This window comes from Oncorhynchus mykiss, chromosome 5 (assembly GCF_057628025.1).
Source record: "Oncorhynchus mykiss isolate SJ-2025 chromosome 5, ASM5762802v1, whole genome shotgun sequence".
Lineage (NCBI taxonomy): Eukaryota > Metazoa > Chordata > Actinopteri > Salmoniformes > Salmonidae > Oncorhynchus > Oncorhynchus mykiss.
This window is the reverse complement of record NC_143026.1, coordinates 36283635-36397403: the sequence shown is the minus strand read 5'-3', so window position 1 is coordinate 36397403 and position 113769 is coordinate 36283635. Positions and strand designations below refer to the sequence as shown.

Below are 113769 nucleotides of genomic sequence, written 5' to 3'. Positions count from 1 at the left end.
TTTGCTGCACTGAAAGTAAAGGGGCTGAATAATTTTGCACGCCCAATTTTTCAGTTTTTGATTTGTTAAAAAAGTTTGAAATATCCAATAAATGTCGTTCCACTTCATGATTGTGTCCCACTTGTTGTTGATTCTTTACAAAAAAATACAGTTTTATATCTTTATGGTTGAAGCCTGAAATGTGGCAAAAGGTTGCAAAGTTCAAGGGGGCCGAATACTTTCGCAAGGCACTGTATTTTGTAAAATACATTTTCCTTTCTTATTTTCCCTAACCCTATCACCCCTCCCCTAATTGGAGTAAACTAATGGACAACAACACTTAGGCCTCTACTTCCAGTTTATACATACTACATAAACTCTACGGACACAATGCATTTTACAATAATTATATTTTGTTTGTTTTTAATCCCATCCTTTAGCTACCCTCAACCCCTCTCATCTATCTCTGAAGACCATCCAGTTTGATTTCTATTTGCCATATCATTTTAACTATGCTGTTTCACTAAAGTTCTGAACCTATACACATTTTACAGACAACTTATGTCAAATATACTGTATCTTGTTTTTAGTCCCACCCTTCAGCTCCACTCAACCCCTCCCATCTATCTCTTAACACCATCCATTTTTTATTTATATATGCCATATATTTTTCAACTGTGCTGTGCTGTTTCACAAAAGTTCTGAACCTTTCTATTCTCATTGTTTCTACAGATTGTAAATTGAAGATACATTTTTTTGCTAAAAGTATTATTAAACTATTGATCGATTGAATATGACTTTTCAAATCACCCAGCAGTGCTTTTTGCAGAGTTAGCTCCAGGTAAATGTTGCAATTCTTCAACCATTCCTGGATCTGCAACCAAAAACATATGGGCAGTACCAAAACAAATGGTCTAATGATTCTGTCTCTTCACAGCAAAATCTGCATAGCTGGGACGGTTGTATCCCCATATATATATAAAAAGTTATATTGGTTGCAAGAATTGTGTATAATAATTTGAATTGAACAATTTAAAGTTTTGAATGCAGTGTTTTTTTGCGTGTCGGTTTATAACCATGTGCCTCGGAATCGGTGCATTGAAAATCTCTTCCCAATTTTTTTGCCCAATCTATATGGCATAGCTGTCATTTTTTGGGTCCTTAAATGACTGGTATACTTTTTTATTTATCACAATTTATCACTGCAAATTGATAGGCAGAGATTATAGGGAGCATTACCTGCAGGGGTACAAACTTGCCCCTTTTTGGCGATATTCAATATTTTAATTTCAAAATAGGTAATCCGTGTGATTCTCCCACTGTGTGCTCACTAATATTACTTTCTCTGGTGCCTGTGCCATCATGCACTCCATGCAACAAACTTTGTTTCTGACTGGGAAATTTGGAATGCAACTCGAGGTAAGCAACCTGAGTTATATAAATAATGCTGCAATTATAGTTGATAATAAGAAAATTATAGTTGCATGTATGTTTCAATAGCGAAAATTATTACACAAAGTTATTAACATTAGTTAACATTACCACCCTTCAATTAATAATGGTGTATGTTTCTCATATCAAAATTATTATTTTTTATTTTATTTCACCTTTATTTAACCAGGTAGGCTAGTTGAGAACAAGTTCTCATTTGCAACTGCGACCTGGCCAAGATAAAGCAAAGCAGTTCGACACATACAACAACACAGAGTTACACATGGAATGAACAAACATACAATCAATAATACAGTAGAAAAATCTATATACAGCATGTGCAAATGAGGTAGGATAAGAGAGGTAAGGCAATAAATTGGCCATGGTGGCAAAGTATTTACAATATAGCAATTAAACACTGGAATGGTAGGATGTGCAGAAGATTAATGTGCAAGTTGAGATACTGGGGTGCAAAGGAGAAAGATAAATAAATCAATAAATACAGTTTGGGGATGAGGTAGATTGGATGATCTATTTACAGATGAGCTATGTACAAGTGCAGTATCTGTGAGCTGCTCTGACAGCTGGTGCTTAAAGCTAGTGAGGGAGGTAAGAGTCTCCAGCTTCAGAGATTTTTGCAGTTCGTTCCAGTCATTGGCAGCAGAGAACAGAAGGAGAGGCATCCAAAGGAAGAATTGGCTTTGGGGGTGACCAGTGAGATATACCTGCTGGAGCCATTGCTACTTGTGGGTGCTGCTATGGTGACCAGTGAGCTGAGATAAGGCGGGGCTTTACCTAGCAGAGACTTGTAGATGACCTGGAGCCAGTGGGTTTGGCGACGAGTATGAAACGAGGGCCAGCCAACGAGATCATACTGGTCGCAGTGGTGGGTAGTATATGGGGCTTTGGTGACAAAACGGATGGCACTGTGATAGACTGCATCCAATTTGTTGAGTAGAGTGTTGGAGGCTATTTTGTAAATGACATCGCCGAAGTCGAGGATCAGTAGGATAGTCAGTTTTACGAGGGTATGTTTGGCAGCATGAGTGAAGGATGCTTTGTTGCGAAATAGGAAGCCAATTCTAGATTTAATTTTGGATTGGAGATGCTTAATATGAGTCTGGAAGGAGAGTTTACAGTCTAACCAGACACCTAGGTATTTGTAGTTGTCCACATATTCAAAGTCAGAACCGTCCAGAGTAGTGATGCTGGACAGGCGGGCAGGTGCGGGCAGCGATCGGTTGAAGAGTATGCATTTAGTTTTACTTGCATTTAAGAGCAGTTGGAGGCCACGGAAGGAGAGTTGTATGGCATTGAAGCTCATCTGGAGGTTAGTTAACACAGTGTCCAACAAAGGGCCAGAGGTTTACAGAATGGTATTGTCTGCGTAGAGGTGGATCAAAGATGACTTAATGACTTAAATCTGTAGCCTATCTCCACTGCACTGTATCAGACGAATGGACAGCGCCCTACACACTAAAGCTAGGCCATTTTGGTAATGAATATAGGCTACAAGATAGATAGGCTGTTTGTAATAGGTGAATTACCCTATGTGAATGCAACCGTACACACAGCTGTCTTACTAAAATAATGCAAACTAAATGCTGAAAGTAGTAGCCTAGTAATTCATTGATGCAAACAAAAATAATAAATAGCAGTTTGGCTTAGAATTTTGACAACATCGAATGCAAACAAATGAACGCAAACAGAACAAAATAGTGGAACCAAGTAGGCCAAGTAAACAAAATATCAGATAGATAAATTCATGACACAATCTATTTTTAGGGTAGTTACATTAACAGTAAACAAACGCAGTAAACAAAAGGCGAATGGAGATCGAAATAACCAAAATATAGCCGACATCCTATTACAGTGAGATGCAGCCATGTACAGCTGTCTTGTCAAACAATTAGGCCTATAGGCCCGCTTCAGAAATGGAAAATCCTGCCGCACATGAGTAGAGTAACACATTGTGATATGGCACAACGCACTTCTGTGGATTAAATTCGACCCACGTAATCCATGAAGCAATGCCAGCCTACCATAAACATGTTTCCAGAGTATTAAGATAGTTCAAATATGTTTTATGTAATTGTTATTAGCGGAAAATGTTCTAATTTAATGCACATTTTTATCACCTTTTTGGACCCTCACCAGTTTGCATCCCTGTACCTTATTCACATTGAACGACAACCAGTGTTTACTGAGCTACTTTTAACCACTATATTACTGATTCTGATGCTATTTGATGAAGACATTGGCACTGCACTAGCTTAAGCATGTGAGCATAGCACATGCTGCAAACATTTTGCATCGTCAAATGTTCCCCTCTGCTTTCCCAGAGAGGGATGTCAATAAAAATCTGTGCTACCCCTACTGCTTTCCATTGTAAACATGGTTCTCCACCCTTCCAAGTCTGATCTTATCATAACAGTCTGACCAATATGTAATTTGCGTGAACAACGGAACTATTAACATGTAAATATTTTAATTATACACAAATCTATCTGTGCCAAGGGTGTCACAAAATGAACAATTATTATGCTTAACCAATAGCCACCTCACTTGTTTCAAAGTAGTCAGCTACTTTCCTTTGTAGTGTAGTTTAGCTACTCTCATATCAAGGATAACTGTTCACTCTAGTTCACAAAAAAAAGTATGATTTTATAAGAACCTAGACGTATTCTCTTTTGTATAGCCAAAGTCCTATAGCTTGTGTACATAATTGCATAAGAGCAGTAGAGTGAAATCGACAATATTTGTTTAGTGATTAAACTGTACTGTGTTTTTTAGTTTAGCATTACTTCCTAGCTATTGCAACTGTGCATTAGCATGGTATCCTTGGGACATCCCAACTCTGACGTTATCCCATTGAAGTTTAAAATGGTTAAGGTAAGGATTAAGGTTAGGTAAGGATTATGGTTAATAAGGTTAGGGTAAGGTTCAGTGTTGGGGAAGCTACTATGAAAATATAGTTTACCAAGCTACCAATTACTTCACCTTGGAAGAAGTTAACATTAACAGTGTTGGCGAGTACGAGTAGTGAACTATGTAGTTCAACTTGTAATTAAACTAAAATTTGCTGTAGCTTGGTGATAGTTGAACTAAATTCGATTCGTGGTAGAGTTAATTACTTTTTTGCTCTAGTTAACTACTGGAACTACATACTACTTTTTAGCAAATATAAAATATGGGTGATGTAGGCAATAATTTCCTTTCTTTTTCAGCATCAGACTTGCCTCGTTCTCACTTGAAACATTAGCTGTGTTCGAATACTCATACTAACCAAACTATTTGTGACGTGAATTGAGTATATAGTATGCTTATTGGACATAGTATGGATATAGTTAGTATGCCAAAAGTTCTCATATGTCGTACTAAATTCCCCAAAATACGAAGTACACACGCAGAGGACACTATTTCCGTACTTTGAGGGCCCATAATGCAATTCTTCCGATAATGGGCGTGGCTTCACAAAGTTTTCAGATTTGAAGAAAATGGCGGAAAATATGCAACCGAAGTCTGATGAGAGCGAATACAAATTCATTGAACTAAATAATGACAAATGTTAAGCAATGTAATAAAGTAATGACTTTTCAAATAAGTTACACGTTATGTTGGCTGACAATTTGTAGCTACGCTAACCTTACGAACTGAATAGCATTACAGCAATATGTACCGGTATGTTAGCTAACCTAACGTTAGTTAGATACTAATGCATCGAACTTGTCAGGCAGTATATTAACTATCTGCTAACTAACTAACCAACATTTATTGACTTGGTTATTCACATCATTCATAGCTAAGTGGTATAGTCGTTGTGCGTTTCAATGGACATTGTTAATTCTGGCTATCTACTCCGATTTCAGAGCACTCTCACGTAAGGTTGAATATGGCCGGTGTCAGTAAACCTATAGGGGAAAAAACAATAAATTTTTGCCAGCAGCACAGTTAAAGTCACCACAGCTCTGCTATGGTGAGAAATGCTCAGAGTGAGGTGTTCTTTCATTTGTGTCTGGAAGTAACTAGCCAACGTTAGCCAGTTAGCTTGGGTTCTTAACTGCCGTTGAAAGCTCGGATCAACCTTACTCCTCGGCCAGAACGTCCAGTGTGCTCTTAACGCTCTGAATTTGCAATCTGACAACGTTCTGGATTTACCAATGCCCAGTGTAGTATTATCTAAAATAAGGACGCACGACAACGAGGTTCTAGCTCCAGCAAGTTTACTAACCTAACCCTCGCATGTCATACATTGGTACGGATACCCACAAGGGACATCCTACTACATCTTCCCCTCTCCCATGAACAAGAACTCAACATGCATAACCACTGAAGCACAACTGAAATGTAATTTGGAAACCAGTATTATTCTCTAACATGCTACTTCACATCCTGAAACAGTATGAACATTAACTTAGGTACAGTCTCTTTTTGCTGGGTATGGTCCCCAACAGTATGTTTTCTCTTCACGTAACATAGTCTTTCAGCCACTCTGGTGGCTTCACATCCCTTTTTGGGTGCGCTTGTGGCTCTGTGAGCATTCTCTCTCCTTCACCCTATTTTCGTGTATTTTCTGTGGCCTCAGTCTGTGGCTGGAAGAGCTCTGAGGTGTGTTTTGTTCCTTCCTACCTTTTCTGAGCCTGTGTCCACCACATAGGAGCGTGGGGCATCTGCTTTCCTCAGCACTATTGCTGGTGTCTTTGAGTTTGTAATCCACACACATTGACCTTCAGTCAGCTCTGGCCTCTCCGTAGCACGGTGTCTCCGATTAAAGTCTAAAGTTTGTTTCAGCCGTTTGTCCCTCTCAGCGAAGGCCTTCAGGGTTTAAGCTGAGCCGGCGAGACAGGCAATGGGGAACGCAGCCTCCTGCCCATCAGGAGCTCGGTAGGCGACGGCCCATGATGCAGTGGTGTAACTCTGTAAGCTAACAGAGCCCTGTATGGATCCTTGTTCATTTTCAGCAGTCCCTTTACTATTTTCACAGCTCTCTCTGCCTCACCATTACTCTGTGCATGGTAGGGGCTACTGTTCACATGTGTGAAGTCCTATTCTGCTGCAAAAGCAGAAAAGGAGCTTGCAGAAAACTGGGGAGTGTTATCTGTAACCAGGACCTCAGCGATCCCTTGCCTGGAATTTATTTTACTTTAATCCATTGATAACGCCAGCTGATGTGTTTATGGGTGTCTTTGCTATTTCAATGCATCTTGAATATTAATCTACCACTAGCAGATGTGTCATTTTTCTAATAGAACATATCTGCCCCTACCTTTTGTCATGGCCATTTTGGCAGCTCCGTTGCCATCATTGGTTCCGGATGACAAGGGGTTGACATTTTGTACAGACCTCACACTGGGCCACCAGCATGGCAATCTGAGTACAAGCCACCACACCAACTGTTGAGCCCTCAGTCTGCATTTGGTTATGCCCATGTGTCCCTCATGCACTCTGTCTAGCATTTCTGGTTGTAGAGTCTCTGGGATAACTCTCCGTTGTCCTTTCATGAGAAGGTCTCCATTACAGTGGAAGTCACTTAGGTGCACCCAATAGGGCTTCAGCAGCGGAGGCAGTTCCTCCTGCCTGGGCCATCCCTTTTTGCACTGCTGCACTATCTGTCGGCAGATGGGGTCTCGTTGTTGCTCTTCTGCAATCTGCTGCAGTTTGGTCTGAGATGCAGGTAAGCTGTCTCCTACTGCATTAATGGACACCTGTACCTCACCCTCTAGACATTGCTCCTCCTCTGATAATGGACATTTAATTGGGGCCCTGGAGAGTGCATCTGCTGTGATCAGTGCCTTCCCTGGCATATACACCATATTTTAGGTGAACCTCAGTAATCTGAGGTGGAAGCGCAGAACTCTGGGAGGCAAGTCGCACAGTGCTTTTGTCCCTAACAGAGCCAACAGTGGTTTGTGGTCAGTCTCTGCTGTAAACTGCAGGCCAATAAGGTATTGGCTGAGCCTTTCACACGCCCATGTGATAGCCAACGCCTCCTTCTCCACTTGTGCATAGCTTTGCTCTGTGTCGGATAAGCTTTGGGAGATGTATGCTATTGGACGCCACTCCATGTTGTCCTGCATCTGTATGAGGACCGCCCCTAGCCCAAAGGATGATGCATCTGCTGATACCTTTGTCTTAGCCTGGGGACGATACTGGGCCAGCACTCTCTGATCCTTATGTCCCCAGTGGCTTTTGGAACCACTACCATCCCTGCACACCAGTCAGTGGGACTCTCTATTTTAGACACTGCCCCAATTTCTTCCATCCTCCCCAACTCTTCCTTTACTCTGGCCAATAAAGGGATAGGCACACGGCAGGGGGTAGTAAGGGCATAGGGAACAGCATCCTCTTTCAGGCAAATTTTGTAGTCACCTTCTATCCTTCCTAGACCAGAAAACACTTTGGGGAATTTATTTTTGAAAACCTCACCTGGGTCCTCCAGTTCGCTCACTCTCTCAATGAGTTGCAATGCTTCAATTGTTGGCAGCCCCAGCAACGGTCTGGCCAGAGAGTCAATGACGAAGACAGGCTGCATGGCACTTTTGTCTTTACTCTCCAGTTTAATCACCAACTGCCCTGCCACTGGTAATATCTTATTATTGGGCCCGTACAGTTTTTTGTTTGCAGAGAGCAAAGGGCCATCTCTACTATATCTATACAGCCTAGTTGGGATAGCTGTCACTGCTGCCCCAGTGTCTAGTTTAAATGACACAACCTCCCCATTGAGTGTAATGTCTGAATACAAGCCAGCATTGTTTTCCCTTACTTCTCCCAGAATGCTGCTGTCCTGCTGTACCTCCTCTGAGACCTCATGAATTTGCTTTAATTGACAGACAGGTGAAAAGTGTCCTCTCCTGTGACATTTCCTGCATTCCGCATCCTTTGCTGGGCAATCTTTCCATCTGTGGAAAGTGGATTTCCCACATTTGCGACAAACACTTGAACTAGCTACTGGTGCTGTCTGTGATTGTTTTCTCCATGTCTGTCTCTGTTCTGTGTTGCCCTCTGTTTTTTTTTTAGCTCAGTATGAAAATGTATTTATTTCCTCACTCTCTTCGCTCTGCAAAGAGATGCTGTCGCGCAGCATCGTCTGCTGTCTTTTTACTGTCTCACTCTGCCTAACCTGGTTTACAGCTTTAGACAAGGTAAGCTGGGAATCCAATTGTAACTTTTCCGAAAGTTATATATATTTCTTATTCCCACTACAATCTGATCTCGGATCAGACTGACAATGTTCTGCTAGTTTGTGAACAGCTGTGATAAAACTGTAGGTGGTTTCACTGTGCTCCTGTTTGCGCATGTTAAACCTAGCTCTCAAATATAATGTTGTGTCTCCCTACAAAATGCGTTTCAAAACGGTCTTTAACGGCACTGTAGTTAAGTTTCTCTTCCTCAGTCAACATTAAAGCATTTAATATATCCTCGGCTTCATCACCCATAGAGTAGATCAGTATATTAACTTGAAATGCCTAATTTTTCACGTTTAAGCCTGATGCTACCCTGATCCATTTCGGTCAGTTTTGAATGTCTATACAATCAAAAATCTCCAGGGGACCAGAGCCCGTTGAGTCGCAAACCCTGAAATCCCGACAGTTTCTTCCTCTTGCAACATGTTGGTTAGCAGTAACTTAGTCCTTGCTCGTTAGCTAGCAAAATAATGATATGCGCTGTTTTACGTCCCTGCTTCGAAACAGCAGTATGATTTACTTGGTACGTCCTTCAAGTTTATGTAATTATTAAAACCACTTCTGACACCATGTAGTATTATCTAAAATAAGGATGCACGACAACAAGGTTTTAGCTCCAGCATGTTTACTAACATAACCCTCGCATGTCATACATAGGTACAGATACCCCAAGGGACATCATACTACACCCAGAGCACACCCGGAATCTTAAAATGTTTAGCCAGTCATTTGTTATGCTAACAAGCTAGCAAAAGCATCAACTTCTGTTAGACAGGCGAAGCTCTAGTACGCTCAACTGAAATGATACCGTTCGTTTACAGTATACTAAAATGAACTAATAGTATGTTAGGATGGGTATTCGAACACAGCCATTGTTTTGTGTAGTTTAGGGTTGGGACATCCCAATGATCACGGATAGCATAAACTCCTTTTCACCTTTTTTGTATTTCACCTTTTTTTGTATTTCACCTTTATCGTGGACCTTCACCGCATAATTAAATCAGGATCCCAATTTAACTGCTAGTGGCTAATCAAAAGATTGACACCAACTACTACAAATGAAATAGAACCCCAATGATAAGTAACCAATCAAATTTGTGTTGTCCAGATAAGGCGGGTACTCTCAAGTGCTTTCCGGGATTGAACCCCATTGGCGTGAACAAGCTCTTGATCCCTTGTCTCTAGTTACCACATCCACAAAGTAAAACGGTCTATATCTTAAACATTTATGAAACAAAAATGAGCTTTTGGTCTTAATTTATAATTAAACATAAGGTTAGCGGTGGTTAAGGTTAGGTTTTAAATCTGATTTTAAGAAGATAAATTGTAGTAATAGGCGGGTTTTAGCCATGACAATGACTTTGTGGCTGTGGTAACTTTGGACAAATATCACGTCGACTGACTTCCATGTGTAAAGAAAACGTGATGCTGGTTATTGCACGGAGTTGAAAGTACGATTACATTGGTGAGCTAGCTAATAATTGAACCGAATGGACGACTATTAAAAACAATAGTGGTTTATACGACTATTCATAAACTGTACAAGTGCCTGCTGTGACTCAAATACCATCGGTTCAGTGGTGATACGTTAGTTGGTGCTTGTCTCGTGCTCTTAAATTCCGTAGCTTAGCTAACAAGCTAATGTCAAATACAGTTTGAGACCTGGTTTGATACTTTGTCATCTCTTAGGCCTTTAAGCTAACAATATAACCACCTAACGTTAAGAGTAATCTGCATCTTTGATGGTGTTTGCTTCCTATGTTATATAAATGATTCGTAGTTAATTTCCCATCAATACTGACAGCGTTACAATTGACATTGTTGGTAACAAATACACCACAGATATCGCGCGTGATAGGAAAGTTAACTAATAAGCGTGCACTTGCTTTAATTAACTGTCACTTCTAGTGGTCGAACTTACTCTTGCACAATCAGCAGAATGTTTCAGTCTACACCACGGCAGTTTATAAATTTATGTGAAATCGGTGTATGTGCTGTTAGGGTTCAAAGCAGTAATACAGTGAGACAGGGGATTGGCAAGAGCAATGGCAAATCCGAAACCACGACATGGATTGGAAGACGCATGGGCCTGTTGTTATCATGGCTCCAGAGATCGGGGGTGGGCACCAGTAAAAAAGTGGCGTCTGACAATAAGAAGCAAGACTTGCTATCAATTTTTGCCAACCATTGTAGCTTTGTGACAGGCCAGAGGCTTCGACGCGCCTATCAGATTGGAGAGCTTTACGCAAACCTGTACTCAGAGCGAACTAGGTGGACCCTGGTAGGAAGCATATGGCGTCGACTCCAGAGCAAGCACGCTTCCACGGGGAAGCTTGTGGCTGCACTGGCGGGTGTCTTCCTGTGGGAGGACGAGAAGGTCCGAGATGAAGAACTACACAGGTAGAGAGAGACATGCTGTTACTTCCAACTCTAAATGAGAAACATGTCGCATGTAATTGTACACTGTTATTTGCCCAATTGTTTACATAATGCAGGCGTGGAATGTTAGGACTACCTTTACTTCAACCTTGTCCTGTAATGTGAAAGTAGACAGTATGCTTCGCATGTTGAGTGTTTAGAACCTGTATATACAGCAACACCAGTACATGTCGCTTGTCATGGTAAGAACTCTTAACTCTGCTCACTTCCAAAGGTGTGGACTAGAACTCCAAGCTTTGGAGTCAGTGAAGAATCTGAGTGCATCCTCAGAGAAGGCTGAAGGGCAGGTGGAGACAGGCTGGGAACTTGTCATGGAGAAGAATAATTTCAAAGTGTGGAGGCGGCCAATTGAGGGAAGCCACTTATGTGAATACAGAGGTAAGCCTGCATTGTCACAAATCTTTGACACCCAGAATATGCAGTAAACCTTTCCTTTGTGACTATATGGTGTGTCATCATTTCATCAACCCTTTGATGTAGATTTGAACTTTTCCATTTTCTCTTTTTGCCTTGCTCATTATCTACATGTCTGAGTTTAATCAAGGGCTGACCCCATTTAGTTGACTGGTCGATAGGCTGTTGGTTGTCCAAGATTTCTATAGTCGAGCAGTAGCAAAAAAGAATGGTGTACAAGACACCTGTCTGAGTGAACTGTTGAGGCCGTGGGGATGGCACTAGGGCAACAAAACAAATATCATTGTTGACCAAAAAATATATATATATTTGTTGACTGAAACTCGTCTGATTTAAGTAAGGCATGCCTCGAGGGAGCCAGAGATCTAGATAACCGGAAGAAAAAATTAAAAAACTTAACCTGACCAAACTATTCTCCTCCTGCTGGCTTGTGCAGATTCTGAAATTACTCTCCTGAAGTTGCCGGTAATAGGCAAAACGAGGAGTCTGCAACCTTTCTCATGTGGAATGCCAATTTATCTTTCCATTTCTACCGATCTGCATGCCAGTTATGGTTTTCATATGCACATTTTTGTGGAATGTAATTTATAATAACGTCTTCATATCTCAATCATTGTCATGTGGTTAATCAAAATTCTATCCAAATGGAGATGAAACATGTTACTAAAAAGTAACATATATATTGCCATTACCAACTGTTTTAAAATAGCCTACATAACGCCAAGAAATGAAAGAATATATCCTGATTTAAAAATAAATATCCTATAAATCACATTGGCTATGTGAAAGGTTGCATGACCTGTCTGCAACGAATTTGAAACATTGTATCAACTATTAACTTAGGTCCAGCAGAAGCTTGCACTAGTGAACTTCAAAATTTTTATAAAATATACTGTGCACTCAGTTTCCTGCACCAGTGAGCTCGGGACACACAGCTGTAGGCTATTTGCGCAAGGAATAAGAAGCAGTGTTTGACTTGGGCAGGCGCTCAGTACTAGAGGTCAACCGATTTAATCAGAATGGCCGATTAATTAGGGCCGATTTCAAGTTTTCATAACAATCGGAAATCTGTATTTTTGGACACCGATTTAGCCTTTACATTTTTTATTTAATTATTATTATTTATTTATTTTACACCTTAATTTAATCTTTATTTAACTAGGCAAGTCAGTTAAGAACACGTTCTTATTTTCAATGATGGCCTAGGAACGGGGGGTTAACTGCCTCGTTCAGGGGCAGAACGACAGATTTTCACCTTGTCAGCTCGGGAATCCAATCTTGCAACCTTAGTTAACTAGTCCAACGCTATAAACGACTGCCTGTTACGTGAATGCAGTAAACCAAGGTAAGTTGCTAGCTAGCATTAAAATGATCTTATAAAAAACAATCAATCATAATCACTAGTTAACTACACATGGTTGATGATATTACTAGTTTATCTAGCGTGTCCTGCGTTGCATATAATCTGACTGAGCATACAAGTATCTGACTGAGCGGTGGTAGGCATGCTCATAAGCATTCATTCAAACAGCACTTTTGTGTGTTTTGCCAGCAGCTCTTCGTTGTGCGTCAAACATTGCGCTGTTTATGACTTCAAGTCTATCAACTCCAGAGATGAGGCTGGTGTAACCGATGTGAAATGGCTAGCTAGTTAGCGGGGTGCGCGCTAATAGCGTTTCAAACGTCACACGCTCTGAGACTTGGAGTGGTTGTTCCCCTTGCTCTGCATGGGTAACGATGCTTCGAGGGTGGCTGTTGTCATTGTGTTCCTGGTTCGAGCCCAGGGAGGAGGAGGAGAGGGACGGAAGCTATACTGTTACACTGGCAATACTAAAGTGCCTATAAGAACATCCAATAGTCAAAGGTTAATTAAATACAAATGGTATAGAGGGAAATAGTCCTATAATAACTACAACCTAAAACTTCTTACCTGGGAATATTGAAGACTCATGTTAAAAGGAACCACCAGCTTTCATATGTTCTGAGCAAGAAACTTAAACGTTAGCTTTCTTACATGGCACATATTGCACTTTTACTTTCTTCTCCAACACTTTGTTTTTGCAGTATTTAAACCAAATTGAACATGTTTCATTATTTATTTGAGGCTCACTTGATTTTATTGATGTATTATATTCAGTTAAAATAAGTGTTCATTCAGTATTGTTGTAATTGTCATTATTATAAATAAATAAAAATGACCGATTTTAATTGGTATCGACTTTTTTTGATCCTCCAATAATCAGTATCGGTATTGGCGTTTAAAAATCATAATCGGTCGACCTCTACTCAGTACTGGCACCTCAAATTTTCTACTGTTTGAGCTCCTGTTCCTCTTATAGAATATAAGAGCACTGATAAGAAGTAGTCAGGTAGGGAGATTTTATGACGTTTCCACTGAATCAGAGCATGACATTTTTTCCCCTTTCACTCTGAGTGGTTATCGAAAGGGAGACAGCCTGAAAGATTTTTCAAATACATTGAGGAACTATTGCAATTCTCTAATGTAAAAACAGACTTAATTTGCTTGCTGTTTGAAGTGAAGAAAACATTACTTTGTAGCCAAAGAAATTAACATTGTAGATGGGAAATTATAGGAATTAGCGGTAAATGTACTCCTGGTGATATGTAATGGGGAATTGATATACACAACAATTCACACAATGATGTTATGAAACAATTAATGTGCACAAATATGCGGCAGATCGCATTCTGGAGAGAGAAGTGCATTGTGCATCTGGGCGCATGGTCAATGTGATGTCTGCATTGGTCATGAAGCATTTACGGTCATATGGGCTCAGCAGAAGGGCATTCATACTTATTGCTTGTTGTGGAGCAGTGTAGAGCTTTTGTCAAGGAAGTGAGATTTTGTTTTCTACAGGATGTACCACCCAAAATTAGGGAGGTGCATGGTGATGTGGTACGGAGCTCGAGTTGGCCTCTGCATGCTTCTGGAGATTCTGCAATGGCATCACACCCTCGATAAGGAGCATCCTACCACATTTTCGTGAATTGGCTTTTAGGTGGATAATTTCACTGAGATGAGCGCATACATAGTTGAAGTTGGAAGTTTACATACACCTTAGCCAAATACATTTAAACTCAGTTTTTCACAATTCCTAGTAAAAATTCACTGTCTTAGGTCAATTAGGATCACCACTTTATTTTAAGAATGTGAAATGTCAGAATAATAGTGGTGAGTGATTTATTTCAGCTTTTATTTCTTTCATCACATTCCCAGTGGGTCAGAAGTTTACATACACTCAATTAGTATTTGGTAGCATTGCCTTTAAATTTTTTAACGAGGGTCAAATGTTTCGGGTAGCCTTCCACAAGCTTCCCACATAGTTGGGTGAATTTTGGCCCAGTCCTCCTGCCAGAGCTGGTGTAACTGAGTCAGGTTTGTGGGCCTCCTTGCTCGCACGTACTTTTACAGTTCTGTCCACAGATTTTCTATAGGATTAAGGTCAGGGCTTTGTGATGGCCACTCCAATACCTTGGCTTTGTTGTCCTTAAGCCATTTTGCCACAGCTTTGGAAGTATGCTTGGGGTCATTGTCCATTTGGAAGACCCATTTGCGACCAAGCTGTAACTTCCTTACTGATGTCTTGGGATGTTGTTTCAATATATCCACATTTTCCTACCTATGATGCCATCTATTTTGTGAAGTGCACCAGTCCCTCCTGCAGCAAAGCACACCCACAACATGATGCTGCCACCCCCGTGCTTCACGGTTGGGATGGTGTTCTTCGGTTTGCAAGCCTCCCCCTTTTTCCTTCAGAATGCTGAGGTAGCCATGCTGGTTAAGTGTGCCAAAAAAAATCACTGACCGTGTCACCAGCGAAGCACCATTACACCACCTCCATGCTTCACGGTGGGAACCACACATGCGGAGATCATCCGTTCACCTACTCTGTGTCTCACAAAAACATGGCAGTTGGAAGCAAAATTCTCAAATTTGGATTAATTTTCATCGGTCTAATGTCCATTGCTCGTGTTTCTTGGCCCAAGCAAGTCTCTTCTTATTATTGGTGTCCTTTAGTAGTGGTTTCTTTGCAGCAATTTGACCATGAAAGCCTGATTCATTCAGTCTCCTCTGAACAGTTGATGTTAAGATGTTTGCATTTATTTGGGCTGCAATTTATGAGGTGCAGTTAACTCTAATGAACTTATCCTTTGCAGCAGAGGTTATTCTGGGTCTTCCTTTCCTGTGGCGGTCCTCATGAGAGTCCTCATGAGAGTCAGTTTCAACATCGCGCTGATGGTTTTTGCATCTGCACTTGAAGAAATTTTCAAAGTTCTTAATTTTCTGGATTGACTGACCTTCATGTCTTAAAGTAATGATGTATTGTTGTTTCTCTTTGCTTATTTGAGCTATTCTTGCCATAATATGGACTTTGTCTTTTACCAAATAGGGCTGTCTTCTGTAAACCACCCCTTCCTTGCCACAACACAACTGATTGGCTCAAACGCATTAAGAAGGGAAGAAATTCCACAAATGTATTTTAACAAGGTACACATGTTAATTGAAATGCATTCAATGTGACTACCTCATTAAGCGTCTGGGGGAAACCTGGCACCATCCCGAGACTAGTCAGGATCAAGACAAAGATGAACGGAGCAAAGTACAGAGAGATCCTTGATGAAACCTACAAAGGGGGCAAAGGTTCACATTCCAACAGGACAACGACCCTAAGCACACACCAAGACGATGCAGGAGTGGCTTCGGGACAAGTCACTGAGTGTCCTTGAGTGGCCCAGCCAGAGCCCAGACTTGAACCTGATCGAGAGACCTAAAAATATATGTGCAGCGACACTCCCCATCCAACATGACAGAGCTTGAGAGGATATGCAGAGATGAATGGGACACACTCTTCAAATACAGGAGTGTCAAGCTTGTAGCGTCATACCCAAGAAGACTCAAGGCTGTAGTTGCTGCCAAGGTGCTTCAACAAAGTACTGAGTAAAGGGTCTGAATACTTATGTAAATGTGATATTTTGTATTTTTTTTCTACATTTGCAAAAATTTCAAAGCCTGTTTTTGCTTTGTCATTATTGGGTATTGTGTGTAGTTTGATGAGGGTGGAAAAAACTACTTTCATCAATTTTAGAATAAGCCTGTAAAGTAACAAAATGTGGAAAAAGACAAGTGGTCTGAATACTTTCCGACTGCAGTGTAGTTGATTTGATTAAAACACGTAGGATGTGTCCTATAAAATACACATTTAAAAATTTTGACCAATCGATTGTATGAAATAACAGATTTCTCTTTTGTCGGACATCCCTGGTGTCATCATTAAGACCCCTTTCCCTCATCTTTTCAGTTTGGGGTTCTTATAACGACGTCACCCCCCGACAGTTCTTCAATGTCCAGGTACTAAGCTAGTTTCCTTTATGCTAACTGTCTAAATTGCTAAATTCATTTAATGCAAAAAAAAAACATTTGTGTGAAAGAGGAAACTTAGTGCTTTTAATGAACCCGTAGAGAAATGTATTCTGTAGAAAAATGGGTGGTGTCAACGGTACAAGTGACTTGTGTGTAGATTCAGCACCAGATTCCCTGTATGTTCATACGCTCCTCTTGCGTTTGAGTGTCTATGTCCATATTTAGCTCTTGTTGTTGTCTATTTACCCAACTGCGCTTGGTGAAGTGTAAGGTTTTTGTTCAAATATGTAGCTCTAGGTGTTGTATGTGCATGCTATATTACGCCTCTGCTCCTCTCTTGTCTCATGCTCTGCCCTTTGCCCCAGTTGGACATGGAGTACAGGAAGACGTGGGATGCTTTAGTTCTCAAGCTGGAGGTGGTGGACCGAGATGTCAATACAGGCTCAGAGGTTGTGCACTGGGCCACACGTTTCCCTGTAAGTTTCCCCTGCCAACTCACACACTAGAAATGCAGAACTCGTGCTTATCATCAGTCATGCACTTATGATATGCCTCAGTGGATTCTCTCTGATGTTACAAAGTAACACTTGTTGACTGTTGTGAGTGCTTCATGTTCTTGCCTTGCTCATGATGCTCTAATTTGATTATTACAGATACTTGCAAGCAGACAATTTTAATGCAAAAGAGAGCACTGAAACCAGTTTCACACAGATATGAGCTGGTGAAGGGTAGGCTACCAGGAGTTTTATGGTGCTTTCAAGACAACTGGGAGCTTTGAAAAATACAAGGTCAAATAATGACGTCAGTGATCTTTAGGTCAGAGCTCTACAAAGAGGCCCAAGTTTGCGATTTGGAATTCTGAGTTAGATGACCGTTCCCAGTTGTTTTGAACATGGCATTAATGCTCAGTTCCCACATATGCTGAGCACTTGTTGGCTGCTTTTCCTTCACTCTGCGGTCCAACTCATCCCAAACCATCTCAATTGGGTTGAGGTCGGATGATTGTGGAGGCCAGGTCATCTGATGCATCACTCATCACTCTCCTTCTTGGTCAAATAGACCTCACACATCCTGGAGGTGGTTTGGGTCATTGTCCTGTTGAAAAACAAATGCTAGTCACACTAAACGTAAACCAGATGGGATGGCATGTCGCTGCATAAAAATCAGTGTCACCAGCAAAGTACCATCACACCATCACCTCCATGCTTCACAGTGGGAACTACACATGCGGAGGTCATTCGTTCACCTACTCTGCGTCTCACAAAGACATGGCGGTTTGAACCAAAAATCTCAAATTTGGACTCATCAGACCAAAGGACAGATTTACACCGGTCTAATGTCCATTGTTCGTCTTTCTTGGCCCATCAAGTCTCTTCTTATTATTGGTGTCCTTTAGTAGTGGTTTCTTTGCAGCAATTTGACCATGAAATCCTGATTCATTGTCTCCTGTGAAGCATTATTTGGGCTGCAATTTCTGAGGTGCAGGTAACTCTAATGAACTTATCCTCACCAGCAGATGTTATTCTGGGTCTTCCTTTCCTGTGGCGGTCCTCATGAGAGCCAGTTTCATCATAGAGCTTCATGGTTTTTGTGACTGCGCTTGAAGAAACTTTCAAAGGTCTTGAAATTTTCCGGAATGACTGACCTTCATGTCTTAAAGTAATGATGGACTGTCATTTCTCTCTGCTTATTTGAGCTGTTCTTGCTATAATATGGACTTAGCCCTATTTGGTTAGACCATCTTCTGTACACCACCTCTACTTTGTTACAACAACTGCTTGGCTCAAATGCATTATGAAGGAAAGAAATTCCAAAAATGTACTATTAACAAGGCACACCTGTTAATTGAAATGCATTCCAGACTACCTCATGAAGCTGGTTGAGAGAATGCGAAGACTGTGCTAAGCTGTCGTCAAGGCAAAGAGTGGCTATTTTGAAGAATCTCAAATAGACAAATCGAAATGTATCTTATAACACTTTTTTGTTTGCTACATGATTCCATGTGTTATTTCATAGTTATATCTTCACTATTATTCTACAATGTAGGAAATTGTAAAAAAAAATAAATAAAGAAAAACCTTTGAATGAGTAGTGTCCAAACTTTTGACTGGTACGGTGTACATTTTTTTCTCTCAGGATTTTGGAAATTCTCCTGCGAATGCATTTACATATCAGGCGACCCCACATGAGTCCTAGCTTTGGAACTGCTGCAGTATTGTATTTTATGAAGCAGAAGCAATGTTTCCTTGAATAAGGGCTGTGTCGTAGGTCAGATGGCAACATGTTGTATCCTACATTTTATATTGTATTTTTGATTTGTTGGATTATCTTCCCACAGTATCCCATGTACTCGAGGGACTATGTTTATGTGCGTCGCTACAATGTTGATGTGGAGAATAATCTGATGGTCCTGATCTCCAGGTGAGGGTTGACTTCATGTAAAATAGTTATATTTAAATACACGTGAGGTAATTTTGTATCACTTTTTTTCCCCACTCAGATGCTTGGAATATTATTTTTTACTCTCCCTCTTCTCCCTTTCTCTACTTTTTTTGTGTCATTTAGAGCAGTTCAGCATCCTGGAGTCCCAGAAACTCAGGACTATGTCAGAGTCCACTCATACCAGTCCAAGATGGTCATTCGCCCTCACAAGTCCTTTGATGAGGTGAATAGAGAGGCCCTTGAAGACAAGACAACAGATAATCTTACCCTATAGTGACGTATGATTTTTGTTCTATGCTTATTGTGTACATGTTATATTACAGTATCTGACCTTGTCATGTCGTCCTGACCCACAGAATGGCTTTAACTATCTTCTGACCTACAGCGACGACCCTCAGACCGCCTTTCCCCGCTACTGTGTGAGCTGGATGGTGTCCAGTGGTGAGCACTCATACTCCTGGTTTCTCTTCACTAAGCTTAATGATTATCCCCAAGTGTAAACTGGATGTAGTAATTGTTAGAATATCAAACAAAAGATATGGGATATTTACAGGAACAGCCCTCGTTATTCAAAAGGACAGCCATCTGTTCATTGTAAATGTAGGTACTGTCCGTACATAGTCAGATATTTCTCTGAAGCGACACAGCAGAAGTGCTTCACTGAAGGGCAGTTGGGCACAAAAGGAACCATCAATTCCCAGTAATCTTTACATCAAATGCAGCCACTGACGATGCAAAACTAATATATTGCCCTAACTCAATGGGAGAGGTATGGTTTTATTTTTTTTAAATACGTTTTTTTAGCCTGCGGTAGCTGGGCTACAGTTATTGGCTGATTCTTCAGCATGACCCACAACTTGATCTGCTGGTATTGTAGCTCACTGCTTTGCTTCTTGGTCTGATTTACTTTTATCTGGATGGAGAGTCACCTTGGGTAGAGTATTCAATCAAACCCTTTAAAATGAAAAAAGTAGGTAATTGAGGTCTGCAGTCTCTACTGCCATGAGTGTGGTTTGCCCTGTGGTTGTATGTTATCCTGGTCATCAGCTTTTGCCCTCCTCACTCATAGGTATGCCTGACTTTCTGGAGAAACTGCATACTGCAGCCCTGAAGGCTAAGAACCTGGAGGTAGGGATCTATGATTATGCCAGCGCCGTGAAGTCCAACGACACCAAGCACCAGCCCAGCCAGGACCGGCTTGGGGACAACACGCACCCTGGGCAGATCTACGCCTAAGGGACTTTTTTTTTTTTTTTGCAGAGTTGGGGAGAGTAACCTGCATCTGCTCGCATACAACAACCTTCAAAACACAGGCTTTTGGACACAAGGGGTGATGGGATATCAAATTAAGCTGGAATATACATACATTGAAGATATGCCGTACTTGCGCTATACTGTTGCTATTTGAGTGGTTATAATAGTCACAGCCATATTGATAACATAATTGTCATGAGAAGCTTAAACAGTACCAACAAGAGCCCTTGAACCCTTTGGAGGAAAGACTTCTCTTTTTCTGCCAGGAGAATTGCCATTGGAGCTTTCTGCCTTGAAACAATAGTGCTAGACAGCCAACATCCTGAGGGGAGAGGTGTCCATCATGCCTCCTTTTGTTAACTAGCTGCTACACCAACTAGCGAGACTGCACCAAAAATATTACCCCTATAGAGATGTTGCCAAAGCATTGTCTCTCACTCCATCCACCATGTCTACTAGTTTCTTCCAGCCACCTTGTTTGTGTTCCTTATTTGGTCATATCCGCACTGAAATAGCTCGCTGTGGAGGCTTAGCTACATGCATGCATGCATAGTTTGTTTATACAACCGAGAAAGGAGAACATTTATAAATAAAAACGCTGTGATACCAGGAACTCAAGGAACATGCTTTTTAGCTGAATTCCCTGGCACATTGACTTCAACAGATGAGTGGATTTAAGGGATCTAGTGGTATCTTTTTCACGTTTATGAGATTAGTGATGTTTTTGTCTGCAGAACTGAGGTTTCTCACTTCTTTGTCTGTCACGCCTTGTCTGTTTTGTAAACTGCCAGGTCACCTCTAACAGCCTTCTGAAGATTACCAGTGTCTTCCTGTCCAAGGTGTCTTATGGCAACTGCAAAATCCTCTATGGGGCAAATGCTCTTGCTGGTTTTTGTTTTACAAGCATTGCAGTTCCCCTCCACTCGTCCATGTTTTATGCCCTGATCCAAAAATTCTATGAAAAATAAGCATGTGTTCCTGTGCCACCTAACTATCTGCTTTCCAATGGGATGGATATTTACATTATCCAGAGTGACTTACAGGAACAATGAGGGTTAAATGACTTGCTCAAGGTCACTTGGACAGATGTTTTTCACCTAGTCTGCCCTGGGATTTGAACCAGCTACGTTTTGGTTACTGGTCCTACACTCTTAACTGCTAGGCTACCTGTTGCCCCCATGACTGTGACTGAATAACTGTACTTTGTCCTGAGTACAAAGTTCAAAGTAATGGAACAGGCATCATTAAGACAGACTGCTTGATAGTTTGCACTACAGAGGAAGATGTTTGTGTTTGCTCAGCTGTTACTGTACATTCACAGTGAAAGTGCCCTTACTAATAGTAGTGCAACACTTTTTTTCTATTACTGATGAGCTTTGGAAGGCACGTGTTTAGTAACATCATGTGCCCTTTGCATCCTTGTGTGTGTGTGTATATGTCTAATATATTTAATGTTTTTTTTCCCAGTCTGATATATTACCTAGTTCCTTCTGGTGGACGAAGTGGCATGAATGTGTGCTCTGTGGGATAGATTAACACAACATGTGACTTTTCTATTTACAGCCTGACAATCTAGTACAATTTGAATTAACACCCGTTTCTGTGTGATTTTTTTTTTCTGTGTTGCTGATATTGGTTAAAACAGGGGTCGTTTTCAGTGAAAGTTTCATGAATTTATGGTTCCAGTATACAGTACATGCGTGACTACAGTACATGCGTGACTGCAGTTCCATGAAACAGATTGTTGGTAGTTCACCATTACTCAGTTAGAAATGTAAAAGTGCATTAAAAACAGTGGTGGATAATTTACCAAATTGTCATACTTGAGTAAAAATACCTTAATAGAAAATGACTCGTGAAAGTCACCCAGTAAAATACTATTTGAGTAAAAGTATTTGGTTTTTAAATATACTTCAGTATCAAAAGTAAATGTAATTTCTTAAATATACTTAAATATCAAACGTGAAAGAATTAATAATTTCAAATTCAATATATTAAGCAAACCAGGCGACACCATTTCTTGTTTTAATTTATAGCCAGGGGAACACTCCAACACTGACATTGTTTACAAAATAAGCATGTGTTTAGTGAGTCCGCCAGATCAGAAGAAGTAGGATGACCTCTTGATAAGTGCTTGAATTGGACCATTGTCCTGTTCTGCTAAGCATTCCAAATGTAACGAGATCTTTTGGGTGTCAGGGAAAATATATGGGGTAAAAAGTACAATATGTTCTTTTAAGAATGTAGTGAAGTAGAAGTTGGAAAATATAAATAGTAAAGTACAGACCCCAAAGAACTACTTCAGTACTTTAAAGTATTTTTACTTAAGTACTTTACACCACTGATTAAAAGTTGCTATTGAACTATGGTAAGGGTAATTTTGTTTAATTCCTTGGCTCCCACAATGGCTGGAAGTCTATGGGTATCTACTAACATGCTATCAGATACCCATAGACTTCCAGTCATTGTGCTGATGCTAGTTAGCGTCAGCATTTGCTAGCAAACTAACTTCCTTCATACTGGACACATAAATTAAAATGGTATCCACAAGTTCATCTGGCTCTAGGGAAGTAGATAAATGGACTTATTTCCAAAATCCCGAATCATCCCTTTAAAGTAACTTACTCTCATGAAGTCTGAAGATCGTTTGCCTACTCTTACCTTTGTGATAAACACACTTGTTTTCTGTCTGGGGAAAAAACTGTTCAGTTAGCAGTATATAACTGTTTGAAATGTTGTGAGAGGAAATGTCCTCTAATTGAGCTTTTTGTTTTGAGATGGTCAGTTGTAGAGCTACTGTATGCTGAGCATAAGAAACTTCGGTTTCCATATTGAAATACTACTGTATGCAATGTTTTGAGAATGTCCACCTTGTGATTGTAACACTTGTCTTTCTAGACAACTATGTCACCTCCCGTAGGCCACAGTGGTGTGTTATATAAACCAAATCTCTTTTTCAACATGCAATTGAACACCTTGTGTATGATTTCCAGAAGTTGATTCCTTAGAAATTGTGTAAAAGAAATTGAGAAGAACAGGAAAATCTATGAAACCAGGAAATAAGGTAGTTGCCATGTTGAAATGGAGTAACAAATCAGATTCAATAAATCCATTTGAAGTATATTGTATTTTGCCTTAATCTTTGGCTACACTATAATAACTTTGATGGAAAAGCCTTTAGAAATGCTATATAATGTGTTAAATGCTTATTGAAATGCAATGCTTAAATGTTAACAAGTAATGAAATACTAATGTATTATAAAAAGGTTTTACAACATTATCTAGCTCGCATGCTTTAGCTAGTGCAGTGCCATTGTCTTCATCAGCTAACGAGTGACGCAGAGGTCTAAGGCCCTGCAGCGGTCTAAGGCCCTGCAGCGGTCTGAGGCCCTGCAGCGGTCTAAGGCCCTGCAGCGGTCTAAGGCCCTGCAGCGGTCTAAGGCCCTGCAGCGGTCTAAGGCCCTGCAGCTCAGTGCTAGAGGCGTCACTACAGACCCTGGTTTGATTTCAGGCTGTATCACAACTGGCCGTGATTGGGAGTCCCATAGGGCTGCGCACAATTGGCAGTGTCGTTAGGGTTTGGCCGGGGTAGGTTGTCAGTGTAAATAAGAATTTGTTCTTAAATTTAACTAGTTAAATAACATTTTTAAAAATCAGCATATCCTGTCCCTTTAGGGCCGCCATAACAATAATTTTACCTAGGAGTCATCTGTCAGTCGTGCTGTTTCTCCTGCAATGCCAAGCTGCTCCTTCCTGGATGCGTTTTATTTATTCCGCTCAACCTTCTTTTTGTAAGATGGGTGCCACGTACCCCCAGTGGCCAGATCTGTGTTAGCCCGATACCCTAGTCTTTTCAGGACACAAATGTACTTCTCTGCCAAAATAAACAATCGTTATGGACATTTAAATCTTAGCCGCCCGCCCCACTCTGACGTTCTCCTATGAAATGCCTAAACTCCTCTACAGTGTTATATGTAGACAACAGATGGCTGAAGCAGGTCCAGGATGTGAAACGGTACAAATGTCAAACCACACCATCCACTGGAAATGTGCAGTGTGATCATGTATGGCATCCGTGACCTACTAAAGAGGGCACAGCCTGTATTCAAACGGCAACACGCATTCGGATCACCTTGGTTTACAAGATCATTTTTCCTGGACAAAGAAAGCAAGGTTTGGTTTTTATGGCATGATGGAGGAGATAAGTGGGTAAATAAAACATTCTCTGTCTGAGCGGGAACGTGGTCAGTTCTGTTTTACAGGGGGAAAGCCATTTCCTCATTGCTTCCATATATGAGGACATTGGATGTTTTACTTGTGCTTAGACTGAATCATCTGGTTGACAAACCCAGTTGATACAAATCATAAAGCATTTTATGATGCAAATGAACCATAAAAGTCCGAAGAACGTGTACCTTTGGATAAAACTTCTTTGAACATTAAAATCAGAGGCTGACAATGTTTTTGAGAGTTTATTCAAATTAGCGAATGTGATCTTAAGGTAATTCCTTTCACACCACCCAGAGACTGCATTAAATGCCCTCCATTGTGAATTCAGACCACAAAACTGGATAAAAAGAAAGCTGAGTATATGTGTGAAATCAGCCTACATGCCCATTATCTCTGGGATTGAAAACTTGTTGGCATAAGTAACATTGTGCCAAATGACATGATAAATTAATGTCTCAGCAGTATGGTTTTCAGAGCCAATATGTCCACAGTCTTGAGTACTTTGATACCGTGAAGTCTGACGACCTGGTGGAGATTAAAGTGCCTTAGTCAATTGTGGAGACACTTGCGCTAATTGATTGTGGCCATAAATCTGCCACGCTGCAACCAGCTTGTAGGAAACCACAAAACTGCTTCATTCACAATAATTCAATAAGTCTCTCTCCTTTTGTCCTGTCCAATCCCTGTCTATTTAACACTGACAAATTCATTTAAATTTCATAGATTCACACAGTCTTTTTGTTTAATTTATTTGGACCCACAGAAACAACATACTTGTGAGAATATAAGGGGTAAAAATTGTCCTTCGAATCATCAAATCAAAAATGGCTTCAGATTTTAAAATGTGCAGTTGTGACTTTTGACCTCACACTAGACTAGTACATCAATGGAGCCTAATTCTCCTCTTTAAAGTGTGTACTCGTTCACCCTCAACTATTAAAACGCATTGGATGGGTGTAAGAAATATTGTACTGAAAGTCCATCTACACACACTCCGGCTATACCAATCCAACCCCTTTAAGTCCTTGAGGAGGGGTGAACGTGGGCCCACCTCAGAGAAAAGTGGTGAGAATCCGAATTGGACAAAGCTCTGTCATAACTATGGATAAATATGTAGGATTTGTTTTACATCCAGTTAAGCATGTTGTGTGGAGAGTGCTCACAAGACTCCAAAGTGCTTGGCACCACCATGGACAGAAGAAGTACTGCATGGTTAGATCAAGCACAATGGGGTCCTGGGCGGAGATGTACAGCCATCTGAGGTCATGTGGGACCAGGTTCAGTCTGGTCAATTAAAGGTGGGATGGTAGAGCTAAAAAAGTAGAATCCTGTAAAAAGTACATTTTGATCACTTTGATAGAAAAATGCATGACTGGAGCCAGTCAGTCCATCAAGAGTGAATATTGAAATCCGCTCTAAAATCATGAAAGGAACAATCCGCCACCAGAATATGCTATTTCTTGATGCTTTGGTCTTCCAACAACTCTGCTTGTGATCCGAGGACAACACCATAACTCTACAGCCATTGGCATCAGGGAGGGTTACTACAGACCTGGTGAGTGATGGACCCAAATGACACCGACTTACACACTATAGAGATAGGGGAAGTGTTCGTAATACAGTGTGGCTAGGGACATCAAGAAAATTACAAAAAAGGATTAGTCATAGGTCACACTCACTGCAGTGAAAGCGGGCACCGCCCTTCCTGCGCATAGACTGCGACAAACCCCGCCCTCCCGTCCTTCGTACCCCACCCCATCAGACACCTAAAAAACATCAATTTTCACCGTTTAACTCAGATTTTTTTTTAAATCAACATAATATGAATCAAAACAGAACAACAGGAAGAGTTTGTTAATGAAATGACTACTACGTTATGGGGAATCAATGAAAACAAAGTTTGGTGGAATGATGGTTATCTTGTTAAAGTACATCAATATCTCCAGCTCTTAGGTCCTCCAGCTAATGGACAAAGAATAGTCTCAATGTCCAAGGACAAAGATGGAACAGCTCGGGAACAGCAGATACAGCCAGCCATATCACCAGTGTCCATCTGTAGAAATTTGCCATCTCATCAGACCTGATACTCAACCACTTTTGTCATGATGGTTCGAACCTGGTTATCGGTCACTGGACTCAGCAGCCAGTCAGTATGAAATAATGCCCTTCACAGATGGAAAACGGATGATTTCTCTAAAAGACCTGTGAGGACATCCCCATCAGCGGGTTTGGAAATATTGTTACCTCCATTCTTTACTATATCCCCTGGGATATCTTATTGAAATGGGAAGGGTTTCAGTGATAATCAAGTTAAGCTCCGACAACTGAACCACTTTGTGTGATGAAATGATTAAAGATATGCATGCATGGAAGAGTGACTGACGACTTGTGTATAGAGCGATGGGTATGGGGTTTTTGGTAACAGACTAGAAGTGAAAATAAAGGGGGGAAAATGGACTATGGAAGGTTGACATGTCCAGGGAAAACTGCACTGCAAAGATAGAGCTGTCCATCTGAGTATTTGATTGTTTCAGGTGGACAAAGGTGGCACGATGGTATTATGGTTGGTGGGATGGTGTCATGGTTTTTATGCATGGACATATGATTTCACACATGCTGTTTTAACTATTTCAATTTCTCTGAGTATCCTAAACTAAGGTCTTTCAAACTAAGGTATATTTTTCTAAACTATAAACCTCACAATTTATAGAATACACTGTATATTAGACGGGAGAACGTTTCATTTGTCTCGCTTCGTCCACAGGACTTGGATAACAATCATCTTTGTCCTCTTCCACTGAAGGCAAGACTACAGAAAAACAGAAATCTTAAATAGCTGTAAAACCAGGGGTACAGTGGACCAAGGGTCATGGAAGCTGTCAGAGGATCTCAAGACAATTAGGCAAATATAAAACATTAGAAACACTAGAACATTCAGAATTTCAATATACCTTACCCGTTATACCTCACATGTCCATTATACCTCAGCCGTCTTTGAAGCACTCCAACTGGTGTCACTGGAAAGTCACTCCCTCCAACCTGGTCTGTCCATGGAGACCCTCAGTCTCCATCCTTCCTGCCCCAGAGCCGATGGTGGGACATCCAGCTTGGTGGGGTAGAGTTGAGGGTCGTGACAAAGAGCAGGTGCTCCTCTGAGCTGGGTGTCTCGCCTCTAGCTCAACTGGAGACAGACTGTCATGACTGCGTCTTCTCCAACACCACCAAAGCCTGTACCCCCAGCCCCTCCTTCAAGTTAGGAGGGGTTAGGGATTTTCTCCTGGGATAGGTGGACTGGTGAGAAGGACTCGGGCAGGGTGGGATTGTATGTGGTACGGGGACTTTGGGGGGGTTGGTTCCGCATTTCATAAATATTAATAGAGAGTCCTCCCCTCTCTGAAGGGGCAGATTCTTTAATTTCGTTAGAGGGGGAAGTGCTTTATTCACTTAATGGCTTTTATTAGTGGCCGGTCTTCAACTCTTTCATTACCTAAAGTGCTGCTATAATTTACAGAGGGGAAGGGTGGGGGAGGGGCACTGTCCCAAGGAGCATCGCTCATGCCGCTGTTGATCAGCCAGCCAGTGCTCTGTCGAAACCTCTGCAGCTTTTCTCAGAAAGAGTGGCCATTCGGTCTCAAAGACTGACAACTATCTCCAACATTGAATACGCTCTAGATAAAGTCCTCTTCATACCATTGGAGAGTTGTTAAAAGAAGTGTTGAGGGCAATGCTAGGTTTCCCCTTGAAGCAGATTTTTCCTTCACCTGAACAATTGAAAAGGATACTTTCTTGCAAACACGTGTTATTGAATAGATCTGTTGTCATTGGATGACTGTTCTAAAAATTTAATTAAAGCAATATATTGAAATGCTACTTTAGAGTGAACACATTAGTGTTATCTAAAAAAGACACAAAATAAGAACCAAACATGTGGAAACATTTCAATTAAAAAATTATATATTTTTTGTGAGCGATAAGGCTGTGTATCATAATGTATGCCTTGACAATATTGGTGTTCAGTTATGACATTACTTGGCCAATATAGTAAAAGGCAGTGATCAATTCAAAATGCACTATTTGCTGACTAGGCCATGTCCATACCCTCCCTTTCTCACTGTACATCATAGACAGACATGCTTATGGATTCAGATAAAATCATCCTCCTTAGAACGTGACATTAATCTTTTATTTGGTTATAAAACACTATTTTGAGATCAGATTTGATCAGATGTGTCCTGTTCTGTGAAACATTCTGTGATCATTATATGACCCTATCATGATATCCATCTAATCATGCGCCAAAAAAAAAAACTTGTCTACGTAACTGCTAACGTGTTGCAACTGGAGAGTGCTCTGAAACAAAATGGCCGATCCATCTCATACAGCTGGGTTACTACACATTGGCATTAGATAATGTATACATGCTAAAGTGCTTCAAGATCTGATGAAATGCTATTCACTAGTGGGTTATCTGTGTTTCTGAACAGATGGGGTAGAATGTCCCCAGACTGTGTCTGAGTGAATGAACTGATTAACCTGAATGACCACCCATGTTGGAGAGGGGGTGGGATGCCAGCCTGACTGACTGCCTGTATCATCAATGTCACATAAATCAGTGGCCAACAGGCCTTTCAAATAAAGCCTTTGTATTGGACACAGTGAGACGGTCTCTGGGTAAGTAATGTGTAGTCCAGAGGGGTATACTACAAAGCAGGATAGTTAGCCAGCTAACTTGCCTAAAAATTCAAAATATATATATATATTTTGTAGAAAGATAAACTTGAAATGGTCATGGTCTAATTTATTTATCACAATGAAAAGACATATCCAGTTTGAGCTTTTTTCAAGAACCATAAAATCTAGTTATTTCTGGTTGTGCTCTTACCTACTGGGGGCGGCCCGTCAGGAAGTCCAGGATCCAGTTGCAGAGGGAGGTGTTTAGTCCCAGGGTCCTTAGCTTATTGATGAGATTTGAGGGCTCATCAATAAGCTAAGGACCCTGGGAGCTTTGAGGGCACTATGGCGTTGAAAGCTGAGCTGTAGTCAATGAATAGCATTCTCACAAACTCAGAATAAAAAGAAACGCCCTCTCACTGCCAACTGCGTTTATGTTCAGCAAACTTAACATGTGTAAATATTTGTATGAACATAAGAAGATTCAACAACTGAGACATAAACTGAACAAGTTCCACAGACATGTGACTAACAGAAATTGATTAATGTGTCCCTGAACAAGGGGGGGGGGGGGGGTCAAAATCAAAAGTAACAGTCAGTATCTGGTTTGGCCACCAGCTGCATTAAGTACTGCAGTGCATCTCCTCCTCATGGACTGCACCAGATTTGCCAGTTCTTGCTGGGAGATGTTACCCCACTCTTCCACCAAGGCACCTGCAAGTTCCCGGATATTTCTGGAAGCGCTTATGGCGCTTACAGAGATTGCCTGCAATGACAACAAGCTCAGTCCGATGATGCTGTGACACACCGCCATAGACCATGATGGACCCGCCACCTCCAAATCGATCTCTCTCCAGAGTACAAGCCTCGGTGTAACGCTCATTCCTTCAACGATAAATGCAAATCCGACCAGCCCTGGTGAGTCAAAACCGCTACTCGTCAGATAAGAGCATTTTTTACCAGTCCTGTCTGGTCCAGCGATGGTGGGTTTGTGCCCATAGGAGATGTTGTTGCCGGTGATGTCTGGTGAGGATCTGCCTTACAACAGGCCTACACGCCCTCAGTCCAGCCTCTCTCAGCCTATTGCGGACAGTCTGGGCACTGAGGGAGGGATTGAGCTTTCCTGGTGTAACTCGGGCATGCCATCCTGTACCTGTCCCGCAGGTGTGATGTTTCGATGTACCGATCCTGTGCAGGTATTGTTACACGTGGTCTGCCACTTCGAGGAAGATCAGATGTCCGCCCTGTCTCCCTGTAGCACCATCTTAGGCGTCTAACAATACGGGCATTGCAATTTATTGCCCTGGCCACATCTGAAGTCCTCATGCCTCCTTGCAGCACGCCTAAGGCATGTTCACGCAGATGAGCAGGGACACTGGGCATCTTTCTTTTGGTGTTTTTCAGAGTCAGTAGAAAGGCCTCTTAAGTGTCCTAAGTTTTTATAACTGTGACCTTAATTGCCTACCGTCTGTAAGCTGTTAGTGTCTTAATGACCGTTCCACAGGTGTATGTTCATTAATTTTTTATGGTTCATTGAACAAGCATGGGAAACAGTGTTTAAACCCTTTAGAATTAAGATCTGTGACGTTATTTGGATTTTTACCAATTATCTTTGAAAGGCAGGGTCCTGAAAAAGGGACATTTCTTTTTTTGCTGAGTTTAGGTATTCATTTTGACCAGGTGGGAAAGGGCAGTGTGGAGTGCAATAGAGATTGCATCATATGTTGATCTGTTAGGGCGGTATGCAAATTGGAGTGGGTCTTTGGTTTCTGGGATAATAGTGTTGATGTTAGCCATGACCAGCCTTTCAAAGCACTTCATGGCTACAGACATGAGTGCTACGGGTCGGTAATCATTTAGGCAGGTTACCTTAGTGTTCTTGGGCTCTGGGACTATGGTGGTCTGCTTAAAACATGTTGGTATTACAGACTCGGACAGGGAGAGGTTGAAAATGTCAGTGAAGACACTTGTCAATTGGTCAGCGCATGCTTGCAGTACACGTCCTGGTAATCTGTCCGGCCCTGCGGCCTTGTGAATGTTTAACTGTTTAAAGGTCTTACATCGGCTGCGGAGAGCGTGATCACAGTCTTCCGGAACAGCTGGTGCTCTCATGCATGTTTCAGTGTTATTTGCCTCGAAGCGAGCATAGAAGTAGTTTAGCTCGCCTGGTAGGCTCGTGTCACTGGGCAGCTCTCGGCTGTGCTTCCCTTTGTAGTTTGTAATAGTTTGCAAGCCCTGCCACATCCAACGAGCGTCGGAGCCGGTCTAGTACGAGTCAATCTTAGTCCTGTCTTAACGCTTTGCCTGTTTGATGGTTCGTCTGAGGACATAGGGATTTCTTATAAGCTTCCGGATTAGGATCCCGCTCCTTGAAAGCGGCAGCCTTTAGCTCAGTGCGGATGTTGCATGTAGTCCATGGCTTCTGGTTGGGAACTGTACGTAGTCACTGTGGGGATGATGGCGTCGATTCTCTTATTGATGAAGCCGATGACTGAGGTGGAGTATTCCTCAATGCCATTGGATGAATTCCGGAACATTTTCCAGTATCAGTCTGTGCTAGCAAAACAGTCCTGTAGAGTAGTATCCGCGTCATCTGACCAATTCCGTATTGAGCGGGTCACAGGTATTTCCTGCTTCAGTTTTTGCTTGTAAGCTGGATAGAATTATGGTCAGATTTGCCAAATGGAGGGCAGTTGAGAGCTTTGTATGCGTTTCTGTGTGTGGAGTAAAGGTGGTCCAGAGTTTTTTCCCCATCTGGTTGCACATTTAACAAACCGATAGAAATTTGGTAAGACGGATTTAATTTTCCCTGCATTAAAGTCCCCGGCCACTAGGAGCGCCGCCTCTGGGTGAGTGCTTTCCTGTTCGCTTATGGCGCTTACAGCTCTTCGCTTACACCTGTTCGCTTACAGCTCATTGAATGTGGTCTTAATGCCAGCATCAGTCTGTGGTGGTATGTAGACAGCTACAAAAAAAATACAGATGAAAACTCTAGGAAGATAGCGCAGTTTACAGTTTATCCTTGTCTTTCAGTTTCCCCTTGTCTTACCAGACATCGTTGTTTTATCCTGCCGGTACAGCGTATAACCAGCCAGCTGTATGTTGATAATGTTGTCATTCAGCCACGACTTTGTGAAGCATAAGATATTAGTTTTAAATATCCCGTTGGTAGTTTAATCTTCCACTTAGGTCATCGATTTTATTTTCCAAAGATCGCACGTTTGCTAGCAGAATGGAAGGCAGTGGGAGTTTATTCGATCGCCTACAACTTCTCAGAAGGCAGCCCCCCGGCCCTTTTTATCTGCCTTCTCTTCACACAAATGACGGGGATCTGGGACTGTTCCCGGAAAAGCAGTATGTCATTCACGTTGGGCTTGTCAGACTCGTTAAAGGGAAGTTTGTGGTGAGCAAATCGCAGTCCTGATGTCCATAAGTTATTTTTTCTCGTAAGATACAGTAGCAACAACATTATGTAAAAAAATAAGTTAAAGAAAATAAGAACGTTTCATAAGAACAGTCTCTCACCATTGAAAGTACAGAGATGGAGCAGGACACACCCATGTAACTGGGGCAGGATTTTGTAAGGGAAATGTGAATGTTTTGAAGTTACAGTGCCTTGCAAAAGTATTCGGCCCCCTTGAACTTTGCGACCTTTTGCCACATTTCAGGCTTCAAACATAAAGATATAAAACTGTATTTTTTTGTGAAGAATCAACAACAAGTGGGACACAATCATGAAGTGGAACGACATTTATTGGATATTTCAAACTTTTTTAACAAAACAAAAACTGAAAAATTGGGCGTGCAAAATTATTCAGCCCCCTTAAGTTAATACTTTGTAGCGCCACCTTTTGCTGCGATTACAGCTGTAAGTCGCTTGGGGTATGTCTCTATCAGTTTTGCACATCGAGAGACTGACATTTTTTCCCATTCCTCCTTGCAAAACAGCTCGAGCTCAGTGAGGTTGGATGGAGAGCATTTGTGAACAGCAGTTTTCAGTTCTTTCCACAGATTCTCGATTGGATTCAGGTCTGGACTTTGACTTGGCCAGTCTAACACCTGGATATGTTTATTTTTGAACCATTCCATTGTAGATTTTGCTTTATGTTTTGGATCATTGTCTTGTTGGAAGACAAATCTCCGTCCCAGTCTCAGGTCTTTTGCAGACTCCATCAGGTTTTCTTGCAAAATGGTCCTGTATTTGGCTCCATCCATCTTCCCATCAATTTGAACCATCTTCCCTGTCCCTGCTGAAGAAAAGCAGGCCCAAACCATGATGCTGCCACCACCATGTTTGACAGTGGGGATGGTGTGTTCAGCTGTGTTGCTTTTACGCCAAACATAACGTTTTGCATTGTTGCCAAAAAGTTCAATTTTGGTTTCATCTGACCAGAGCACCTTCTTCCACATGTTTGTGGAAGTGTCTCCCAGGTGGCTTGTGGCAAACTTTAAACGACACTTTTTATGGATATCTTTAAGAAATGGCTTTCTTCTTGCCACTCTTCCATAAAGGCCAGATTTGTGCAATATACGACTTTGATTGTTGTCCTATGGACAGAGTCTCCCACCTCAGCTGTAGATCTCTGCAGTTCATCCAGAGTGATCATGGGCCTCTTGGCTGCATCTCTGATCAGTCTTCTCCTTGTATGAGCTGAAAGTTTAGAGGGACGGCCAGGTCTTGGTAGATTTGCAGTGGTCTGATACTCCTTCCATTTCAATATTATCGCTTGCACAGTGCTCCTTGGGATGTTTAAAGCTTGGGAAATATTTTTGTATCCAAATCCGGCTTTAAACTTCTTCACAACAGTATCTCGGACCAGCCTGGTGTGTTCCTTGTTCTTCATGATGCTCTCTGCGCTTTTGACGGACCTCTGAGACTATCACAGTGCAGGTGCATTTATACGGAGACTTGATTACACACAGGTGGATTGTATTTATCATCATTAGTCATTTAGGTCAACATTGGATCTTTCAGAGATCCTCACTGAACTTCTGGAGAGTTTGCTGCACTGAAAGTAAAGGGGCTGAATAATTTTGCACGCCCAATTTTTCAGTTTTTGTTTTGTTAAAAAAGTTTGAAATATCCAATAAATGTCGTTCCACTTCATGATTGTGTCCCACTTGTTGTTGATTCTTCACAAAAAAATACAGTTTTATATCTTTATGTTTGAAGCCTGAAATGTGGCAAAAGGTCGCAAAGTTCAAGGGGGCCGAATACTTTCGCAAGGCACTGTATATGTGTCACTGTTGTTCAACATTGTAATTACAGTGCATCTTTCAAGGCATAAACCCAATGACATGATGTAAAATAAAAGGCAATCCCATAAGTCATATTTACGGTGTTTATTTGATATTTTTGAGATTCAAGGATAATACTCTTCGATGGATTTAATGAATCACATGTCGGCATAAATGAGAGGTAAACGCAACATGGACATTCATATTTTTTCTTTTCTGTTTTTCAAATTCCAAAATAAAATTGAGAACCACAAGACACAGATGTTCTCGTGGATATGTTTGAGAGGGGTCTTCATGAGCAGCAGACTATTTCCTGTGATGAGAAAATTAAGCAATCAGGAGTCTTTTTACTTTTTCACCAGCTGGATAACGTCCTCATCCTCCATGACATGGTCTTTTCCCACCTTCTGGGGGTTGTGTTTCACTGAAGCACCCCACACCAGAGCACTGAAAAGACAGGAAGACGGAGTGTTAGAACAATACCAACCAGCTGCAACATTGAATCATATTTGTCTGTGTGCTGGACACAGTGGCAGCTAAGGCTGCGTTTAAACAGGCAGCCCAATTCTGATCTTTTTTTCACTAATTGGTCTTTTGACCAATCAGATCAGCTCTGATGTGATTGGTCAAAAGACCAATTAGAGGAAAACATATCAGAATTGGGTACCCATGTGAATTTTGAATGTAATTGTTTTTTTTTTATGATAAATGTTATATATATATATATATATATATATATATATATAGTTTTTATATAGTATAGTTTTTTTTAAGTGAATTATTTCTTTACTGATTGTGGCTTTAAATCAGTTAAATACTGGGAGTGAACCCCAGTCTTTTCAAAAACATCAACAAGATGCACAAAAGCCATTCATCAACAGTATAGTACTCACTATTTTAATTCTTTGAGGAGGCTTTTATGAATCTTCAAACAGAAGTCCTCCACTGCAGTATGTTCAGTAGGTAGAACAACTGGAGATGTGTAGTCAGGAAGCTGGCCTTTGGGTTTGGTGTATCTGGGGGACAACACATTCAAGTGATTAATTCACAAAAACAACATTTATCCAAGTAGTACAAAACAGTTCTGTGTGTAATAGGAATTATGTTTCATATAGGGTTCCAATGTCCCATCTAAGGGCTGTTATGTTGAGTGTATTTCCTTACATGCGCACTAGGTGCAGGTAGTCCCACATCTTCTCCAGAAGGTCATCAAAATTCCAGCGGGAGTGGGCAGAGATGGGCACGCAGTGGGGCACCTTGTAGATGATGTCCAGCTCTTCAATGGAGATCTGGTCAATTTTGTTGAGCACATAAATGCAGGGGATGTACACTCTGGTGGGATTAAACAGAACTGTTATGTCAGCAGGTCTGTAGGGGAGCGTTGACCTTACTTTGAATGCGGTATAGCGGGACTTTGGCTTGGGGTTATAGATTGGATCCAATCATTGATTAATTGAGGATTAAGAATTTTAAAAAACTCAATAAAAAATTACATCCCTGAGTTTGTAGAAGTGCTCAGCTGCTTACCGGTTTCCCTCCACCACGTCGATGAGGTCATCAGCCGTGGAGTCACTGCGCAGAGTGATGTCAGCGTTGTGGATCTTGTACTCGGCCAGGATGCTCTTCACTGCGTCACCGTCCAGCTCACTCTGTGGACACTGGAGAAGGAGCAAGAAAGGAAGAACACCAGCGTAAGCCCATTGAAATCAAATGAGAGGGATAAAAGAAGAAACTACTTCTAGAGATAGAGAGCTGTGAAGAGAGAGAGAAATGGGAACAGGTTGAGCTGGACGTGAAAGTGATGTATTAAACAGACGTACTGTGACGGTGAAGTTGATGCCTCCTTTGTCCTTCTTCTTGAAGCCGATGTTGGGCGGCTTCTTGTTGAGGCGGATTCCAAAGCCCTCCAGCTCGTGTTCAATCAGCTTCTTGTGGCCCAGAGGCTTTAGAACATCCAACACTATGAGGATCAGGTTGCAGGTTCGAGCCACTGGGAAAAGAAAGACCACAGTTACAAACTACCTTCAAGGTGTGATTGTGACATGTTTGTGTATGGTTCTGATGATTCACTGATGGCTCTCACCTGCGATGACCTGTCGTCCTCTACCCTTGCCATCTTTGGCCCCCTCGATGATACCTGGGAGATCCAGGAGCTTGGAGACACAAAAGTGGAATAAACATACAAATACTGAAACATCTCCTGCAAAACAACCAAAAAGTAGCAAAAATACCAATTATCACTGTTAGTACATATTGTCCTCTATTGGCCATAAAGGAAAACTCCATCCAAAATACATATTCAGGTATTTTCTTCATTAGTCCCCTGTTGATACAGTCCCAAAATGATTTACACATCAGCAGTCAAGTTTTCAAGATATTGGACTTTCAAGAAGCATGATGATGTGGAAGTGATACTTGTCTTCTTGAAAGTTCCACATAGTTTTAGAGTGGATTTTCCCTTTAAGCTGAGGTCTAGTATGCACATAAAGTACCTGTATTTTGGCACCCTTGTAGCGGATCACTCCTGGTACTGTGGTGAGGGTGGTGAACTCATAGGCCGCCACCTCAGAGTACACCCCTGCCAGGTTACTTAGCAAAGTAGACTTGCCCACTGAGGGGAACCCTACAAACCCGATACGGGCATCACCTGTTTTTGCCACATCAAAACCTATACAACAAAGAGTGACACATTAGTATTTATTACAATATGACAAGATCTTGTCCACCTCAACTTATCGACACAAAATATGATGATCACGAGTCAGGACTCACCTTCCCCTGTGCCTCCTCCACTGCCTCCCTTTGGTGTGATAAGTTCTCTCCTCATCTTGGCCAGACGAGCTTTGAGCAGCCCCAAGTGGTTAGACGTGGCCTTGTTCTTTTGAGTCCGAGCCATCTACCCAACACAGACAGAGGATGTTTAAATCATTCATATTCAACACAATACGACAACAGCCAGAACTATAATATTAGCTAGGCCTACTTGTCCAGAGCCAAGTTATTGCGATGGCTGGCTTTCGACTGATCACAAAGAAAACATTGTCATCACGACACCGGGGTGAATTACAATCTGTCAAAGCTGGGGAACTCCGGCGTGGTTCTATACGTACCGGCGCCGGTTAGCATGCTACTGGTGTTTAAATAGCTAGTTTGTTACCCTGCCAACAATATAACGTTAGCTAGCTAATTTACAGTACCCACTAGCTTACATTAAAAGCACAATAACACACAGCTATGCTCAAACTCAGGTGTCTGACATCATATTATGGTTCTATTCATTTTTTAAAAGGAGAAATCCATTGTAAGGCCTTGATTAGCCAAGTTAAATTTAGCCAACTAGCTAGCCATCTAGTCAATTGGCCAAACAAAAATGTGATTCACAGCTAACGCGTTAGCTAGCATTCGCGAACGTTAACGAACTTACCTCGGCCTCAATTTCTGCTATTTTAGCGAGTAAACTCATCTTGTAGCTGGTCCTAAGATGATATCACTATAACGATTAAACAAGTTTAATAGCAAAGTTTTAAAATGTTGTAGTTTTATCACGCAATCATACAAAACTAGCTAGCAACAGCTAGCACCCATGCTTTCAACCTGTGGCTGGGGTCTTGGCGGCTCTCGCGAGGAGGAAGAGGGAAGCAAACCAAAGAAACTCGATGGCATACTGGGCAAACTCAGAAAAGGCGTTGTAGTTGGCGCCACCTACTGGAATTAAGTAGTTTGCAGATTTTTATTTGCTATCTGGCATAAAAAAAGGAATACAAAAATACAAATAAAACAAGTTAGCTGTCATTACATATTTCGTGCAACAGCAATGACATGAATGTTGCAGAAATTATGTAATTTAACACATTTCAAATTCAAGATTCATGCTTGGTTTTGACAAATCATAAATGAAATGTATCTGACGCTGCATAATTCAACACACGCACATAATTCTCTCTCTCTCTCTCTCTCTCTCTCTCTCTCTCTCTCTTTCTCTCTCCCCTCCTTCCCTCAGTCCATCCCATCTCTCTCTCATGCCCTCCCTCCCTCCTTCTGTCCGTCTCTCTCTCTCTCTCTCTCTCCCCTTCCCCCTCCTCTTGTCCCCCCCACCCCCCCCCTCTCTCTCTCTCTCTCTCTCTCTCTCTCTCCCCCTCCTTCCCTCAGTCCATCCCATCTCTCTCTCGTGCCCTCCCTCCCTCCTTCCGTCCGTCCCCGCCTCTCTCTCTCTCTCTCTCTCCTTCCCTCCATCCTCTCGTCCCCCCACCCCCCCTCTCTCCCCGCTCTCCCCCCCTCTTTCCCTCTCAGTACGTCCCTGTCTCTCCTTCCTTCCTCCTTCCGTCCGTCTGCCCCCGCTCTCTTTCGTTCGCTCTCTCTCTCTCGCTTGCTCTCTCCAACGTTCGCTCTCTCTCTCGTTCGCTCTCTCTCTCCCTCCCTCCCTCCCTCCCGTCCCCATCTCTCTCTCCTTCCCTCCCTCCCTCCTTCAGTCCGTCCCCGTCTCTCTCTTTCTTTCCATCCGTGCCTCCCCCTCTCTCTCCAGTCAAATGGATGGTATTAGTAATGCACACGCATCTGGTAAATAGTAGTTTTTATTGTTTAATATTTCTATCGCATACAGTACATAATATCTCAAAAGTATCTATGTTGCTAAAATTTCTGGATCGACTGTCAGTGTTTTAAAGCTCTAATACCAACAACAGTACATTCAACACTGTAGATGGGATTGAGCTTTTGGTTGGTTGGACAAGGTCATTGCAGAAAGTTGACTAGATAAGTGCCCATCAGATGAATGTGGCACACTCCTTTAACTTCTTAAAACCTTGCAGGAGGGAGGGTGCATATTGCCAAAATGTGCATAAATGGTGGAAGGTTACCTTTATTTCCCTTTGTGACTGGCCAGTGGCCAAGCTATTGCTGTTTAAAACAAAGTTACGAAGCTTTGTTGATAATAATGCTATAATCTTGAGCACATACAATATTTTCACAATTATATGTGTCAGAGATTACTTTTTTTGCAGTTAGGTTTTGACATTTTACTTCTCAATCTGATAACCACCACTCATTATTAAGGATATGTGGTTAGTGATCACACAGTAAGTTGCTATATCATCTTCTATACATTCCTCTTGAACTAACAATGTATATTCCCATGGTTTTTGAAAGAGATATATTGAACCTCTTCTGAATTAAGCTATCATTTCAGAAACAAGACAGGCCTGATCATGGTAGGGATGATGGGAGGCTCTTCAACATGGTTTCTTAACCCTGGTCCTGGAGGTTTACTGGAAGATATGTTGAATATGCTGGATTTCATCTCGACCTATGCAACATGTTGCATCGTTTATTCTGTTCATATCTCTCCATCATCATTTGCTTGTAAATATTGTGTGAAAGACATATATTGTAAGAGGTGTGCGGAGGTGTGCTTATCCTCAGGAACATATAAAAATATGATTTTTCTTTTAAAAGTGAGTTACAGTTCTTGTGAGTTATTGGTTTGCATTGCAACCAACTAGCATTGCTCAGCTGAGGCAAAAAACAGTATAAATACTAAGTGCCTCCAGGACAAGAGTTGAGATATTTTGAGGAAAGAACAAACTGTGTTTGTGATAATTGAAAGTATTCATTTCAGTAGCCTAGCAGTTTGATATTGAGGTCCCTTTGTGGTACATAGCATGAGGGCTTTGACTTGAGTCACCCTCACTAATTCACAATTTATTAATTGCGCATTGACCATAAATCCATGCCCAAACATCTAAATTGTTCTTATTTTAAGGAGCAACAAAAATGTATATAATATGTCAGTCAGTATTGAAGTGCATTGATTAAAAAGTAAGTGCAAGTACAGATTTAGATGCATTCATTTTGATTAGAGGACTAAATTGTTTGCAGTGTGGCCCCAAAAATAGTCATTCTACAGGGGCACTCAGCAACATCAACAAAAAAACACTATAGTTGATGCTGTTTCTAACCTAAAAGATATATGTTTTTTCCTCATATTTCAAGCTGCATATGGTACCTCTGAGTGACAGTATGTGGGTGCCTTCTTGTGCTGCCCTCTGTCTGCAGTTCATTCATCTCCATCAAATACTTTTTCCTCAATAAAAAGTATTGCTGTAAAGCTTGCTGATTGACAGGTCCGTTGATTTCTCAGCTTGCTTTAAGGAACACGGCATCTGAATCAAGCCAGCGGAAGCACAAAGTCTGTGAGAAGAAGCACTATTTTCGTGCCATATCTTTACACCCGGCCGGTAACCTTGCTGTCCTAAAACTGGCTACCTCTGCATAGAGATGGAGTATAGTTCTGATCACAGCCCCCATCGATAGGCCTAATAGTTTTTACTGAGGAAAGCATATTTTTCTACAGTCCTGTCACCAGAGCAAGGAAAACAACATCTTTTGAGATAATAAAAAACAAACAACAGCATCAGTTTAAAATCCATTGTCCCGGTACCTTGGATTCTGTCATCAGAATTTGGATAACACTTATTGAAAGGCTTTACAATAAATGCAACCTGGCCATATGATGGCAAAAGTCTTCTTTGTAGGTGTTCCACTTGGACTCTAGCTGCTCTCGGAGGAGGTGGGTGGTGCCGTGGAGGACGACCTCCGTCTGGAGACAGACTGTGAGCGCTCAGGGCTGTGTTTGTCGTATGGCTGGAGCTGCACCTCCAGGAAGTCCCTGTGCTGCTGGCTGATGACCTGGCTGATGAGTCCTGGCAGGGCCTGCAGGTTCCCCAGCAGAGTCTCCAGCTTGGTCTCCAGCATGGCGATCCTCTTCTCCATGTCCTCCCCTCTCTCGTTCAGGTCTGAGATCAGGTCATACATGATGTTCTGAGTCTGGAGGAGGAGGAGGAGAGACTCACAGTCAGAGTAAGAGGGTGAGAGGCTCCCAGAGCACGGGGTGCTTTAGGCTAGAGAGGTTGCAGGCAGTTGTAAAATTATTTATTTGTTTTATTTACCTTATTTTGCATATTTTATGAACCTTTATTTACACAGGCAAGTCAATAAATAAGAACAAATTCTTATTTACAATGACGATCTGTCCAGAGGCGAAGACAGCAGCGACGAAGAGAACAAAACAAAGACATCACAAGAATACACATAGACAGACACACATGGCAACAGTGCATTTGAGACAATTGAGGGGCAAATCCTGACTTAGTCAAATCTTCACTTAGTCATGCATTGATGTCAAAAGGCTAAGTGAAAATTTTACTGAAATGGAAGTTAGGAGTTGCCCCTCAGCTGAGAAGAGAGAGAGCATGAAATTGATACTACTAACTAGATACAGCTTGTGATTCATTTGATCATGGGTTGCATCATTCTAAGTATCTAATCATGCTACTCTTTCCCACTACAACACTAAACTGTTCCCTGGAGATGTTGATTTTACAGGCTATTAGTTTGCACTCCTGTCAGAACTGAACTCAGTCTACAGCTATTCTCAGACAAAAGGGATACAACACAACTGTCTCGGTGACTGTTGAAAAGAGAACCCTCTTAAAGTGCCCTCCAAAACGAAATGATTATTCACTGTGATAAAAAGTGTTAGAAACGCACAGCTGAGTCAATGTAGACAGAGACAGATCAACATAATATAACAAATAGTGTGTCTGGACACGGGTAGCCTAATTAACATTTTACAGAGGTTCATCATCACAACAAACAACCCACTGGGCACACACTGGTTGAATCAACGTTGTGTCCATGTCATCTCAATGAAAATATGTTGAACGAACGTGGAATAGACGTTGAATGGATGTCTGTGCCCAGTGGGAAAACCGGATGCTGAAGATAAGCAAATTAAATATGAAGTCATAACTTGCAGAGAAATTCTGCTGTATACACTTACTAACTTCTGCGCCAGGAAGTTGATCCTCTTCCTCTCGAGACATGGCATGTTATCAAACAGTGAGATATCCAGTTCTGTGGGGGCTGGAGAGTGGGAGTGAGGGCTGCTGTGTACCGAGCTAATGTTCACTATGAAAGTAATCACTGCCAGCCTGTGGCCAATGCCATCCATCATTCATCTTGTCCTTTTCTCATTTGGGGCAGGAATAATGGGTTGGGTGGCTTGTTTAGAATCACAGTGATCCACTGAGGACCAAAACAACACTGACAGCTATTCACCACTGACACTCCAACTGAGGCAGATAACGTTTCGCTAGGTTGCATCACTACCACAACAACTCATCACGTCCTATGATGTTTTAAAATAAAATAATTTTCCACAGATGATCAAGGAATTTAGAATTTATATGCTTAGAGAGATTAAATCTATATCGGAAACCTTGATGTATAGCCCATGAAATGAGGAACCAATTTTATGGTTGCCTCTGAATTCATGAAAATAAGGATGGGACCTTGAGGCGACAGCAAAATGCAACATTTAGAGTTATTGCCCTGCCAAAACCAATCTGAGCCTCTCTCTGTAAGAAGTGAATTGTGGATAGACACATACAGTTGAAGTCGGAAGTTTACATACACCTTAGCCAAATACATTTAAACTCAGTTTCACAATTCCTGACATTTAATCCTAGTAAAACTTCCCTGTTTTAGGTCAGTTAGGATCACCACTTTATTTTAAAAATGTGAAATGTCAAAATAATAGCAGAAAGAATGATTCATTTCAGCTTTTATTTCTTTCATTCCCAGTGGGTCAGAAGTTTACATAAACTCAATTAGTATTTGGTAGCATTTCCTTTAAATTGTTTAGCTTGGGTCAAACGTTTTGGGTAGCCTTCTACACGCTTCCCACAATAAGTTGGGTGAATTTTGGTCCATTCCTCCTGACAGAGCTGGTATAGCTGAGTCAGGTTTGTAGGCCTCCTCACTCGCACACGCATTTTCAGTTCTGTCCACACATTTTCTATAGGATTGAGGTCAGGGCTTTGTGATGGCCACTCCAATACCTTGACTTTGTTGTACTTACGCCATTTTGCTGCAATTTTGGAAGTATGCTTGGGGTCATTGTCCATTTTGAGCACCCATTAGCGACCAACCTTAACTGATGTCTTGAGATGTTGCTTCAATATATCCACATAATTTTCCTACCTCATGATGGCATCTATTTTGCGAAGGGCACCAGACCCTCCTGCAGCAAAGCACCTCCACAACACAATGCTGCCACCCCCGTGCTTCACGTTTGGGATGATGTTCTTCGGCTTGCAAGCCTCCCCTTTTTCCTCCCAAAATAACGATGGTCATTATGGCCAAACAGTTCTATTTTTGTTTCATCAGACCAGAGGACATTTCTCCAAAAAGTATGATCTTTGTCCCCATCTGCAGTTGCAAACCATAGTCTGGCTTTTTTATGGCGGGTTTTGGAGCAGTGGCTTCTTCCTTGCTGAGCGGCCTTTCAGGTTATGTCACTATAGGACTCTTTTGACTGTGAATATAGATACTTTTGTACCTGTTTCCTCCAGCATCTTAACAAGGTTATTTGCTGTTGTTCTGGGATTGATTTGCACTTTTCACACCAAAGTACGCTCATCTCTAGGAGACAGAACACATCTCCTTCTTGAGCGGTATGACGGCTGCGTGGTCCCATGGTGTTCATACTTGCGTACTATTGTTTGTACAGATGAACGTGGTACCTTCAGGCGTTTGGAAATTGCTCCCAAGGATGAACTAGACTTGTGGAGGTCTACAATTGTTTTTTCTGCAATCTTGGCTGATTTCTGTTGATTTTCCCATGATGTCAAGCAAGAGGCACTGAGTTTAAAGGTAGGCCTTGAAATACATCCACAGGTACACCTCCAATTGACTCAAATTATGTCAATTAGCCTATCAGAAGCTTCTAAAGCCATGACATAATTTTCTGTAATTTTCCAAGCTGTTTAAAGGCACAGTCAACTTAGTGTATGTAAACTTCTGACCCACTGGAATTGTGATACAGTGAATTATAAGTGAAATAATCTGTCTGTAAACAATTGTAGGAAAAATTACTTGTGTCATGCACAAAGTAGATGTCCTAACCGACTTGCCAAAACTATAGTTTGTTTAACAAAAAATTTGTGGAGTGGTTGAAAAACAAGTTTTAATGACTCCAACCTAAGTGTATGTAAACTTCCAACTTCAACTGTAGATTAACTGAGTCAAGAGTATGCCTCTGTTAATCAAAAACAAATTAAACTGGGAATGCATTAAATCTTTGTAATATAACACTAATAAAATATGACCAGAACTCAGTGAAGGGTAGACTGGGACTGTAAGTATATTCAGTTGAGGCACAAAAATGCTTGTGTAATTGTGGGCTGATTTCACTGACCCAGATTTAGCCGACACTGGGTCCAGGAAGCTGGACGTGTGGGTATACATAGGCCTTTGACCCAATGTATACCCAAAACCCCAAGTAGCTGAAATTATAATGACTACCAACTGACTCCGTAAATCAAAGTGTAGAAATTTTAAATAAAATGTAATAAATAAATATCCTGCATTTTCATTAATGAAATGGTAATTCAGTTTGAGGACAAATGCTGAAAAAAAGTGTTTAGGATACTGTAATTGTAGACCTACCACACTATTAATGTATCCTGTATTAATATATTTATTTATTTAGGCAAGTCAGTTAAGAACAAACTCTTATTTCAATGACAGCCTACATCAGCAAAACCCATGACGCTGGGCCAATTCTGCACCGCCCTACGGGACTCCCAATCACAGTCGGCTGTGATACAGCTTGGATTTGAACCAGGGTGTCTGTAGTGGCGCCTCAAGCACTGAGATGCAGTGCCTTTGACCGCTGCGCCACTCGGGAGCCCCAACTGCTTTATGTTCTGCCCGAAATTGCTGCAACTGTAGGGAAACCACTGCTATGTGAGGGAGGGATTATGTGAGGGATTTCTCATAGCTTTGCAAAGGCTATGCAGCTGCCAAAGTTATTTTAAGTTCCATCATACATCTCCATCTATCTACGGGGAGCTCATGTACTGTGATGATTAATGCTATGCTGCCCTCTGATGGCGAGAGCCACTTATGACATTGATTAAAGATGTCCGAATGGGCTGTACTTGTTATCTTCCCCAATCTTAACCCTCTCCTAACTCACTGTGAGCCTTCATAGCACTCTGTGATAGGGTGATATTAGCTAACTAATGTATTTTGTGGCATGGTAGCCTGAAAACAATTTGACCGTGGTGGACATTTGAATGTCAGTCCTCTCTCTCTCCCTTCCTCTGTCATTGTTTCTGGCTGAATCCTCACATCAGACTCACAGCGTGTCTCCCTTTCCAGGTTAGTATACTGTATTTTTTTGTTGCTTCAGGCTAGCTCTCTGCTTAGTCTTTCCCTAAGGTGTGTCAACGTCTGTTATCACAAGATCACCACCAAAGAGAGATTTGCTGAAAGATAGCAATGTGTTCAATACCATCAAGGGGTGGTTTCCCAGACACTGATTAAGAAAACTCCTGGACTAAAAAGCCATTTCAAGACTCTCCTTGACCATGCTTTTTAATCCAGGACTAGGCTTAATCTAAGTCTGGGAAACCAAACCTAAAGGTAAATTAGTTTGACGTACCTATCAGGATGGGTATCCTGATCTCATAAAAGAATATGCATTCCTTTATATAATCTTTAAAACAAAGATGCTGTAGGTTTTCACCTACAACAAGGGGTGGAAATGGAGGGAACCTGATGAAACCAGGTTCCCTCTGGGAAGTTATTTTGACATGCAAAAATGTGCAGTTTTACATGTAGTTCATTTTCATTATTCATTTTGACATGTACAAATGCACTGAATCCAAGGAATTTACATCGGAGGGTTCCCATAGGGATCCCCCCCCTTTCCACCCCTGACAGTATGTATATCGTTCTATAATCTTTGAAACCAAGATACTGTATGTTTCCACCAACAACATTCCTGCATCTAGCCTGAGAGCCAGTCTGTTTAATGTGCTATCATGCCAACTCCTTGTCATGCCAATGAGTTGGCAAGAGCACAAACAGATCTGGGACCAGACTGTCCTGCACCCAGTTCAAGAAGTAGAAATATAATGCATCTTATTTTCTTTCAATGACATTACACAACTAGTTCTTCTTAACATTCACATGGAACGTCTGTTTATTTGACACCTGTAGACTTTGTTTGTTTATATGAAAATGTGTTATTAATTCCCCCAATGCATTGATATCACATGTATCACATGGAATCCTTCAAATCAAAAAGTGGGTTAGATAGAGATCAATCCAAATGCACAACCAAACTTCACAACCAAAATAAACTGGAATATGTGACGTTTGTCAGTCCAGCTTACCTTTGCAAGGTCCACTAGTGAGTTTGCTTGGTCATTCAGCTTGCGTTGCTCCATTTTAACACTTCTCAATCTGAACAGAAGACCATTCAGAACCCAATAAATGTATCTATTCGGTAAAGATGGGTTTAACAGATCTGTGCACACAGAAGGAATACACACAGAGAGCACTCACTCCTAGGACATGCACAGGATGTGTGTAGAGAATGCAGGATTGGTTTCAGACAGTTTGATTGACTGCATGCAAGTGAAGACCACAGAGTGGAGAAGCTGCCAGAGAGGAGAATGTATCTATTACTGCAGTAAATCTCCAGCCCCTGAACTCTAGAAACAAAGACATATACAAGGGCTCAACTAGGTAGATACAATCTGTTTGCAATGGGATTTAGCTGAAATAAACAATTAATGCAGTATATAAACTATCATAAGTCCGCGGGACCTGGTTTTCTAACCATAGCAAACATTTATACACATGCTAAAAGCTTCATCCAAAACACCTGGAAGACGTTTCTCTGTTTGATTCTCGTGAATGATTTCATCCACCTTCAAGTAAGATCATTTTCATTCTCAAAATAGAAAAACACTTTGCTATTCCAACTAAAGTGCTGTGATAGCCAAACTCTATACAAAAGCAGGTATTCATTTATTGTTCAACATAAATACAGCATTGTAAAATATAATTTCATGATAAAATGAATAAAATGTATCATAAAAGGGATAACAACGATTACAGTAAAGTTGCAGCTTTATGTCGTATACCAGTTATTGATCAAAGAGAACCTCCACCTGGTACTGTATCTTATGTAAAATGACCTAGTTACTAACAGTGATATGCTACATTGTTACATAGTGAGAAACTCATCCAGCTCGTATGAGGCCTTTCTGTCTTGGTGATGCAGACCAGTTAAAAACACAAAAATACACTTCTTCAAGAGACAGAGTGAAATTAGTAACTTGCTTTAATCCATACAGCTGGCTTAAATAATTCAAATCTCCGGTTTAATTAGGCTACTAGAGCAAATGTTTATCACCCACACTCACTGGGGAGTCAAAAACAGCAACTGTACTCAGGATATCAAGAGTCCCCCCCCCCTCCCTGCAACCACCCGTTTTGCATGCTAAATCAGAATGAGACCAACACACACAGTGAGCTGGAGGCATGACAGTAACATAGCCCTTGTGACCAGCTTTTTCTTTCAGATAAAACCCAATGCTCTCAGACTAATTGTATAAACTGATGAGATGGGCTTTGAGTTAGCGGCTCTAATTAGACTGTGTGAATTTGAGGGTGTACAGCACCATAGAACAAGGAGGAGAACACGAGGGGTCTCCAGGGACCCTCTGCTAATAGGCCCAGATTCATCTAGTCTCATGCAATGGAGCATCATTGTTAGGCATTCCAATACAAAGGCAGAAATGTGTGGAGCTAGATGACAGGTTAGAGCAACAAGGGGCACTACAGGAGCCACTAAAGGACACTACAGGCAAAGGACGACGCCTCAACAGCTAGTGAGGGGTAGCTGTATGGTCCAAAAGAAGCACATTCTATAACAACTAGCCAATGTTATTGCAAAAACAGCACTTTTATTGTTCAAGTAATCTGGCAAATTGAAAGGAAAAAAGGTACCAGAGTGAAAGACATGAGAGAATCAATATTAAAATGTTTGTGCAGTTGAGATGTAAGACTTGTCAGAATTCTGCATTTCACGGTTGGATGACCAATAGCTGTCAAATGGTGTTGATGAACAAGGCAGGCAGGAAGCTGGGGTCAGAATGTGAAAGCATCCTGCCCACTCATACTCAATATTCTATGTCCTTCTGTGATTCAGTGTTCCTGTGCGGTCCTGGTCTTTCAATTGGTGCTTAACTGCTTTGCTATTCATCAGGGGGAAAACAGCTATGCTAAGCTTTTCAATGCCCTTTTGAATTCTTTAAGGCAATCTCAGTAGTGCTGCACCATAGATTTTCTCTGGGAAGCTCTCTTTGTCATGACCCCTGTTTACCTCGCTGTGAAAAGACTGATCCTAAATGGTCTTCAGTGTAATGGACAGGCCGTTCTGCAGCCCGACTCTGCCCTGCCCCGGCTGTGTCTGCCTGACTACTGGGATTCATGCTGTGTCAGTTACAGCACAATATCTTTAAAGCAGGACAAGATCCCGGAGGCTTAACCCGACCTTCCCCTCTAAGGTCGTGTCCCTGTCTCACACCTCCACTGAGCTACCAAGCTAACGGACGCATGCTGCTTCCTGTCCCACTTCCTTCTGTACATCAACCTCCCTCCTGCCTCTATCCCTGCCTCCTGGATAGGCGCAGACTCCAGGGGACTGTCAAACTGCATTATACAGAGGATGGTCTGTGTGCCTGCCAAATAATCCTATCATCTCCTCCAACATATTGTAGAACATCTGGCTGTGTACATGCATCATGCTAGTTGTAGCTAGACAAATGGGTCACACCAATGTGATAAACTAAGGCCATTACACTAGACTAAGGAGAGTGTGGCTACCTCGGTGCAGCTATGAGCTACATACCAGGTCTCTGTTGCAAAATAGATTTTATCTCAATGAAACTAACTGGGTAAATAAAGGTTCAATAAATCTGTGATTTCTACTGGCGCATTCATAATGGCCACTGTCTTTGTTGCTACCAGTCATCCAAGAGAGAAATGGAGGGAATGCAACTGTAGCAGACGTCACAATGGTTTCACAAGGCGAAAGATGACCCCAAGCCCTAGCTAATGTAGCCAAGGCAAATTGATAGGGGGAGTAAACATTGACCTGATTCTATTCTGTAGTTATTACAGCAAGCCTCTCCTCTCCTCAAGCACTAGCGGTCATCCTTCGGTTCATGAAAGCACAGTTTATTGGAGTTTAATCAGTGGCTTGCTTTCTGATTAAATATCAAATTCTCTTCACATTCATGCAACAATGGAAAGAATAACACCCTCCATCACCCATAATTGAAATTCATCAAAGGAAGATCCATGGGAACATGAGCATTGATGTTTAATTGGCAGATGTGTAACGCTTTGACAGAAGAAAAGTAGGGCGGAATTGATCGAGAGGTCTTGCTTGTCTAAATATACCATGCTGAGTTTTTGTAGGCTAGTCACTAGTTCATCCTATTAACTTATTTTGGCCTAATTCTCATGTTGTTCAGGTAATGATCTAAAAGACAAATACAAATCTTAACGGTGTTGTGTAACTATATAAAATGAAATAGGGTGTTCCTGACAAATGTACATTATGTGCCATTGTGTGATCAATCACTACTCGATGGGACATCAAAATGTGGAGCTATGGTATGAATTTCACTTATCAAATGAAGGAGTGTCATTTTTCTCACATCACTGAGTCAAAAAAGCAAGCTCTCATTTGCATGCACACAACATTTCTGTAGCTACATGTGAGGCGAAGACTTACTTTCGAGCTCTATTGCATTGGGCGACACAAACGGGGAAAAAAGGAAACATAAAATAGACAAATGAATTATTACAACATCAGATAAATGCGTCCAGATGGCAGGATCAGTCTCCAGTTCAGGCCTGGGTACTGCAACCTGAATCCCACTGCTGCCATTTTGAATAACAACAACACTAACATCCACTAAATACCATCATCACTATGAGCAGCATCTTTTTTTTTTTTTTTGCCCCTTTTTCTCACCAATTTTGTGGTATCCAATTGGTAGTTACAGTCTTGTCCCATCACTGCAACTCCTGTACGGACTCGGGAGATGCGAAGGTCGAGAGCCGTGCGTCCTCCAAAACACAACCCAGCCAAGACTCACTGTCCGCTTAACCAGCCGCACAAATGTGTCGGAGGAAACACCGTACACCTGGCGACCGTGTCAGCGTGCATTGCGCCTTGCCCGCCACAGGAGTTGCTAGTGCACAATGGGACAAGAACATCTCTGCCGGCCAAACCCTCCCCTAACCCGGACTATGCTGGGCCAATTGTGCACCACCCCATGGGTCTCCCGGTCGCGGCCGGCTGCGACAAAGCCTGGACTCAAACCAGGATCTCTATTGGCACAGCTAGCACTGCGATTTTTTATTTTTATTTTTTATTTTTAAATTTTTTTTTTACCTTTATTTAACCAGGCAAGTCAGTTAAGAACAAATTCTTATTTTCAATGACGGCCTGGGAACAGTGGGTTAACTGCCTGTTCAGGGGCAGAACGACAGATTTGTACCTTGTCAGCTCGGGGGTTTGAACTCGCAACCTTCCGGTTACTAGTCCAACGCTCGTCCAACGCTAGTCCAACGCTCTAACCACTAGGCTACCCACTAGACCACTGCGCCTCTCGGGAGGCAGCAGTATCTTTTTACCTCACAGCTATGCCTCACCACAGATAACCAAGGAATCATGGGGTTTAAGACTTCAATATTCCTGTCACATTATTCTGATCTGGCCCCTGCTAGCTACTCCCCGAGGTCCTGTCCTAATCCTCCCCTACAGACCGGCCCAGTTTATCAGACATGCAGCACTGTCAGACCAGCCTCACTGAGCGAACCAATGACCAGACAGACAGCCGTGGCAGTCTGACACGTTCTCTAGCTAACATTTATCTTGGTTTTCACCAGGGACACTGCAGAGACCATGGAAAAAGAACAAAGTTACCTCCTCCTCTCCTCGGACCTGTCCCCTAAATGCTATTGGTGGAGGATCTTACAGGGCGATTGATATGGCTCAGGCCAGAGGAGGAAGCATAGGGATTATTTATACTTTCCCACCACTATTGCATCAAGACAGGTCACTGACCCCTCTCCAGCCCTCCACTTGAGCAGCATCGCATTAGAGCAAACCAAGACTGTTCTCAGGACAGGCTTGGTTGTAGCTAGGTATGTTCAAGTTGCATCAGGGACAATTTTAGCTAATCCTAATTATTTTCCTAACCCTAACCTAATTCTCCTAACCTGCCACGTTAATTTTCCTAACCAACACATTAATTATCCGAACCTGCTAGAAAAGTTGCTTCTGCTAGTCAAAACTGGCAGACCTGCCCTGAGAACATTCTTGGTTTCCACTAATGCAATTACAGCTCCATTTGAGGGATGAGCATGCTCCCAGGCACACCCTCTCTGTGGCCACTGACTCCTCCCAACACACAGTGTATGTACATCCTCCCAGGCAGCCCACACTTGGAGCTGAACCCTGCAGCTGAGGCCACAGGCGTCACTTAACACACACCAGGAGGTGCTTTCTGAACCCCAACTCCTCTGCTAAGACCCACTCCCTCTTCATACAGCTTACTGAGCCTGTATAAAAGGGGAGATGGGCATGGCCTTGAACAAAGTGGTGGATGTGGCGTTTTACAACTGAATCTGGTCCTGTGGAGATTCTGCCAAAGCTCTGAGGGTTTCCCATTATTAGCTCATCCTAGAGAAGAGGAGGATGACATGATATGCTGTCATTACCACAAATAGCCTGAATTCAGCTATAAAAGACATAGTACCTCTCTCTGCCTGCGCAACTATGACAGAAGCCTATAAAACAGTCGCATTTTGGATGGGGGTTGCAGCAGAAGCAGCCAATACTCTCTACCTGTAATCCCTTTCAAACATCAAAACTCTTAATGTCATCATGGTAAATGATGCACGAAGAAACGAATCATGAGCAAATTAAAAGCTCCACACAGGAGACCACACAGACCCGTTAACACACAGAAAACGCATCACAACACAGAAACTATATCAAACAAGAGAACCTTTTCACTATAACATATGATAACAATCAGACCCTAGTCATCATAGTAATGTAAAACAAATCTGATCTCAAAGAAGAAAAATATATCAGTGTGTTTGATATGATAGTCAGTGCTTCTACACCTGCATTGCTTGCTGTTTGGGGTTTTAGGCTGGGTTTCTGTACAGCACTTTGAGATATCAGCTGATGTACGAAGGGCTATATAAATAAATTTGATTTGATTTGATTTAAAAGGGGGAAAATACAGTGTTAGAAGTAGGCTTAGGCTTATAAGACAGCTTCGGTACACCAGGAGGAGAGGACATGAAAATCAATAGGGTTTTAGAGATAGAGAGCACTTGCATTCTCCCTGTAGACTGTCTAAGAAACTACCTGACAGGTAAACTGGCTAATCATAAGGATACACGCTAAAGGAACAACTCAGAGGTTAGGCCCAGAGGTCAGCATGATATTTAGGTACACAACAAAGACACTCACAGTCATCTTGACAAGCATTAGAACAGGCAGTTCCTTACATCATGGTGATGCAGGATGAGATAGAGGGGGAGGGAAGAGGGAGCGAGAGAAAGATGAGAGGTTTTACTGTCACCGCTGAGAAGGCAGGGGAGTGAAAATGGTCCTCAAGAGTTTATCATGAATAGTTTAGGTTATGGTAAAAAAGGGTCTGGGCCCCTTCCCAGCACATCTGTCATGGTTTACAGTTGCTTTGAAGATACCAGATTAGACAACTAGTAATTAAGTGCAGATAAGTTATCAGCAATTGAGAAAGATTTCCCAGTCATTTTACATTCTCCTGATCTAGTAAGTAAATTGCTTTCAATAAAAAAGATTGAATGACTACTTTGCAATTATAGCCTACCACTTTGCAGTAGCACCGTAACACCAATATAACACCACTACATGATGATATAGAGTTTAACAGTTAGCATCAGAACGATCTTACTACCAAGTCAACTTTAAAGTTAGATCATTGGCCTATGAGGGTTTCTGGAAATGTTTGTGCATACTCATATAGCATAACTGTTTCTATAATTCATTATTTCTCAAAACAGAAGTAAATACTTTCGATTTGCATATCATCTGCATAATTTGTGTAACTGCCATTGAGATATCCCACAGTATTGACCTCTGAGCTGTTAAGAGGGCACAACTGACATGCTTTGGAACTAAATACTTCCTGACACCCTTCCAACTTATATTACAAAACAATGGAGTGAAATGAGCAAGAACAAATAAAAAACTGTAAATATTCCACATTGTAAATATAGATTTGGGCTACAGGTGTCAAACAATTCAGCTCTCAGGTTCGTATTCTCATCTTTGATACTGTATGGTATGAGAAAGTGTGAGACTGCAGATACCAAGGTGAAATATGTATTTACCACACTGCCAGGAGCAGAGTTTTAGGCAGGGTACCTACTGATGAATGGCTTGGAGGAATTTCCTCTGGTGCTTCCTGACTCTGGCATGGTCCATTTTCCTCACCAGTTTGGTGTTCTTGTAGATGAGCCACGTCTCCCTGAGTACATTTGCAGCAGTGTTTTTCACCTGACACACAAAGAGTAGGGTTAGAAACACCGTTCATGGTAAATAAAATACTCCTAATGTAATGGAAAGCATACTGTAGCCATGTTCAACCATGCTTGGTCTTCCTGAAATGCTGCACAATAGGGAAACAGGGCAGCTGAGATTATTCTTTACAATTTAAAAATTTAAAACGACATGCAAGTAACATATTTACTTACTCTTTTTGTCAGCTGGGTGTCCATCATAAAATTATGAACATGTTTTTCAGCTTTGGTTAACTCCAGTTTCTTTGCAACCACAGCCACTACCAAGGCTGTGCAGCCGGCTCCCTGGGAGGAACAACAGACAGACACCGTTATAGAGGTTGACTTTATTGTGTCCATTTAAAAAGATGTAACCTACTTTTAGAAGCATACTATTAGGAAATGATGCTTAAAAAATATATATCTATATTCTCAAATGAATATCCTCTGAATATACATGAATCTGCACTGCCACCCCACCGGAGATGAAAAAAAAAAATATATAAAAAAAATATATATATTGTCAGTTTAAAATAAAAATCAGATACCCAAGGGCTAGATTTTTTTTTTAATACCTCATAAGCAGCACTGAAAAAGAGAGCCGCAGTGGCATGAGAATGTAATATAATTTCTGCAATAAACGTCCCCATAGGAGAACCCTTTTGGGTTCCATGTACAGATGTCGGATCTTAACTTAATCACACTTTTGGCGCAGAGAATTTTCCTGCTGCATCAGGAAATTCAGTTGAGCCTTGCGAGTACCTGAAAATTAGTGCAGGTTTATTAGTGCAGGTTTATTTTTTCCTGCGACAAAAGGGGTCAAATTAAGATCTGACATCTGTAGAACCCTCCGTGGAAAGGGTTCTACATGAAACACAAAAGGGTTCTTCCTGGAACCAAAAAGGGTCCTTCAAAGGCTTCTCCTATTGGGTCAGCTGAAGATTTATTTGAGGTTTTAGATAGCACCTTTTTTTGTAAGAGTGTAGGGCTCACCATAATACCAGTGAGGAGACAGACTCCTTTTCCACAGTAAGTGTTGGGGACCATGTCCCCATATCCAATGGTTAGAAAAGTGATTGAGATCAACCACATGGCTCCTAGGAAGTTGCTGGTTATGTCCATGTTGTCATGGTATCTGGAATGGAAGGTATAGAGTCAGCCTGGAGTCAGCTTGCCAAATACTTACACGTCTTATACATCATACGTACAGTACATCCATGCCTCATTCATGTGCAATATAAATAAAGTGTAAACAGATTCTCCTATCACCTAACAAGACGTAAACTATGGGCCATAATTGTCTATCTCTTGACATTCCCAAGCAGAAGATCTGCATACAAAAATGGTGGTATGGCTGGGAATGTGAGGAGGGAGCACTATATCTGGATGTAAGCCTCCAGTAGGATGCACAACGAGTTAACGCCTGTTCCCCCTGACCAAACCATGGTGTCTTATTTACAGTGCCTTGCGAAAGTATTCGGCCCCTTTGAACTTTGCGACCTTTTGCCACATTTCAGGCTTCAAACATAAAGATATAAAACTGTATTTTTTTGTGAAGAATCAACAACAAGTGGGACACAATCATGAAGTGGAACGACATTTATTGGATATTTCAAACTTTTTTAACAAATCAAAAACTGAAAAATTGGGTGTGCAAAATTATTCAGCCCCCTTAAGTTAATACTTTGTAGCGCCACCTTTTGCTGCGATTACAGCTGTAAGTCGCTTGGGGTATGTCTCTATCAGTTTTGCACATCGAGAGACTGACATTTTTTCCCATTCCTCCTTGCAAAACAGCTCGAGCTCAGTGAGGTTGGATGGAGAGCATTTGTGAACAGCAGTTTTCAGTTCTTTCCACAGATTCTCGATTGGATTCAGGTCTGGACTTTGACTTGGCCATTCTAACACCTGGATATGTTTATTTTTGAACCATTCCATTGTAGATTTTGCTTTATGTTTTGGATCATTGTCTTGTTGGAAGACAAATCTCCGTCCCAGTCTCAGGTCTTTTGCAGACTCCATCAGGTTAATCTTCCAGAATGGTCCTGTATTTGGCTCCATCCATCTTCCCATCAATTTTAACCATCTTCCCTGTCCCTGCTGAAGAAAAGCAGGCCCAAACCATGATGCTGCCACCACCATGTTTGACAGTGGGGATGGTGTGTTCAGCTGTGTTGCTTTTACGCCAAACACAACGTTTTGCATTGTTGCCAAAAAGTTCAATTTTGGTTTCATCTGACCAGAGCACCTTCTTCCACATGTTTGGTGTGTCTCCCAGGTGGCTTGTGGCAAACTTTAAACAACACTTTTTATGGATATCTTTAAGAAATGGCTTTCTGCTTGCCACTCTTCCATAAAGGCCAGATTTGTGCAATATACGACTGATTGTTGTCCTATGGACAGAGTCTCCCACCTCAGCTGTAGATCTCTGCAGTTCATCCAGAGTGATCATGGGCCTCTTTGCTGCATCTCTGATCAGTCTTCTCCTTGTATGAGCTGAAAGTTTAGAGGGACGGCCAGGTCTTGGTAGATTTGCAGTGGTCTGATACTCCTTCCATTTCCATATTATCGCTTGCACAGTGCTCCTTGGGATGTTTAAAGCTTGGGAAATCTTTTTGTATCCAAATCCGGCTTTAAACTTCTTCACAACAGTACACACCTGCCTGGTGTGTTCCTTGTTCTTCATGATGCTCTCTGCGCTTTTAACGGACCTCTGAGACTATCACAGTGCAGGTGCATTTATACGGAGACTTGATTACACACAGGTGGATTGTATTTATCATCATTAGTCATTTAGGTCAACATTGGATCATTCAGAGATCCTCACTGAACTTCTGGAGAGAGTTTGCTGCACTGAAAGTAAAGGGGCTGAATAATTTTGCACGCCCAATTTTTCAGTTTTTGATTTGTTAAAAAAGTTTGAAATATCCAATAAATGTCGTTCCACTTCATGATTGTGTCCCACTTGTTGTTGATTCTTCACAAAAAAATACAGTTTTATATATTTATGTTTGAAGCCTGAAATGTGGCAAAAGGTCGCAAAGTTCAAGGGGGCCGAATACTTTCGCAAGGCACTGTATGTTTCATGCAGTGCTTTGTGCAGCATAGCGTGACAGCGATAGGGCAGCAGGTCCAGACCTCTCGCAGGCCCTCACGGTCCACGCAGCGATGATCCACAACGAGATGGTAAAGACCAGCAACACGGTGCCAGGGCAGATGGTCATCAGGGTCTTCATGACAAAGCGTGTGTTGAAGTTGATTTTGTTGAGCGCCCCGATACTGCGGGACGAGGCGTCTGTGAAGAGCTTGCTGTGGAGCAGCATGACGCGGGCGATGAGATACAGCCGCAAGAACATGGGGATAGACAGGATGATGTCCACGTCTGCGTCCGTCTTGGACGGGGTGTAGGAGAAGGCCAGGCGCGCTGTCCAGGTGAAGGTGTAGTTCCCTGGGATGGGGTGGATGGCGCACACCAGGATCTCCAGGCAGATGAAGAAGATGCGCTCGTAGGTCATGGCTATCCTCCAGTCATCTGCTGCATTGTCTACCATGAATAACTGAATAACAACATGCATGGAGAGGGAGAGGGAAGCAGACGGAGGTTACTGAACTAGCTCTGGTTAAATGCAGCCTTGCATTTGAATCCTTATGGCATCCTTCTAAATTGATAAAAACAAAAACAATAACCATTACGAGCACACTCAATCAATGGAAATGAATGAACTCAGGTTTCTGACTGATCGCCGTTCAGTGATTCCAATTATTAACTGTTAGCGTTCGCTACACTCTTCACACGGTTCTGTCACGGAAGTCTATGGGACCTCCTGCATGTGGCTAACATTTCCGACTTCAAAGCATTAAACTGATGAGAACATCTGCCACCTCCCACATTAGCATAGGTCTCTTATCGCCTGGCCACAGAGCAGAAGGTAGGCCACTCCACTGTGGGCTTTGATGTGGACAGATTTCACTACCTTTAATGACTCTCCTCTATCCTATCCTCCTCTATCCACACTCAGCTGTGCTGTACACCTCCTCTCCATCTCCTTTCCTCATTGGCCTCCACTCCTTTCCACTTTTTCTCCTCATAAACACCTTTCATCTCTCTCACTCTAGTCTAAAGCTATCCACCAGTCCCGCAGTTTATTGCTCAATGCTTCCATCCACCCTGAACTGATGCCCTCATTGGCCTCGTCCCCTACCGACAGACCAAATACACCCCTCAGTGTAATTCAATCAAAGTGATCTATCTGACTGTGTTTATGATCTACAGATAAACTACTACCCTCTGTCTCTAGAGATGGCTTCCTCCCTTGCACCCGGCATACTCCTCTGCAGATGGATTGCAGACTAAATGAAATCGAGCAACGTTAGCTTCCTCTCTACAGTTGTCAAATCATTCCCCTCTCTGACACGCAATACCGATAGTCCACCTCAGCCGCTCCCTCCTGCACTCAATCACCTCAAGGTCTATGGGTTGTATATGGGCTGTCACAACTGGTGGGAGATACTTCACAAAATGTTGCCGTCCTCAAATTTCAGAGCAATATTCACCGTGACCTCAGCCATTCAATATAAAGGGAAATTTAACACATTTTAACTGAAGCCATCCCATGATGCTTAAATTATTGGCGCTGCATCTAGTGATATCTGTCCCTCCAGTGTGTGGGGAACATGATTATGCAAATCTGTTTTTGGTCTTTCGCCTGACATTTTCAAACAACAGTTCTGTTTGAGTTTTTGTAATTGGTCCTGTAAAGTATGTGCTTCCCATGGCTCCTACTGTCTACCCCACTGTCTAAACCTCTGAATAAGAATTAAAGAAAATGAAATATTCGAGATCAATTAATCTCAAACAAAATGAGAAGTCTGAAATCTATCACATATCAGCCAAATATGTTAGCAGATCAGTCAAAACACCAGAACGTTTAATAATTCAGATTTCTCTATGAGCACAAAAACTTGGGAGATAAATAAGTCACACATTATGACTTGACATCCTGCCAACTAACCCCCATTTAGTACAACTCTAGGATCCTCATTAGAGAAAAAAATGCTGTCCCATTCCTCAAAGCGTAATGGCATCAATGACCTAGATCATATATTTAGCGATAATACATGACTAAATCTTGAATCATTGAAATAGATACAGTGGGGCAAAAAAAGTATTTAGTCAGCCACCAATTGTGCAAGTTCTCCCACTTAAAAAGATGAGAGGCCTGTAATTTTCATCATAGGTACACTTCAATTATGACAGACAAAATGAGGAAAAAAATCACATTTGTAGGATTTTTAATTAATTGATTTGCAAATTATGGTGGAAAATACGTATTTGGTCACCTACAAACAAGCAAGATTTCTGGCTCTCACAGACCTGTAACTTCTTCTTTAAGAGGCTCCTCTGTCCTCCACTCGTTACCTGTATTAATGGAACCTGTTTGAACTTGTTATCAGTATAAAAGACACCTGTCCACAACCTCAAAGTCACACTCCAAACTCCACTATGGCCAAGACCAAAGAGCTGTCAAAGGACACCAGAAACAAAATTGTAGACCTGCACCAGGCTGGGAAGACTGAATCTGCAATAGGTAAGCAGCTTGGTTTGAAGAAATCAACTGTGGGAGCAATTTTTAGGAAATGGAAGACATACAAGACCACTGATAATCTCCCTCGAGCTGGGGCTCCACGCAAGATCTCACCCAGTGGGGTCAAAATGATCACAAGAACGGTGAGCAAAAATCCCAGAACCACACGGAGGGACCTAGTGAATGACCTGCAGAGAGCTGGGACCAAAGTAACAAAGCCTACCATCAGTAACACACTACGCAGCCAGGGACTCAAATCCTGCAGTGCCAGACGTGTCCCCCTGCTTAAGCCAGTGCATGTCCAGGCCCGTCTGAAGTTTGCTAGAGAGCATTTGGATGATCCAGAAGAAGATTGAGAGAATGTCATATGGTCAGATTAAACCAAAATATAACTTTTTGGTAAAAACTCAACTCGTCGTGTTTGGAGGACAAAGAATGCTGAGTTGCATCCAAAGAACACCATACCTACTGTGAAGCATGGGGGTGGAAACATCATGCTTTGGGGCTGTTTGTCTGCAAAGGGACCAGGACGACTGATCCGTGTAAAGGAAAGAATGAATGGGGCCATGTATCGTGAGATTTTGAGGGAAAACCTCCTTCCATCAGCAAGGGCATTGAAGATGAAACGTGGCTGGGTCTTTCAGCATGACAATGATCCCAAACACACCGCCCGGGCAATGAAGAAGTGGCTTCGTAAGAAGCATTTCAAGGTCCTGGAGTGGCCTAGCCAGATGGATTTTTTTCTCTCTCATTTTGTCTGTCATAGTTGAAGTGTACCTATGATGAAAATTACAGACCTCTCTCATCTTTTTAAGTGGGAAAACTTGCACAATTGGTGGCTGACTAAATACTTTTTTGCCCCACTGTATATATTTCCCACTACCAAAGAAAGCTTTAATTTCACATCTTTAGCTCTACGACACCCTGAAAATAACAAATGTACACCTGGAAATTGCGCTATAGTGCCACCAACGTCTTGTGATACAAACAGATATGCATCACGAGACATTACCCTTAAGTCAATACATTGCATTCAAAAGTTGCTGATAAAGCTGCATTGGGTGAAATGGTGAAAAACTCAGACAAGCAGGCAGGCAGATAAACTCACAGACAGACATGTCTCTGTCTCTCTCTCTCTCTCTATCTCTCTTTCTCCCTCCTCTTCCCACTCCCTTATTCACCCCTCTCTCCCCCTCCCTCATGCGCCCCCTTCTCTTTCTCTTTTTCTCCCTCCTTCTTTCCCTCTCTCCCCCTCCTCTCATCTCTCTTTATATTCCTCTCCCTCCCTCCTCTCTCCCACCTCCACCTCTAGATGTGCGTCAAGGGCATTGACGCATCAGTCAATACATTCCATTCAAGTGAAAAGAAAGTTGGTGATAAAGCCACAATGGGTAAGTTCGTGAAAGACTCACAGACAGACAAACATATACACTCACAGACTTTTTTTGCCTTGAATGCAATGTATTGATTTATGCGTCACCTCTCGTGATGCATATCTTTCTGCAAAAGTATACCAAACTGACGGTTATCAGTTGATACCAGGCTAGCAATGCGCCTACTACATCCTTCCAATCCCACAGGCACACTGACACTACATCCTGGCAAATGTCACACTCCCATTAAAGCTAGCCTGCAAGCAAAACGCTTCCCATCGAAAGCTACAGGAGGTTCCAACCGTAAGCATCATTGCAGCATAGAGCATCATAAAGAAAGCAACACAGAGCGAGTAATACAGATTTCAAGACGAACGACCCACATTCTAGCTCAAACTACATTGCAGCTACGTATACAAAACCCTCCCACGCAACATCTCTACCCAATTCATTCATCAAAACACCACATTGGAAGGTTCCCCCACAAATATAATTATAAAGCACACAACTATGTGAATGATGCCTATATTGAATACATACTGTAACAACATCTAGCTTCTTGAGAGCACTGACATCTGTCAGACTCCTAGGCTGAGAGACGCTGTAACACTAACCAGGCTCTCTGTTGGTATAGCCTTGATTGGTAAGTCTTTCCAAGGGAGTGTAACTTAGACATGGAAACACAAGCTGTTACTCCACTATGTGACAGACGCTATCTTACTCACAGTCCTAAGCCATCAAAACAGTCCAAACAGAATATTGTCTGCACACAGCACGAAAGCTCTCATTTGTATTTGAGACAACAACTCAATGTAACAAAAGAAAGCGTTTTGCTTTAAAACAGTGTAATTCCAACATTTAAAACCCGGTCATATAAGAAAAGCCTACTGGTCTGTAAAAGCAATTATGGTAATTCATGACCTGAAATACAACACTCAAGAGCTCTTTACCTCTGAGCATCACAAATATTCCATGCTAGTGGCAGAAGCACTAGTTATGAGGGAGAGGGGGAGTAACTTACAGTTGCAGTACATCTGCAGTGGAAAACCTGGAATTATGTATGTGGCTTAAGAAGGGACAGCAGTCAAGTCTCTTTCTACAGTATATCATATGCACGTATAACTTGTCCAGTTCATATCCTCCTAGAATGAAAAGACGGAAGGGGTTTATGGCTTACTAAGCTTAAAAGGTCCTCAATGCCACGACAATAGTCCATCCCATGATCCATAGCCTAATAAAGAGCATGTCCAAGAGGGAGCAGAGAGGGACGCATAGAAAATGCCTGTTGACCCGTGCTCACGCACCAACGCAAACACACACAGAAGATGATCTTTATAACAGAGAGAAAGAGCAGTGTCGCTACGCATGGTGTCCTACAAGCAGAGCCCCTGTAATGCACAATGATAAGACACAAAGATCCAGAGTGACCGATTCCAACCAAGGACAATCTCTTCAAATATAGCCTCCTGTCACGGTCCAGTGGCTGCTCTCAGATGGTTGGCTTGTCGTCTGATGGATACAAATACTGTTTAATCATTAAGGGACTATTCCCCTGCTCATCACGGGAACGCTGCACCCACGCCAGCCGGGGTGAGCCTAAGCCACAGTGCTGACATCTTTGCCCAGACCACACCATTAAGGATGTCCTGAGGTCATCCCATTCCTTAGTCTCTCTGTCGGCCTTCTTTCTTACAGTATCCATAGAAGCTCACCCTGTGTTGGTTGCAGCCTGGGTTGGTTACTGTTTTCAGTATGCTCAATATAACTAATGGAGTCCAGCTCAATATTTAATCTGTCTGTGTAATGTGGAGATGGGAACATATATCTTGTCACTGAGCGAAAGAAATCGCTCAATCTCATTAGTGAATTAGGTTGAGAGGTTCAGCCCAATTAGAAATTCATGCAATGGTTTATTTATGATATCAAAGTGAGGCACTAAGAGGCTACTTTGCTGAGTAAATCTCAAGCTGTAGGTTACATTTTATTTTGCATCTGAAATAAAAGTAATTACTGAATGCGTAGCATTCAACTGAAATAAAAAATCTATATGAAAAGATATCATAAGTCACTCTCCCTTTGATTGGAGTGCTCTAGCTGGAGACGTTTCTCATATCAATTATATAACATCTATGTTTCTGATCATATAATTGATCATGGGGTAGCAAACATGATCAATTAATAAACATTTGGATTCTCATCCTGTTCAGAGGCAGAGTATATGTGCCCTTGAAAGCCTGTTTGTTCAGTGAAAACATTGAGATCACCAGCAAGCAATGGTTATCTGACTCCAGTCTGGCGTCTCAGGCAGAGGACAGATTTCCCTGTGAGAAACACACAGCCTCTCCTGCAGTTACACCACGGCGTCTTTAATACACACAGAGAGGCACACACACACACACAGCACAAACACACACCATCCAGGACAAACTAAGCTAGACAAGGCTGGGTATATTGACTTCAATACAAGACCTAGGAGGCTTGTGGTTCTCACCCCCTTCCATAGACTACCACAGTAATTATGACAACTTCCGGAGGACGTCCTCCAAACTATCAGAGATCTTGCAGCATGTATTGACAAGTTTTCCACCCAATCAAAGGATCAGAGAATGAATCTAGTACTGAAAACATAAGCTACAGCTAGCTAGCACTGCAGTGCATAAAATGTGATGAGTAGTTGACTCAAAGAGAGAGAAGGACAATAGTGAACACTTTTGAACAAATGAATTTCTTCAGAAATGAAGGAGAAGCAAGAGAGCGCGAGAGTGAGAGAGAGCGCGCGAGAGAGAGAGCTATATTTCGTGGTAATATTTATTTTCACTTTCACTTACTTTCCTAGCGAATACAGCTTGCCAGTTTAGGGTACTCAAACACCCGGCTCAAACAGAGAGGGATGCTATGTTAGCTAGCTGGCTATGGCTATAAAACAATGAAACTCTTCCAAGTCAAGGTAAGCTTTTGGTTTTATTAAATTATTGCCACCGGGGCCCGCCGGTGTAACTGCTTGCAGACTCTACACTGTACTGCCTGATTGTAGCAGGTTTACTAACGTCCTAGTTCTAATGTTAGTAGCTATGTTGACTATGATGTTAGCTAATATGGTGATAACGATGTAGGCTGTGTGTAGCGGTTAGTGGTTATGATATGAAGTCCACAAGCGAAGGGAAAAAGTGAGAGGAGGAGAGCTCGTAAATGCAATAAGGAATTATACAACGATAAAAGGGACCATACTGTTTGTATGTGACTGCTATGAAAGTGAACTGTGTTTACGTATGATCAGGGGTGTATTCATTTGTCCGATTTTGTTTAAAAAACTATCTTCAACGGAAGCAAACGGAATAAGGCTGGAATAAACATACCTGAATTTGTCCAATAGAAACTCCTGTTTGCAACTGTTGGACTAATGATTACACTTAGCTAGATGCAGTCAAGAGTGTGCAAGGTATTGAATGTGTCAATGTCTGTCAATGAAATTGATCACTCAAATTTCTCTCGACCATTGCATCTACACTACAGTTCAAAAGTTTGGGGTCACTTAGAAATGTCCTTGTTTTTAAAAGACAAGCACTTTTTTTGTCCATTATAATAACATCAATTTGATCAGAAATACAGTGCAGACATAGTTAATGTTGTAAATGACTATTGTAGCTGGAAATGGCTGATTTTTAATGGAATATCTACATAGGTGTACAGAGGCCCATTATCAGCAACCATCACTCCTGTGTTCCAATGGTATGTTGTGTTAGCTAATCCAAGTTTACTAATTGATCATTAGTAAACCCTTTTGCAATTAAGTTAGCACAGCTGAAAACTGTTGTGCTCATTAAAGAAGCAATAAAACTGGCCTTCTTTAGACTAGTTGAGTATCTGGAGCATCGGCATTGGTAGGTTCGATTACAAGCTCAAAATGGCCAGAAAAAATGCACTTTCTTCTGAAACTCGTCGGTCTATTCTTGTTCTGAGAAATTAAGGCTATTCCATGCGTGAAATTGCCAAGTTACTGAAGATCTCATACAATGCTGTGTACTACTCCCTTCACAGAACAGTGCAAACTGGCTCTAACCAGAATAGAAAGAAGAGTGGGAGGACCCGGTGCACAATTGAGCAAGAGGACAAGTACATTAGTGTCTAGTTTGAGAAACAGATGCCTCACAAGTCCTCAACTGGCAGCTTCATTAAACAGTACACGCAAAACACCAGTCTCAATGTCAACAGTGAAGAGGCGGCTCCGGGATGCTGGCCTTCTAGGCAGAGTTGCAAAGAAAAAGCCATATCTCAGACTGGCCAATAAAAATAAAATATTATGACGGACAAAAGAACACAGACATTGGACAGTAGTAGTGTACATTGTAAACTTGGATTCATAGGCTAGGTTGTAGCAACCTCATAATGTGTATAGGAAAACTTTGAGTCTCATGAATTAGCCTAAACCTATTGATGTTACATTGAGCTGGGTAAATAGAATTTGAATGACAGTCATCCAATATGCTGTAATAGAAATAAGGCCATGCTCATAAGAAAAAGAATCATCCTCCCTCATCTTAAATGGCACCGACTGCCACCGGATCAGACAGCAGAGCAAACTAACGACGCAATTATTATAGATCGCTAGCTGTCACCAAAAGATGTATGTCGTTGGTATCATACCTTCAACAGGAAATAGCATGCCCTACAACATTTGTTAGCTGATTGCTGGCGTTTACATGCAGAATATTAGTCTATATAAAAACATTATATGGCTTCTAATTGGAGAGGAGTCTTGAGGGTCTCTGAACTTTGAGACATCACACAAGGAATATGGAGAGAAATGCTAATAATGCACCATGTCACCGATCACTGCCATCTTAAAGGGATACTTCAGGATTTTGGCAATGAAGCCCTTTATCTGCTTCCCCAGAGTCAGATGAACTCAACGCAATGACTGGAAGTCTATTGTAACTGCTAGCATGCTAGTAGATACCATAGACTTCCATTCATTGCGCTACGCTATTTAGCATTGTTTCGCAAAACTACCTCTAATTTCCTTCATAGCATACTGGATGCAGAGACATAAAAATAGTATCCATTAGTGCATCTGACTCTGGGGAAGTAGATAAAGGGCTTCATTGCCAAAATCCTGAAGAATCCCTTTAATCTAGAAGACATGTCCCTGAAGCTTCCCCATGTCCAAGAGCTGTCCTCAGACTGACCTAAGGATATTTCCGGCACCATGAGGACAGAAACTAAAATCAAGAGGTGTGTACCCTATACTGTCTAAGCAGCCAAAAAAGTGTAGAAGTCAAATCTTCCCTGTTTGTACAGTTTGGATAAGTAAATCACTTCACAGGAGCTTGAGCAGCGTGTGGGCACCTCTCTTCAGTCTGAACTATGCATCTATATTTGACAGGCATCTGTGAGTACAGATGGACGTGCATGAATAATCTATCTCAATGAGGATGGAAAACAGCCAATATTGAGAGGACAGGATAGGGTGCACGCTCTGTGGTAGAGATAGGGTTGGAAAATTCTGAGAACTTTCAATAAATTCCTTAGTTTTCCAGAAATCCTGGTTAGAGGATTCCCTAGGTAGAGATATATACCAATACTACAACTACTGATAATGCTGCAAGTAGCAATAAAAGTGCCATTGAGTGGGGTCACAATCAACTGACTAAGGAGAGTATTGAGTAATAATATAGCTGCAAACAGCAATAACAGCAGATATGGAGTTTAAGTGAGTGTCACTAATCAAGGTGAGAAATGCTATATTGAGTCATAAACCAGTCTGAATAAGACTGTGGAAGATATGAAAATCGAAATAATTGAATGTAAGCCATAAAATGTATCAATCTGATATTTCTAATAACAACCCCTCAGCGTATTTGTGCTTTTTCTATCGTCGTAATAGTCATTCAAAATACTCCATTCCCTTTGATGTTGCCAGCAAATTGGTTGACTCAAGGAAGTCTAGTTTATGACATGTACAGTATGTTTATTAAATAACAGAAACACAAAGGGCTAAAACCAAAGAGCTGAAACCTGAGAGTGAGAACCCTGGAAATTATACCCTCTTGGAAGCTTACACTACATTATATTATGTACACAGCAATAGAGAACCTTTGCTGAGGAAATGTAAATGGTTTTGTTATGTATCAAAATATGGTATTGATCAGTACGCGTTTCTATCATCCCTTGCAAAGAAAACTTTACAGTAGGCCATTTGAAAACTTTACAGTATGCAATTTGAAAACTTTACAGTAGGCAATTTGAAAACTTTACAGTATACCATTTGAAAACTTCACAGTAGGCAATTTTACAACTTTACAGTAGGCCATTTTCTAAGTTTACAGTAAGCCATTTGAAAAGGAGACACATTTTACTGTTGAGCTGTTTCAATGATTGATATCCCTCTGGGGCTTGTAAGCCCTAAATTTAACAAAGAGGCTAATGAATACAGGCCATTGTAATTCAACAATACAGAAGATAATGAACTAGTGGCCTATTCACACACTGTATCCCTCAAGCTAAACCATATGAATTCTCCTCCAAAATTGAACCCAAAAATAGTCATGAGGAAAAGTATGATTATTTCATGGACTTGACACAAGTAATATTCATTTGGATATTTTTGCAAGGATTTTCCTTGCACATAATCTTTATCGCTACATGAGGTTTATCTACTTTGTTTTACAATGGTGTTTGAAAATAAGGTAAATAGCCTTTATGTTTTCTCGCTGTTTCAAAGAAAGGAGACGACATAAAAAGTGTTTTTATGCAGCCTCAGCATGGTAAAAAAAATGCTTGGCATAGGCAAACGTATTTCTTCTCTGGTCAATTTGACTCTGGTGGAGCCACGTAATAGGTTCCTGACAATACCGTAATATATGTCCACCTCTCGACAAGCCACACAATTGAGGGAGCACCATTCATTATTTTAATTAAGTGGTTCTACAACCGAGACAGACATAAGTGCTGAATTGCAGGAAGAAAAAACGTTAAGTAATGCAACAATGCTCTGACGCAAGGTCATAAAATTGAGTTTGTCCAAGTGCTCGAACCATTCAAGGAAGCTGACAATCCAGACCATTTAACCCCTGAAGGTTTGGAAGATGCAGGAGCCAATCTTGAGATGCAAGTGCCAGCCACTATCATAGTAAAATATTGATTTGGCTGCTGCTCCTATTCTACCCACTGATTCTCAAACAAATTAGAATAAGTATTCTCCAATAAATAAAGATGATCTTTCTCATTGGGTGTTTTAATATGTTAAAACATATGTTCATATGTATTAATACCTTTCTTGTTAGGGTGTTTTAATATGTTAGCAATTATTGTTGAAATCACAAATACCTAAAAGACTACAAATGAAATAGAAATTATAACAGACTGAAGTAGGCATTGGAATAACAACTTCCTAAAGCTAGACTCTCCAGATTAGATAAGCATAAACCATCAGAGTGGGCAAGGAATGACATTCCATTAGAGCAACATAGGAATTCATTTTTTGAAGCTATTTGTTTACAAAGTCTCCAATGATAAGAAAAACCTGGAGCAATAGGTAGAGAGATATACCATTGTTTGTGGAGCAAACAATGGAGAAATAGTATTTGGGTTATGATAAAGCAACTCATCTCATTAAAGTATTTCTAAGTCCGTTTAAGTTTTCAATGCCAGATAATTAGATTATGTCTCCGGCTAAATTGGAAATGTACTTAATTTGGAAATAATCAATTTTATTTCAGAGTAATTGCACTCAGTGAAGTCAGTTAAATCGACTTATAGCATCAATGTTGGAGCTAGAAACATAAGCATTTAGCTGAACATACGATGGATAACATCTACAAAATATGTGTACATGACCAATAAAATTTGATTTGGTTTGGATGTCTTGGATACAATTATTCTGCAAACTCACACTCATACTGATAAGAAATGTTTTAGTCATTTAGCAGATGCCCTTATCCAGAGCAAGGAATGACAGTAGTGAGTGCATAGATTTTCATACTTTTTCTCACTGTGCACTTTGACAGCATGGTACACTTGGATAGCAAATGTGTAATAACACTATTATGACACTATCATAACCACAGCTAACCGCTCAAGGGATGTGAATGACAATGACATGAAGAATAACCATGTTACCTGAATCTCCCTTGCGTGGTATATGATAATCAGACCAAGAAGAATGATTGTAGAAAGGCTTATCAGGCATTTTAGAGCTAATGAATACAATGACTCCTGTAAAGAGAGAAATAACAATAGTAATACAACAACACATGCATTCATGCAACAAACAGTATCTTACAAAATAGAAATATGCTATTATATATTGAATCATTAACATTTCAGGAAACTCCTGTAAGGTAGGCCTATATATTGGATTTGCACATCGCTAGTTCAATATAGTACAAGGCTACAGTATATTAGTAAAGCCTAGCAAAGTACTGTAACACTTTCTTTATTTTGAAAGATCTATATCTTGAAAACTTGAATGCTGACATGCAAAACATTTTGGGACTGTATCAACAGTGGACTAATGAAAAAAATACCAAAAGATAGTTTTTGAGTGGAGTTTTCCTTTAAGGCCAACAGAGGACATACATCCCTTTAATGAGAGATCATGTATCACTATGTCAATGAAGTTTGTAAACCCACTTGGCTCAAAGAGTAACCTGGTCTCAAAGCATTTTGTATTATTCGGTATGTAAACCCGAGACACTCCATTTAGTATGATATGTTACGTTTCGTATGGTATGTATTCATTTGTGGATGTCCATCACTCATTTCATATGATATGTTAAGAATTACAATTTGTATTATATGTTACGAATTTGCAAAACGTACATTATGTTACACATTTTCCAAATGCACAATATGTTACAAATTTGCAATATGACAATATTTCGAACTTGTAAATGTACAATATATTACGAATTTGAAAAACGTATTATATGTTACGAATTCTAGTTAGGTGGCTTGGTGGCTAACGTTAGCTAGTTGACTAACGTTAGCTAGGCTATGGTTGAGTTTTAAGTTTAGGAGTTAGCTAATAGGGTTAAGGTTAGTGTTAGCTAACAAGCTAAGTAGTTGCAAAGTAGCTAAAAGCAGTAAGTAGTTGAAAAGTTGCTAATTAGCTAAAGTTGTCCATGATGTGATTCAAACTCGCAACCTTTTGGTTGCTAGGGTTTCGCTTTCTAGAGGTCTGCTTTATATGCCCACAAATTCACCCTGACTGATCACCCTGTGTATCCGTCTGTCTTATGTAAACACACCAAATGTAACATATCATACCAATTTTTGTGTCTAGTCTATGAGACCAGGCTGCAAGAGAGAGACCAGCCATGCAAGTTATGGCTGATCAGATGGTTTATGGGTTAAGGCTTCACAGTCTAAATATTTGATGTGTAAAGAAAACAAGTCAACTATGCTACTACTGGTTTAAATCCCCAAAAAATGAAACTTGCGGTTTTCCCTGGTAAACTCGACATGCCAGTCAATGAATCCTTCTGACCAAGATGGACCTGCAGCCTACCGGGTTTGAGTTACGCACCTTTCCATAGGCTCCCCATGAGAGTTCAGTCTCTATAACCATAACTACGATCCCAAACATCCCAAAGATCAAAGCATAGTCGCTGAGACGCTTCCTTTTCTCAAACAAGGCCCTTCTATGTCCAAGCTTTTGCCCAATGTTCTGGTTCTTCTTTTTACCCGATTTACTGCCACTGTTGTTACATCCACCCCCTCCGTCTCCCGATGCATAAGGCATTAGGGTGGTGGAATTGTTCTCCGGTTTAGAGGCTAGGGTGTCCGACGCATCTGCGGTAGAGATTGGTTGTAAAGGCTGGGATTCGGAATCAAACTCGTGTAGGTTTCTGCGGGACGAGCTCAAGTTGCTCAGCGGTCGCATTACGCCGCCGTTGTATCTGCAGCTACTCATGGCTATTTCGTTATACGAGTTACTGTCTCTGTGGCTGCTGCTCGGGCTGCCCCGCTGCCGATTGTAGCACTGCTGATGGTAATGATGTCTGGATGAACTACCATGACTGGAGGGCGTGAACTCACAGACGCTAAACTGAGAACCTTGCCTCGAATACGTTACGGATGGCGTCCTTAAAGTTCCTTGAGTGTTCGGCGACGTCCCGCGAAAAACTAGGCTTTTTCTTGCATCACATGTACAGTTATTGCAGGTGCAGCATTGGTTGCGCTCCTTAGTGAGCCGTTCCTCTGGTCCGCAGTAGTGCTGGTACTTACAGTGATGCTGGAACTGCTGCTCTTGAAGGAAATCGTTCTGCAACTGCAAAGGGGTTTCCATGTCAGTGCTGCTGTTTAAAGCAGCAGTCGGGTACCACCATACACCTGCCGAAGGGCGTTGTGGTATGTCCTGGAGGACAGCTACCGAGCAAGATTAGACCCATTTCGGCTCCTGTAGAATGTAAGTGATGGCTCCAATTGGATAGACAGGACCAAAACAACCGTCTTGACGTCATTGAAAAGGTTGCAACATTTTTTCGAATATTCATTCAAGGAAAGTAGCATGTCAGTAGAGAAAAACAATGTCTTACAAGTGAGACTGTTCAAGTATGAACACCGAGATAAGGGGCAAAAAAATCATTGAGGGCATATTACATATGCACATAACCTAGGCGTGGGAGCCTACATGGGAGCTCTCAATGATGTTCACTCTGATGTTCACTGTAAAATGCCAGTGGGGTAGCCTACCGTTTACACGAAATCAAAAGTGCAAAATCAACTCCTATTGTGTGGTTTTGACTTATCCATTTATAAGAGTATACATAATGTCTATGTCAATAAAACGTGGATTACATTGAAAATGCACTCTTTTATCCATTGTCATTAAATAACAACTAACGTAATGTAAAGCAATACAAACACATAGCCTAAAAGATAGCATATCTTGTTCAGGAGTTTTCCCATCATCCAATATTCTTCTGATCAAAAATCTGCTATGCCTTTTATCAGCATGCACTACTTTAGGCTGGTATCGAATGTAAGATATAATAATAATGAAAACATGTTTTGTCCATTTGATGTAGTTTAGGCTACTGATACAGATAGGCCACCAAATAATTTTGGCGGTGGTAGGTTTGAATGGGCTCACTGGCTACCGTGAAATTCCCTTGCATCGATGACTTTTTGCAAATCCAATCAGTTTTTCACTTCATTCAAGTCATCACATATATTTGTTTTGTTGCAATGACGTGGAACCAATGTTGATTCAACCATTTTTTTGCCCAGTGGATTGTTTCATCAACCAAACCTCTCAATTGATCAAGTGTAGGTTACTAGGGATAATATTGTAGCCTACTCTTGAACATTGAAAGTAATAGGTTGACTAGTTGCTTAGTCCAGATGAGTTACAATTACAGCAGCAGTTACTCTTCCTTGGATCGCTCAAAACCACTTATTATTATTTTATCAATCGATAGTAGCCATTGCGTAGCTGATGTGCTGATTGAGCCACTCAAGATGTTGGAGATAGCAATTTCATTCACATGGTCTGTGCCTGTTAATCTTGGTTACATTCACAGACCATGTGACTTGCATTCCAGCCAAACTGGGGGCAGCCGTCTCAATCCTCAGATTGATGTGTTCGCTGGTAGCGGTGTTATTAATGGGGTGGAGGAGTTATGTCACCTGGAGGAAATATAGGCAACTGCTCGAAATTGAGCATCTGGGGAGCCATAAAGCAAAGCCTGAACCCAATCATCCACACGTATCGGGTACTGCTGCAACTACACATTATTATAGAATGTGAATGTGTATTTTTGAAACATCCAACATCATTGTTCTCTCAAACTGTATATTGTATTTTCTGAATCCCGAATGATCTGATTCCTGGCAGCCTGTTTAGGCTATGTGGTTAAAATAGACTATTATAGGGATACTTTTACAGTACTTGGTTAATAAAACTCCAAACCCCTTTGAATTATGTCAGAGAAGGCATCTCCAGTTTAGAAAAAGCACCTATGCACCAGTGACTCCAAATCGTTGAAATTATTGGAGCTGTCCAAGGTGCTCAATAAAATGTAATACATGTGTCACCTACTGAGTGTTATCCCTTTAAATTGTGATATTTTTTTTGCACGAGATCGCAATGCGCACTTGTCTCTGATTGGCTGGTCTGTCTGACCACGTGCTGTTTTTGTAATTCAGCGGAAACAAGGTTGTAGCTAGCTATCTGCAATTAATGGAACTAAGCATTCTACATATGTAATCAGTAAAGAGGACACCTGATGGCAAGGATGTAGCTAGCTATTTTACTAGTCAGAGGCAGATTAATTCACGTGCACGTACAGTGTCGACATTAGCAGGGTAATCTCTATCTCAATGTACGGAATGCAAGCCAAGTAGCTAACGTTAGTTAATCAGCATCAATCTAAAACAAAATAACGTTTGAAATCCTGTCTGGTGAAAGATCCATTAGCTAGGTAGGTTGTGATTCTTACTGACAACGAACGGTCATGTTTGCTGGATTGTTTGATTTCAAGATATTGTTTAGCTCGAACAACACGTTTGTGTATTTGCCCTAGCACTACACAGCTGATTCAAATAATCAAAGCTTGATGATGAGTTGGTTATTTAAGTCAGTTGTGTAGTACTAGGGCAAAAAACTAAACGTGCACCCAGTAGAGGCTCCAGGACCGTATTTGGGAAACACTGACATAGACATAACACTTATCGAAGAAAGTAATATTTTTGGGTTGGGGTTGGCAAGGGTGGTCCCTGTAGTGCCTGATACCAGACCCAGTATTGACACTGGGATGTAAACCAAGACACGTTTGAAAAAATGTAACCCTTACATAAACCCTGACCACACCAAATATATAGCTAAATAAGGCATCTCCCAAAACAGTAAACATCCTCTCACAGTAGGCACTTGTGAGTCCTTTTCTTTGACATTTTTCACTTGCAGAGACTGTTGTCTTGGAGACCTCAGACCCCAAATGTCCCCCAGGGCCTGGCTCAATGAGAGGCATGGACAGTGTGGTACTAGACTCTGAATCAGATGAGGAGATATCTGGGTCATCCATGATGTTGTTGGGAGGTAAGTTAGTCACCAAACTCATCTAAATACTGTAAATCAGACCTCCTCACTCTAGGTTTACACAGGGCTGAGGAAATCAGTCCTCTTATCTGCAGCATACCTTCAACACAAGGCATGTACAAGTGATTAGGGGGATCTTATGCCAAACACATTACACACAAAATATTGCAATACTGGTATCGTCCTGGTCCTAGAGTCCACCTGACTGCAGTCCTATACCTCCTTCAGCCTCCATGACACCCCCAAACCAGGGGGTGCATACTCAGTTTACACCTGACGTGTGAGTCATCTGTGTTGAGCTAGAGATTTACTGAAGTAATTTGGCTAAAGTGCTGCGCTCAAGGGCACAAGAGCCCTGTGCCCCACCTGGAGTTTTGACCTTGAGGTTAGCGGTTTATTTCCCTGACCAAGATGATATACTGCCATCTTGCTTGTTCATTTGTTATTTGTCATCTCCAGTACAGAGGGGTAGGCTTGCGTGGGGAGGAGCTCACACTCTAATTGGCCTGTCTGCCTTCGGACTTCACGCGCCAGTGTGTTTTTGTCCAACCAAACAGATGTTTCTGAGGACGAGGGTCCAGAGCCCAGCTGTAAGAGCTGCAGACTAAGTTCCCCGTTCTACAGACTAAGGCTGTAGAATCCCTCTCTACAGTGCCCGTGTTCTCTGTCACTGCAGTTCCACAACACATTCATCAATGCCCTAAATTTTGGCAAATGTGAACCAAAATTGTTTGAAATGTGGGAGCTGCATTTTAATAATTATTTTGACAAAAAATGTGTTCTTTTGGTTTACAACGGTATCTATTTGTCTTATCTTGCATGCACACAAGAGCTTAGAGAACCACTTCTGGAGCATGGCAGACATTTTGAGGAAATCCTATAAGCACTGTGCAAGTTTTCAGAGGAGGGTGAGAGTTTTGTGTTTCATGGTGCATGTGTGTGTGTCTGTTATGTGTGCCTGTTTATACAAAACAAAAACATGTACATTATTTTAGGTAACTAGTTTGCTGTCTTGTAGCCCTATAGTTTCATGTGTTAAAAGAATAGGATCAATTTTATTTATTTGAGAAAAAAGTAATTGAAGCAATAGGTAGCCTAAATTCCCTCCCAGGTCCTGTAGACTGATTATTTTTCCTTCCTTAGAGAGGTCCAGTCAAGAGGACACCCAGGCATCATCATCAGCTAGTTTTCCCCCCTAAACCTCAGCATGCCAGGCAGTCCAAGCAGCCAAACTCCCTGGTCATCCCCCATCACTACCTCACAAGCCTACCAATGGGAGCATAATTAAGACCTTCAATAGGCTGCCCGAAGGAGCAGACAAAAGGAGGAAGGTGATTCCAGATCCAGGCACCAGCTCTGAGGACGAGGCCAGTGATGACTTTGATGTGTCTGCTGAGGGCATGGAGATGGAACTTGGATGCCTCAGGCTCAGATCAGGAGGTTGGAACAGGGTCTAATGTGAAGGGCCAGATCCTCTGGTTTTTCCAGGAGGCATCGCCGGTTGAGCTGTCTCTCATCTCTGGCTGCTCTGTGAAGAAGGCCCAGAGGATTGTCGAGCTGCGCCTATTTAACGAGTGGGAGAATCTGGTGAGTGGCGCAAAAAACCTGTATGAACCCACACACAGTTTTCTTTTCATCGTGATTAATTACTGAATTCCCTATGTTACTATGACCTCTCCAAGTTACAGTTGAAGCCTTACAAGCTAATTGGTCTAAAGTGTGTGTGTACCCTCAGGTGGCTGTTTTCAACGGAGGGAACAGCCTCTCCACTGACCTGATGCAGGGCTGTTGTGTGGTCCTGAGGGAACAGGACGTGGCCTCTTGACCAAGTGTGAGAACATCACCAACAAGATGATGCAGGACGTGACTCAAGCGGTGGAGAGGGACAAGGGCTTCCAGAAACAGCCTGAGATCCTCAACAGCAAGTGGATTTAGATGCTGGTTTTATACTCATCTCATTGACATACACATTCAGATATTTATGTAGAATGATTTTCATAGACAAACACAATCTAATACATGGAAATAATTGATAATGGCACCGACAGAGAGGGCTGCCTTGCTTTTAGCTCTTGGTAAACTATGCAGTATTTTGTTTTTTTAATGTATTGTTCCTTACATTGTTAGTCCAGAACATTTTTGTGTTATTACATACAGCCGGAAATAACTATTCTTACTTCCATTCCTTTACTTAGATTTGTGTGTATTGGGTATATGTTGTGAAATTGTTAGATATTACTCCACTGTTCAAGCTAGAAACACAAGCATTTCGCTACACCCGCAATAACATCTGCTAAACACGTGTATGTGACCAATAAAATTTGATTTGATTTTATGTACATAGGCAGTTTTGAACGCACACACACATCCTTCTGTTACTTTGACCTCTCCAGGTTCCAGTTGAAGCCTTATCAGCTAATTGGTCAAAATTGTCTGACTCTGCTATACCAGAACAACCTGAGTGGAATCCTTGCTGATGAAATGGCGAGTTGTTATTCCTGACCAGTCTCCAACAGTTTATTTCAGCTCCTCTGAGACTCGGCACACATGGCATGACAACAGATTAAATCCTGTGTTAATGTGATTGGGAAGCGGGGCTCTCTTTTTGTTGTGCCAATCCAGTCTCTGTAAATCAGTGTTTGTAATGAACCACCTCCTGTCTTCTGTTGGCAGGGTTTGGGGGAAGACCATCCAGGCCATCTCTTTCCTGTTTCCTTGTTAAAGCAAGGAAAAACAAAGTTACGTAACATTGTAAAGAATCCACGTTACCATGGAAACAGAGTCAACTGCACAAATGCCCGGCTGTCCCGTCTTCAATCAGCTGTTAGTTAGGTCTTGCTTCTCTGGTGTACTATGGTGAGTGACTCATCTGTTCATTCTGAGTGGTGGGACACATCATACTGTCGCCATCATGGTTAAGGCTTAACATTGATTTGATTATACAGATTTCAACCTGTTGGTTTAAGTCACCAGAAGGGAAATGATTCCCAAATATAGATTCAGTTTAGATTGTCCTATTTATATTGTGTGTGTGTGTATAGGGTCTGTGGAGGATCGCAGGTTCCTTCGATATGATATTCTCAACAAATGGGTCGACTACAACATAATAATTTCCCGTAAGTCCAAAATCGAAGAATGACGGTTATGCAAGAATGACTATACACAGAAGTACACTCGACCTGAAAAGTACAAGACCTGAAAAGGTCTTTGTAAGCTGAACCTGTGACTCATTCATTATTCATGGTAGTCAAGTGGTTGCCATGCCTCACAGACTACTTGTGGGAACCTTGTGTGGCTCCTTGAGCTGCCGTGTGTCTGCTGCCAGCTACGCTCTGACTATCGCCAATGACCGCAGCCTGTCCCGAAAGCTCAGAACGCCGAGCATGAGCTGAAGAACATGAGCTTCGCTGCTCTACTGCCACCTCTTGGCCATCAACATCAGTACATTGCTAGAGGCACCGGGAGAGGGAGGGCTTTCATTGGTCATCTTGGTTGAAACAGCAGAGAGGAAGAGGTGAAGTGATAGGTTTTACTCTGCCCAAAATCTGTCCACGAAAATAAACCCACAAGGTGAGGAATTTTTGTATGGGGGTCAATGAGAGTGTGTCGAAATTGGTCAACAAAACATTGAATTGCTAATTTGCTCCAAGAGGCTTATTTGATTAAATAGAAGTTTCATAATGGCTAGGTTGTTACGAATGCACTGATGAGAGAGAGATATAATATGTTTTGGCATTGAGGGCTTCCACTATTTTAAAATAGTCAACTGAGTGGGGATTCCTATGAGTTGGGAGCAATCAGCCAATGAAGAAGAAGGAAATGTACTATTTTAAAATGGAGATAGCCTCAACTTCTAAAATCTTAACAACTTGGACGTGCTCACATTTCCTGATTTCCTTGTCCCAAATGTTTCATTCCGTCCATCCTCAACCCCAGGACGTGGGTGCTCACAATACACAATGATTCCCCAGTTGATCCTGCCATGCTTTTCTCCGTTGTCATAGGGGGGGAAATGCTGACGTAAGTTAAGATTTTAGAAGTTGTCTAGTGTATGACCAACATTCTGGGCCATGAGTGACAAGAAGCAGCAGCTCTACAACACCTTGATGCAGAAGCTGTAGGGATCCACCAATGGAGAGAGTATGTTAGGGAGAGGAATAATGAGAGAAAGGTATCTTGGTCATTTGAAAAGTGATAATATACTTAAGGGAATACTAAAAAGCCAAACAAGTTTAATTTTAAGATGCACAGATTAACTGATTTAAGACCATAGCATGTGTCCATGTGTCTTCAGAGAGAGAACTGACCAATGGGATGATACTCATCTTCTGCACATTTATCACTCCAGTGTTTAATTGCTATATAAGGTCATTATTTTGCCACTATGGCCTGTTCATTGCCTTACCTCCCTTATCCTACCTCATTTGCACACACACATATAGACTTTTTCTATTGAATTATTGACTGTATGTTTGTTTATTCCATGTGTAACTCTGTGTTGTTTGTGTCACACTGCTTTGCTTTATCTTGGCCAGGTCGCAGTTGTAAATGAGAACTTGTTCTCAACTGGCCTACCTGGTTAAATAAAGGTGAAATAAATAAAAACAGTTGAAAAAGATGGTCAATTATCCACTGCTGCACCGGTAGCATTATACCACTACTAAACTGACTGCTATGAGTGACTCATGCTCAAGGTCAGGCCTGAACACTTACCTGTTTTAAGAGAATTGCAGTTATTGAATGAGTTTGTAACTGCTATTGGCAGTTCTACCTCCACTACCACTAATATGAAAGTTACTGCTGTTTCGTCTACTGCTACCACTACAGCAACTGCTGTTGATGGGGCTTCTGGATGTGATGCTGGAACTGCTGCTCTTGAAGGAAATCGTTCTGCAACTGCAAAGGGGTTTCCATGTCAGTGCTGCTGTTTAAAGCAGCAGTCGGGTACCACCATACACCCGCCGAAGGGCGTTGTGGTATGTCCTGGAGGACAGCTACGGAGCAAGATTAGACCCATTTCGGCTCCTGTAGAATGTAAGTGATGGCTCCAATTGGATAGACAGGACCAAAACAACCGTCTTGACGTCATTGAAAAGGTTGCAACATTTTTTCGAATATTCATTCAAGGAAAGTAGCATGTCAGTAGAGAAAAACAATGTCTTACAAGTGAGACTGTTCAAGTATGAACACCGAGATAAGGGGCAAAAAAATCATTGAGGGCATATTACATATGCACATAACCTAGGCGTGGGAGCCTACATGGGAGCTCTCAATGATGTTCACTCTGATGTTCACTGTAAAATACCAGTGGGGTAGCCTACCGTTTACACAAAATCAAAAGTGCAAAATCAACTCCTATTGTGTGGTTTTGACTTATCCATTTATAAGAGTATACATAATGTCTATGTCAATAAAACGTGGATTACATTGAAAATGCACTCTTTTATCCATTGTCATTAAATAACAACTAACGTAATGTAAAGCAATACAAACACATAGCCTAAAAGATAGCATATCTTGTTCAGGAGTTTTCCCATCATCCAATATTCTTCTGATCAAAAATCTGCTATGCCTTTTATCAGCATGCACTACTTTAGGCTGGTATCGAATGTAAGATATAATAATAATGAAAACATGTTTGGTCCATTTGATGTAGTTTAGGCTACTGATACAGATAGGCCACCAAATAATTTTGGCGGTGGTAGGTTTGAATGGGCTCACTGGCTACCGTGAAATTCCCTTGCATCGATGACTTTTTGCAAATCCAATCAGTTTTTCACTTCATTCAAGTCATCACATATATTTGTTTTGTTGCAATGACGTGGAACCAATGTTGATTCAACCATTTTTTTGCCCAGTGGATTGTTTCATCAACCAAACCTCTCAATTGATCAAGTGTAGGTTAAAATAGACTATTATAGGGATACTTTTACAGTACTTGGTTAATAAAACTCCAAACCCCTTTGAATTATGTCAGAGAAGGCATCTCCAGTTTAGAAAAAGCACCTATGCACCAGTGACTCCAAATCGTTGAAATTATTGGAGCTGTCCAAGGTGCTCAATAAAATGTAATACATGTGTCACCTACTGAGTGTTATCCCTTTAAATTGTGATATTTTTTTTGCACGAGATCGCAATGCGCACTTGTCTCTGATTGGCTGGTCTGTCTGACCACGTGCTGTTTTTGTAATTCAGCGGAAACAAGGTTGTAGCTAGCTATCTGCAATTAATGGAACTAAGCATTCTACATATGTAATCAGTAAAGAGGACGCCTGATGGCAAGGATGTAGCTAGCTATCTTACTAGTCAGAGGCAGACTAATTCACGTGCACGTACAGTGTCGACATTAGCAGGGTAATCTCTATCTCAATGTACGGAATGCAAGCCAAGTAGCTAACGTTAGTTAATCAGCATCAATCTAAAACAAAATAACGTTTGAAATCCTGTCTGGTGAAAGATCCATTAGCTAGGTAGGTTGTGATTCTTACTGACAACGAACGGTCATGTTTGCTGTATTGTTTGATTTCAAGATATTGTTTAGCTCGAACAACACGTTTGTGTATTTGCCCTAGCACTACACAGCTGATTCAAATAATCAAAGCTTGATGATGAGTTGGTTATTTAAGTCAGTTGTGTAGTACTAGGGCAAAAAACTAAACGTGCACCCAGTAGAGGCTCCAGGACCGTATTTGGGAAACACTGACATAGACATAACACTTATCGAAGAAAGTAATATTTTTGGGTTGGGGTTGGCAAGGGTGGTCCCTGTAGTGCCTGATACCAGACCCAGTATTGACACTGGGATGTAAACCAAGACACGTTTGAAAAAATGTAACCCTTACATAAACCCTGACCACACCAAATATATAGCTAAATAAGGCATCTCCCAAAACAGTAAACATCCTCTCACAGTAGGCACTTGTGAGTCCTTTTCTTTGACATTTTTCACTTGCAGAGACTGTTGTCTTGGAGACCTCAGACCCCAAATGTCCCCCAGGGCCTGGCTCAATGAGAGGCATGGACAGTGTGGTACTAGACTCTGAATCAGATGAGGAGATATCTGGGTCATCCATGATGTTGTTGGGAGGTAAGTTAGTCACCAAACTCATCTAAATACTGTAAATCAGACCTCCTCACTCTAGGTTTACACAGGGCTGAGGAAATCAGTCCTCTTATCTGCAGCATACCTTCAACACAAGGCATGTACAAGTGATTAGGGGGATCTTATGCCAAACACATTACACACAAAATATTGCAATACTGGTATCGTCCTGGTCCTAGAGTCCACCTGACTGCAGTCCTATACCTCCTTCAGCCTCCATGACACCCCCAAACCAGGGGGTGCATACTCAGTTTACACCTGACGTGTGAGTCATCTGTGTTGAGCTAGAGATTTACTGAAGTAATTTGGCTAAAGTGCCGCGCTCAAGGGCACAAGAGCCCTGTGCCCCACCTGGAGTTTTGACCTTGAGGTTAGCGGTTTATTTCCCTGACCAAGATGATATACTGCCATCTTGCTTGTTCATTTGTTATTTGTCATCTCCAGTACAGAGGGGTAGGCTTGCGTGGGGAGGAGCTCACACTCTAATTGGCCTGTCTGCCTTCGGACTTCACGCGCCAGTGTGTTTTTGTCCAACCAAACAGATGTTTCTGAGGACGAGGGTCCAGAGCCCAGCTGTAAGAGCTGCAGACTAAGTTCCCCGTTCTACAGACTAAGGCTGTAGAATCCCTCTCTACAGTGCCCGTGTTCTCTGTCACTGCAGTTCCACAACACATTCATCAATGCCCTAAATTTTGGCAAATGTGAACCAAAATTGTTTGAAATGTGGGAGCTGCATTTTAATAATTATTTTGACAAAAAATGTGTTCTTTTGGTTTACAACGGTATCTATTTGTCTTATCTTGCATGCACACAAGAGCTTAGAGAACCACTTCTGGAGCATGGCAGACATTTTGAGGAAATCCTATAAGTACTGTGCAAGTTTTCAGAGGAGGGTGAGAGTTTTGTGTTTCATGGTGCATGTGTGTGTGTCTGTTATGTGTGCCTGTTTATACAAAACAAAAACATGTACATTATTTTAGGTAACTAGTTTGCTGTCTTGTAGCCCTATAGTTTCATGTGTTAAAAGAATAGCATCAATTTTATTTATTTGAGAAAAAAGTAATTGAAGCAATAGGTAGCCTAAATTCCCTCCCAGGTCCTGTAGACTGATTATTTTTCCTTCCTTAGAGAGGTCCAGTCAAGAGGACACCCAGGCATCATCATCAGCTAGTTTTCCCCCCTAAACCTCAGCATGCCAGGCAGCCCAAGCAGCCAAACTCCCTGGTCATCCCCCATCACTACCTCACAAGCCTACCAATGGGAGCATAATTAAGACCTTCAATAGGCTGCCCGAAGGAACAGACAAAAGGAGGAAGGTGATTCCAGATCCAGGCACCAGCTCTGAGGACGAGGCCAGTGATGACTTTGATGTGTCTGCTGAGGGCATGGAGATGGAACTTGGATGCCTCAGGCTCAGATCAGGAGGTTGGAACAGGGTCTAATGTGAAGGGCCAGATCCTCTGGTTTTTCCAGGAGGCATCGCCGGTTGAGCTGTCTCTCATCTCTGGCTGCTCTGTGAAGAAGGCCCAGAGGATTGTCGAGCTGCGCCTATTTAACGAGTGGGAGAATCTGGTGAGTGGCACAAAAAACCTGTATGAACCCACACACAGTTTTCTTTTCATCGTGATTAATTACTGAATTCCCTATGTTACTATGACCTCTCCAAGTTACAGTTGAAGCCTTACAAGCTAATTGGTCTAAAGTGTGTGTGTACCCTCAGGTGGCTGTTTTCAACGGAGGGAACAGCCTCTCCACTGACCTGATGCAGGGCTGTTGTGTGGTCCTGAGGGAACAGGACGTGGCCTCTTGACCAAGTGTGAGAACATCACCAACAAGATGATGCAGGACGTGACTCAAGCGGTGGAGAGGGACAAGGGCTTCCAGAAACAGCCTGAGATCCTCAACAGCAAGTGGGTTTAGATGCTGGTTTTATACTCATCTCATTGACATACACATTCAGATATTTATGTAGAATGATTTTCATAGACAAACACAATCTAATACATGGAAATAATTGATAATGGCACCGACAGAGAGGGCTGCCTTGCTTTTAGCTCTTGGTAAACTATGCAGTATTTTGTTTTTTTAATGTATTGTTCCTTACATTGTTAGTCCAGAACATTTTTGTGTTATTACATACAGCCGGAAATAACTATTCTTACTTCCATTCCTTTACTTAGATTTGTGTGTATTGGGTATATGTTGTGAAATTGTTAGATATTACTCCACTGTTCAAGCTAGAAACACAAGCATTTCGCTACACCCGCAATAACATCTGCTAAACACGTGTATGTGACCAATAAAATTTGATTTGATTTTATGTACATAGGCAGTTTTGAACGCACACACACATCCTTCTGTTACTTTGACCTCTCCAGGTTCCAGTTGAAGCCTTATCAGCTAATTGGTCAAAATTGTCTGACTCTGCTATACCAGAACAACCTGAGTGGAATCCTTGCTGATGAAATGGCGAGTTGTTATTCCTGACCAGTCTCCAACAGTTTATTTCAGCTCCTCTGAGACTCGGCACACATGGCATGACAACAGATTAAATCCTGTGTTAATGTGATTGGGAAGCGGGGCTCTCTTTTTGTTGTGCCAATCCAGTCTCTGTAAATCAGTGTTTGTAATGAACCACCTCCTGTCTTCTGTTGGCAGGGTTTGGGGGAAGACCATCCAGGCCATCTCTTTCCTGTTTCCTTGTTAAAGCAAGGAAAAACAAAGTTACGTAACATTGTAAAGAATCCACGTTACCATGGAAACAGAGTCAACTGCACAAATGCCCGGCTGTCCCGTCTTCAAGCTTCTCTGGTGTACTATGGTGAGTGACTCATCTGTTCATTCTGAGTGGTGGGACACATCATACTGTCGCCATCATGGTTAAGGCTTAACATTGATTTGATTATACAGATTTCAACCTGTTGGTTTAAGTCACCAGAAGGGAAATGATTCCCAAATATAGATTCAGTTTAGATTGTCCTATTTATATTGTGTGTGTGTGTATAGGGTCTGTGGAGGATCGCAGGTTCCTTCGATATGATATTCTCAACAAATGGGTCGACTACAACATAATAATTTCCCGTAAGTCCAAAATCGAAGAATGACGGTTATGCAAGAATGACTATACACAGAAGTACACTCGACCTGAAAAGTACAAGACCTGAAAAGGTCTTTGTAAGCTGAACCTGTGACTCATTCATTATTCATGGTAGTCAAGTGGTTGCCATGCCTCACAGACTACTTGTGGGAACCTTGTGTGGCTCCTTGAGCTGCCGTGTGTCTGCTGCCAGCTACGCTCTGACTATCGCCAATGACCGCAGCCTGTCCCGAAAGCTCAGAACGCCGAGCATGAGCTGAAGAACATGAGCTTCGCTGCTCTACTGCCACCTCTTGGCCATCAACATCAGTACATTGCTAGAGGCACCGGGAGAGGGAGGGCTTTCATTGGTCATCTTGGTTGAAACAGCAGAGAGGAAGAGGTGAAGTGATAGGTTTTACTCTGCCCAAAATCTGTCCACGAAAATAAACCCACAAGGTGAGGAATTTTTGTATGGGGGTCAATGAGAGTGTGTCGAAATTGGTCAACAAAACATTGAATTGCTAATTTGCTCCAAGAGGCTTATTTGATTAAATAGAAGTTTCATAATGGCTAGGTTGTTACGAATGCACTGATGAGAGAGAGATATAATATGTTTTGGCATTGAGGGCTTCCACTATTTTAAAATAGTCAACTGAGTGGGGATTCCTATGAGTTGGGAGCAATCAGCCAATGAAGAAGAAGGAAATAGCCTCAACTTCTAAAATCTTAACAACTTGGACGTGCTCACATTTCCTGATTTCCTTGTCCCAAATGTTTCATTCCGTCCATCCTCAACCCCAGGACGTGGGTGCTCACAATACACAATGATTCCCCAGTTGATCCTGCCATGCTTTTCTCCGTTGTCATAGGGGGGGAAATGCTGACGTAAGTTAAGATTTTAGAAGTTGTCTAGTGTATGACCAACATTCTGGGCCATGAGTGACAAGAAGCAGCAGCTCTACAACACCTTGATGCAGAAGCTGTAGGGATCCACCAATGGAGAGAGTATGTTAGGGAGAGGAATAATGAGAGAAAGGTATCTTGGTCATTTGAAAAGTGATAATATACTTAAGGGAATACTAAAAAGCCAAACAAGTTTAATTTTAAGATGCACAGATTAACTGATTTAAGACCATAGCATGTGTCCATGTGTCTTCAGAGAGAGAACTGACCAATGGGATGATACTCATCTTCTGCACATTTATCACTCCAGTGTTTAATTGCTATATAAGGTCATTATTTTGCCACTATGGCCTGTTCATTGCCTTACCTCCCTTATCCTACCTCATTTGCACACACACATATAGACTTTTTCTATTGAATTATTGACTGTATGTTTGTTTATTCCATGTGTAACTCTGTGTTGTTTGTGTCACACTGCTTTGCTTTATCTTGGCCAGGTCGCAGTTGTAAATGAGAACTTGTTCTCAACTGGCCTACCTGGTTAAATAAAGGTGAAATAAATAAAAACAGTTGAAAAAGATGGTCAATTATCCACTGCTGCACCGGTAGCATTATACCACTACTAAACTGACTGCTATGAGTGACTCATGCTCAAGGTCAGGCCTGAACACTTACCTGTTTTAAGAGAATTGCAGTTATTGAATGAGTTTGTAACTGCTATTGGCAGTTCTACCTCCACTACCACTAATATGAAAGTTACTGCTGTTTCGTCTACTGCTACCACTACAGCAACTGCTGTTGATGGGGCTTCTGGAAGCTAAGGGTATTACAGTGTGTTTTGGTCAGTCTGTAATTGCTTTGACTCTTGACCCGACCCACCGTGACCGCAGACCCAGTGCTGACCAAGGAGGATATGGACGTCATGACAGATTTTGAGCTGCACCGGCTCTGTCTGCAGTACCCGTCCGTACAAGACTATCAGCTGAACACAGACATGCTCCTGGACTCAGGAAAACTCAGCCTGCTCACACAGCTTCTGACCTCTCTCAAAAACAAGGTGTGAAATTGGAGTGGAAGTTGAACAAATGGAGACAGCTTCTTTATTATGCGCTAGTATGCCTCACCTGTAATGAACCAGCTATAGCCTTCTCCATCGCCCTCCCTGGGGGTTTCTTCTCCCCCCCATAAAACCAGTCACTCTTTTATTCCCCGTTCCTCTACCTTTGTCAGACACTCCATCTCTTCCCTGCTCTCAATCACAATCACTCTTTCCTTGGCTTTTCCTCTTCTAACATGCAGTCAACCACATTTCTCTCTGATCCCTCCAGTCCAGTAGTCATTAATCACAGTGACTGTGTTCCTCTGTCAGGGGGATAGAGTGCTGCTTTTCAGCCAGTTCACCATGATGCTGGACATTCTAAGAGATGTTCCTGAAGCACGTGAAGCATCGCTACATTCGATTGGATGGGTCAACACCCATGTCTGACAGGTAGGAATTGTCTGATGAATCAGGGCGTTGTACTCTGTCCCTACATCTCGCAAGGCAAATAATTTTTTACCAGACTTACCTTACTATGCTTTTCATTGAGTGCCAATAGCAGAGGCTGTACATGTTTAGAAACAATCTATCAAATGAGTTATGTTTCATTGAGCTGTTAACCTTCCCCCTAATAGGATATGAAAGGCTTTTGCCTTTTAGGAATTGATTGATACGTAGTTTGGACTGAAAATGGTCACAGGCAGGGACTTTGGACATTAATCTGGACATTAACTGTTAATCACAATTTTTGAAAAATTCCTAGTTTTTCAAATTTGCTAACATGCATTGGTCAAAACTGAAGTCACATTGTCAAAACTCTTCACACAGTCAGTGAAACAGAAGTGTATGTGGACCAATCTGTGAATCATTTTTCATTGCTTTCACACAAAATGCATTCAATGACCACATTCTCCGAAATCCATGAACTCTTTTCTCATTCATACTCCACCACCTGCAAAACTATATATTTGTAGCACATGTTTTCAAATGCTGACAGTGTTTCCAAAACTGTTAAAAACACATTCAAAACAGAATGATGGCAAAGGTCGGGCATTTCTGCAGTAACCAGATTGAAACATATAGAAAATCTCAGCAGAATATTTAATCATTCTTAACACAGCTGATGGCAATTTCAGCTGAAAGCCTACTTGCGTATCCTGTTTTCAGTCTCGTTACCAAACAGACAAAAGAAGATGGCTTCAGAATGATTTAGTTCGGAAACATGAATCAAGGAAGACAGGTTGGTGGGGAAAGTAGAGTGGCAGGGAGAGGGAGAATGCATGGAGGACAAAGGAGAGGAAGACCAAGAGCGGTGGTCTCTGACGAGATAAGAGCCACAATTATTGACCATGTTGTAAACCAGCCTCTCTTCTCTGAGAGAGGCTGGTTTAAAGTGCAACCAAATCTGCAGCATTTAACAGTTTTATCAATAGTATGAATTTTCCGTAAAAACAACAGGTGAGATGTGCATCCTTCAATGATAATTGAACTACATATTACAGTACAATACAGTTTGTTCACATTTTTACATGTACTGACATTTTGAAAAATATTGATTGTTTTGTGTTTTTCAGTAGGATCCAAATGTTGCCTCCCACAGGAGGGAGATGCAGAATATTATCAGATGCGCAGGAAATTGCCATTGTTGACTACAAAACTGCTAGAAATTTGGGACAGAGTGCTGGCAGACAATATCACTTTTGGGAATGTGAATACGGTCAGCACAACAACAATTGCCAGTCCTAGAGAAACATAAAATAAGGGTGAAACAGTGCCTTGCGAAAGTATTCGGCCCCCTTGAACTTTGCGACCTTTTGCCACATTTCAGGCTTCAAACATAAAGATATAAAACTGTATTTTTTTGTGAAGAATCAACAACAAGTGGGACACAATCATGAAGTGGAACAACATTTATTGGATATTTCAAACTTTTTTAACAAAACAAAAACTGAAAAATTGGGCGTGCAAAATTATTCAGCCCCCTTAAGTTAATACTTTGTAGCGCCACCTTTTGCTGCGATTACAGCTGTAAGTCGCTTGGGGTATGTCTCTATCAGTTTTGCACATCGAGAGACTGAAATTTTTTCCCATTCCTCCTTGCAAAACAGCTCAAGCTCAGTGAGGTTGGATGGAGAGCATTTGTGAACAGCAGTTTTCAGTTCTTTCCACAGATTCTCGATTGGATTCAGGTCTGGACTTTGACTTGGCCATTCTAACACCTGGATATGTTTATTTTTGAACCATTCCATTGTAGATTTTGCTTTATGTTTTGGATCCTTGTCTTGTTGGAAGACAAATCTCCGTCCCAGTCTCAGGTCTTTTGCAGACTCCATCAGGTTTTCTTCCAGAATGGTCCTGTATTTGGCTCCATCCATCTTCCCATCAATTTTAACCATCTTCCCTGTCCCTGCTGAAGAAAAGCAGGCCCAAACCATGATGCTGCCACCACCATGTTTGACAGTGGGGATGGTGTGTTCAGCTGTGTTGCTTTTACGCCAAACATAACGTTTTGCATTGTTGCCAAAAAGTTCAATTTTGGTTTCATCTGACCAGAGCACCTTCTTCCACATGTTTGGTGTGTCTCCCAGGTAGCTTGTGGCAAACTTTAAACAACACTTTTTATGGATATCTTTAAGAAATGGCTTTCTTCTTGCCACTCTTCCATAAAGGCCAGATTTGTGCAATATATGACTGATTGTTGTCCTATGGACAGAGTCTCCCACCTCAGCTGTAGATCTCTGCAGTTCATCCAGAGTGATCATGGGCCTCTTGGCTGCATCTCTGATCAGTCTTCTCCTTGTATGAGCTGAAAGTTTAGAGGGACGGCCAGGTCTTGGTAGATTTGAAGTGGTCTGATACTCCTTCCATTTCAATATTATCGCTTGCACAGTGCTCCTTGGGATGTTTAAAGCTTGGGAAATCTTTTTGTATCCAAATCCGGCTTTAAACGTCTTCACAACAGTATCTCGGACCTGCCTGGTGTGTTCCTTGTTCTTCATGATGCTCTCTGCGCTTTTAACGGACCTCTGAGACTATCACAGTGCAGGTGCATTCATACGGAGACTTGATTACACACAGGTGGATTGTATTTATCATCATTAGTCATTTAGGTCAACATTGGATCATTCAGAGATCCTCACTGAACTTCTGGAGAGAGTTTGCTGCACTGAAAGTAAAGGGGCTGAATAATTTTGCACGCCCAATTTTTCAGTTTTTGATTTGTTAAAAAAGTTTGAAATATCCAATAAATGTCGTTCCACTTCATGATTGTGTCCCACTTGTTGTTGATTCTTCACAAAAAAATACAGTTTTATATCTTTATGTTTGAAGCCTGACATGTGGCATAAGGTCGCAAAGTTCAAGGGGGCCGAATACTAAGGCACTGTATCAATATGTCCAGGTAAGTTGTCTGTTCAATAACCAAGCAGGGCACATACACAGCTATGCATAATGTAAAGTACTGTAAAACTGTGGATTTAATGTATTTTAGAGAGTAATGGGAGATGGAAGTCAGGCAAACTACACATCGTTGTGCTGACCGTGGATGTCCCAGGCCAGAGAGGAGCTAACGTTTTGTATTTTTTTACCTTTATTTAACTAGGCAAGTCAGTTAAGAACAAATTCTTATTTTCAATGATGGCCTAGGAACAGTGGGTTAACTGCCTGTTCAGGGGCAGAACGACAGATTTGTACCTTGCCAGCTCGGGGGTTTGAACTTGCAACCTTCCGGTTACTAGTCCAACGCTCTAACCACTAGGCTACCCTGCCACAATGTGTGCAGCACTGTCCAATGATGATTTGCTGTTACACAAACCACTCATTGGCCCCTACAATACAGAGAGGCTAATTTATTTTCTGGATTACCTGCATAATCGACTTGTGCCAGTGGAGGAGAGAGGGGCAAGAAACTCCCCTACCTTTGTTGTTGTGTGGGATAATGTGATATTCCACCACTCTGCTGCAGTCACAGACTGGTTTGCTGCACATCCCAGGATGTCAGTACTATTCCTGTCTCCATACTCCCCCTTCCTAAACCCCATAGAGGAGTTTTTCTCAGCGTGGAGGTGGAAGGTTTATGACCACCATCCACATGACCAGATGTCCTTACTGTATGCCGTGAATGCAGGGGCTGTGGAGACACTTCTCCTGAAGACTGCCAGGGTGTGGAGACACTTCTCCTGAAGACTGCCAGGGTTGGATTAGACATTCCAGAAGATACTTTCCAAGATGCATCGCCAGAGAAGACATAAGATGTGATGTTGATGAGAACTTGTGGCCAAATGCAGGAGAGAGGGGTAGAACTAGAACCTTCACAGTACTGTACAGTATAAGTGATTATACAATACAAAATCAAATTTTATTTGTCACATACACATGGTTAGCAGATGTTAATGCAAGTGTAGCAAAATGCTTGTGCTTCTAGTTCTGACAATGCAGCAATAACCAATGAGTAATCTAACTTAACAATTCCACAACTACTACCTTATACACACAAGTGTAAAGGGATAAAGAATATGTACATAAAGATATATGAATGAGTGATGGTACAGAACGGCATAGGCAAGATGCAGTAGATGGTATCGAGTACAGTATATATATATGAGATGAGTAATGTAGGGTATGTAAACAAAGTGGCATAGTTTAAAGTGGCTAGTGATACATGTATCACATAAAGATGCAGTAGATGATATAGAGTACAGTATATACATATGAGATGGGTAATGTAGGGTATGTAAGCATTATATTAAGTGGCATTGTTTAAAGTGGCTAGTGATACATTTTTTTTACATCAATTTCCATTATTAAAGTGGCTGGAGTTGAGTCGGTATGTTGGCAGCAGCCACTCAATGTTAGTGGTGGCTGTTTAACAGTCTGATGGCCTTGAGATAGAAGCTGTTTTTCAGTCTCTCGGTCCCTGCTTTGATGCACCTGTACTGACCTCGCCTTCTGGATGATAGCGGGGTGAACAGGCAGTGGCTCGGGTGGTTGTTGTCCTTGATGATCTTTATGGCCTTCCTGTGACATCGGGTGGTGTAGGTGTCCTGGAGGGCCGGTAGTTTGCCCCCGGTGATGCGTTGTGCAGACCTCACTACCCTCTGGAGAGCCTTGCGGTTGTGGGCGGAGCAGTTGCCGTACCAGGCGGTGGGTGATACATGTTGTTTTTTGTAATTATTATTGCAGCCCTGGAATTTCAGGAATTTGTTTTTTGTTTCAACTTTTTATTTTTCACAAGTAAATTACTATATGCAAAGATATAGAGAAAAAAAGTATATTGAAGCAATTTGCTGCATTTCTGATTCATTCTTGTTACATATACTATAGTCAATAAAATGAAAAGGTGTTAGCAAACCGATTCTTTAGGTCCCAAGTCTCTCCCATCCTCTTGTAGAATCATTTTAATTGGCCAGTGCAAGACAGAGCTGACATCTTTGAGTTTTTAATGTCTACGAAGGCTGGAGGCCTGGGCATCAACCTGACCTCAGCCTATATGGTCATGTTGCACGACATCGAATGCAACCCCTATAATGATAGGTAGGGAGAGGACTGCTGTCACAAGGTCAGTGAGGAGGGGGAAACTGTTTACACACAAGCATTTTGCTAACGTTAACCGCCATACCCAGGCTATGTGCTTTTTTTGTGTGCTTCCGTTGAGCTTGTGTTGCTCATACACTAGATGTGAGTTTATATGCCCAATAGTAAAATTATGTCACCTTTATGTTGCAGGACATTGAACGTCATCGAGCGTTAAGGACTCTATAGAGGACATGACTGCCTCAGTCCCAGGATGGTGAGCTCACTGCCCACTCCTAACTCACATGAACCACAATATACTGTACCTCGCATGCTCATACCAACACAACAGCGTTCATTTTCATATTGCCTGCCAATGGTCTCTGACAGTTGATTATAGATTTTACGGGCTAAAACTAGATGCATTTCATTTGTCAGGAGATGAGGACTCGATACCAGAGTACATGGCCTCCATTCTGAAGGCATCATATTTTTCTATGGTATATTGGCCTTCACACAATTTATTGTGCATCCCACCACCACATACTGTGCGGGACGGAAACAGGATTCCCAAAAATGTAACAAAATACCACAAAAAAACGACTAAAAAATAAATGAACTAAACAACTAATCTGTGAAAAAATAAAACAGATCTGATCCCTACACAGGCTTAAGGGTAACTTGGGAGGATGGGTCTTCCAGAGCCAGTACCCCTTGCAAGTCTTCAGATAAAATACTTAAGTCCCAAAAGGTTTTCTGCCGCAGCCACAACGTTTCTTAGACTTCATTGAGGATTGTGCCGTACAGTTTATAACTATGGCAACGAATTCCTCAAAATCCACCTTTTTAACACACGGTGTCTTTTGACTGGCAGCAAACATTAACCACAGGCTGTGGTGCATCCACTACCATATCTTCACTGGCATCACTTGTTTTCTCAATTTTTTTTAACTGCCATCGCATAGGAGATTCGATTGACCGCTCAAACTTTTGCCACCTCAATCTCCTTCACGTTTACAGGGCACATAGGAACTCGGGATCATGATCCCCACCACAAACACCGTCGTCCTTCTACACACTGTTCTTCAATATACTCTGTCCGTCTGCCCACAATTAAAACATGGACAAATCCTTTACAATTCTTACACTACAGTGATTTGGGAACGAAAGCTCTTACGGCGTATCTTACATAACCAAGCTTCACATGCGTAGGTATTTGCTCTTCATCAAAAAACAACCAGACCGACAGACTCAATTATTTTTCTCCATTGACCCAACGTGTCTGACGACGGGCACCAACCACACCAGGAATGTTCTTCAGGTATTCAACCTGAATATCTGTCGTCACCCCTGAGATGAGTCATTTGACGGGTGCGCTACTCCGAAGTTCAAAACACAACACTTCTTTGGATGTAAGGATTATTTTGAGGCTCACTGCAATCTTCCACTGTTCTTAAGAAATACAATGAATCAAAATAAGACCAATCCTGGTCACTCTGATAGACTCCACTTTTCCCAGCGCATACTTCACCATTTAACACCTCAAAACAGGTTTCCCACAACAGTGCCTTGGGAAAGTATTCAGACCCCTTGACTTTTCAAATGTTATGTTACAGCCTTATAATATTGATGAAATAAAAACAAATCCTCAGCAATCTACACACAATACCCCATAATGAAAGGGAAAACAGTTTTTTTTAGAAATTTTACCAAATTAATTAAATTGAAAACAGATACCTTATTTACATAAGTATTCAGACCCTTTGCTATGAGCCTCGAAATTGAGCTCAGGTGCATCCTGTTTCCATTGATCATTCTTGATGTTTCTATGTCAGTGTAAAAACCAAGCCATGAGGTCGAAGGAATTGTCCGTAGAGCTCAGATACAGGATTGTGTCAAGACACAGGACTGGGGAAGGGTACCAATACATTTCTGTAGCATGGAAAGTCCCCAAGAACACAGTGCCCTCTATCATTCTTAAATGGAAGAAGTTTGGAACCACCAATACTCTTCCTAGAGCTGGTTGCCCGGCCAAACTGAGCAATCGGGGGAGAAGGGCTTTCTTCAGGGAGGTGACCAAGAACCTGATGGTCACTGACAGAGCTCTAGAGTTCCTCTGTGGAGATGGGAGAACTTTCCAGAAAGACACCATCTCTGCAGCACTCCACCAATCAGGCCTTTATGGTAGAGTGGACAGAAGGAAACCACTCCTCAGTAAAAGGCACATGACAGCCCGCTTGGAGTTTGCCAAAAGGTACCTAAAGACTCGCAGACCATGAGAAACAAGATTCTGTGGTCTGATGAAACCAAGATTGAACACTTTGGCCTGAAGTCCAAGATTCACGTCTGGAGGAAACCTGTCACCATCCCTATGGTGAAGCATGGGGGTGGCAGCATCATGCTGTGGGGATGTTTTTCAGCGACAGGGACTGGGAGACTAGTCAGGATCAAGGGAAAGATGAACGGAGCAAAGTATAGAGATCCTCCTGACCGTTGTGCAGATCTGATCCGCAACTACAGAAAACGGTTGGTTGAGTTTATTGCTGCCAAAGGAGGGTCAACCAGTTATTAAATCCAAGGGTTCACATACTTTTCCCACCCTACACTGAATGTTTACACGGTGTGTTCAATAAAGACATGAAAACGTATAATTGTTTATTAGTTTAAGCAGACTGTTTGTCTATTGTTGTGACTTAGATTAAGTTCAGATGAAATTTTATGACCAATTTATGCAGAAATCCAGGTAATTCCAAAGGGTTCACATACTTTTTCTTGCCACTGGAGCTCGATGGTCTGCTTCATTCGAGCTCAACATACACTTCCGCCGTCTTTTCCTTCTTCCGAAGGCATCACTGGGGCTTTATCTATTCGTCTGGAGGGGTCCTCACGGTTGTTGATTTATCATGCTATTCAGAGCCATGGCTGCAGCCCCCTGTCAATTATTACAAACATTTTCCAAAAACATTTTGTTTTAGGAAAACAATTACTGCAATTCTCCAAATGTTGCTATGGGGCAGGGAGACCATTTGCAGATGTATAGCCAGTCTCATGCTGTTCTACAAATGTTGCCATGAGGCTGAGGAAATGTTACTGTTTTAAATATTGGCAGGGCATTCCGTCTGGTTGGCTGCGCAGCTGCGTTGCAGCAGTGATCATTCTGAACACAGCGGTAAGATTCGAATCTAGCCCGCGTGAGGGAGGTTGAAGAACAGAACATTAGCTATCTTGGAAACACTCAGTCAACTACAGTTGATAACTTTAGGTAAGTTACTCTCAGTGTTACTTGGATTTTTAACATGTTTTTGACTAACTGGGCGGTTGAGCCAGTGTGGATTCAGATAAGCTAGCTAACTATCTAGATAGTTAACGTTAGCTAACTTAGCTAGCCATCGTTGTGACTACATTTAAAAAATATATATATTATTTAACCTTTATTTAACTAGGAAAGTCAGTTAACAACAAATTCTTATTTAAAATGACGGTCTACCAAAAGGCATCCTGCAGGGACGGTGGCAGGGGTTCAAAAATAAAATAAAATAATAGGACAAAACACGCATCACGACAAGAGACAACACTATGTTATATACGTAAAGACATAAGACAACAACATAGTATTGTAGCAGCACAAAACATGGTACAAACATTATTTGGCACAGGGCAAGAAGGTAGAGACAACAATACATCACGCGAAGCAGCCGTAATTGTCAGTAAGTGTTCATGATTGAACTCAATGTGGTTGAATGCAGCCAGCTACTCTCAAAATTCATATATTGAGCTAGATAGGATAAGACAACAACATAGTATTGTAGCAGCACAAAACATGGTACAAACATTATTTGGCACAGGGCAAGAAGGTAGAGACAACAATACATCACGCGAAGCAGCCGTAATTGTCAGTAAGTGTTCATGATTGAACTCAATGTGGTTGAATGCAGCCAGCTACTCTCAAAATTCATATATTGAGCTAGATAGGATTGACAGTATGAGGTTGACTATGTATTTCCACTTCCTAGCTAGTCCCCCCCCCCCCCCCAAAAAAAACTTTACATATAACTAACAACTGTAAGAATGTTGTAAAGCTTCAAATACGTTCTTAATTGGCAACTGTTACTTGTAACGTCTTTAGAAAGGCATTGTTTTCCTGAAGCTTTGTTTTTTGAGACATAAGACATCAAGCGACAACAAAAAAAACAATGGGGTAATGAACCGTTATATTTTGGGTTATGATAGTGGAAGACATTTAATAAGCCCATGAGGCATTTAGGCTAAGGCATTCTTCAAGATTCAAATGTCAAAATGAACGTTGACAGAACAGCAGGAAGTCTTCCAGCCTGTGCCTTTTTTCATTTTATTGAACAGCTGGGCCTTTTCCCATTTTCTTTTTCAGCAATATGAGTCATTGTGAGCTTGAGGATATAACCCTGCACTTGAATGACAGGATTTCATCCACAAGACGTGTCTTGGAGCTGCGGACAATTGGTATGATGAACTGAGATGTGTGTGTGTGTGTATATATATATATATATATATATATATATATATATATATATATATATATTTAAACACTGTTTCAGCTAACAGGAACTCAATGGTTTTGCATATTTAATTTAAACTTATCATGAATTATTCCCTATTTTCAGCAAAAGATCAAGACAAGCGTGTCATTCTAGGGAAGATAGGACAAGATATCCTTGCAATAGATGGACTCCTTGACCAGTTTGAGAAAAGTGTTGGCCGCCAAAAAGACCTACTGAAGCATTTAAAGGTATTTCATGCATTCTTCACAATACATTTTTAGATGGGTCCTTTTAGCTTGTCTGGATTGCAATATCTTTAAGTATGCTATTTGTACTGTATGTCAGTGTAAAATTTGTTTTTTGTTTCACAGGAACTAGAGGGATTCTTTGAGGAGGATGTGCAGGATGGAAAGAACCTTAGGGACAACATGCCCACACACATGCCCAGGAAGGGACAGCCAGCAGTCCAGTAAGGAGTGTGTGTGTGTGTTGGAGGATGTCATTTTTTATTTTATTTAACTAGGCAAGTCAGTTAAGAAAATATCTTATTTACAATGACGGCCAAACCATTACGACGCTGGGCCAGTTGTGCGCCGCCCTATGGGACTCCCAATCACAGCCGGTTGTGATACAGGCTGGAATCGAACCAGCATCTGTAGTGACGCCTCTAACACTGAGATGCAGTGCCTTAGACTGCTGCGCCACTTGGGAGCCCAGAGGAGAAGCTACTGAGTACAAACCAAGTAAATGTGTTGTCCTCTATTTTGCCCCTCCTTTGATATCCCAGTGGAATAGGGTCTGTGGGTCAGAGTGGACCTGTGAATGTGCAGGCAGTCCAGCAGGTTCACACCAGGAAAACCTCCAAAAACCAGATCAGAGAGATGGAATTCATCACCAGCCCAGAGTTTGATACCATCCCTCAGTGAGTCTTCCTCAGCAGCACTATATCCACATACTGCAATGTAGCTTTATTTATTGAAAAGTTTTTTTTTCTTTATTGTTATTGTAAGATATCTTTCCTCTGTAACTCTCTCTCTCTCTCTCTAGGTACATGAAAGGCCGTTTGACATATGAACAGCTAAACACTGCTGTGGAAAGCATTAACACAGCCGTAACAGGGAAGTACAAGATCTTGAACCAGCCAGCAAAAACCCTTAATAATGCCACACGCAAGCTTCATCAGCGATTTAAGGAGGAAGAGAACAAGGACACGAAAGGTACCTCAGTCAAACTACTCTGTTCTAAAGAAGGCTCTCTGTTTTGCTGTCTTTTGACACACAACAAGGTTGGTCATTGCATTGAGTAATTGTCTCTAAACAAGGGCCATTATCTTCTCTAACCCAGATGGCATTGTTATGACAACCTGCATACTAATGGAAACAAACTATCACACTACTCCTCTGTGTTCCCTACAGGTCTGTTTTTCATTGTAGAGGCTGATATTAAAGAGTTCACTAAGATGAAGGTGGACAAGCGCTTCCAGAGCATCCTCAGCATGCTGCGTCACTGCCAGCGTCTGCGAGAACAGCGAGGGGGAGGTATCACACGCTACGTCCTGCTGTGAAAGGAGCAGAGATGGAGAAAGGGGGGTTGTCACTGAGCTTGATCTGAATATATTGAGTTGTCCTCTGTCTCTAGCATGATCGGCTATAACATCTGTCATATTGACCTAGGGAGGGGTGAAAATACAACAAATAATTATATTGAGAATAGTGGTTGTGGCTCAAAACATATATATGTACCTAGTGAAGAATAATTGTTTGGGGTGGGTGGAGGTTAGTATTTGAACGTAGTTTCATTCATGCAACTTATTTTTAAATTCAAAGTGTGTATTATTAGCTCATTTGAATTGGATCATCAATGTGATGATCAGTGTGACTTTGTCCATAACAACCATGTTTTATATAGGTAGAAAGGCAATAAATATATTTTTTAAAATAATAGTTAAACATATTTTTTGGATCAGTTATTATATTAATGTCAATTGTGTGCAATGTGTAAGAATCATTTTCCAGGTACCACTTGATGCACATATTAAGTTGTATCTTATTCTTCCCTACAAGGATGTGCATTTGTTTTTATAAGGGCACTGTGTGTTTGATTTGATGTTTGATCCTTTTGGTTACTAATTTTAGCTGTATAAGTTAACATTTCACCAGTTTCAGTTAGGCATCTTTATTTTGGATGTCACATTTGCCCTCGTTCAAGACATTGCGTTGAACTAGGGACTAGCTACATACATGTCACATGCCTAGACAGTGTCATATGTAAAATTTGGTGGAGGAGGAATAATGGTCTGGGGCTGTTTTTCATGGCTTGGGCTATAGGCCCCTTTATTCCAGTGAAGGAAAACCTTAACGCTATAGCATACAATGACAATCTTCCAACTTTGTGGCAATATTTTGGGCAAGGCCCTTTCCTGTTTCAGCATGATAATGCCCCTGTGCATAAAGCGAGGTCCAAATGGTTTGTTGAGATCCGCGTGGAAGAACCTGCCTGACTGGCCTGCACAGAACACCTGATCTCAACCCCTTCGAACGCCTTTGGGATGAATTGTGAAGCCGACCTCGAGCAAGGTCTAATCGCCCAACGTCAGTGCCCGACCTCACTAATGCTCTTGTGGAGGCTGTTATAGTAGCAAAGGGGGGACCAACTCCATATTAATGACCATGATTTTGGAATGAGATGTTCGACAAGCAGGTGTCCACATACTTTTGTGTATCTGGCCTGTCCTCAATTCTGTGAGTACTGTAAATCCACATCAAAAGTATTAAAATGTCAAGAGTAGACCACGTCAGTATTAACAGATAAATGTGGCTTTGCAAAACAAGTGCAGTTATTGTTACCTTATTGTTTTGGAAATGAGTGTAATGGCTCTGAATAACTTTTTTTTCTCAACAAACTAACAATTTCAGTTGGATACATGCCAATGAAAATGAGAAATGGTTTGAGAACCATAAATGTTTGACTGACCCAACCTCCATAGCGTCACAGACACCCTCTTGGTGTTACTGCAGTTCATAAAGGAGCTGGTGAACACCACATGCCGGCAGCGGCATAGGATCTCCTAAGAGCAGTGGGAAGTAACTTATCTGGTCCTTCATCATCTGCATCTGGGGCCTCCAGAGGCCTCTGTTTATTTGAAGGTGTGGTTACTATTTGATGTTGTAGAACATTAATTATGACGATTTTGTCCACCACACTTTCCAAAAAGAGATGCCTGTTATTGAACAACCTGTTTGTCATTGGCAGTGCTGTGATGATGCTATTGAGCAAAACGGCCATGTCCTTTGTGATGATCATGGTTGGACATTTCCTCTACGGCGTTAATGCAGGTCAGCTGATTTTCATCTTATGAATTGATACTATTTTACTGTAGGCCACAAAACAAGGTCATCTTTATACCTGTCTTTTAATATCTCACTAGAGGAATTATGCTGCCAAATCGTGTCTGTGATATGGTTTGTCCTTTCCAGTGTGTGCTGCAGGTGTTAGCCTCAGTCTCCACCCAATGTGGTGATGTAATGTACCCGTTAAAGACTGTGAGGAATGGTGGTTTGTGTCTGTAGCCACCTTTGTGTCTATGGGGAAGTTCTCAGGTCAGCTTCTGGGGATCAGGTGAGCTGTCTGGTTCTAGTGTGTCGGTCAGGGATGCTTATATCAGTTTAACCTGTGGTGAACGAACACTATGTGATGCCATGTGATAGCCTTCTGTCCTTGCAGTGAGTTATTGGGGACAGAGGACAGGTGGCAGTGGTTGCTGTGCTTCAGTGGTGCGACCGCCCTGCTCTAGCCTGCCACCCTGCCCCTCCTCCCAGAGTCACCCCGATACCTGCTGCTGGACCGGGGCGACCACCAGGGCTGTGAGAAAGGTAAGTACCTGGGTGGAGCTCTCTGAGGAATATGGACAGGTAACAGGTTGCCTAAGGAAAACTACCTCACCAAAAATGTACTTGCAATTAGTGTTATCATAGTCATCCTCACCATTATCATTATGCCTGACTTAGCTGTCTTTATGTCCTTTTCCACCTGTGTATCTTATTTGGCCTTTCCCCTCTGTAGCCATCCGCAGGCTGTGGGGCAGCAGAGACCACAGTGTGGAGGTGGAGAGATGCTGGTGGAGAACGCCTCCCTGAAGGGGTTCCGCAGCCACACTGTGGTGGACCAGGCCGTACGCTGGCAACTCCTCACCGTCCTCGTCACCTTCAATGCTGTGAGTTGATGCAGGAAGATTATCCATGAGATCAGTGTGTTTAGAGTGAGCAAAAGGGTATACAAATGTAGAATGGCATGGTCATGTCATTTTCTGATCAAAGCCTGCCTAGAATCGTACGTTTTTTTTCAATTAGATACAGTAAGTCTGATTGACTGAGTGATGAACTTTGTCATTCTGCTCCTCTTCAGATGTGCCTTTACTAATTTGACGTGTTCCATATGGCAAGGATCCCCACCCACCAGTTGCGCCATGTTGCCTTGGGAACCGGTCTGTGTGAGATTTCCACCTCTGTGGCCTGTGTGAGTCCTATTTCACACATCCCTCACCACTAACCCTAATTAACCCTATATTAACATTGATGAACTATGAACACTGTGAAATGAAAATGACCATTCTTCATGTTTTGGTTGACCTTTAAAAGGAGGGGTTTGACAAAGCTTACATGTTATCAAGCCTGTAACTACAGTGCGTTAAAGTATTCACACCCCTCGACTTTTCCCACATTTTGTTGCGTTACAGCCTGAATTTTAAATTGATTAAATTGAGATTTTGTCATTGGCCTACACATAATACCCAATAATGTCAAAGTGGAATTATGTTTTTAGAAATGTTTACAAATTAATAGAAAATGAAAAGCTGAAATGTTTTGAGTCAATAAGTATTCAACCCCTTTGTTATGGCAAGCCTAAATAAGTTCAGGATACAATTATCTGTAAGGTCTTTCAGTCGAGCAGTGATTTTCAAACAGAGATTTAACCACAAAGACCAGGGAGGTTTTCCAATGCCTAACAAACAAGGGTACCGAGAACAAGGAAACCGGTCAGGGACTTCACCATAAGGTCGAAGGTGGCTTTAAAAGTTAGAGTTTAATGGCTGTGGAGGGAGAAAACTGAGGATGGATCACTAACATTGTAGTTACTCCACAATATTAACCTAAATGACAGAGTGGAATTAAGGAAGCCTGTACAGAATAAAGATTATCCAAAACATGCATCCTGTTTGCAATAAGGCACTGAAGTAAAACTGCAAAAAAATGTGGCAAAGGAATTCACTTTATGTCCTGAATACGAAGCGTTATGTTTTGGGCAAATCCAACACAGCACATCACTGAGTACCACTCTTCATAATTTCAAACATGGTGGTGGCTGCATCATGTTATGGGTATGCTTGTCATCAGCAAGGACTAGGGAGTTTTTTTCTGATAAAAAGGAACTGAATAGAGCTAAGCACAGGCAAAATCCTGTTTGGTCTGCAGTCCAACAGACAATGGCCAATGCTCAACAACCAACTTCACAGAGCTTGAAGAATTTTTACTCCGGAAGACTGACAAAGGTAATTAACATGTATTGACTCAGGGGTGTGAATACTTATCTGAATGAGATATTTCTGTATTTTATTTTCAATAAATGTGCAGAAATTTATAAAAACACTTTCACTTTGTCATTATGCTGTATTTTGTATAAATGGGTGACAAAATAAATGCATGTTTTATACATTTTGAATTCAGGCTGTGACACAACAAAATGTGGAATAATTTCTAAAGGCGCTGTATGTACTAAGAGTGCCCCCCCCCCCCCCCCCCCCCCCCCGTGGCGTGTCATTTATCTGGAGTCGACAGTGAAACTTCTACCGTAACTACTTGACACTGATTGGTATGACAGGTGATGGTAATATCAGAGGTGCATACAGATGGCAGCCCCATGCACTCAACACAAATTCCTCTTTTCGCTAAGTTTGCCATATTGTACAATGCTTTCCATTGCTCTTTATTTGTATGTTCAATTGCATAGTATACATGATCCCAATTTTAGCTTCACAGTCGATTGTGCTGATTTCTTGGCACATGGAACCATGTTGCGCACCGTAGTTTAAAAACTCAATGTATAGTGCTAAAACAATGACGCCATATCTGCCATCCTAATGCACGTTCACCATTGATAGCACAGGAAAAAGGCTGCTCCTCTACAGGGATTACCTATGCATGGCAGTTACCCAGGGTCTTCTGGGTTACTCTACCTGCAGGTAAGTCACACTTTATAAGCAACACACTGCTCTGTCATCACGGGTGACATCTTTTCCATGAATGGAACAATGCTCATTATGAATGAATGTCATTCATTCATAATGCCACAGAATGTCCCTATATATTATCACTGGGTTACATCAATCTTTTACAATAGGTGGCAACATCAGTGGCTCATCAATAAGCCACACCGTTTGTCATTTGTTGTTCAGATCCAAATCTCCTGGATCCCTTACTGCAGTATAGTTCTCATCTTCACCTTCTTCTCCACCAACCAGTCGTTCAAGTCCGCAGCCTTCACCATTGGCGCACCCTCAGTTGGCTGGTGCTGTTCATCCACCTCATAGTGGTGAGCACATCAACCTCGCTCTCATACCTTGTCACATACACAAACAGGTATAACAGTGGTACTGTAACTATTATGTGACAGGGTGTACCTAGATTGTAATTAACCCATAATTACATAGGTATTGGGACTCTTATTTGTTAAGTGGGACCGTGGCAGCTGATGTCATACACATGCACTCACAGTATGTTCATACACAGGAGAAGTTGGAGTACTACTGTTTGCTGTCTGGGGTGTTTGGGTGGTACAACATGTCTGAGACCAGGAACCTCACCATGATGGAGATCACTGGCGGGATGTATCCTGTGAATCTCAACAGGGGATCCTCAGGGGAGGGATAGACTTGACCTCATTAAACCCCATCATATCAAGGCACGCACAACCACCAAACTCTGAACATTTGCCATCATCATTGACATTGTGTCTGACTTGTACATCGTTGTCCTTCCTGTTAAAACATTATATTTGTTAAAACTCCTCTGTAAAGATTTGCCCCACACCCAAGCCATTTCCAGTCTAATGACACAATGGCAAATCAATAATTTTGACCTTTGGGATGGTGAGTACAGTGTGATAAAACTGTTAATTCTCTGGGCCCTCTTTACGAAATGTGTTTAGTATTGTGAGCAGGCCCAGGACTCTGTCGTTATCAGGCTCTGGCCCCAGGCAAACAGGCGCTAATCAGGGAGGGAGAGGTTTTACCTCTGACACTCCTAAAGTCAGCATACTGTATGTGGTTTACTGATGAACAAGTTACATCCCTTAGGGAATGATTCAATCAGCTCGCCTTGAGTTTCTTATTAGTGAGTCTGGGCTGCCATACACAGTTTATCTGTCTGATTTATTACACTCATTTTGAGATAGTATTTTTTTCCCATTACTGTGGTGTTTAGGATTATTATCAGAATTATTCAATGTGTTCTCTCTCTCTCACCTGTATTCGGGGGTAAGTGTTATAGATATACAGGTAACTGCAAACATAAAGGAAACACCAGCAAATGAGGGATACAAAGTGTATTGAAAGCAGGTGCTTACACACAGAGTTAATTAAGCAATTAAAATCCCATCTTGCTTAGGGTCATATATAAAAATGCCCAGTTGCCCATTATTTTGGGTACCATGGCTAGAAGAGATCTCAGTGACTTTGAAAGACGTGTCTCAAAGGAGCACATGGGGTATAAAGTGTGTGCGCGTGCGTGCGTGTCACTCACCCACCCACCAGAAATCTCAACTCAATTGAACAATTATGGGAGATTCTAGAGCTTCAACAAAACACAAAATTATGGAATTTATCGTGGGAGAATGGGGTCTCACCCCTCCAATAGAGTTCCAGACACTTGTAGAATCTATGCCAAGGCCCATTGAAGCTATTCTGGAGGCTCGTGCTGGCCCAACGACCTACTAAGACACGATGTTGGTGTTTTCTGTATTTGAGAAGTTACCTGTATGTGGCCTAATGTAAAACGAATTGTTGTTTTCTTTAGTACTTTCTTTGTGTTGTTTTTTGAAAATCGTCCAGCTTCGCTCATATCGCAATAGTGATATCAGCGAACTCAAGCCATACGCACGTTCCTCTCTGCGTGTGTGCGACTGATTACATTATCTCGGTATTTTAAGCCAGTTTCCAGTCCGCTGTGAGTTTGACCAATTCATAGACAAGATAGGATGCAGTAGGTCCCAGAGCCCCCGCACCCACTTTTAACTACCGAACCACGAAGTTTAAAGCAAGGGAGTGGCTGTTTACTGACGTGTAGTGAAACCCTTTACGCACAGTTCTGCGTATTTTGGAGCTTTAAAAGCCTCTCCAATTAGTAAGCTTCTAGTGAGATGACAGCTAGGACTTAGGCTACCCATGTCAGATCTCACTATCCCCCTATCTAGAGAGGCTTTTACAGAGACGACTATGGAGGATCCGACTCGGATTGTGACAGATCAACCTACTAAATCTGATACAGACCCGAGCATTTCACCCGATGTGCCCTTGGTGAAGAACATGGAATGTCAGCACAAGTGAGTTATTATTTGATGTAGCATAATATTTATTACACCCATAAAGATATGACACGTGTAGCTCAGTATTGGGTCCAATCCTAAACTAGTGCTTACAAAACTGGCAATGCTGTAATAAATGTGACACAAACCTGTAGGCTGTAGAGGCCAATCAAGGTATGGTTATATCATACAGATTTGCATAAGGTCATAGGGCATACACTAATTGGCTCAGCTTATTATAATATTTTTTTTCATTTTTCAAAAACTTGGAGAAAATGTGCTTTCTGTTTTTTACATGAGCATTTTATAACTTTGTGAAAACGTAGCCTATAGGCTTTGTTAAAGTGATCCAACACCTTTGCTGTATCAGGTTCTGACAATGCACAGAAATGTATTTATTTTTAAAACTAGGCAAGTCAGTTAAGAACAAGTTCTTATTTACAATGACGGCCTAGGAACAGTGGGTTAACTGCCTTGTTCGGGGGCAGAACGACAGATTTTTACCTTGTCAGCTCGGGGATTCGATCTAGCAACCTTTCGGTTACTGGCCCAACACCCTAACCACAACAACCTGCCGCCCCAGAGATCTGTCAGACAGACTCACATTACCTGTTCTGATTGGTGGATGGGAGTGGAGATTAGGAATGGTATGTGAGGTCAGTGACGCCTTCTCTTTCACTCCTCGATTGTAAGAGTCACTCATTTCTGTTCTTCCTCCACATTATAGGCTAGTTGTTTGGCTGAGGTCTAAAAGAGAAGATCATCTTAGGTATTTTCTTGCCTTGATACAGGTTCTCAGTCACTCAGGTGTAAATCACACTTGGGGGGACACTTCAATATCAGCCAAGTGTTAGGTATATTATTTAACCGATTACTGTCAGTGTACGCTATTCATGCTTCAAGCCAGATATTCTCCATCAGTAGCCTTGTTCATACCTCCCAGGCACCCACTGGCTCAGGATGACTTTGTTGTTCGCTCAAGTGAGGCTTCCTCAGCAACACGCTTCTAGAACACGAGCTGTCAGGTGAATTATTAACAGCTACACTATATGTTTGAACTGGCTGCTATTGGCAGGAGCTTGGGGACAGACAGACAGACAGACAGACAGACGGGGTGAGGTGTAGGCCACTCTGACAGGAGGGAGATGGGTTTCTCTCCCCGGGTGTCACTGATAGAGGCTCCATATCACCTGGTGACACAGGAAACCCCTCTGTGGTTACCTTGTGAATGACTGAACTGATCAGAGTCCTGATTTGATATATATGAAAGCAATCTCTCTTTTAACTAGTTTGGTAATTCTTCTGAATACAGCAATCTATTTTCAGAAGTTGCCCATTCTGTCTTTTCATTGTGTTTTCCAAGTCTGTGTTCCATTCTTGATTAAACAAAGATATTTTTGTTATAACATATGGATTTAGTTATTACATAGGCTATCCATTACTGAAATAAGAACCTGTTACTGATGATTAGGTGGTGTTCTGTGTGGTAGAGGCTAGAGAGAACTGACCACAATTTCTGCTGCAGCACCCCTGACTGCAAAGTTTGATCACATGCAGAGTGTGCTCAATGAGTTGAATCAGGATACATTAATCACGGTACGTGACTGTCATTAAAAAATAAGCAGTGCCAAGTCTCGGAAATCCTTGCCAATACCATTGCAGCCTCCTAAAAAAAGACCACCTTAAATGGCTTTCCTCTAGAGTCTAGATGGACGTGGCTGTTCCTGTTGGCAGGCTTGAAGACGTATGTTAATGAACTGATAAGAGTAGGACTGTGGTGATGTGATGTAGTGCAGTAGGATATAGAGCCCGATACGCCACTACGAGCTGAATGTGCAGCATAAGATATAATTTAATGGTTGGTTCCCAATAATATAGTTGGTGAGGCATATACCAATGTGACCAGCATTGGGCTCAAGTTGATTGATTTCCATGGGCTTGAAGGAAGTTGAGTCAATTTGTCAAAATGAGTTCTACTCTTGAAGGTTTCAGTAACTGGTCTTAGACAATAGGTCAGATTTGGAGCCACATTCAAGCCATGCCATTAAATACTCTTATAAAACTGATTGGGTATTCTGAAAAGCTTTGACGTGCCCATCTGAGATCTGCTTCTCAACTGACCCCTGTTTGTCTCCCAGATAATCACTTCAGAAACTCCAACTGTCCTGTTTTCCTTTGATTACAGGGTGTTTGTCAATAGGAGTGTACCATTGGAGAACATCAAATGCTATGGCTTTGACATGGACTACACTCTGGCAGGTAGGTTCATTAATACTGAACAAAAATATCAAATGTTTCATAAGCTGAAATAAAATATCCCAGAAATGTTCCATATGCACAAAATGCTTATTTCTCTCAAATGCACAAATTTGTTTAAATCCCTGTTAGTGAGCATTTCTCTTTTACCAAGATAATCCATCCACCTGACATGTGTGGCATATCAAGAACCTGATTAAACAGCATGATCATTACACAGGTGCACCTTGTGCTGAGGAAAATAAAAGGGCACTCTAAAATGTGCAGTTTTGTCACACAACACAATGCCACAGATGTCTCAAGTTTTGAGGGAGCGTGCAATTTGCATGCTGACTGCAGAAATGTCCACCAGAGCTGTTGCCAGAGAATTGAATGTTAATTTCTCTACCATACGCCGCCTCCAACATCGTTTTTGGGAATTTGGCAGTACGTCCAACCGGTCTTACAACCTCAGACCATGTGTATAGCGTCGTGTGAGCGAGCTGTTTGCTGATGTCAATGTTGTGAACAGAATTCCAGTGGTGGAGTTATTGTACAGGCAGGCATAAGCTACGGACAGCGAACACAATTGCATTTTTTTGCATAGAGTGGTGTGTCATACACATCGATCCAGATGTGTACGACAGCGTGTTCCAGTTCCCCCCAATATCCAGCAACTTCACACAGCCATTGAAGAGGAGTGGGACAACATTCCACAGGCCACAATCAACAGCCTGATCAACTGATCAACGAAGGAGATGTGTACCGTTGCATGTTGTGAATGGGGGTCCCACCAGATACTGACTGGTTTTCTGATCCACACCCTTATTTGTTTTTAAGGTATCTGTGACCAACAGATACACATCTGTATTCCCAGTCATCCATAGATTAGGGCCTAATGAATGTATTTCAATAGACTGATTTCCTCGTATGAACTGTAAATTATTGCATGCCGTGTTTATATTGTTGATCGGTATAGTAGCTCAGTAGACCTACTCCAACCAAGAGAAAATGGGATTGCACTGGTAAAGGGCCAAAAAAGGCAGACTTTTGGAGAAAATCTGAAAATCTATGTCTTTAAGGTGTGCAATCAGGGGGGTATACTACAAAGCAAGATTAATGAGTTAGCCTAAACAACCAGAAAAAAATAGATTTCCTGATTCATTAAGAAAGCTAAAGTTACATTTGTTTTTGTTTGTTAGACTATGCCAATTTCAAGCTTATCCTTTAAAAAAAAGAAGTTATTTCAAAATATTTAGGCACGTTAGCTTGATCCTACTTTATAGTATACCGCTCAGAACTATTGAACAGTATATGAGGATAGCAACATTGTTAAATTTTCATTGATGAATACTGATTGTTCATGTGTCCTGTGTGTGTGTGTAGAGTACAAGTCTCCTGACTACGAGGACCTGGGCTTTGAGCTGCTCAGAGACAGGCTGGTGTCTATAGGCTATCCCCATGAGCTACTGCATTACACCTACGACCCTACCTTCCCCACACGGTGAGTTCTCTCTTCCTGTTGATCCCACACACATTTGCATACTGTTTATTTTTACATGATCAGTTTGGTAATACATAACATAACCCTTTACTCACAAATGTTTTTTTCCTTATGTTCTACATGAAATAGAGCTCCTTAGCATTGTGTTGACGCAAAGCATGGTTAGTTAGGATGGGGCTCTTTATGGACTGAACTTATGAAATGACCCCTAACCATTCTTTTTCAAGTCATTTGTTGCTCTGTGCATTCTATTTTCTGTATCCTTGCCCCAGGGGGACACTATGCTGGAGAAACATCTGACATTTTATCACTTCATCAGCAGATAGAGACCTCCTGCAGGGATAGTTACCCCAAAGGCCTGGTAACAGTAGAATAACAAGATTGGTCAAAATAGAGCAGAAATAAAAAGTAATCTGCTGATACTATCAAGAGCAGCCACAAATCTAAAAGATATCATCTATCCCTCTCCCATCCATTCCTCTCTCTGCTTGTCTCTGCATAACCATATTCACCCCTGGCTCTCTCTTCCTCCTTTTCATCCCAATCTCTCCTCCCTCCTTAGCGGCCTGGTGTTTGACACAATGTATGGGAACTTGCTGAAGGTGGACTCCAATGGAAACATTCTGCTGTGCAGTCATGGTTTCACCTTTCTAAAAAGGTCAGTGATACATCACAGGAAATACAATAGTTTGTGTGTGTGGATGTGTTTCATTATACAACTGGGGACATTGTATTAGTCCCCACAAGGTCAAATGCTATTTCTAGAGGGTTTAGGGTTAGAATTAGTGTTAGGGTTAGGAGCTAGAGTTAGGTTTAGGGTTAAGGTTAGGTTTTCAGATAAGGGTTAGGGAAAATAGGATTTTGAATGGGACTGAATTGTGTGACCCCCACAAAGTTGGTTATACAAGACTGGTGTGTGTGTGTGTGTGTGTGTGTGTGTGTGTGTTTTTGTGAGTATACTGTTTGTAATTCTGTAACAGGATGTCCTTGGGTCAACACGGTCACTGAGGGCACATCTGCACAACCACTTTGCAAAGTCTTCTAAGCAGGGGAACAGGGGAATGACACACGCACGCACGCGCACGCACGCACGCACACACACACACACACACACACACAGCAAATCGGCATGTCTACACAGGGGGTCATCAAGGTGAAACAGTTCTTCTGTCAAACATCAAAAGAGCATGGTCACAGAAAACCACAAGGTCAATATGTGACTATTTTCATATGTCCAATTTAAAATACCATCTTTTCTGAAAGACTGATATATTATACACATCTTATCAATCTGAATCCACTGAATTTTGTAATTCTCCGCTGGTTACATTTCATAGGAGAAGCAGAATACACTACCTGTGTGTAGGCTATATATTGCAGCTGTATGAAGGAGTTGTTTTTATCTTGAGGGTACAGGAGATGGAGTTCTACCCGAGAACTGAGGATGTTGGAGACCAAGGGAGCCTGATCCTGACCTTGGTCAGATCCAACTGTGAGCATCTGTCTCAGTAGGCCTACATACTGCCAATATATTCAGCTTACAACATAAAACAGCCCCCATGTTCCTGGTTGTTTCATGGAGGACTGAGAAATGAATGCAAAATATCCCCTAAAACTTGTTTCACAGCTAACATGATACTCCACAAGGTGTGCAGGAATGTTAAAAGTTTTTTTTCTGAACATTAGTTGGGTGTAGATATAGCAGCACTATTTGGAATTCTTTATTCATCCATTACAATGGTGATGTAACCAGCTCACAAATATGAAAACGTATATTTATATCCACCACCTGGTGCCGTGGGATTTGCGAATGAATGTCTGTATGTGTTTACATGTGTGTTATTGCATGATTACGTGAGTTCCTTATGAGTTAATCTTTGGGTTATTGTGAGTCTTATGTAGGACTATGTGTATTTTGTTTTTTTTATCATGAAAGACGACATTGAATATACTTTAGCTGGACATGTACATAGTGCCCATCTTCCATTCATATAACAGGATTTAGATGTCTTTGGGATCCCCTACCAGCAGCTGAGCTATCAAGAGGCTCCTGTTCCAGTTCAAATCCACTCAATCGCCACTGGATCCTTGCCTCATACTCTTACAGAAAGGCAGACTACAGTGTTGCTTCAGTGGAGAAGGCCAGTGGATGTTTCTCCAGCTCTAGCTGAACGTCATGGTCAAGAGACTCCAAAAAGAGAGGTCTTGTGACGTTGATCGTGCTAGTGGGATACGTGCACTCTGTCTGTTATCTTGTTATCTTCTGGCTCAGTGGGTGCTCTCTGAATGACTCATCATCCAGAAATGCTCCAATAGTAGCTGTTTGGTGTGTTATTGGGGAGGTTGTCAGACCAGCTTACTTAATGAGGTTCTACTACACAGTATGCATGTTTTTATCATGTTTACATGTCTTTATATGCACTTGTGGCTACTCCTTAATTTGCTAGTTGTACACATACTTTCCTTCTCTACAGGGACAAGATCCAAGACTACTACCCCAACAACTTCATTCAGAGAGGCAACACTGACCGCTTCTATATCCTCAATACTCTCTTCAACCTTTCAGGTTGCAACAACAGTGTTATTTTGTCTAGTTCTGTACAATCATGCTGCAAATAAAGTAAAGTAGAATGGCTTTGTAACGCCCTCCTGCTCCTCCCACAGAGACGTATCTGGATGGTTGCCTTGTGGACCTCTTCACCAGATGCAGCAGATACGAAAAGTGAGTGGACTCTATTGTCCTCTTCTCTCTTCTCGTTGCCGACTCTTTTTCTCCACAGCTGTGAGAATAGTAAATCATAAAACATAAGTGAGTAATGTGACTGTAGTTTCTGTACTTTTTTTTAATATATTTTTTTTAGCTGCCAGAAAGGCTTCAAACATGGTGACTTGTTCATGTCCTTCAGAAGCATGTTCCAGGATGTTCGAGATGCAATGGACTATGTTCATGATACGGTCAGCATTATACAGTACATACGCCACCCCATCCCGACACACGTACTCACACATTATGAAACATTACTGTCTGTGCCTTTGTGTAGACTGACTCTCTCCATTGTGTCATATAGGGCAGTCTGAAGGAAAGCACTCTGAGGAATTTGGATAAATATGTCGTCAGAGACGTGAGTGAAAATAACTTTGAAACCTCCCTTAATTGCTGTTCCATATTGGATACCTTTTCTGGATACAGTATATTGACTAAGTGTTTTGGAACATAATTTATGAGATGATACCTCAGTTAATTAGTGACGTTCAACAAGTCTCTGAGATTACCTAAACTTTCTCTATCCAGAGGAATTGACCCTCTCCCTTTCTCTTCTTCTCGATAGCTAAACTTGCCTGTTCTCCTGACTCGTATTAAGGAGGTGGCCAAAGTGTTCCTGGCGACCAACAGTGATTACAACTACACAGAGGTCAGTTGTCAATGTTGCATGGTACATGATGTCCATTCTATTCAATACATTATATTCTATTCACTTTTATACAAAGGATGTGTCTTTGTTCTTTTTCCTAGGCTATCATGAAATACTTGCTTGAAACTCCACCAGGTGCCAAGGTTAGTCTAGATGTCTCCAGTTTCAAATGAAGGAAAAGGGTTTTGGGGAACAAATTACCATTCATTTTAATCAACATTTCAATATATTTTTTCTTAAGTACCCCAAAAAACCGTGGCGCGCCTTCTTTGACCTTGTCGTCGTGGATACCAGGAAGCCACTGTTCTTTGCCGAGGGAACTGTGCTGAGACAAGTGGACACGGTAAGAACCTTTCACTCATCATCACATGGTGTGTATAGAAAATATCCTTTAACACACCTCGCAATTAGATTCATGTTCTAATCCAGAGGTATATATTTAGAGTTATGCCAGCTTGTAGAATTGTGTATATTGTTGTAATTCTATACATTCAGTTATATAGCATTGTTTAAATATTCCCCATGTAATGTTAATGGGGAGCTAACATGGCTGCCATAGAATGTTGAGTGTCATGTACAGTGACTTCAGAAGTATTCACACCCCTTGAATTTTTCCACATTTTGTTGTGTTACGAAGTGAGATTAAAATGGATTTAATTGTAAAAAAAAAAAGGACGCCTGTATCTTTGTAGTGACTGGGTGTATTGATACCCCATCCAAAGTGTAATTAATAACTTTACCATGCTCAAAGGGATATTCAATGTATTATTATTATTATTTTTACCCTTCTACAAATAGTTTCCTTTCTTTGTAAGGCATTAGAAAACCTCCCTGGTCTTTGTGGTTGAATCTGTGTTTTAAATTCAATTCTCGTCTGAGGGACCTTATAGATAATTGTATGTGTGGGGTATGGAGATGAGGTAGTCATTGAAAAAACCTGTTAAACACTATTATTGCACACAGAGTCCATGTAACTTATTATGTGACTTGTTAAGCAAATTTTTACTCTTGAACGTTATGGGTTGCCATAACAAAGGAGTTGAATACTTATTGACTCAAGACATTTCAGCTTACATGTTTTATTAATTTGTAAAACGTTCTAAAAACATAATTCCACTTTGACATTATGGGGTATTGTGTGTAGTGGGGGGAAAAATCCATTTAAAATTCAGGTTTTAACACAACAAAATCTGGGAAAAGTCAAGGGTGTGTACACTTTCTGAAGGCACTGTAAATGCTTCATAATGCAGAAACCACATTGGCACAACTCTCTAAATACATGGCTCTGTTCATATCTATCCAACATAGAACACAGGGAAGCTCCGTATTGGAACATACACTGGAGACCTTCAGCATGGAACTGTCTACTCTGGCGGTAAGAATTCAAATGTTAATCCCAGCTAGCACATAACAAAATGTTTCTTAGAGGTTGGTGAGAGCATGGTTGTCCTATGGTTATTTTCCATTTTTCCAACCTTCCCACAACTTTCTGGGAATGGTGCAGGATAGTTGATCGGCTTTGGAACATTCTCAGCACATTTAAGAAAATGGACAAAAAACATGATTTTCTTGGTATTTCATTACTTTAACAGAACGTTTCCTAAAAGTTAAAACATGGTTACATGTCATTTAAATGTTGGTAATGTTCTAGGAACGTTCTCCAACTGGTTTGACATTGGAAATGTTCTCAAATAGTTACGAGAACGTTAAGAAACAACGCTCTTCTG

General features: G+C 41.5%; 6 protein-coding genes and 1 pseudogene across 61 annotated transcripts in view; 5 read left to right on the top strand and 2 right to left on the bottom strand.

The window, feature by feature from the left end:
- Positions 1–9208: 9208 nt before the first annotated feature.
- On the top strand, positions 9209–23647 carry LOC110523685 (StAR related lipid transfer domain containing 7). 3 transcript variants are annotated; one of them, XM_036977373.2, is made up of 8 exons: positions 9209–10994; positions 11248–11411; positions 16769–16818; positions 17196–17306; positions 19169–19251; positions 19396–19495; positions 19658–19713; positions 20342–23647. In XM_036977373.2, the coding sequence occupies exons 1-8, from the start codon at positions 10534–10536 to the stop codon at positions 20349–20351; spliced, it is 1035 nt and encodes a 344-aa protein (XP_036833268.1). In that variant the 5' UTR covers positions 9209–10533; the 3' UTR covers positions 20352–23647. The 3 variants fall into 3 exon arrangements, with proteins under 3 accessions (XP_036833268.1, XP_021458278.2, XP_090090793.1); XM_021602603.3 differs by having other exon boundaries at positions 19629–19713; XM_090234667.1 differs by having other exon boundaries at positions 9986–10059; positions 19629–19713.
- An 11118-nt stretch (positions 23648–34765) lies between these two features.
- On the bottom strand, positions 34766–38355 carry drg1 (developmentally regulated GTP binding protein 1). Its single transcript, XM_021602602.3, has 9 exons — positions 38090–38355; positions 37438–37561; positions 37158–37333; positions 36749–36818; positions 36486–36655; positions 36193–36323; positions 35830–35997; positions 35559–35681; positions 34766–35112 (listed from the first exon to the last, which is right to left on the bottom strand). The coding sequence occupies exons 1-9, from the start codon at positions 38126–38128 to the stop codon at positions 35013–35015; spliced, it is 1101 nt and encodes a 366-aa protein (XP_021458277.1). The 5' UTR covers positions 38129–38355; the 3' UTR covers positions 34766–35012.
- An 860-nt stretch (positions 38356–39215) lies between these two features.
- kcnn2 (potassium calcium-activated channel subfamily N member 2) lies at positions 39216–71969 on the bottom strand. 3 transcript variants are annotated; one of them, XM_090233543.1, is made up of 9 exons: positions 70647–71969; positions 69239–69334; positions 57301–57719; positions 55156–55297; positions 54358–54468; positions 54033–54160; positions 50327–50335; positions 46908–47013; positions 39216–41487 (listed from the first exon to the last, which is right to left on the bottom strand). In XM_090233543.1, the coding sequence occupies exons 1-9, from the start codon at positions 71406–71408 to the stop codon at positions 41212–41214; spliced, it is 2049 nt and encodes a 682-aa protein (XP_090089669.1). In that variant the 5' UTR covers positions 71409–71969; the 3' UTR covers positions 39216–41211.
- Positions 71970–74083: 2114 nt separating this feature from the next.
- Positions 74084–81886, top strand: LOC149983254 (SWI/SNF-related matrix-associated actin-dependent regulator of chromatin subfamily A containing DEAD/H box 1B-like; annotated as a pseudogene). Its single transcript, XR_016496445.1, has 5 exons — positions 74084–74162; positions 75306–75749; positions 75898–76083; positions 81118–81249; positions 81807–81886. The product of XR_016496445.1 is annotated as an SWI/SNF-related matrix-associated actin-dependent regulator of chromatin subfamily A containing DEAD/H box 1B-like (transcript).
- On the top strand, positions 80315–85813 carry LOC110523683 (SWI/SNF-related matrix-associated actin-dependent regulator of chromatin subfamily A containing DEAD/H box 1B-like). Of its 2 annotated transcripts, XR_016496034.1 has the most exons (6): positions 80315–80632; positions 81118–81249; positions 82080–82157; positions 82393–82836; positions 82985–83174; positions 83923–85813. XR_016496034.1 is itself a non-coding variant. In XM_090234666.1 (5 exons), the coding sequence occupies exons 4-5, from the start codon at positions 82624–82626 to the stop codon at positions 83072–83074; spliced, it is 303 nt and encodes a 100-aa protein (XP_090090792.1). In that variant the 5' UTR covers positions 80315–80632; positions 81118–81249; positions 82080–82157; positions 82393–82623; the 3' UTR covers positions 83075–83582. The 2 variants fall into 2 exon arrangements, 1 of the variants encoding a protein (XP_090090792.1); XM_090234666.1 differs by lacking the exon at positions 83923–85813 and having other exon boundaries at positions 82985–83582.
- A 9104-nt stretch (positions 85814–94917) lies between these two features.
- Positions 94918–98262, top strand: ska1 (spindle and kinetochore associated complex subunit 1). The gene is made up of 7 exons (XM_036977372.2): positions 94918–95058; positions 96184–96275; positions 96437–96561; positions 96685–96782; positions 97101–97235; positions 97361–97530; positions 97729–98262. The coding sequence occupies exons 2-7, from the start codon at positions 96188–96190 to the stop codon at positions 97875–97877; spliced, it is 765 nt and encodes a 254-aa protein (XP_036833267.1). The 5' UTR covers positions 94918–95058; positions 96184–96187; the 3' UTR covers positions 97878–98262.
- A 6262-nt stretch (positions 98263–104524) lies between these two features.
- Positions 104525–113769, top strand: part of nt5c2l1 (5'-nucleotidase, cytosolic II, like 1) — a 12475-nt gene continuing 3230 nt past the window's right edge. For 7 of the 50 annotated variants that reach the window (XR_002473474.3, XR_002473475.3, XR_016496016.1 and 4 more), the window contains exons 1-12: positions 104525–104908; positions 107076–107149; positions 108512–108629; positions 109192–109287; positions 111104–111195; positions 111294–111351; positions 111491–111584; positions 111698–111751; positions 111959–112042; positions 112144–112185; positions 112284–112385; positions 113351–113417. Coding sequence is in view for 26 of the 50 variants with exons in the window: in XM_021602596.3 (XP_021458271.2) it covers positions 104751–104908; positions 107076–107149; positions 108512–108629; positions 109192–109287; positions 111104–111195; positions 111294–111351; positions 111491–111584; positions 111698–111751; positions 111959–112042; positions 112144–112185; positions 112284–112385; positions 113351–113417 (1039 nt within the window). In the remaining 24 variants the exon portion in view is untranslated. Of the gene's footprint in view, positions 104909–107075; positions 107150–108511; positions 108630–108879; positions 109288–111103; positions 111196–111293; positions 111352–111490; positions 111585–111697; positions 111752–111958; positions 112043–112143; positions 112186–112283; positions 112386–113350; positions 113418–113769 lie in introns of those variants that run through there. The other 43 variants (XR_016496018.1, XR_016496029.1, XR_016496024.1 and 40 more) reach the window with 22 other exon arrangements.

Coding starts and splice junctions, on each gene's coding strand:
- drg1 (XM_021602602.3), bottom strand. CDS start 38,128: ATGAGTTTACTCGCTAAAATAGCAGAAATTGAGGCCGAG. Junction 37,334..37,437: donor TGGAGGAGGCACAGGGGAAG/GTGAGTCCTGAC, acceptor TTTGTTGTATAG/GTTTTGATGTGGCAAAAACA. Junction 36,324..36,485: donor GCATCAACTTCACCGTCACA/GTACGTCTGTTT, acceptor CTCCTTCTCCAG/TGTCCACAGAGTGAGCTGGA.
- LOC110523685 (XM_021602603.3), top strand. CDS start 10,534: ATGTTTCAGTCTACACCACGGCAGTTTATAAATTTATGTGAAATCGGT. Junction 10,995..11,247: donor CGAGATGAAGAACTACACAG/GTAGAGAGAGAC, acceptor TCACTTCCAAAG/GTGTGGACTAGAACTCCAAG. Junction 17,307..19,168: donor ACTGGGCCACACGTTTCCCT/GTAAGTTTCCCC, acceptor ATCTTCCCACAG/TATCCCATGTACTCGAGGGA.
- ska1 (XM_036977372.2), top strand. CDS start 96,188: ATGAGTCATTGTGAGCTTGAGGATATAACCCTGCACTTGAATGACAGG. Junction 96,562..96,684: donor ACCTACTGAAGCATTTAAAG/GTATTTCATGCA, acceptor TTTGTTTCACAG/GAACTAGAGGGATTCTTTGA. Junction 97,531..97,728: donor AGAGAACAAGGACACGAAAG/GTACCTCAGTCA, acceptor TGTTCCCTACAG/GTCTGTTTTTCATTGTAGAG.
- kcnn2 (XM_090233543.1), bottom strand. CDS start 71,408: ATGGAAACCCCTTTGCAGTTGCAGAACGATTTCCTTCAAGAGCAGCAG. Junction 54,469..55,155: donor GTCTCCTCACTGGTATTATG/GTGAGCCCTACA, acceptor TGTTCCTCCCAG/GGAGCCGGCTGCACAGCCTT. Junction 54,161..54,357: donor ACACCCAGCTGACAAAAAGA/GTAAGTAAATAT, acceptor TTTGTGTGTCAG/GTGAAAAACACTGCTGCAAA.
- LOC110523683 (XM_090234666.1), top strand. CDS start 82,624: ATGACTTTGATGTGTCTGCTGAGGGCATGGAGATGGAACTTGGATGCC. Junction 82,837..82,984: donor TTAACGAGTGGGAGAATCTG/GTGAGTGGCACA, acceptor GTGTACCCTCAG/GTGGCTGTTTTCAACGGAGG.